This window comes from Gymnoscopelus braueri (genome assembly GCF_963280865.1).
Source record: "Gymnoscopelus braueri genome assembly, chromosome: 17".
NCBI classification, from domain to species: domain Eukaryota; kingdom Metazoa; phylum Chordata; class Actinopteri; order Myctophiformes; family Myctophidae; genus Gymnoscopelus; species Gymnoscopelus braueri.
In genome coordinates, this window is record NC_137617.1 from 18,798,973 (window position 1) to 18,920,774 (window position 121,802).

General features: G+C 41.8%; 3 protein-coding genes across 3 annotated transcripts; 2 read left to right on the forward strand and 1 right to left on the reverse strand.

The window, feature by feature from the left end:
- Positions 1-5,389: 5,389 nt before the first annotated feature.
- LOC308105020 (piggyBac transposable element-derived protein 4-like) lies at positions 5,390-8,959 on the forward strand (the record flags this gene model as incomplete). The annotated part of the gene is made up of 12 exons (XM_080455655.1): positions 5,390-5,414; positions 5,639-5,710; positions 5,815-5,880; positions 5,968-6,024; positions 6,127-6,195; positions 6,285-6,350; positions 6,547-6,609; positions 6,697-6,762; positions 6,867-6,932; positions 7,022-7,078; positions 7,180-7,248; positions 7,338-8,959. The coding sequence occupies 12 exons, from the start codon at positions 5,390-5,392 to the stop codon at positions 8,936-8,938; spliced, it is 2,277 nt and encodes a 758-aa protein (XP_080311781.1). The 3' UTR covers positions 8,939-8,959.
- Positions 8,960-23,106: 14,147 nt separating this feature from the next.
- Positions 23,107-41,604, forward strand: LOC308104003 (alpha-tectorin-like). Its single transcript, XM_080454249.1, has 24 exons — positions 23,107-23,152; positions 23,245-23,259; positions 25,045-25,160; positions 25,540-25,815; positions 26,127-26,222; positions 26,409-26,580; positions 27,069-27,469; positions 27,556-28,132; positions 28,243-28,826; positions 28,982-29,549; positions 29,637-30,232; positions 30,356-30,513; positions 31,074-31,474; positions 32,908-33,104; positions 33,462-33,857; positions 34,172-34,455; positions 34,778-35,055; positions 35,189-35,308; positions 35,822-36,006; positions 37,650-37,810; positions 38,176-38,427; positions 40,006-40,165; positions 40,394-40,502; positions 40,675-41,604. Exons 1-24 carry the CDS (start codon positions 23,122-23,124, stop codon positions 40,776-40,778), a joined length of 6,237 nt encoding a protein of 2,078 aa, XP_080310375.1. The 5' UTR covers positions 23,107-23,121; the 3' UTR covers positions 40,779-41,604.
- Positions 41,605-66,392: 24,788 nt separating this feature from the next.
- On the reverse strand, positions 66,393-102,858 carry ngfrb (nerve growth factor receptor b). The gene is made up of 6 exons (XM_080456195.1): positions 102,435-102,858; positions 93,852-93,993; positions 87,041-87,403; positions 76,423-76,657; positions 73,208-73,368; positions 66,393-70,211 (listed from the first exon to the last, which is right to left on the reverse strand). Exons 1-6 carry the CDS (start codon positions 102,468-102,470, stop codon positions 69,868-69,870), a joined length of 1,281 nt encoding a protein of 426 aa, XP_080312321.1. The 5' UTR covers positions 102,471-102,858; the 3' UTR covers positions 66,393-69,867.
- Between the last annotated feature and the right edge of the window lie 18,944 nt (positions 102,859-121,802).

Sequence of the window (121,802 nt, forward strand, 5' to 3'; positions counted from 1 at the left end):
ATGCTGACTGATTTGTTAGGGCCTGATGCCATGATGACACATTGAAGTTAGACACAGTCCATATTTGTCTGTAGCTGCATTGCAAAGTCCTTATATGGTTATGGCAGATGATGGTGACATGAGCTTGACAATATGGTTCGTACGTCTGCCCAGCCTCCCTTAAGGACATTTTAATATAGGAAGATGTGTGGAAACATTGGGCCTTAAATGTACTGTAATTAAAAGATTACTGTTAAAAGATCAGCCGGCCAGGGTGACGGCTTGTGTTGGTAACCGGAATACTCGCTCCAAAAAATGTGCGGACCAGCGGTTCTTGTATTCTTGTACTTGTTTTACTGAGGATAAGGTTAGAAATAAGTTTAGGTTTAGGCATCTTCTTCGGCCAGAAGAACAAAATGATGGAAGTTTGGAACACATTCCATCAACTCAAGATTCACTGCTGCAGCACGTGAAGCGAGTTGCCTACCAGTCTGAGATCTGGGATCTTCGATTCCTTGAGATCTGAGCCTACAGATTTCATGACCTGTGGCATTAAAATGCCTAGCAACCAGAGATTTTTCTAACCTGACTCTGCCAGATGGGGCAGTATTGAGTTCACAAGTTCACAATACAGCCTCCATCTGGGATCGCTCAGAGATTGGAGTTTAAACCGACCCAGGCCCAGTCGAACCAATTAGCGGCAGCTATGGGCGGGATCTTGGCGAGATCGGGTGTGACACCCTGAAACAAGTGTGAAGCAAGCTTCTTGGAGTCAGGTTAGGACATAGCAAAAACCACAAGGACATTTCAGCACATAAACAACATACTTGATCTGTCCTCCCCTGTAACTTTATATTTTTTCCTGTATGAGGATGTAATCATAGCATTACAATTGATACAATTGTTACACGGGTAAGGTGAACAGGAAGTGTTTGGGGTTGTAGTAGGTATCGTTTACTCTCAGATTTTTTGCACGTTTATTAGCGGAAATGGGAAAAGTGGAAAAGGCCTTACCAACCACAGGATCACTTGAATGTATATGCCAGCTAGTGCTTCTAACTATGTGCTTAATAGATTGAGAGGTAGGTGAAAATGTAGTAGACAATAAAATGTATTTGCCACACAGGGTAGGGGAGGAATTCTGAATAAAAAGGCTAGTCCTGTCCACAGTCTTAACTCTAGACATGCAGTTGTGTAGTAGTGTATTTTCATCATACCCCTTGCTAATACCATAGCATAGGGCTTGTCTTTCATACTCAGACTCAGTGCTACAAATTATTTTCAATCTTAACAATTGACTGTATGGTAGACTGTAAGGAAGGGGGACACCTCTGGTTACTTTGTGAATGGGAAATTTGGAAATTTGTGAATATATTTGTTATTTTGGGTAATATACTGTATTGTATGTGTATGGAGTATGGTGATATACTGTTGTGCCTTCTACTGTTCTCTGCATTGTGGCCTTCTGTAGCAGATATCACGTGACACTAATCACAGCAGCATTGAGTTCACCTGTTGGGTTTGAGCAGGGCAGAACAAACACTTTCAGAGGTGAAAGACAGAGGAGGTCTTTCTGCCAAGAAGAGTCTACAAAATATGAATACAGATAAATAAGAACATAGCACTCCTAGATATTCTGTGCAGAAGGCGCACACGGTATTTCACCTGTTTTTTGTTGGTCTGTTCAGTCATTGTTGTTGTTTGTGTTGTGTGTGATTATGTAACTGCAATATGGACATTTCATTGATAGCCTAATACAGACAATTCATGGACGCTTAAAATGAACATGGACATTTACAATTCATGACGTTTATAATTCATTGTGGTTAAAAAATATTATTTGGTTTTTCACGGTGTCTCTCTTGGGAGAAATAAAAAGCCCTTGTGAACATCAGTCCTAGTGTGGTTTACTCTGCCTCAGAAAAAGACAGTTTAGGAGCAGTTATATACTGGTTGAGGCAGCGAATATGAACTAGATTCCGGTCAGAGAATCAGGGGAATCTGGAGAAGGGATTTCCAGTGATTTATTGTACATATAGTGTATGAGTGGGTGGGGTGAACGTGTATGTGTGTGGTCTGAAATGAATAACAATAAAGAAAAACATATTAGCATTAACATGAGCTCAAGCATTTTATGATGCAATCACTGGCATGTATGATGCAATCCCTAACAACAGGCTATCTGCATAGTGTCATAAGGCAAACAATAAACACTCACTCAAAAAATTAAACACCAAACTGTCCAAATATCATAAGATACTGTAAAGTAAATAAACGTCATCACATGAGTACCAAAAATACACCATAAAGGGTTTGCAAACGAACTGCAGGCAGTGGGGAGCTAAACAGCACTAGCCAAATTAACAGGTGTTGCCAATTAAGCATATAAAGTCACATAAAGTAATACACAGAGTGTCAGATATAATATAACTTACGGAACAACACTTAGGACCTAAAATAATGTACTTAGGCTACATAGTTTCATGAACGCACAAATCAAGAAGTCAAGGAACAAGAACAGAAACACAGAGAGAAAGTCGTGTCTAACTGGCCCTGCATGTGTCAAACACGACAATGGCCCCAAAAAATTGAGGTACCCCTACCGGAGGTAGAACCAAACACAACATGGTTTTTCTTCATCTCTAAGAGCCGTTTCACACTCAGGTCCTGGGTGCGCACTCCAGACCGCTTGGCTAGTGTGAATGTAGCGAATCGACCCGCGAAACGGGTAACCGTTCCGTTCCCGAAACCACCTCCGGAGGCAGTTTCGGATCCGGATCATGCGTTTTCGGGTACGGTACGCTGCAATGTGAAAGCAAGCGTACCATTAGACGGAAGTGGCCCGCTATTTGGAATAGGTGACGGTATATAAACTCGACAAAAACAGCCAACAAAAACACTGCTCTTCTAGCCGGTGCTACTGAATGAATGAAAACGCCCCAGAATGCATTGCGCACTTAAGGTGGGCTGGTGCATATTACTCTTAAGGTGGAATATAACAATTGAAATAATAATCAACTTATATTATGGGAGCCTTTCTAACAATTTTACTCATTCAATTCTGAACCGATTCTTAAAATTTAAAATTCTCTATTAGCTGTGAAGGGCCTTCTTTCATGTCTATCAGTCATGAAACATTGTCGGGTCTCCATCGCGCATTTCAGGTGCGCGAGCAGCGCATATAGTATATCTTGTGGGTATCTTGTGGAGTTTCAGCTACTATGCATCCCAGAAATATATAGCTTATAAGGCTTTGTAATTTGAAATTTGTAAGTAAATATGGTAACTCATTTAGATGTAGGCCTACGTAGGTTTATAGTTTCCCAAGGACTATAGCCGTTTCACTCATGATGCAATTTCTCTTTCATAACAGATACATACATGTGCCAGATAATCCCCACACCAAGAGAGTCAAAAAAGAAAAGACGTTGGATTGATGTACTTTATTTAGACATGAGACATGAGAAACAGTACATGGAAGTACAATTCACAATACAAGGTTTCAGTCATTCAGTCGGACTTCACTGTATAGGCTACTATAGTTGCCTTTTCATAAATGATATATTTTTGTACTTAAGCTGTCGTGAAAGTTTATAATATTTAGAGAAATTTAAAGTTTCAAATACAAAAGTATTAGTAGTTGTGAAGGTTAGCAAATTGGACATTTAGACTGAATGTTTCCTGTATCCTCATCTTGCGCTAATGCACACAAGTGTTTCACCAGGTTTTATTTGTGTTGTTTCTCATAAGCGTACATCCGTTGTCCGTCAACAACACAGAAGTCTGTGGCTTGACTTCTGTGCGCTCACTGTGTTAAGCGCTCAGTGCGTTCTCCCCGCTTCGGGGCGAGGCTCCCCAAAGACCGTGCACTTACATAGATCGCCTCCCCTCCCCAGCATAGCTCTCCAGCCGCAACCCCATATTTCTGCGCGACGACCACAAACATTGTCGCATAGTTGATGACGTCTGTGTCCACAGAAGAAACACTATGTGCATTCCGCCACCTATAGGATCGGGGGTATACATGCAAGTGTTCTCTGGTGCGATTAGATCTTGGGCAGTGTGAATGCTGGCCAGCCAAGCGTACTCGGGAACGCTTCGATTCAAACGGATACAGTGAGAAACCGCCCTAAGGCCTCCCATACATGAAATGGATTGTTGTGTAAAAATATTTTACTGCAAAAGTGGTGAAATTGATATATAAAGTTATACACCCCAAACATAAAATAAAGCCTGGCCGTCGGGGGGTTGAGGCATAAAAACTCATGTAGATTCACAATGGAAGCTCCGACAAATTTAAAACTTGGTATAAATGAAGTCAGGACATTCCTCTACATTCTAAAAAAAGACTGAATGTCAATATCTGAATGTAAATAGGAGATACAGTCATTTGAACACATACCTTCATAGGCGGAAATGTAAATTATGTAGAATGTTCTCTTTACTTTGTAGTGACTCTGACATGGATTGTCATGGCAGGACCTATGGAGGGAGGACGAGGCGATCAAACGTCCTACTATTTTCGAGACTACCAGTGGTAAGAAGATTTACATTTGTATCGTGTTTGAGATGAAATCAAATGAATGTATTTATATACTGTAACTATGCATGCGCTGTATTGTGTGGTGGACTAAAAATAGCAGATCTACAAGGCGACGTGTGGTGAGCTTTGAGATTTTTTTATACAGCCACAACCAAACGTAGTGTTTATATACTGTATCTATCTGCGTTCGCCTCCAGCGTTCGCGCGTCTTACTTGTATACTGTATCTATCAATGCGATTTATTGAGTGCTGCACTAAAATAGCAGATCTACAAGCAGAGGTGTGGTGAGCTTTGAGATCTTTTTTTTATACAGCCACACACAACCAAACGTAGTGTTTATATACTGTATCTATCAATGCGATGTATTGAGTGCTGCACTAAAATAGCAGATCTGCAAGCCGAGGTGTGGTGAGCTTTGAGATTATTTTTATACAGCCACACACAACCAAACGTAGTGTTTATATACTGTATCTATCTGCGTTCGCCTCCAGCGTTCGCGCGTCTTACTTGTATACTGTATCTATCAATGCGATTTATTGAGTGCTGCACTAAAATAGCAGATCTACAAGCAGAGGTGTGGTGAGCTTTGAGATTTTTTTTATACAGCCACACACAACCAAACGTAGTGTTTATATACTGTATCTATCCATGCGATTTATTAAAAAAAAACGAAAAGCTCACAGTGTGAGCTTGTAGATCTGCTATTTTTACCACAAAGTTTTGGGGGGGGCAAAAAAAAAACATTTTTTTTGGGGGGGTGGAAACAGCAGGTGCAAACCCCCTCCCCTCCTCTGCATGTGCCTGAACTGTCTTACATCAAAGGGATACGGTCAGGTTTTGTAAACAACCACAACAACGTTTAGATCATGTTGTGGATCTTCATCGGTTCATGTAAGCAATCATTGTCAAAGTTCCCTTTGATGTAAGGTCATGTAAAGTTCGCTTTGATGTCATGTAAACAAGAGTTGTGCAAAGTTCTCTTTGATGTCATTTTACTGACAGTAGATAGATGTACCTATACTATATCTAAATTTGATGTGTGCTTATTGTAAGTCACTCTGGATAAGGGCGTCTGCTAGATGCCTAAATTGATTTGATTTTCACTGTGTTTTCAGATGATGAAGAGTTTGGTGGTTTCGGTGCTGTTGCATCTCATGGAGGTTTTGGTGCTGTTGCATCTCATGGAGGTAAGAATAATTATTATCATATACATCATAAAGTCATGGACCAGCCTGAGAATTTTTTTAAATTCATTTACCGACTACTCTAAATGTTACTACTGTGATTTCAGAGAAGGAGAAGGAGAAGGAGAATGAGGAGGAGCAGCTATTACCACCTAGTGGCAGTAACAAGCGACGTAAGAACAAATGTCTTTTTCTGAACACCACACCACACAAATAAACATATGTATTTTATAGTAATTACTTATTTCTATAATTTACAGGTCGAAAGCGAAGCACGCCTGGTCCAGCTGGTTTTGGTGCTGTTGCATCTCATGGAGGTAAGAATAATTATTATATACATCATAAAGTCATGGACCAGCCTGAGAAATCTTTTTTTATTCATTTACCGACTACTCTAAATGTTACTACTGTGATTTCAGACGAGGAGAAGGAGACTGAGGAGGAGGAGCAGTCATTACCACCTAGTGGCAGTAACAAGCGACGTAAACGTAAGAACAAGTTTATTTTTCTGAACACCACACCACACAAATAAAAACGTATGTATTTTATAGTAATTAATTATTTCTATAATTTACAGGTCGAAAGCGAAGCAGGCCTGGTCCTGCTGGTTTCGGTGCTGTTGCATCTCATGGCAGTCATGGAGGTAAGAATAATTATTATCATATACATCATAAAGTCATGGCCCAGCCTGAGAAATCTTTTTGATTCATTTACCGACTACTCTAAGGGTGCGTTCGGAAATACAGCACTGAGCGCACTTGCCAATACAAACTAATAGGCGAGTGTGCTCCGGTGCGCAATTTCCGAACGCACCCTAGATGTTACTACTGTGTTTTCAGACGAGGAGAAGGAGGAGGAGGAGCAGCCATTACCACCTAGTGGCATTAGCAGTAACAAGCGAGGTAAGAACAGTTTCTTTTTCTGAACACACACCACACAAATAAAAACGTATGTATTTTATAGTAATTAATTATTTCTATAATTTACAGGTCGAAAGCGAAGCAGGCCTGGTCCTGCTGGTTTCGGTGCTGTTGCATCTCATGGCAGTCATGGAGGTAAGAATAATTATTATCATATACATCATAAAGTCATGGCCCAGCCTGAGAAATCTTTTTGATTCATTTACCGACTACTCTAAATGTTACTACTGTGTTTTCAGACGAGGAGCAGCAGGAGGAGGAGGAGGAGGAGCAGCCATTACCACCTCGTGGCAGTAAAAAGAGAGGTAAGAACACGTTTCTTTTTCTGAACACCACACCACACAAATAAAAACATATGTATTTTATAGTAATTATTTATTTCTATAATTTACAGGTCGAAAGCGAAGCACGCCTGGTCCAGCTGGTTTTGGTGCTGTTGCATCTCATGGAGGTAAGAATAATTATTATATACATCATAAAGTCATGGCCCAGCCTGAGAAATCTTTTTGATTCATTTACCGACTACTCTAAATGTTACTACTGTGTTTTCAGACGAGGAGCAGCAGGAGGAGGAGGAGGAGGAGGAGCAGCCATTACCACCTCGTGGCAGTAAAAAGAGAGGTAAGAACACGTTTCTTTTTGTGAACACCACATGACACAAATAAAAACGTATGTATTTTATAGTAATAATTTTTTTCTATAATTTACAGGTCGAAAGCGAAGCAGGCCTGGTCCAGCTGTAGATGCCGATTGGAGTGACGTGAACTGGGAGCCAAGAGACATTCCCTTCACTGCACACCCTGGACCTCGTGGACCTGCTGCCGATCTGGACTCCACAGATCCAATTGACTTCATATCCCTTTTCCTGACAGATGAGCTCCTGGAGGGAATAGTCCTACAAACAAACTTGTATGCAGAGCAGTGTATAAAAACTGTAACTGAGAGTCTGCCCTATGCCAGAGCTCTGGCATGGACACCTGTTGACCTGGTCGAGATGAAGACCTTCCTAGGTCTCTTCTTCCTCACAGCTATTGTGCACAAACCAGAACTGGAGATGTACTGGTCAACAGAAGAGATAATCGCTACACCGTTCTTCAGCCGGACCATGTCTCGCAACCGCTTTCAGCTCATCTGGAGGTTTTTGCACTTTAGTGACAACAGCGCTGTCCATGTGAGTGGGGACAAGATGTTCAAAATCCGCCCAGTGTTGGACTATCTTGTGGGGAAATTCCAGGACTTGTACCAACCGGATCAGTGCATCTCTATTGATGAAGGTACACTACTGTTCCGCGGTCGCCTGAATTTTAAAGTTTATAACCCTCAAAAGCCAGTCAGATACGGCATAAAGAGTTACATATTGTGCGATTCCATCTCTGGGTACTGCTTCAATATGAAGCCCTATGTTGGAGAAAAGTGTACCCTAGTTGACACTGTTGTCTTCCTTCTAGATGGTTTAGCAAACCAGGGTTATAAACTTTTTATGGATAATTTTTATAATTCTGTTGCATTGTGTAGTATTCTGCTGAAGAAGCAAACTCATGTGTGTGGTACCCTGCGTACAAACCGAGGCGAACCACCATCCATCAGTGGGGCTTCAAATTCTAACCTGCGGGTGGGTGACTACATAATGGTTCACAATGGAGAGGCAATGGTGTTTGTGTGGCGGGACAAAAGGCTGGTCAAAATGGTGTCCACATTCCACCCGTTTGGAATGGAAGAGGTGCAGGTGTGGCAGAAAGAGAAAGATAAGATGGCCAAGCAGGTGACACAACAGAGGCCTGTTGCTGTGGGGGATTACAACAAGTTTATGAACGGGGTAGACAAATTGGACCAAAATATTGTATACTATCCATTTGTTAGGAAATCCATCAAGTGGACTAACAAATTTGTAGCATACTTGTTTGAGATCTGCCTCTTCAACTCCTATGTAATTTACAGAGAAAAAAACCCACAGGGAAAGTTTAAATGTCTACTGTCCTATATGAAAAGTGTAATCACGTCGTGGACCAGGCCGAGACACCTTGGGGCCCGGGGTGAGGGAGTGGGGCACATTGTCCCTCCACCTGTGCAGAGTCTCGGTAGGGTCAGCCACACTGACCACATTGGCAGGCTAGATCGCAACGTTGCACGCCATGTCCTCACTCAGCTACCGCGAACCGCCAAAAAGAAGCAGCCAACCAGGCGATGCAGGGTGTGTACCAAAAGGAAGCTAGACAGAAAAGAGACCAGATATTTTTGTATTGGCTGTAAAGTGTCCTTGTGCAATGGCGAGTGTTACACTACCATTCAGTGGAAAAATATTTCTGAATAGTCTGCTCCTTCTGTGTGTGTATAGTCCTCTTATGTGTATTGTGTATACAGTATATTCATGTCTGTCTTGATGTTGACTATGATGAATGACTAACACTGAGGAGGAAAAATAAAAGGATACAGAGAGATTTATGCTTCAGAGTCCTCTTCACTTTCTCAACTTTTTATATCTATATCACTTTTTCCTGGGTAAAGTAGCAAAGCCACCTCTCTTCTGAGATATTTCATGTAATTTTAGTCAAAACAACTTATTCTGTGAAAATCTGAATCTGTAAAAAAAATGTAATTTTTTTTATTTATTTTGTGTGTAATTTGTTTGTAAACAACTATGGTTCACATATCTGATGCCACTGAGAAAAAAAAAAAATTGAAAAAAAATCATCTTTCACCATCCTGCACTAAAAGGCCCTTTTCTCAGGATTCTATTTCAAAGGGGGTGATTTAGCTGAAACCAAGCTTGCTTCAACTGCCGATAAGTAAAGAACCGCACATGCTAGCAACTCACTTTGTGTAAAGCAGACAGCCAGACCTCTCTTTTGAGATATTTTGTGTCATTTTAGTCAAAACACAACCTATTCTGTGGATCATCAAATATTGGTAAAAATGCTCAAATTCTCTGGCAGTGGGCTGACACTCTAATGAAAAACTCTGGCAGTCAAAGAGTTAATGTAAAGCTACAATTGTACCCAATGAGTAAAATATACTGTTAGAGTATACATGGCCCATTTATCGCCTAAATATATCAGACGCAATTTTTGGTTAGCCTTGCCTACTGTATAGCTGGTTTACAGACAAACTACCATAGTCTACTTCAGAACGACCAGACGCAGGGCATCACTGGCTAGCTCCTGTCCAATGTGCAGCTCTCCACCCGGAGCGCAAAATGTCCCGCATCTGTCCGTCACTATTAAATGGCGATTATTGAATTATAGAAACAAGAAGAGGTTCGCAGATGACAAAAATACGTTGCGGCTCTTTGGATGCAAAAATATTCTATTGTTTCTCAACTTCATTGCTGGCATCTCGCACCTGGCTGTAACTTTTGGTAAAGCCTTTTCGGTCAAGAGCGCAAACCTTCCTACCTTATTGATTTTTTATTATAGTCCTACAGTGTTTGCCAGTGGGATTACCATATTCTGTGATGGTATAAACTTTCTTTGTCAAGAATGATACCATCACATCGTCCTGAATGGAATACGTTTTGTATATTCATTTAACCGATTACAGAGAGCAGTGCGCAGTGCGTGCTATGTGGAAACTTGACTGCTGCTGTTTTGCAAATAAAAAGAAGTGCTGTACCCGAGCCGTGACACCATGTACACCATGAGAGATGCCAGAATGTCACAATCTGAACGTTTATGGAGTGATTGATGAATGCTTAAACATTAATGGATAATGGCTGGTGTTTGGTGGGAGTTACCTATCTCCAATCTCCCGCTGAAGTGCTGTGCATGGCCAAAAGACCGGTCTATAAGCTTAACCAATGTTGCATAACCTATATCCTCAGAAGGACGTAGTAGCCTACTGTAGGCCTGTAGGCTACCCACGTTGAGAGACCTCGCTCTCTCTCCATGAAAATATTCCAGCTAAATCCTTTCCGCTTACATGTACTCGCTCCTATGTCTTAACAGAGCCACAGTGAGGAATATTAAATAAATGATGTAGGCTATAGGCTAATTATTATATCATATTATATTATATTACAGTAGCCTACTCCCAGTGCGCATGCTTATAATATGAAATACTCCATTTATGTCGTCCACACGACGACGCATAAACAGAGTTTTTAAAAATCTACACTGAGGCCGGAGTTCTCAAAAAGATGCGTTTACATGGGCCAAAAACGTGTTTGTGTGTGGATGAACCCTCCCAAACGCAAATGAATAGCTACGTTTTTTTAAATACCCAGGTACGTGTGGACTAGTTGTCACCAAAAGGAAATAAAGAACAGATCAAACAGGAGTGCGCTATGTTCCCTCATGTTCCCCTGATTTATCCTGTGTGCAATCACACCCAGCTCAGAGTCAAATTAGTTTTACTCACGCCAGGTGTGACTGCTTTATTATTAGGCTATTATTGTTCGATCAACCATCACCCACTCTGCAGTCTGCAGTCTCAGAGTGGTTAACAATAGATGCCAAAAATGTGACAAAAAAAATCTATTGTGTATTTTTGTGTCAAAAGTCCTTAAAAGTCCAATCTTAATTGAAGCTGCAAGCAGCGATGAACGGCCATTGCAGCTCTGTCCACGATAAAGTCTGTATGGCAATCAGCTGAAAAGTTAGGCTACATAGCTTAAGCAATTACAGCCTGTCCCTATAGGCCGTCTAAGTGTGCCTTGCAAGTTTAGTAGATTTTTTATGCTGGGAAGTGGAGTAATGGCTGTTTAAAGCCCAGCCAATAGGAATTGTAGATCGGCTATTTTCACTTCCTGTTTGGCGTTGAAGTTTGACGCTTCGCCATGGTCACGCCGTTTTACAAAAACTCAAGCTTTTGATAACTTTTCATTGTTAAGGTCTTTTATGTACGCTGAGCGAATTTGAGGCGGATCCGACAAGGAGGAGTTCGTTGAAGTACAACATGTGAAAATGGCGTGAACGGTTTAGGTCATGGCTCCAAGAGATTATTTTGTCAGTCGGTACATGATACAGGTGTGTACCAATTTGCATGCGTGTAGGTGAAACCGTGTTGTCGTGCTTGAAGCACAAACTTTTGTAGGGGGCGCTATTGAGCAATTAGGCCACGCCCCTTTTTGAGACAATTAAAATACGTAATTTTTCGTCACTGGTAATGTGTGTCCAATGTTGCGTAACTTTTTGAGTACGTTTAGGCCCTCCTTTTCCCGATTCATTATCGGGAAGCGGAATTATAATAATAATCATTGCAGCTTCAATAGGGCTTTGCACTACTGTGCAGTGCTCGGGCCCTAATAATCTTTGCAGTTTCAATAGGTCTTCGCACTACTGTGCAGTGCTTATCATCTGCCCATGCTATTTACCTATAGCTGGGACAGTAGCGCCAGGGCATATCCACACATTGGTGGACACCATTGTGTGGACAGGTTTGTTGTGTAGGATCCTTACTAGCTGCCTTTGTGAGTAAAAATGCATTACAATAATTGCCAAATCATATATAATCTATAATAACTAAGAATTATAATAGCAATACATAATTTTTATACAGTATATGCAATTTAAAATATATTGCATATCTATTATTGATGAAAGTATTGAATAAAGACAGAAAGAAAAATGAGAAAGGAAAAACAGAGAAAAACAGGTGCAGATAGAAGAGGGAGAAAATAAAAGGAAATGGATATAATGCATTTCAGTTTAATCACTGTTGTGTACAAATGTTTGCAGACTTCCCAAACGTCATGCTAGACCTGAGGGAGCGGGAAGGGGCGTGGCCGTGAAGGAGGTCCGAGAAGGTTTAGCAAGGTGGGACTGCATTCACAACTGAGTAAGCTGGGGAACAATAGCCTGGGTGAGGGGGGGAACAAGGGGAAAAAAGGGGAAGGAGGGAGGAGGAGAAGCTGTGGGGGAGGAGGAAGGGGGAGCTGTGGATCGAAAGGTCACCAGTTCGATTCCCGACCGGAACATCTCTCTAACCCACCTAAAGTCTTACCAAGTGATATGAATCTTTCAAATATCATTTAATTAGTGACACAAAGAGGTCAGTGTCTTGTTGAGATTACCATACAGCCAAGTAGTTATATTTTGTATTGTTAAATACTTTACTGTAGTGATATTTTAATTGTATGATGAACAGAGCTGAATTATTATGACTGATCTTTATATGCATAGATTATACAGTCTTGTGCTACTGTGTGTGTGTGTGTGTGTGTGTGTGTGTGTGTGTGTGTGTGTGTGTGTGTGTGTGTGTGTGTGTGTGTGTGTGTGTGTGTAACTCAGTCCATAATTATAGTGTATGTATATATATATATATATATATATATATATATATATATATATATATATAGACATACACCATATTATAATTATGGACTGAGTTGTATGCAGCGTGTAGCGCGCACACACACACACACACACACACACACACACACACACACACACACACACACACACACAAGCAAATATATTTGCTTGACTGCTATTTTTACAGATATCTTTGGTAGAAACAAGTCAAAAGTACAGCAGCTGTAGAAATAAAGTGCAGATTTATTGCAAAATATACACATCTTCTTTTCAAACATACAAAGACATGAATGAAATAATTGCTATTAAACTCTGCTTTACTGGAAAAGGGCAAGGTTTCAGCTCCATTGGAGCCCCTTAGATGTCATAGCAACTTGCAAGCAGAGTTCACCATAAGTTCAGCTGTAGCCTAATCAACACACCTATGCTTGAAAAAAAAAAGATGAGAGAAGCTGGAAGGAACGCTTGCTGGTTGGTTGCAGAAAAACGAATCAGGTGTCTCCAAATTCTTTATCTCCACCTCCATCTTTTCCCCAGCTAATTAGAATCGAGCATTTCCATTAAATGGAAATGAGGAGGTGTGATTTGAAAACAGCAGTCAATGAGGCCTGATTATGGATCCCACCAACGCTCCAGGATTTAGACCCGCCTTACCTGTCTGATTGGCTCCCTGGCAGGCATAGTTTTCCTGAGGTTAGGGTTAGGGTTAGGCATTGTCTTACTGAGGTTAGGGTTAGGGTTAAGGTTAGGTTTAGGCATAGTTTTACTGAGGTTAGGGTTAGGGTTAAGGTTAGGTTTAGGCATAGTTGCAAAAACGAGAACTGTCAATCACAGCGACAAAGTGACAATTTAAGGACTTTTAATACCTAATACCTAAAAAAAGGAAAATAATATACAAAGAAAATAAATTAAATTAAAAAAGACCATTACTGCATCAGAAGTTATCAACAAACTATACTAAAACTGTTCAAACATTGGCCAAATTGTCAAATAATATAAGAAAATCTACAAGCTCACGAATGCGAGGCGTTGTGAGCTTGTAGATCAGCTATTTTCAAAATATTTATCTGTGGAACCGAGTCAAACTAAATAATGCCTCCTCAACTCCTACCATTCCAAGTGTTTGTCAGGGGGGTCCACAGTTCATATATGATTATTTGGGTGGTCCCCAGTTCAAATATGATTATTTTAGGGGGTTCCCACTTTAAATATGATTGTGTTGGGGGGTCCCCAGTTCAAATATGATTATTTTGGGGGGTCCCCAGTTCAAATATGATTATGTGGGGGGGGGGGGGGGGGGGCACTGCCTGAAAAGGCTGAGAACCACTGAGCTAGTATGTCTGACTGCTGCACTCTAATCTCTCCCTCTGCTTCCCCTCACACGTGTTGTTTTGCTGTTTGTCTATGTTTAATAGTTAGTTATTTCACACACCATCATAATTATGTTTGGGTTTATCTGTTAATTTGGTTTGTTGTATCCAAAGAGGGAGGTCAAAAAATCATTTTACGTGTTGATTCACGTGTGCGGCTGGATACTGTGGGTAGCACTTGCATTGCAAGTCATTTTAACAGGATGATTTCATTTCAGTGTTAATTTTGCTGATGACTAAACAACCCGATCGCCAGAGGAAACGTTCTCTTTGAACGTTTATGAAATTCCGTGAATAGACAACTGGAAAACCCGAAATTCTGTGCATAGCCGCCTCGCATCTCCCCCATTGTGACTAAACCATTTCGGAGGCGCGCAGTCTCAAGGGAATTGTCGCCACGTAAGGGGCCACCGAGCGAGCTAAAGCGAGCAAGTTGCCGTCCCGAACGTTGCGACATTCCCTTGTGCCTACTCAGCGCCGTTTGAGTTGTACCGATAGGCACAGAATCGTAAATTTTGTTGTGGGGACTGCTCTGCTTCCGGGTTTTCCCGGGTTGCGACTGGTTACGCCCACCGTGGGACTCGCCGTACATATGCACGGAATTTCGGGGTTTCTAGGCGACTATGCACGGAATGACATGCACTGGATCCGTGCAATGTATACTAATTCTCTGGCGATCAGGCTGGACTAAAAGACTAAACAGTTTCAGATGACTTAAATAGGACTAAAACTAAATGGTGTGTTATTCAAAAGACTAAGACTTAAGACTAAATCAGAATTTGCTCTCAAAATTAACACTGTTTCATTTGAAGCCATTTCAGACCCTGGGAATGATTTCCCTGCAGCCATTGCCAAGGTTAATGTAAAGCTACACAATTGTACCCAATGAGTAAAATATACTGTTAGAGTTTATCAACAAATTCATGAATGTGCATTGATTAGTGAGTCAGCTGTGTGTGTGTGTGTGTGTGTGTGTGTGTGTGTGTGTGTGTGTGTGTGTGTGTGTGTGTGTGTGTGTGTGTGCGTGCGTGCGTGCGTGCGTGCGTGCGTGCGGGCAGGGGTGATGGCGGCCTCCATAAGATGGATCTGAGGGCGGAACCATAGAGTTAAAAATAACACACACGCGTTGCATGATGAACTATATTTAAAAATGTCAGAGGCGAGGCTTGATATGTTTGACATTTCAAATCCGTTTCAATTTGCAAATAACTCGACCTGTATTGTTAGAAGGATGCATTCCAGATAATTTAAGGAGTGCTGCATTCATCCCTAGATAATGTGCAGAAACCGGATTATTAATTTCATGGTACAGCAAAGTATAATAACATGACTGCACACAATGCACATGCAACAGTCACATGCCATGTGGGCACCAGGTAAAATCCTGCAGGGCACCAAATTCCTCAGGGCCGGCTGGTCGTGTTTCAAATCTGCATTTTTGTCTCTACTTGATAGCATAGCACCCACAAAAGTGGTGAGGGTAAAGCACGTAGGCTACTGATTGGATGAAGGGAGAAAATAGCTGTGGCTATTGAGCAAATACATGGCCCATTTATCGCCTAAATATATCAGACGCAATTTTTGGTTAGCCTTGCCTACTGTATAGATGGTTTACAGACAAACTACCATAGTCTACTTCAGAACGACCAGACGCAGGGCATCACTGGCTAGCTCCTGTCCAATGTGCAGCTCTCCACCCGGAGCGCAAACTGTCCCGCATCTACAGTCACTATTAAATGGCGATTATTGAATTATAGAAACAAGAAGAGGTTCGCAGATGACAAAAATACGTTGCGGCTCTTTGGAAACTTCATTGCTGGCATCTCGCACCTGGCTGTAACTTTTGGTAAAGCCTTTTCGGTCAAGAGCGCAAACCTTCCTACCTTATAGATTTTTTATTATAGTCCTACAGTGTTTGCCAGTGGGATTACCATATTCTGTGATGGTATAAACTTTCTTTGTCAAGAATGATACCATCACATCGTCCTGAATGGAATACGTTTTGTATATTCATTTAACCGATTACAGAGAGCAGTGCGTGCTATGTGGAAACCTGACTGCTGCTGTTTTGCAAATAAAAAGAAGTGCTGTACCCGAGCCGTGACACCATGCACACCATGAGAGATGCCAGAATGTCATAATCTGAACGCTTATGGAGTGATTGATGAATGCTTAAACATTCATGGATAATGGCTGGTGTTTGGTGGGGGTTACCTATCTCCAATCTCCCGCTGAAGCGCTGTGCATGGCCAAAAACCCACAACGTGAAGAGGAGCTCCTGCGCTTATGTCGGTCTATATCCTTAACCAATGTTGCATAGCCTATATCCTCAGAAGGACGTAGTAGCCTACTGTAGGCCTGTAGGCTACCCACGTTGAGAGACCTCGCTCTCTCCATGAAAATGTTCCAGCAAAATCCTTTCCGATTGTACGCGCTCCTATGTCTTAACAGAGCCAAATCTACAAATGTATAGATCAGCTTAGCCCTGAAACATGACTGTCATACCATGACAGTCATGGTGCCGAGTCCCCCTGGTCTAAAGTTGTGTTCGATTTTTTCACATTGCCATCTCTCACATAAACATAAACGTTCAGATTTCAAATATAAAGTGCTTACCACCGAGCCACGGATGTTACAAGGCGATGCGGACCGCGATGAGTACCCGTATCTCCCGTATTGTTCAATAAAAAGCATTTTAATCCCATCGCCGGCCATTTTCTTTTTTGTTTTGTTTTTGTTTTGTAATGTATCAGAGTGCAATACACCTCCCAACCATTAGTGTCGCATGGTTGAAAGTATCGGAGACAATTTGGAGAAAATGGCCGGCGATAGGATTAAAATGCTTTTTATTGAACAATACGGGAGATACGAGTACTTATCGCGGTCCGCATCGCCTTGTAACATCCGTGGCTCGGTGGTAAGCACTTTATATTTGAAATCTGAACGTTTATGTTTATGTGAGAGATGGCAATGTGAAAAAATCGAACACAACTTTAGACCAGGGGGACTCGGCACCATGGCTAAGATCAGCTCAGCATGACTGTTATTTGTTTAAATGGATGAATGATTAAGCATCTAAATTATAACATTGTAAATATGATAGATTGTTTTTAATTGCTTGTAGGCCTAATTATGTCACTTGGAAATATTTGATAAATGAGGGCCGGGAGCGCAACATGTCCCACAACCCAGTAGCCTATTAATGGTAGCCTATTAATGGCGATTTTTGAATTGTAAAATGCAGATTTGAATGCACATCACCTGTTGGGGTGCTGGGTTAAAAAGAGGAGCATGAAAAGGTCCTTGTATGAAATTTACTGGAGCGATGACGAGTCTACACGTTTGATTTGATTGTTAATTTAATTATGATTGAGAGAGTAACATTAATTTAGCTAAATGTTTCTTGCCGCAAACGCAATTTTGTTTATTTTATTTTTTTTAAATACCCAAGTACGTGTGGACTAGTTGTCACCAAAAAGAAATAAAGAACAGATCAAACAGGAGTGATTGATTGATTGATGTAGTTTATTTAGTAAGACATGAGAATAGTACATGACAGTACATAACAGTACATGGAAGTACAAATTCACAATACAAGGTCTACTAAACTGGAACTCTCATTAAGCACTGAGCTTGTTTAAGATGAGAACCCCATGCACACAAATCATGATGACATATAAGAGGCAGATAGATATACACACTACTATACAGAATGTCATACAATCAGCTTTCAGGTTACTGGTATGAAGAGAGAAACAAATATATATATACAAAAGAGGAAAATTAAGGGGTAGGGGGGGTAGGTTAAGACTTAGACAGGGGCCATTTTCGAATTGCAGCCTCCTGAAGGTGTATCTTTAGGGCAGTTTTGAAAGTGAGTAGGGTTTTACACTCCTTTACTCCTTTTGGTAGGGCATTCCACATTTTTGATGAATAGCATGAGAACGAGTTCATTCCCTTAGTTGAGCCAAATCTGGGTTGAACATGATTTGTGGAGCTGCGTCTGGTGTTATGATCATGGACTTCATTAACATTTTGGAAGTATTTTGACAAATACAGGGGGATCCCAATGTTGTGGTGTATCTTGAAGACCAGGCCCATAGCAAGTTGCTGTACTCTGTCCTCAACCCTAAGCCATCCAATCCTAGCAAAATGAGCAGGGGTTAGATGGGTTTTGTGATCGAGGCCAAGAAGTAGCCTTACAAGTTTGTTTTGGGATGTTTGGAGCCTTGTTTTTAAGGCCTTGGAGGTGTTGTGATACCATGAAGTGCATGCATAATCATAATGACCTTGGATGCCCCTGCAAGAATCTTCAGAGTATTCTTACTGACTAGACGATCAATCCTCCACAAATAGCGTGTTGTTTGGTTGACATTTTTGATCACTTTTTCTGCGTTTTTGTTACCAGAGAGGTTTGCCTCCAAGATGGAGCCCAGGTAGGTAATTTCATCCTTTCTTTTGATGACATCATTACCCACTTTGATCGTGAAACTCTCTGCCTTGCTAAGGTTAGGACTGGACCCAAAGAGGATGGATTCAGTTTTACCCAGGTGTAATGAAAGTTTGTTGTCAGAGAGCCAGATGCAGATCTTGTTGAGTTCGGAGCTGAGAGCTTTCTCAACCTGCAGCCTGTCCCTGTCCGAGACTAGCAGGGCCGAGTCATCTGCGAACAGGAACAGTTTGCAGTCGCAGGCTGATGACATCATTCACATATATCAGGAACAGTAAAGGTCCTAGTATACTTCCTTGTGGGACACCACAAGTCACAGGGAGGGGGGGGGGGACTGGGTGCCGTTTACTTCCACCACTTGCTCCCTCCCTTCCAGGTAGGATCTCATCCAGTTCACTGACGTATCATCAAAACCTATTGCTTTGAGCTTATTGATCATAATTGGGTGATTAACGGTGTCAAAGGCCTTCTGGAGGTCCAGCATGACCATGCCGCAATATTTGCCCTTGTCGACATCTTGTTTGATAGAGTCGTTCAAATAGAGAAGGCATGTGTCAGTGGAGTGGTTTGTTCTGAAACCCGATTGGAATTTGTAGATTAGATTTTTCTCTGCAAGATACTTATCGACCTGTTCATAGACCATTTTTTCCATGACTTTCGAGATGGAGCTAAGAATAGAAATAGGGCGGTAGTTGCCAGGGTCTAATTGAGCTAATTGCGCTATGTTCCCTCATGTTCCCCTGATTTATCCTGTGTACAATCACACCCAGCTCAGAGTCAAATTAGTTTTACTCACGCCAGGTGTGACTGCTTTATTATTAAGCTATTATTGTTCGATCAACCATCACCCACTCTGCAGTCATGCAGTCTCAGAGTGGTTAACAATAGATGCCAAAAATGTGACCAAAAAAATCTATTGTGTATTTTTGTGTCAAAAGTCCTTAAAAGTCCAATCTTAATTGAAGCTGCAAGCAGCGATGAACGGCCCTTGCAGCTCTGTCCATGATAAAGTCTGTATGGCAATCAGCTGAAAAGTTAGGCTACATAGCTTAAGCAATTACAGCTGTCCCTATGTGCCTTGCAAGTTTAGTAGATTTTTGATGCTGGGAAGTGGAGTAATGGCTGTTTAAAGCCCAGCCAATAGGAATTGTAGATCGGCTATTTTCACTTCCTGTTTGGCGTTGAAGTTTGACGCTTCGCCATGGTCACGCCGTTTTACAAAAACTCAAGCTTTTAATAACTTTTCATTGTTAAGGTCTTTTATGTACGCTGAGCGAATTTGAGGCGGATCCGACAATCCGCCTAGGAGGAGTTCGTTGAAGTACAACATGTGAAAATGGCGTGAACGGTTTAGGTCATGGCTCCAAGAGATTCTTTTGTCAGTCGGTACATGATACAGGTGTGTACTGTGTACCAATTTGCATGCATGAAACCGTGTTGTCGTGCTTGAAGCACAAACTTTTGTAGGGGGCGCTATTGAGCCATTAGGCCACGCCCCTTTTTGAGGCGATTAAAATACGTAATTTTTCGCCACTGGTAATGTGTGTCCAATGTTGCGTAACTTTTTGAGTACGTTTAGGCCCTCCTTTTCCCGATTCATTATCGGTAAGCGGAATTATAATAATAATCATTGCAGTTTCAATAGGGCTTTGCACTACTGTGCAGTGCTCGGGCCCTAATAATCATTGCAGTTTCAATAGGTCTTTGCACTACCTATTACCTATAGCTGGGACAGTAGTTGACAAGCCAGGCAGGCATATCCACACATTGGTGGACACCATTGTGTGGACAGGTTTGTTGTGTAGGATCCTTACTAGCTGCCTTTGTTAGTAAAAATGCATTACAATAATTGCCAAATCATATATAATCTATAATAACTAAGAATTATAATAGCAATACATAATTTTGGGCGGTGAAACCGCCCCTATAAGTGAGGTTTGGAAATGTGTACAATTATCCTGCGCTGTGATTGGCCAAAAATTCACCCCGCCTAACCCTGCACCGTGATTGGCCAATCACAATCTATTCAGGACTGTGATTGGCCAGCGTCACATGACACATGTGCATAGCCCTATATAAGAAACCATAACTTTAAAAAAAACATAAATTTGTTTTTTTTATGTTATTTTAAGTTATGGTTTCGTCCATCATAAAGAGTGTTTCAATAAATGTATTTATCTTTTGTACATGATTGGTTGACTCCATTCAGTATTGTGAATAGCTAGCAAGACACCGCCCACTTCACACAGGGTGTGATTTTTATACAGTATATGCAATTTAAAATATATTGCATATCTATTAATGATGAAAGTAATGAATAAAGACAGAAAGAAAAATGAGAAAGGAAAAACAGAGAAAAACAGGTGCAGATAGAAGAGGGAGAAAATAAAAGGAAATGGATATAATGCATTTCAGTCTAATCACTGTTGTGTACAAATGTTTGCAGACTTCCCAAACGTCATGCTAGACCTGAGGGAGCGGGAAGGGGCGTGGCCGTGAAGGAGGTCCGAGAAGGTTTAGCAAGGTGGGTTCATTCTGGCACTCACAACTGAGTGCCAGAATGATGACTCAACACTGCATGACCAAAGCATGTAAATGAGAGTTCGTAAAAAAATAGGAAAAACATTGATAAAAGTCCCTCTCTGTTTTTGCACCTCCAGCAGAGAAAATACATCTCATATCAGTTATATCTTTGATATGCTGACCCCTCATAAGCCTGAGCGAATCCTTAGATCCTCAGATGAGGCCCTCCTCAGGCCTTTGTCTCCCGGGCACATAGGCTGTGAAATGCATTGCCGGTGCAGCTATAGTCACTTCTGAAAACCTACCTCTACACCAAGTGTTTTTAGCGGTGCCAGCTGCTCTACATTTGACCGAGTGTGTTTGTCCGTCCTTATGTCCGAGCACGGCATCAACAGCTGCACGGTAAACCTGATTGCAACACAAAGATGTAACCAATTACACTCATTAAACACAAATGGGAGACAGTGCAACACATGCGCCACTTTAAGACATACACATACACATAGGCTGGCTCAGCACACGTGGACGCAAATTTGTGTGTGTGCGCACACACACACACACACACACACACACACACACACACACACACACACGCGCGCACGCTCACACACACGCGCGCACACACACACACACACACACACACACACACACACACACACTCAAATTACCGATCTACAATTTGAGTACTTGAGTACCTATACTTAAAATTACATTTTCACATTAATTTCACATTTGTTTATTTCATTCTGAACATTTTGAACTATAGAAAGTTTAGTTTTGGATTTTCGTGAGGCCTTTACGGGAATTGAATATGAGGAAGCAAATTTGGCTTTTGTTTCCGATAATCCCTTCTGATGAGAATCTATAATGAATTCTTCTTACTGGTTTAGCAAGATGTTTGTGCGACTGTAGCATTCCACCTGCTATTATAAAATGCTCTGTCAGCTCAGTGGCTGCAAGACTGCTCACTCGAACACAATACAGGTAACTGCTCTTTAATTATTAGCCTGAGAAAAGCAAATTAATTTATGAATTCTTGTTGTTGTTGTAGTAAGTGTTATTATTATTATTATTATTATTATTATTATCATTATTATTATTATTATTATTATTATTATTATTATTATTATTATTGTTCTATGCCACAAGTTGTTCATCATTACTGATGATAGTGCTGTCAAATATATCTATGAAGCCATCAAAGCTGCAGCATCACTTGGAGGCACTTAAAGGTAGGGTAAGGGATATTTTGGGGTTAAAACAAATTAATTTTTTGTTAAAACATTAAAGCTCTATATTCTGATAGTAATCATTGTGATAGAGTGTTTGTTCAGTGAAAGGGGTCTCTACATCTCTCCAGCTCTTTAATAAACAAGAAATACCTTTTCAGGTGGGTTGCAAATTACAGCCAATCAGGAGAGGGAACCCATTTATCAGTTTACATTTTATAATGTTCCAGTTCCAATTTTGTGTCATCGCTTCAATTTCACTTGTTAATCCTTTATCCCGTATGAGTTCTCTCTCCTGATTGGATGAAATTCGTATCCCGACCTGAAAAAGCATTTTCTGTTTACCAAAGAGCTGGACAGACGGGGAGACCCCTGTTAGTGAACAAACAACTCTATAGCGATGATTATTATCAGAATATATAACAATTTAACACTTATTTGAACAAAAATAAAATCACTTACCCTACCTTTAAAAGAAAACCTGTGGAATACTTCAAAACTATAGTCTCAAACCTCTCAATGGCCAGCAGACATTAATGAGACAATCCCCTAATTATGGTGAGCTAGCTTTGAAAGCCTCGATTATAAGATCTATGCTAACAAAAATATGTATTCTAATAATTTGAACACTTATGTTCTGGCAGGCTGGTGAATAGGCTGCAATTCTACCAATCATGTTGCCAGTGTTGCTTTTAGGGATAATAAGTAAGTACATTATTGACTGTTCTGGAAAAGTAAACTACTGTTATTGGTGTGTATTTTCTTTTCATTTATTCATTTATTTCTTTACTTTGCAGGTATGGTGGCCTCTGGTAAGTTGAAATCTATTCCAGCAGAACTATGCACAAGATAAAATATTACATGTATTAAGATATATACATCAAAGGAATCAAACAGTAACATTAAAAAAATAATTATGGAAAGGCATTTAGATAAGATAGCTAGATAGATAGAAATAGAGGTATTGTGTGTGTGTGTGTGTGTGTGTGTGTGTGTGTGTGTGTGTGTGTGTGTGTGTGTGTGTGTGTGTGTGTGTGTGTGTGTGTGTGTGTGTGTGTGTGTGTGTGTGTGTGTGTGTGTGTGTGTGTGTGTGTGTGTGTGTGTGTGTGTGCAATCTGTCACCAATAAAAGTGGCAAATAGTATAAAGACTTAAAAACATAGGTAATGTATGTGGTATAATGTGCAATCTATCATCAGTAAAAAGGGCATATACTGTGGTAGGTGTACCACGTATCAAATGTTATGGATCAGTATACATACAGGCATGTGTAGTATATTGGTATATACAGTATAGTGGTATTGGTAGGTAGTAATTAAGTATAAATGTAAATATAAATATAGGGGCAGGTTTAATGTACAATTTAATGTACAACCTGTACAAGCAGGTTTAATGTACAATTTAATGTACAAGGTCATGAAGTGCCTTATAAGTGTGTGAAAGTGGTTGGTTGGTTGGCCTGCCCCTATATTTAGGGCGTGTACTGGATTTGGTTCCAGTACACGCTCAGAGTTAAATTACTCTGTGAACCAATGCCAATATACTTTATATACCAATATATTACACATGCCAATATACTTTATATACCAATATATTAAACATGCCTGTATGTATATACTGATCCATATCACAGTTGATACTCGGTATATACATACTTACAGTAGTACAGTTATCAAAAAGTAATCAATAGTATCCTAAAACAGACAGGCAACAATGTTCAGTTGTAGGAGCACTATGTTATCTTTTCCTTGTTATAGCAGTTCAAAGTTAAATATGATGGGTACAAACACTGCAAAGAGCCATGTTCAATATTCACGCCTGGAAAGCTGGCAAGTGATCATGTACTTGTCACTGCACTAACCCCTGCTGATTGCTTGGGGATCTGGGGTAGATAGTGTGAACCTAAGTATGTGCATGGTTCTCCCCAGTGAAACGTCTTGCTTGGTTAAAAAATAAGACTTTAACTGTTTCAGTGGAGGCACGTGGTAGGCTACTCTGTCCCCAGGCCAACAGTGGGGGTTGACAGCAATAGGAACCGCAGCACACATGGGGAAGTTACTAAATTGGGGGTGAAATGGGCGGAAAACACTAAATTAAATACAAAATTGTCACCCTAACCCTTACAGTGTATATTGTTACTATTTTTACATTTATCATTCAAAATACATTTCCCCCTTCCGAACGTTATGTGCAAGCAAGTTTGGTTTTGGATTTTGATCAGGCCTTTATCGAAATGTGGATATGAGGAAGCAAGTTTTGTTTTGATGAATTCTTTTAACTGGTGTAACAAGATGTTTGTGGGACTGCAGCAACACATTCTCACAGATAGGGTATCAGACACAGGTGACTGCAATCTATTAGCCTGAGATTTAGCCATGAACAAGGAAAGAATCATGTTGATTTCCTCTGTAAATAAGAAATTAGGCATCCATGCAATATTGAGTAAGTTACAGTATAGATTTGTACAAAAACAGTAGTATATACCGTATTAGCAATGGTATTATAGAGCTTTCCCAACTCAGCACTATACTAAACTTAGATATTTGTAATCAAGTTATTAGCCTAATTGTGATATCACCTCATTTTTGTACACCCTAGTACCACTCTACCCTAGAAATGGAACCATACTCCGGCGAGTGGATGATGGGAGCTCTTCTGTCATTGCCCTACAAAGACACTTCTTCTACTTTGGACAAAGATATGATCAGATATACGTACGTATACAATTTATGCAATTTGCAACATTATATTTTTTGTATGGGACCTGCTGTCAAGAGTGACAGTATTATTATGTTTTCTTTGTGTATTCAATGATTACAGGTGATCAGCAAATAACTTCCTGTAGCCTACTAAAATTGGGTTGTAAAAATGTGTACATTATGTAAAAAAGGAAATAAAGCCATTAAATGCAGTGATTATGTGATTTGAATTATTGTAGTCAGTTCTAGTCAGTACACTGCACACACTTGTGTTAATTAAGTAAAATATTTCAGTTTTGAATAGGATGTGTCTTTGATGTAAAATAGCACAGCCACATCTGTCAAATATTAATTGTGTTTGTAATGTTTGTTTTATCCACTAATTTGTTTTCAGGTTAACCACAATGGACACCTTACCTTTAACAATCCTTTTAGCTCGTATACTCCTCGAAGGTTCCCGTATGGGGTGAAAGATCTAATTGCTCCATTCTGGACAGATTTGGACAACAGAGGAAATGGTGAAATCACACATCAGCAACACACCAGTGGCAGTATCCTTAATCAGGCTACACAAGATATGAATCAATACTTCCCAGGCCTGGGTTTCTCTGCCCGTTTGGTGTTTGTTGCGACATGGTATGAGGTGGCATACTATCCCAGATCAGGATCTGTAAGTATTTTATTATTATTATTATTATTATTATTATTATTATTATTATTATTATTATTATTATTACATTTATTATTATTATTATTATTATTATTATTATTATTATTATTATTATTATTATTATTATTACCCTTATTTTTACTATTATTATTATTAATTGCATGAAAGGTAAAATTCATACTCCTCCTGTATCAATCATGAAAATGTAGAAGAAACCAATCATAATTTGGGCAGATTTAATGGCAAGTATAAATTAATGACAAATGTATTTACTTAACAAAATATGACATATGAAATATTTCTTTTTTCAGCGCACAACATTCCAAGCAGTGTTGATCTCTGGAGATCAGAACTCATTTCTACTGATGAATTATGGAACTATAGCCAATACTTCTCGCAGTATACAGGTAGAACAATTACATTTTTATTTATTTTATTTATTTATTCATTTTTCCTTTTTTTAATTACTTTTCTGCTTTCACAGCTGCTGTCAGCAACACATGAGCGCCTAGTTCAGAACCTGTGTGCACATTAGTGATAATATTCACCTGTACAAAACTTCAACCAATTAAAATTTGTATGTGAATTCCCAGGCTGGCTACGACACGATCAACTCCACACACCATTTCACCATTCCTGGATCATCCTTTCACAACAACAACCACACTGACCGCTTCTCAAATTTACGTTACGGCAGCAATGTCGGCGTTGCTGGTCGTTGGGCTTTTCGTGTTGACCAGGGATCCAGAGGCTGTACGTTTAATGGTAAGAGAATACACAAATACAATCACAGCCTAACTTCTGCCCAAATCTGAAAGCAACTTACTTACCTCCTGCCTTTTAATTTGAACGTTTTCTTTGCTTATAGTTGTTAGCTTTTTAACTAGTTATTCTCCTAATAAAGTTGTTTCTTTTGTTGTTTTGTAAAGCGACTTTGAATACCAAGAAAAGCGCTTTATTAATTTGATGTATTATTATCAGTATTATTATTATTATCATTATTATTGTTATTATTATAATTATTATTATTATTATTACTACTGAGTTGGCGTTCCAACACTGATGATTATATGTAATATACTGTGAATGTTAGTGTGATGTAGGCTATGTATTCCACTTTAAATACTTTGTCACTTGTCAGTGATTTAATCCTAGCTTTGGACATTAGACATCCATCTACCACATACAAGGTTGTCTGTTTAATGTTATGAAACCTGATTGACCTTATCCTGTCCTTTTGATTTTTTTTCAAGGTTCCCCTGTCCAGTTGGGTGACTCCTTCTGGAGTGACAACACTTGCCATCAGAGGTGCACCTGTACCTCAGCGGGCCTGCAGTGCCACAACCAACCCTGTTCCTTTTCCCAAATCTGCCGTCGTGACTCTTTCCAGTTCTCCTGCCAGACGGTACAGAGACGCACCTGTACCATCGCTGGCGATCCTCACTACTACACCTTTGATCGTCAAGTATTTCACTTCCAGGGCACCTGCACTTATGTCCTATCTGAGCAGTGTGGCCGTGATCTGCCATACTATCGTGTGGAGGGCAAGAATGAACACAGGGGCAGCACCCGGGTGTCGTGGACTCGACTAGTCAAAGTGTTTGTCTATGATGAAGTTATTGAGCTTGTCAAGGGCCACCGTGCTGAGGCAAAGGTTAGTCATTTTGTTAAGCTTTTTTAGCTCGAAGAATTTGAAAAGCAAATTTTCAGTTAAAAATCCAATTATTTTTTTACCTGCAGGTGAATGGAAGCTATACTGCCACACCGTTCTCCCTCCATAACAACAGCGTCCAAGTCTACCAGTCAGGATTTTCCGTGGTTGTGAGCACTGATTTTGGCTTGCTGGTATCCTATGATGCCTACAGTTATGTCACGATCCAAGTGCCCTACGATTACCAGAATGCCACCTGTGGCCTTTGTGGGAACTTCAACAACCGCGCCCAGGATGACTTCCGGACCCGCCAAGGCCAGGTTGTGAGCTCCGATGTTGTTTTCGCTAATAGCTGGAAGGCGTCAGGGGATGACGATCCTGGTTGTGGACCCAGATGCGGAGGCCTGAACTGTGCTGCATGCACCTCGGCTCAGACAAATCTCTTCGGCAACAATGACCACTGCGGCATCCTCCAGAACCCATCCGGACCCTTCGCTAATTGCCATCGACAGATTCCCCCACAGACATATGTGGACAGTTGTGTGTATGATCTCTGTATAGGAGGAGGGTACCAGCCTATCCTGTGCCAGGGCCTCAGTGCTTATGCCAGACAGTGTGAACAGCATGGGATCCAGGTGAACACCTGGAGGCAACGCGGCTTCTGTGGTATGTATGAACTACTTATTATGTCAACCACAACCACACAACAATGTTTTGCCTTGGGGCAACATGTCAATGATATGAATCTCAATAAATGATTGTCTTAATTTGTCTAGAAATCTCCTGCCCAGCCAACAGTCACTTTGAGCCACGCGGCACTGGGTGCCCTGCGACTTGCGTCAACCCCAATGCCACCCACAATTGCCCCATTCCTTCTCAAGAGAGCTGTATTTGCAACTCAGGACACGTCCTCAGTGCTGGGGTCTGTGTCCCTCTCGTTCAGTGTGGCTGCACATTTGAAGGCCGCTACTACAGTTCCGGACAAGCTATCATCCTGGACAATGACTGCGGGAGGAGCTGTCGCTGCAGTCATGGCTCCATGACCTGCCGCTCTCACGGATGTAGTCCACTCGAGTCTTGCAGGGTGGAGGATGGAGAACGGGGGTGCAGACCTAACAGCTACGAAACATGCTGGGTGAAGGGACCACGGTCCTATCGCACATTTGATGGACTGACGTACGAGTATCCTGGAGCTTGTCGATTGACCCTCGCCAGGGTGATGGGATTGTCCCAGCACCCTCACTTCTCGGTGACAGCAGAGAAGGTCCCCAGAGGCCGAGATGGTTTCGAGCGCTTGTTGAAATTTGAGGCTGAGGGGACCCAGGTGTCTATTGACATAGGAGGTAGCAGCAGAGTACAGGTGAGCATTTCAGTTTTATTTAGAACATAATGACATATTCTGCTTTGTATTATTATATTTAGGGGCTTGTAGAGTCCTTGCCTTAAGTAATGCCTGAATAAGTTATTCCCCCTGTGAATCCTTGCACTCAACCTCTTATATTGTTTTTTGCTTAGGTTGATGGTCAGGTCATTGGACTTCCATTTACCACTGCGTCCAATCGAATCCGCATCTTCCACAGCAACGTTAACAGCATCATCATCCACACCTCTTTTGATGTGGTCATACAAGCAGACTGGCCTCACTTGGTGCGTGTCACCGCGCCCAGTGTCTACAACGGTTCACTCGGTGGACTCTGTGGTAACTACAACGGTCATCGCCATGATGACTTCCGTACACCCAATGGCATTCTGGTCAACAGCTCTCAGAGTTTTGGTGACAGTTGGCGGGACGGCTCCCTGTCAGCACACTGTGTGGAAAGCGGCAGGCAGACTCGTGAGAATCCGAACAACGCAACAAATTACAATTCCACTCAATACTGTGGTGTCATGACATTGACAAGTGGGCCATTCGCCGTATGCCAGGCCAGAGTGGACCCACGCGACCATGTAGAGGAGTGTGTGGAGGACATGAGGGAGGCTAGAGATCCGACTGTAGCTATGTGCGAGGCTCTGCGTGATTATGCACTCCTGTGCCAACAAACTGGCATCACCTTAGGGGACTGGAGGAACACCACAGGCTGTGGTAAGAACATTGTTCTTGCCCTTTCAACTACATTGTTCATTTGATATTGATCATGTTCATGACTTATGTGCTTTTCTCTTTTTCCAGTGCAAACATGTCCATCTAACAGCCACTATGAACTGTGTGGAACCTCCTGCCCTTCCTCCTGCCCCAGTCTGTCCTTCCCCTTTTACTGTGCCACCGTGTGCCAGGAAGGGTGCCAGTGTGATGATGGCTTTCTCCTCAGTGGCAACCAGTGTGTGCCAACCATCGGCTGTGGATGCCAGCATGAGGGCCGCTATCGGCAAGCCGGTGAGAGCTTCTGGGCTGGAGAGGAGTGTCAGAGCTACTGTAGCTGTAACGGCCGCACCGGCGCGGTCCACTGTACGCCCAGAACCTGCGCTCCCCAGGAATCCTGCCGGGTGACAGACGGTGACTATGGCTGCCACCCAAGTCCCCATGGCACCTGTTCTGCCTCTGGGGACCCTCACTACCTCACCTTTGATGGCAAAGCGTTTGACTTCCAGGGAACCTGCCGCTACGTTTTGGCGACCGTGTGCAATGACACCAGTCTGCACCAGTTTCAAGTAGATGCCAAGAATGAGGCATGGCGAGGATCCAGTGTTTCCATCACGGCTGAAGTGTTTGTCAGTGTGTGGGGCTACCAGGTGCACATGTCAAGGGGGAGACGTGGAGAGGTGCAGGTAAGTTGTGAGGAATTGCAATGTTTGTACCATTACAGAACTCATTAGAATTATTTTAATTATTATTATTATATTATTTTTCCAAAATGTTACTAATCAAAATGATTTCAACTTTCCTTTAAGGTGAATGGCGAGTCTAGAAACTTGCCCATTCTCTTGGATGGTGGTCGTGTGTCTATCTATCTAAGTGGACATCGCACATTTGTCGATACTGACTTTGGGCTCAGTGTCAGCTATGATGGGTCAACTTGGGTGTCCATCTCTGTACCCTCAAACTATAGGTATGTTTCACGTATATTTTTGCTGTTAATTAAATGTCTTGCTCTCTATGTTTAAACAATAACAATTCAAGTCTGTAAAAGTATTTAGCAAACATTAGCAACAGACAACGAAACAACACAAACCTACATAAATCCCCAGTTTTATGGGAGCAGCGACAGCTCCGGTCGCTGTGTTCCTCACCTCACCTCACCTCACCTCACCTGCACCGTATGCTCTGCCCTGATAAGAGAGCTGATATGTGCGGAAGAGAAGTAGAGACAATCTGCTGCTAGTCTCTTGCAGCTTGTTTGTTAGCAACCTATTCATTTTAGCCAATAAATAGGTCATGTAGTTGCTCAATATTTAGTCATTTCACATCTCCTGCTGCTAGTTGAAATCTTTCTTTTCATTATTCGCTGCACACGTTGACACACCATGACACGCTGTCACTCAAAACTATAATAATAATATAGTTTTGTCTGGTATCACACTTTGTTGCCACTTTCAATGTCTGCAAGACAAAGTACAGTAGATCTATCTACTGATTAAAACCATTTGTTTTCACTCATTTCAAAAACAGTGGCAAAACATGCGGACTGTGTGGGAACTTCAACGGGAACCGGAATGACGAGTTCCTCACGGCCGACGGAGTTGTGGCCTCGTCTGCCACTCAGTTTGGTAATGCCTGGAAGGTGCCCAGCAACCACACCTGCAGTGAAGGGTGCGGCGCGTCCTGCCCGCGCTGTCCCAACGAGGCGCCCTTTAGGGCCCAATGTGAGGTGATCCAAGCCTCTGAGGGCCCCCTCAGTTTCTGCCACGGCGAGGTGGACCCGACGCCTTACTTCAATGACTGTGTGTTTGATGTGTGCATTACGGGGAACAGAGACCAAGATGTGCTGTGCAGAGCTATCCAGACTTACGTCAGCGCCTGTCAGTCTGCCAATGTTAGAATCTACCCTTGGAGGCAGAACACTACCTGCAGTAAGTTAAACCATTAAGACCATTAAATGTTCAAAAATAGCAGATGTACAAGCTCGCTGCACGGCACGAAGGGAAGTGCTGTGAGATTGTATATCTGCTATTTCTGAATAGCCAACGCTAAAATCTAAAATGACAAAGATGCTTTCCCGCTTTTAATGGGTTAACAAGTTTACTCTGGCACCCAAGACATCTGGTCAAAATGTTTGTAAAATATTGTTCTTGGCTCTGTACGTATCAGTCTATCAGTGCAAATGCAGTCAGACAAGGATTATTAAGATGCCATCAGACGGAAGAATAAACTAACCTTCTTTACTGGAAGTCCTTAATCAGCCACGCCTACTTTAGAATATCAGTACAAATGCTGACAGACAGGTTTTTTTAACAAGCCTTCTTTACTGGAAGTATTGTATCAGCCAAGCCTACTTTATAGTATATAGATACTGTAGCTAGATTATGATGTACAGTAGCTGAAAATGTGTCGCCCAGAGGCAGCACAGCAGTTAAGAGTTACAGAGTTACAGGTAAAGAGGTTAAGAGAGGTAAAGAGAAAGAAAGCACTGTTGTATACACAGCAATACAAGGCAAGAACAAGAAAACAAGAAGCAGAACAGAACGACAGTATAGTACAGTATATACACTGATAAAGTGTCCATTACAGTCAGTGCAATGCTTTTCCAGCACTATGCAGGAAAGCAACAATACAAGGTTACAGTGTCTCATCGTATCCCTATCCAGTGCAATGCCAATCAGAAAAAGTGTCCATTTCAATCAGTGCAACGCAAAAGAAAGTGACAGTGTTTACAGTGGAGAAAAAAAGTACAATAACCATATCCTAAGAATGTCATTAGAGGTCAGAGACCTTGTCACATCTAATATTCCAAGTTTTGTTACGGTAAACCTGGCAGAGCGATCATTGTGTGTCTCGTTGTAAATCCTCGAAGCAACTGGCAACTGTCTCATACAGTTCCACCCCGGGAAGGTGAATTTGTTATTTCCTCTCTTGCTCAGGTGCTCCACTATATCTAGGTGGAGGGGGTGGGAGGGATTCTCCATGATGGCATCCAGCTTCCTCGTTGTACGCACCTTAGCCAACTCCTCCACCCCCTCTCCGCCTTCCTCACCTGCCCGTTTAGGAAGGCGGGCTCTATCAGTACAAATGCAGTCAGACAAGGCTTATTAAGATGCTATCAGACAAGAGAATAAACAAGCCTTCATTACTGGAAGTACTTTATCAGCCAAGCCTACTTTATAGTATATCAGTACAAAATCTACAAATGCAGTCAGACAAGGCTTATTTGAGATACCTTCAGACGGAAGAATAAACAAGCCTTCGTTACTGGAAGTACTTTATCAGCCAAGCCTACTTTATAGGAAGTATGAAACATGCCTACTCAACAGTATGAACTAAACCGTCCTCACTTTCTCCCTCGCAGGGCTTGATTGTCCAGCAAACAGCCATTATGAGCTTTGTGGCACAGACTGCGGGCACACATGTGCCAGCAGCATTGATGCTAGCTGCGAGCAAGTGTGCTCCGAGGGCTGTTTCTGTGATGAGGGTTATCTCAGGAGTGGAGGCCAGTGTGTCCCTGTGGAACGCTGTGGCTGCCAGTACGACGGATTCTACTTTGGGGTAAGTTGCATTCCAGTCAGTTCCTCGTATTTTCTTTTCACTATGTCCACTTAGAGCTCCACTTCACAACTTTTTGATAACTATTATGTCCCATACAAATGAAAAGTTGCATTTTTAAGTAACAAATCCCACCCTTCCCTGACTGTGTAGTCTCAGGGGTTTCACTGCTAGAGGCTTTACTGTCTTATTTGGTAGGGTATGACATACACACTTTAACCATGGCATACTGAAAAACAACAATAATATGAAAGCTCAGATTGAAATATTAACAGCAGGCATTAATGTGATTTGACCAGGATGATACACACACATTTCTGAGTGCAGTGTGCTTCTCTCTTTCCCTTTAACATGTTGCAGGCTGGGGAGTCTTTCTGGACACCCGGTTGCTCCCAGCGATGTGAATGCTTTGCCCCGAATGATCTGCGTTGCTCTGCTGTGTCCTGCACCCCCACGCAAGAGTGCACTATAAAAAACGGCCAACTGGGCTGCTTTGATGCGTTGACCACCTGCACTGTGTGGGGGGACCCCCACTATGTCACCTTTGATGGTGCACTGGCTCATTTCCAGGGCACGTGCTCTTACATCATCAGTGAGAGTGTGAATCGCACTGGCACTGAAACTGGGTTCAGAGTGGTCGCGACTAACAATCACCGTGGCAGCAATCGCGTGTCATTTGTGTCAGCAGTGGACATATACCTGTCAAATCAACAAGAGACAGCCTATATCAGGATTGGAGCCAACAGGATAGTGAAGGTAAATTCATTGCTAAAGGGAAACTCAACCATATGCCACTTTAGTGACTTTCTTTTTGCTACCAAAGTGTAAAAGTAATCTAAAGGACTAGACTGAGCTTGGGACACAGCAACACAGCTGCTAGTTATTGTATTAACATACTCTACCGTAAAGATTGGTTCATTGGTTCATTAAAATTACTAATTAATAAATAACAGGATTGTAGCTTCAAAGAGTATTAATAGGGTATCTACATCTATTTGTGAGCACTTATATCAGTGTAAGCATAATTAGCTAAATATTCATTATCAATGTTTCTCTCTCTTATATTCCAGGTTAACAACACTGATGTATCTCTTCCTGCCACTGCTGGTAGTCTAGCTCAGGTGGAAAGTGCTGGATCTTATGTAGTGGTCAACACCCGCGATGTGATCGTCCAGTTTGATGGCCGTAGTACTCTGTTGGTCAGAGTGGGTCAGAACCACCGCAACAGAGTTGTTGGCATGTGTGGTAACTTCAACGGTGACCCTGCAGATGACAAAGCCTTGCCCGACGGCACAGTGGCACAGACTGACAACGGTTTTGGTGATGGCTGGAAGTCTCCAACAAGCCGTTCTGGGTGAGCCAGTGTATCAACTGATATTTTCTGTCAACACATTGCATCACGTAGAACGATGTGAAAAAAGATAACTGAATCCAGAAGCAGCGTTAGACTGTGTTTGAGAGTCCCCAAAAAAGAAAGAAAACAAAAGTGTATGTAAAAAGCAACACTTTAGACAGCAGACGTATAAAAGCTAATTCATCACACAACAGCGTCGATTACAAAAAGTGCTGATCTTCCAATTAAAACGTGACATATCGCGGTACTTTTGGACAAGCGACACGGCTGTAGGATGAAATATAGATTAGGCTTAACCTGAGCCTCTCCATATCCTTACTAGATGTGGGGCCACAGATGACCGTAGCGGTGGCGGCGTAGAGAACTGTCGCTTCAATGAGGAGTACTCACGGCTGTGTAGCATCATCACCAACACAACTGGCCCGTTCAGCACCTGCCACCTGCACTCTGACCCTCAGCCATTCTTCACTTCCTGTGTCTATGACCTCTGCCTCTACACGCCGGCCAATGGCATGCTGTGTAGTGCTGTCTCGTCCTATGAGAGAACCTGTGCAGTGTTGGATCTGGAAATCCCCCAGTGGCGTGCTGATTTGCAGTGTGGTACGTAGACACTGCTTTGACAAATTGCCAAGATAACACAAAGAAAGATGAATGGTTTGGGAAAAAAAACTGTAAAGGTATTTTCCACTTTTTCTTACCCTGTCTTGTTTATTTTATGTCTCCATGTCTCCAGCGGAGACAGACCCCTGTGAGGAGCTGGGCTGTGTCGAGCATGAGTGGTGTGGGGAGAAGGGTGGCGTCTACGGCTGCTTCTGTGATGAGAACCACCATCGCCGCAACAACGAGAGCTACGGTACGGTACAGGTCACAATGAACAACCATGATGAAACCGTCTTTCAACATATGATAGGTTAACAGTGCTGTATGGATTGTCTGTTAATTACATGAATGCAGTTGTTCTGACAGTGGTTGTACTGCATGCCAAGTCAGCCCATCAGGGCTCTGAGACTTGGGAACAATCTACTTGGGGAGTAGAGGTTTAGGAGTCTGAAACACTCAAGTATGACATTTTATTAATGACTTGATGGGGTCTGAATGCAGTAGAGTGTAGAGTCCTTATTAATCCTCAACAGGAGATTCTTGCATTTATTTTGGATGTGTGCAGTGGTGGAAGAAGTACTCAGAATTCTTACTTACTGTAAGTTAAAGCAGCAATACTACAATATAAAAATTGCCTTGAAAGAAGATTGTCAGAGGAAGGTAGAGATGTGTGCTCTACACAGCTTTCTAGTTGTAGCAGTTGTTTTTGTTTGTATTATTACATTATAAAATATAATATATATTTTGATCTCTCTCCCGTACGTAGATTCATTTGTCTCCTGTGCCAGTAGTGCTGGCAACATGTCCCTGTCCCGCTGCCAGCTGTTTGAAGCTGGCTTCCATCCTGAGGTCCTCCACCTCAAGGACTCATCCTGCAATGGGACTCTCCAGGACGGAAGGCTGGTGTTCCACTTCGATAACAATGCCGAGCAGTGTGGGACAGTTCTCACGGTAAAAAGGCCCAAAGTCTAGAATGTTGTAGTTACAGTACTTTTATCAGCGCACTAGGTCAGGGGTCATCACCATGCCAGCTTGTGATGGACATTTCCATCAATATTTTATTCTTACCACGGACATGCAAAACAAGTGATCAATAATATTACCAGAAACACATACATAGGCCTAGCCCAAATGTATACAGTACTATGGACTCTTGATGTGCCATAGTGTCTACTCTATTCCACTGCGCTACACATTTTAAAACGAGCCATTTAGATTTGTTTTGGGAAACAAAGCTACAAGCTCACAACACATCGCGGCATGTTGTGAGCTTGTAGATCAGCAATTCTATTGTCTTTTTAGCCTAAAATGGCATGCCCAAAATTGGGATGTCAGACTTAAAGTGATTAGCTATACTTTAGAAAACCTGAGACTGGGAAGTTATGCACTGTACTGGCAGGGCAGTCCTGAGACAGGCATTAAATGTGGCATGGTCCAAGTATATTCCATGTTTGGGATTTCAATAATTGGGTCTTATCAGTACAGACAGTGCTTCCATCTTACATTGTAGGAGCAAAAGGGCCACTTAGTTGCATTATACTTCATATGGTTATTACAGTATACAGATGGCTTTTCAGAGGACAGTGTTACTTGAGGAGAGGAGGTGACAGGAAGTTCTACCAGCTAAACTAGTTTTATAGTTTGTCAACATATAGCTTCAATGGTTGTGGTTTCCATACGGTGAACATACTCAAAAATGTTGAGAAAGTATACAGATGGAACAATAGAAAACGGTATGTACATGATGAGTGGTCCATGAAGGGCATGGCAGGATTTAAAGGAATGCAGTGTCACAATAGTTTGATGCAAAGTTGTATCTTTGATAAGAGGTGAGGGGAGGTCTGGTGGTGAGGCTGTGGATCAAGGGTTTCCATGGATTCCATGGATTATGCTTGTTGAGTGTTATTATAATTGAGTTGTTATTGTTATTATTAAACAGTTTCTCTCAACTGACGAAAATTAGCTTTACTTACCTTCTTTGCCTTGGTAGCAAATAGCTCCTTCTGAACAGATGACATGCCATGTTTTTGCTCTTTTCCGCTGTGGTCATACCGTTGACTTGACTCACATACTGTACGACATACGTGGTACAGTACAGGTATCACGTACAATACTACAAATCTCCAGCAACATATTAATGAGCATGTCATCCCGACACTTTATGAGTCACCAAAATTATTCAAACACATTTTTGAAGATTAGATTGTGAATATAAAAAAAAGTGACGCAAATATAGACAATATTTTTCATAAAAAATGAAAAAAAGTACCACGGACATAGACAAGTCTTGCCACGGACATGTTTGTCCATTTACGGACATGTTGATGACCCCTGCACTAGGTACCTGTCTAGGATAGGATTCATGCTGTATAAAGTGTATAGTTTTTACTTAGTACATTGGCTCGAGTTCAAGGCTTTAAGGAAATTCAAATGTATTCAGAATTTGATGAACACATTAAATTAACCAAAAAAAAAAAACAACCCCGCCAGCTTATACTTTTAATCTTAATGCTAATTTATGCTTCATCACATGACCCTTTCGTTTTAAGTATAAATTTGCATCCCTAATACACGTTTGTCATTTCCCCTGACAGAGCAATGGGTCCTACTTCATGTACAAGAATGTCATCCAGGGTGAGGTGGACCCCCATGACACGATCATCAGTCGTCAGAGAAACATCCACCTGCCTTTCAGCTGCGAGTACCCTCTGACCCAGTCTCTGTCTATGGCTGTCGGCATCAACCCCGTAGAGAGGTGAGAGCATTACCATCCCATTATCCATGACCCTTTCCACCACAACCCCCTTATTTCCCATAAATCCTCCCATTGGAAGGCACCAAGGTGTTTTGAGTTAGTCTGTTCTCTATACATGAATTACTCCTTGTGCCAGCTAACATCTCTGACTGTTGGCCTCAGCTTCATTGGGGTGTGAATGTGACATTTCCTGATATTTTTTAGATTTGAATAGAAATACTGATGCATTTACCTGATAGGCCTGATAGGGCTGATAGGCCTACTGATTAAACACAAGTGTTGTGTTGTATCAAATTAGTCGGTTTTCAATATTTCCTTTTAACTTTGATCACCATATATAATTTATTTGGTTGTTTTTTCTGTAGCATTGTGTCCAGGAGACTTCCATCAGGGATGGGCCATTATCGTATGAGAATGATCGGATTCTTGGACGCCGGCTACCGTTACCCCTACACCGGCGACAGTAACATGGAAGTGGAAATAGACCAGAGGATGTACATCGAGGTGCGATCGGAGGGAGTGGACAGACATCAGATCGCCACTGTTCTGGACTCCTGCTGGGCCACACCTGTCAACAGCCCCGACTATCCTGTCCGCTGGGATCTCCTTGTTAGAGAGTAAGCGATTTAAGAATTTCAGTTCAATTCAATTCTCCTTCGTCTCTTTCCTGTAGTCTTCACAGACATGAACCGTTTGTGGTCAGAGAAGGACATATGCAACTGAACTAGGCCCTCGCAAGAGCGTAGATTCCCAAAAAAGTGACAAAAAGGTTGATTAGAAATAGTTACATCAAGGTCCTCTGCCAGCTGCAAAGAAAACTCAGACAGTCTATGTGACTTCTGAGACACCAATTACGTGACAAACAGAACATAAACTCACTTGCACTAATAATACACACGCTGTTTGGGCCAACAGTTACAGGACATAAGGTCATCAGACAGAGTACAGAATTACCGTTTCTATTTCACTGTCAAGATTCTGAATTCTTAACTCCTCCTCAGTTCTCATCCCCATCTTCAAACCAGTCCAGTGAGTGAGTATGAACTTCTGAACTCCTTTTCAGGAGCTTGTACAATATTTAATTCATACAAATTCTTTCTTAAACCTTAAATTAAATTATTTCAGTGGACTTAATATCAGTGTTTTATTTGATGGCCTTGCTGTCCTTGTATTTGGCCTTTGTGCCCTCAAAACATTTACAAGGCCAAAGGCGAAGTGGCCTTGCCCCTAAAAAGATGAAATTCCAGGCCTGGTGCCAAATCATAACAAGTCGTCTCATGACAAGTTACATATTACTGTAAAGCAGAAGCCTTGTTGGCAGGGGACCCACTGGTGGGCCGTGAGGGTATTGCAAGTGGCCCCCAAATAATTGGCAAAATACCAAGATTTTAATGATTGATAATTATATTTAAAAAAAACGATGTAAAAAAATTACATGGCATTCTTTCACCGATAAATGGGAGCTTAAAGTGTACCACGTTATTTATTGATCCAAACCGGAACACAGTCAATGAATTGATCATTAAAACAACATGCTCTGAAAACGCACGCAGCCCACCCATCAGGTTTCAAGATTTTCATCTAGAAAAGGTTGAGAATCACTGAACTTGAACTATAACAAGGCTCTGGGTGGGGCACGACCATCTGCCAGAGGATGTATTTCATAGTACCTGTTTATGAAGAGAAAGCAACAGTAGGGGGCAGCACATGATAAACCACAGAAGACAGCATTGCTCATTGTGGTTAAGCCTTCATACTATGACAATGATATGCTCAGGGCCTTAAAATGTGATAATATGTTTTCTTAAAGTATACTGTGTTAGTTTCATTGATCCAAGCCGGAACACAATCAATTCATTGATCGTTAAAATAAAATGCTCTGAAAACGCACGCAGCCCACCCATCAGGTGGGTGGGCCGCAAACACTTTCAAGATTTTCATCCAGAAAAGGTTGGGAATCACTGAACTATAAAACAGTAAACAGTAAAATCATCAGTGTTATTTTAACTGTGAGTTTGTGTGTTTTAAAACAAACCATTACATTGTAATATAGTACAGATATCCCAAGGCAATTTATAGCCCATAAACATCCTCAAACACTCGTCTTCTCTCTTTCAGTCCTACTAGTATTTAACTCCTTGATTTACCTGCTAGATTGTTTTGTAATAATTGCAACATTCTTCCCTGTGGTCCAGGTGTCCCAATGAAGAGGACACTACAGTAGAACTGGGCATGAATGGTGTCTCCGACGTGGCACGTTTCTCCTTCAGGATGTTCACCTTCAAAAACTACTCCACTATCTTCCTGCACTGCCAGATCCACTTGTGTCTGCTAGGCCAGCAGGACTGCACTGCTGTATGTATCCGTGTGTGTGTGTGTGTGTGTGTGTGTGTGTGTGTGTGTGTGTGTGTGTGTGTGTGTGTGTGTGTGTGTGTGTGTGTGTGTGTGTGTGTGTGTGTGTGTGTGTGTGTGTGTGTGTGTGTGTGTGTGTGTGCGACACAGTTTTGCAACAAATTATACATTTGTATAAGTGTCTATGAGCATCGGCTAAATGTCTCAAATATGAATGCTACTTTCCTGCAGCATTGCTACCCTGGCTACCACCAAAGACGACGCAGGGAGATGTCCTATGGCTATGACATTGCAGGTGTCTCACTGGGGCTGGGACCATTAACCTTCAAGCCGAGTGGAGGTACAGTTATCTTATCTTGATGACGCTTCTCAGATATGACATACAGCAGTGTTGGGGTGCATTTATTTTACTTTTCATGGTGAATTCACCCCAGAACCTTAGATGTATAAATCCCATACATCTAGTATTTACTGTAGAGATTTAATAGTATTTTGCTTTTTTCCTTTTCCAGGTGAACGGCTGGTGAGGTCTGTGTTAAGGAGTGGCACTCCCAGTCACTTTGCATCCCTGCTGATCCTGGTAGTCACTTCACTGACTGGTGCAACCCTGGCTTAAGAAGAGAACACACGCGCACACACAGACAAGCACTATATGCTTAATATATTCAGTAGATATCCAATAATAACCAAGTGTGCAGATATAAGAAATTATTTTAAATGATTCCATTATCTTTCGGTTATTTTCAAACCTTACTTGGTTCAGCTTGCATTTTTATTGATTTGTTTTAATTTAATGTAAAAATGTTATTATTATTAATACGATTTTTATTATTAATTAATTAAAATATTGAGAATAACAATTTTAACATTCAGCCATTAAATAATACAGCTTTCCATAGATTTTCTTTTAAACAAGACATTGACAACAAAATAAAACACAATATCACAAATTAAAAATAAAATGTCAGTAAACAATAAAACAGAACAAAAAACAGACAAATAGAAACACTTAACATTACTCCCACCCATCCATCCACCCACCCACACACTTATTAAATGTAATCGTATGATGATGGTGATGAATGATGATGATTATGAAAATGATTAAGTAAAATGTTTATAATTCTGTAATTGTTACACAATGCTAGCAGTTATAGTACAGTATGATCTATTGAGTACCTGTTTATGAAGATGAAGCAACAGTAGGGGGCAGCACAAGATAAACCAAAGAAGACAGCATTGCTCATTGTGGTTAAGCCTTCATACTATGATGATGATATGCTCAGGGCCTTTAAATATGATAATATCTGTTCTTACAAAGGATTATTATTTTTAATGTTTATCAATATATCAATATATGTGGGGCATTCAACTCTTAGCTTCAGATTTTTCTGAACACACTCTATCTTTCAAATAACAAATAAATTGCATCTTAAATGATAGTTGATCATTACCCAGTAATTTATTTGACCACTTAACAGATGGAAATGAGTTTATGGAAAAACTCAAAACACTCAAACAGGACACATACATGTAACAACAACCAAAATCCTAACCATTGATATACAAAAGCTCTCATTTGAGATGAAAGAGCCTGTCAGTGTGTGTCAGGTTGAGTTTCTTTCCCTTTTGTAGTGAACCTCCATTGTTGGGGCCAGAGTTGGGGCAGACAATACTGGTATCCCCTGTGTCCTCTTGTCTGGTGAGGAAATTCATCACTGTCCGCCAATGTGTCCTGAAACAGTGCAGAGTGAGACCCGAGACATAACAATGATTATCACACACCCACAACATGGGATTTGTCATTGGTATTATGTTATGGTACAAATGTGTCAAAAGAGTCATCGGTTTCCAACACTTATACCTTGTGGACACATTCATTTACATTACATCAACTTAATGTAATTCAATTAGCAGACAGTCTTATAAAGATCGCCTTTTGCAAGTATTGACCATATTCACATGGAGGTCATTTTGCTATTATTTCATACTCAACCGTAACAAGGCGGGGTCACCCGGGGTCAGACCCCTCCCCCTCCCCCCTTCCAAGAAAACCGCTATTTTCAGTAAATGTCGCTGTCGTGCAAACAAGGTATTAATAATATAGGCTTCAACATTTCCATTTGTCTGTGATGGCAGCTGAATAGCTAAATACCTGTATGGGACTGAACTCTGATTGTTTGACAAGTTGGGCTTTCTTATGGTTCAGCATGGTTAATCCTGTGGCTTATGTAGCTTTTCTTGCCTTACACTGTCAACATGTGACAAGAGTGAGAGAAAGCGAGGCCACAGACTGGCCTTCATAAGGGCATGAGTACAAATCAAAGAGAACAGACAGAATAAATAAGCTATATAGAGAAGAAGGTAAGGCAAGTAACCATTTAATAACTGACAAGTGACCATCCATATAAAGCATCAGGTATCTTTAATGATGAAGATCATTTTGAAGAAATAGGCCTACATGAACCTTTCAATAAATGAGGCCCAGGGAGGGTTGAATCAAAGTGAGCTGTGTGAAACTAGAGTTCTGTCCAGAGATTAAACGCAGTGTATCTACAGTACATGTGCTGTACAGTATGTCCCTACAGGATTGTTTGGTCTTACAGACACCTGCCTACATATTTTAAACAGCTTTTAACACTTTGAACAGGGGAACCTTGGAAAGACTTCATCATACATGTGTATGATGAAGTCTTTCCAAGGTACTGTACAATACAGTACATCCAGCTGAACTTCACAAACCCATTTCATTCCACTCTGCCCAGTCACACATCCTTTTAATCCCTTTCACTTTCTTTCCTGCTCTGTCCCTCGTTCTGTCTCTTCTATTCTGTCTCTAATCCAATTGACTAAGTGCACTTCTATTCCTGAAGGCACACAAATCTTGTCCCACAGTCACCCCCAGTCCCCTCCAACAACACCACCCACATCTTCTGACCATAATGACATCCACATGTGGCTAAATGTTACTTACGTTAGTTTGTAAACAGCTGTCACAAATACTTAATGAGGTTCTCTCTGATGCCAGGAGCTCCTGTGCAAAGCTGCATAGGTATCCCACGAATTGTTGAGTGTGGTTTCAGAGAGAAACCTGCTAAACCATGTCAAATTGTCTGGAATTTGCATCTGTGTCATATTGCCACACAAACAATATGTCAGAATTGGTACAAAATATTAAAATGATTATTGTACAACAATTACTTCCCTTAGTCGTACCGTCTCCTTGAGAAGAATACCAAAACGCTCGCCCCAAAACACAGAAAAAAACACAGAAAATCTGACCCTAACCTTATACCTAAACTTAACCTCAGTAAAACTAAACTTATTTCTAACCTTATCCTTGGTAAAACAAATACAACAATACAAGAACCGCTGGTCCGCGAAAGAAATGGGGGTGAGCGTGTTTCCTTGAGATTAGTTAGAAATTATGTAATTACAGTAAAACCTGGAGTGATCATTTAACTCTGGGAACATTTAAATGATTAACATGGATTTTGCTACATGAAGCCTTGACAGGTTCAAGTGAGCATACCAACACCTCACAATAGATGTCTTTGGTATTTCACATAGAAGTACTGTACAGTTCATTCTGTCAGTCAGTTTGTCTCAATAAACACCATCAAAGGAATACCATAAACTCATTTCAAGGCATGCTGAATGTGCTCCATAAGCTGACATAGTACCATTCACGACTTCAAGCATGTCCTACCACGTGAGACTGTTGGTTGTTTTTCAAAACGCTCTATTCAGATGTCCCCGCTTTCTTTTCAAAAAACTCCTCCCATGTGTCCTCAGGGTGGGATTTCCTGTTGAGGTTCGTCCAATGTACCTTTCACTCTCCGACTCTGTTCAGACAACATCTGCGTCGTCAAAACCCTCAAAGCACTGATCCTTTTTATTTCACCTTCAAGTTGTTTTCTGAGCCACCCCTGTGTCACGACAGGGGTGTGTCATTGGTTTGTAGCCTCAAGAGGAAGGTAAAGAGGTGGATAGAACATGTGTGTGTGTGTGTGTGTGTGTGTGTGTGTGTGTGTGTGTGTGTGTGTGTGTGTGGGGGGGGGGGTATGAGAAAGAAGAGTGGCAGCTTGTTTACTTTTACAAGATGTTGAAGGCTTTGCTTTGCCGGCTTAATTGGATTCCCTCATTGGGTCCCTGTTGTGGTGTGTTGGAGGGGTCAGCAATAGTCTCATCTGACCTTTGACATCTACTTTTTCCACTTTACCCCTCTGTATGTCAAGTGTCAACACTGATCATCATGCAACTTACAACTTAATTACATTTGAACTTGAGACTGTTTATTCTACAAAACTCAGCCTATATATCATATTACGACAATATTATACCGACTTATTAATCATGTATGAGCCTGTATGAAAATATTGAATAGAAATGTAATTTTTGTTACAGTTGGACAGAAAAGGACTATTCCTCATTGCATTGTCACATGCATGAATTTATCTGTGCAACGGCCAGTCCAGACAGCCTAATACATCAGTCACCTACAGTACTAATATCCATATACTCTTTTATGTGCTGACCCCTGACAAATTCACAGTCACAGGTTGAAACACTTATTCTGCTTAAGGTTAAAGGTAAAACAATCAGGAGGTGTTTAAACACAGAAAATAGTTACTGGATGAGCAAGGGACAGATGTTGCATATTACAAGGATGAGGTGGACACGCTCTGCCACGTCTGGCACAATTTGTTCCACTATTGCGTGGAAAATCATTTACTCTATTGACCTATTTTGTCTTTTCCTCTGTCTCTCTGTCTCTCTCTCTGTCTCTCTGTGTGTCTGTCTGTCTGTCTCTCTCTATTTCTTTCTCTCTCTCTCTCTCTCTCTTCTCTCTCACACACACACACACACACACACACGCACGCACGCACGCACGCACGCACGCACGCACGCACGCACGCACGCACGCACGCACGCACGCACGCACGCACGCACGCACGCACACACACACACACACACACACACACACACACACACACACACACACACACACACACACACACACACACACACACACACACACACAAACGATAGTTAATTACGGAGGTAAATCGGTGGAGGAAAATCAATCCAAGAATGTGTAAGCTTTCTGACATCTAACATCCTGCCACAACAAACAATCATAATTGTAAGTCTAGGGCTAATGTGGCCAGTATTAAACTCACAATATGGTTTGAATCCAGATGTTCCGTTAACTGGCTTACATCAAATTCCTTATGTAGCCCTGCTAATGCCTTCGTAAAAAATCCTGCCACTCCACAAGTTGTCTCGAAGAGGAGAGAGATTCAAATTCTGTTGTGTTTTGAGAGAAAACTCAATCTAGAAAATTATGTTCGGTCATTGATGCCCAGTCATGCGGATGGCTCAACATGGATTAACATGCTTACACTGTTTCCTCTCTCCTTAATAAAAAAAAGGCTGCCAACTAGTTATCTATGTTTTCTATCACTTTGTTTTCCTCTTTTCTTACACAAGGCCTAGTGTCTTGATAAGGCCTTTCTTGATGAAGATATATAGTAATCTATTGTTACTGTCTTGAGTAATTGGAATTCCCTGGTGAATTCAATACTCCTGAGAAGGTCGCACATTCACTGCACCGCAGCCACAATCCTAGAACTCCATGAAATGGACGCAACAAACCATGTGTGGGAAATCAGGATTATGTTAGGTTAAATAGATGTACCATACATTCAATATCGTGTGCTTCATGGATATAGCATATCCTGTTCCCAAAACCCATGGGGCCAAACTTGATATTTCATAAGCCTGGTACTCCAAAGTATGCTTCATTTAAAGCTGCAATCCAGACTTGTGTTAGTGAATAAAAAAATATTTAAACCAATAAGTATGGTAGAGTATGTTGATACAATAGTCTAAATCTAACAACTGCTGTGGACTTCCCGCTCTACTACTACATTTAGATCGAGGGTAGGAACACTACTGGTTTTGAGGTATTGCCTGAAGCTCAAAGTGCAATATGTCCCCTGTCCCAGTGGGAGTTCTGTTTTAGCTCGGCATAGAAATGTCAGCCCTCGCGCAGGAGACCCTGGTTCGAATCCTGGCCATAGGCCATAAATCTTATGAATTGCAGCTTTAAATTCCGAAAACCATGTTATGTCCCATTCAAAGAGATGTAAAACCAATACTCTGACTGCTGCTTATCAGCCCATCTTTCCTAGACATGATGGGTATTTGATTTATAATGTCTGTGGCCATGCATGCTTTTTCCATCAGGCCACTGAAATATTAGATCAGGGTTTTACCAGGGGGCTTCCTCTTTCTTGCCATCTGGTTCTGTTGGTTAACAAAATATGATCACTTCCACTGGTCCTACCTACCGTACATGTCTTGAGTTTACTGGCTTTAAATCACCATTATTAAAGGTGCAGTAGTGATGTTTTTTTTTTTTTTTTTTTAATAGCTCTATATTCTGATAGGAATCATTTGTATTGAGTGTTAGTTCACTACTAACAGGGGTCTCCCCGTCTCTCCAGCACTTTAGCGAAGAGAAAATGCATTGTCAGGTCGGGATGCCAATTTTATCTAATCAGGAGAGAGAACTCATACAGGATACAAAATAAGTAAGTGGAATTGGAATGACACAAAGAAATGAGCAGACAAAATTGGAACTGGAACTCCATACTATATTCACTATATAAATCGGTACTCTTTCGTGATTGGCTGAAATTGACAACCCACCTGAAAATGTAATTTTCTGTTTATTAAAGAGCTGGAGAGACAGGGTTACTGAACAAACACTCTATAGCAATGATTACTATTAGAATAGAGCTTTAACCTTTCAACAAAACAAATTTAGTATTTTCATACTTGCTATATACTTTTGCTTTCTATACAACACTTTGTAGGCCTATTTTAAAGTTAAAGGAACACTTTACCCCTTTTCAACCATACTGTAATTGGTCTGTCCACAACCCTCCTCTGAGACACAGATCGAATAGACAGAATTGGTCTTATAATGAGCATTGTATGAGTGAGGACTAATAAGATAGAAAATGGGTGAAGTGGTCCTTTAATACTGTATGCTGTCTTTTTGTGTGTCGGTTTAGTAGCAGGCCTCCTTCTAAGATGAAAAGTTACTTGGTTAGTATTTCAAATAATTTCAAATAATAACCAAGTTACTTTTCATCTTAGAGGGAGGCCTAAAACATAATTTGTCCCACACCAAACACACATTTGAGCTGAAAAGGAGTGTATTAGATAAGTACATTGATTAACATGTACTCAAGTACTGTAGGCCTACTTAAGTAAAGTTTTGAGGTATTTTTACTTTCTTCAGTATTTACAATTGTCAATACTTTTACTTCTACCCCACACTATCTCAGAGGAAAATATTGTACTTTTACTCCACTACAATTATATGAAACTTTAGTTACTTGTTACTTTGTAGATTTTGATTATTATTAAAACACACTAACCACTTCAGCCCTATATTTCATCCATTTGAAAATAGCAGATCTACAATTGTAGATCTGCTATTTTCAAAATATTTTTTATACATTTTGAACTTGTGGAATTCTGCACAATGAGCATTTTTTATTTTGGTAATTTTAAGTACATTTTGATGCCGATACTTTTGTACTTTTACTCAAGTAAATTTTGAATACGAGACTTCTACTTGTAACAGAGTATTTCTACATTGCAGAATTGAAACTTTTACTTAAATAAAGAAATGTAGTACTTTTCCCACCACTGTTGATTAATATTAATGGCACCACAGTATCAAAACCTGAGGTGGAGACCTCTAGTGGACAACCAATGTCACGCAAGCATTTTCTGTATGTTTAGCACGGCTGTGTGCAAGGCTGGGAACGAGGCTTGCACCATACAGGTATGAAGCACTATAGCCCTAGAATGTCTGTGATCTTACATACATTTGGAATACATGAAATGTATGTAAGATCACAGACATTCTAGGGCTAGAAGCACTATAGCCTACCTGGCCAACGCATTTTGTTCAGACGTTAGTGGCTTATTGCACAGCCCGAGGCAGAACAGTTAAACAAATTAAAATCAGAAAAAAGTTAAGAAAATGCCAAAGCTATCAGTGGTGGGAAAAGTCCTACATTTCTTTACTTAAGTAAAGGTATCAATACTGCAATGTAGAAACACTCTGTTACAAGTAAAGGTCCAGTATATCAAAAAACGTTTGGAGTAAAAGTACAAAAGTATTGGTAGCAAAAGTAAAGGGCTACCCAGTATGCAGAATATCCCGTTTCACTAGGTAGGCTATCATATGTATAAAATGTATTGCACTTTTTTTTTAAATTTTATAGCAGATCTACAAGCTCAGGAGCTATTTTCAAATGGCCGAAATGTATAGGGTACAGTACTTGAGTAAATGTAATTAGTTACTTTCCACCACTGAAAAGTCTATCTTTCCTATTGCAGATAGACTTGGCTACCTTCCTGGCTAATGCAAGTTGCCAGCCAGATAAGGTAAGGTACAGTTGTGTATATTGATATTCTTTATTGTTCAAACATAGTTTGGTTTGTTCTTTAGTAATTTTGCATAAACATATTGTATCAAAATGAATATAATATGTAGCCCTGTGGCCTTCTTCCTATATTACATTTCCTGTTGTTTTTGTCAAACACACCCACCATTGATGTAATTGCCTTCAGCTGTGTTTACTGTCAAATGGCCAGTGGTGCACAAAGTGCAGTATTGATACTTAGGTGAAAGTATCAATACTGCAATGTAGAAAAAGTATAAACGTCTGGAATAAAAAAAATACTTGAACAAAAAGTACGAAAGTATTGGTATCAAAATGTACTTAAAGTACCAAAAGTCCCATTTCACAAGTTTAAAATGTATACAAAAACATTTTGAAAACCGATCTACAAGCTCACAATGCATCGCAAGCATGTAGATCGGTTATTTTCAAATGGCCGAAATGTATATAGTATATTTTCAAATAATTGTAGTGGAGTAAAAGTACAATATTATTCTCTGAGATGTAGTGGAGTAGAAGTAAAAGTACTGAAAATTGGAAATACTCCAGTAAAGTAAAAATACCTCAAAATATTACTTAAGTAGGCTACAGTACTTATAAATATAGTTACTTTACACCACTGCAAATGGCTGCTGTGAGAAGGGTCCATTCAGACATCAATTTAAAGTCGTTATGAATATTTAAAAATGCTATTTGAAGCAGAAAGTGAAGTAGTATTCATATTTAGCCTATAGTATCTGGAATGTTTCTTCCATAAACTCTGGAATCAGAAGTGCAATGTAGATTATACAGCAGGAGTTCACAGTTCCAACACCAACTGGTGTAATGTGCATGTTTGAATGTTTGTGTAAGTATGTCAACAGTGAGCCTTAGTTCAAATAGGTTCTGCCTGCTTGTGAACTTGCTTTGTCTTTCAATAACTTGTTAATGTAAGTAAGTAAGAAGGCTGGTATGTCAAATACAATATTTTAAAAAGAAACGCAAGGATATGAAATAATTATATGAAAAATGAGATAGAAATAATTGGGTTAGGCTTAGAGTTATGTTTTCGGGGAATATTTGCAATGTATGTATTTATATCATGTATCTGTGAGAAAGTGTAGGTTGTGAAGCTATATGATCTGGTAAAATCTGATTTCTAAGTTAATGGTAAAACTTTAATAAACACTGATTTTAAATCCATCACTGTGTAAGTAATTGGAGGGCCAGTAAGTACTTGAAGGGTTGAATGATGCACTGCACTCACAGTGGGATGAGGAACACCTCAGAGATGTCCTTCTTCATGTCCCCTGTATCTCCTAGCCCATCACCCCCTCCAACAGTGACCATGTTATGTTAATCTCCCCGCTAGTACCCCCATACTCCCTATCTCCCTCCACCATTGAGTGACCATGTTGATCTCCCCTCTACCTCAATATACCCCCTCTGCCTCACTCCCCCGCCACCAGTGACCATGGGCTGTTTATCGACTGGCTCCTTCTTCCTGTTTGCGGTACTAAGAGGCTGAAATTAGATCTGGATCAGCGAGGATTTGAGATAAATTGGGCAGCAGATCGGTTCTAATTCAATATTCTCTTGGTTTGTCGGGGGGATGGGAGGGAGGAGCATGGTTCTGTCTGTATGATGCTGCAGACAAAATAAGGACCAGATTGATGCTGCAGACAAAATAAGGACCAGATTGATGATGCAGACAAAAGATTGACGTAGATAAGGGTGTGGTGAATTTGGGTCAGTTAATTGCAAGGTAGACTCCTAGGAATGAAATTGCACAAATGATATACAGTATAGTACAGTGATGTTCAGGATCAGCTTTGTCTATAAATGATCTTTTACTGTAATCTCATGTTGCTCATTTGGTAGAGAATAGTACTAACATTATAGTTTGATAATGAGCACATGCACATTCATAATGCAGTAGCTTCCTGTAGGGTAAAGCAATTTGAATTAGAGTGTCCACCAGATGTCATACAGTATATATTATTTAGCTTACATGGCAAAGAATGTCTACTTCCTACAAAAATATAGTTCATTTGTGCAAAAACTACAAACTACCATGAGAACCAAATGCTTGTATATTCTATGATCTCTAGGATTGTCACAATCTTGACATTTTCTCACAAATAATTGCAATGTATTTGTGGTTTTGGAATTGGACATTAAGGAGTTCAGATTCACATTTGAGTGTGTTGTTTAACCTCAATGTGTTGTCATGGCATCAGCCACAAACAAATCAGTCAGCTCCATATATGGGCAGAAAAGGGGGAAATGCCCATATATGGACATATACTGATGACATCAGCGATCTCCATATATGGGCATAAAAGGGACAAGGACTGACATACATACAGATACAGAGATCCGGTTGTCCAGAGCTACAGATACGACCGCTATGCCCATATATATCATGTGCATATACTGTATTGGAGCGAGCGACTTCGATTAAAAAAAAAAATGTATGATTATTTTATTAGATTTTTCAAGATTATGACGATTCTGCAAAAATAATTGCAATTATCTCAAATAATTGCGATTTCATTATGTAATAATTGTGACGGGCCTTATGATCTCTATCTCTGGGTCGGACGCTGACACAGGCCCAGACACAAAAGTGTTCTCTCTCTGGCACCCACACTTTCACTCCTGTCTCCACTGCCTCGTCACCAGTCAAGGCCGCATGCTAAACTCTACGGCAGCTCCCTTGGGTCAGCCCATATGGCTCTGGTCCATGGGGGTAATCGGCCGCTCCCATTACAACTCCCAGGGGAGTGGGGTTCGCTCCTTAGCCTCTTTGTACGGCGAGGAGTCCGGGGTGTGGATATCCCTCTTTTCACCGTCACTCTTTGATCTGACTCCAATCCCTGAGAGCTGATACTGTAGCTCAACCTGACACTCGGCACTGCCTCTGTAGAATTCCGGATCGGGAGGAAGAGAATAGGTTCGGGAGGAAGAATGCCAAAGTATCTGTGTTTTTGTGCTCCAGACAGACGTGATGGCCCTCTTGGTTAAGCTTAGTCCAGGAGGTCATGCCCTGCTCTGAACAGCACAGATACCCTGGGGGTAAACATTGGTAAACAAAGTGTCTCTTGGTGTTTCACTTGGTATTGTTACCAAAATGTTCAGTTTAACATCATTATACATGCAGGGATAGGTTTAATTTTTTGTCAATGTCAATTTGCCTACGCTGCTTATTATCCTGAATAAAATCATAACCAGAATATGCTGTTTCAATGTACTACTACTCAATGTTGCCATGTTTACGACGTGGTTTAGAGCAGAATTTTACCACGGTTTAACTCCACCACACTTGCTGTTTATGTCTTTATAGGAGTTCATTTGCTTCCCTATTAACACCTGAAAACTGGTATTATTTCTACAAGTCTGACGGCATTTTCTTCCTCTAGGGGCACATTCTACATGGGACGTGATGGGCCAGCGTGTCACACGTTACACGGGTGCTGGAGATGAGCCTCGCTGCCATAAGATGTAAAGTTCTGGTACTGGCTCAGTGGCATTGCTGTGGGCAAGGTGAGCTGATTACATTGAAAGATAATCCTTTTAAACATCCCTTGGGAATACACGGGGGCGTACAAAGATGTTTGTTCGGCACAGTCATGCATGATGAACCGGTTATGTCTTTTTAGCCAATTCAGAGAAAAAAGCATGTGCATGCACGGTATGCGTGTGAGACTTTGTATGTGTCTGTATGCATGTGTGTATGTGAGTACTGTAGGTGTGTTTAAACAAGCTCCTCAGCTTAATTTAGGAGTTTTATGTTGCCCAACCTCTTGGCTTAAGTATTCTGAGAAATACTTAGAAAGGGCCTCTAACTCTTGATTGACAAGCTCCCTGTCGTACATCATAAACAGACGAGCCACAACACATACATCGCCGCAGGACCTCACTACAACTTAGGTTGACCGATTGCGCCGTCTGTCATCACAAATCTGTAGAACATACCTTGACAATGGCTCGATTCATCTTCAGTTTGGGTCATTTTCTGGCCCTGTTTTTTCACTATTACTGTACAAGGTGAAGAAAAAAGTGTGACTAGAATATGAAATTTGAATCCATGCAGTACTATATACAGTATGGTATGAACGCATGCAAATAGTTATGTGCTATCTACACTTCCCTCGGGAGGTACAGTAAGTGACACGTTTTCTCTGGTCATCTGGATTTTCTTCCAGAGGCACTCAGGACTCCCTTATGATAGTATCATCTTATTCAGTACATAAGACACAGGGATGAAATGCCAAAACCCACAGGCTGTTTCTTTCTCCTTACACTGCCAGATAGATGTGGGAAAGCTTCTTGTCATCCTAGAGAGCGCTATTGTCTTTCGTAGCACAATAATCCGCTCCTCTGTCCTGTACGGACCCCACAGTGCAACGTTACATCACGCCTTTATTTAGCGTTCATATCAGCGTGACATCACGACCATCACTCTGTACCTGCATTCACCACAGAGACGGGTGGCTAAGATTGAAATTCAAGCCGCCATATTATATGAGATACTGTACAGAATATCAGCACTCGTCCTTGGCTATTTCTAAGGCCAATCGGATCTCTTGAGGTGGAATAGGGGGACAGAGCTCCAGTTTCCCGTCAGCTCTGTGCCGAGGAACAGGGTCCAGATATATTAGATATCGCACAGATGACATATATGTCTTGAGGAGATCATTAATACGCAACACTAGGCTACCCAGCCTTGACTGAACTGAGTTATGTTGTTTTTTTTGCCAATGAATGTTTCATGGCTCTTTCACTGCAGTTGAATTGGACTTCAACTTGGATTTATTTTCTTTACTAGATTAATTATTATCTCACTCTGTGTTTTCTGCTTTCAGCACTTTGACAACAATTTTTGCATTTGTAATCCATTTAGTTTTTTTGCTTGTTCAGTAACGATGACTATTTAAAGGATTCTTAAGTTCACCTGCTGTTTTACTAGCTTCCGCAAAACATGGCGGGTTACATTTTGCACTTCATGTAATTTTCAAGTAGCTGTACATTTCACTGCTTGGAATTTGAACAATGTTCAAAACGAAAGAATTTGAAGTTAAATGCTTGCCATCTCGTTTTGGCAGGCTTTTGTAAAGGACAGTTTGCTTAGTGTATCAGTGTCAGTGAAGTGTTGTCTGTGTCTTAGAGAGTTCCGGCTTCAATGGTACCTTAGTTGTTTTTACAACGGAAACTACAGTATGCACTTCTCAATCGTATTGGGGGGGACACAGTCTATTTCTATACTCTCAGAGTTAAATAAACACTCAGGATTTTGGCAGTGAAAGTCAAGTTCTGTTCTAACTTGAACTTTCTGTTTATTCAGTTACTCTCATTTGCTCTGACAAAACAAGTGAAGGGAGGATTTCCACTGGATGAATGTTGAGTAGAGCTGCTTTCATGAATAAGTTATTCTGCCCTTGCTGACTTTTCTAATAACATTTCTTATAATAAACACTCAGGTGTTCTCTCATGTAACAATTTCCTTGCCAGAAGGTTTTATGTTATGTAAACAGTAAACACACTAATGTGTAAAGTGATATTATATTGATGTTGGCCTGATGCTGGATATTGGGGCGGAAGTAGTTGCCTTGCATTCCCAAAGTTAACAATCGGTGATGGATTATACTGTAGCACAATTAACAGGTTTTGCCTGTTAAATCACATATAGTCAGCCCCTGTACACACCACCTGGCACGCAGAAATAGACACAAATAGAAACAGGAAACATGTGTGAGCCTGACACAGAATGCAATAAAATCTGTAATGTTTTAATGGGATTTCCTCCTGACTAAGCCATGACGGACAAAAACATCGCCTCTGCACCATGAACTGGCTGCAACAAAATTCCTCGCGTTGTTAATTACTTCCTAAAAGAAAAAATGCTTTTGTCATTTTTCCTCCTCTTTAATCTTCTGAACTGCCATTTCCTTCTCCTGAACATTAAAGCTGTATTCTGATTGAAAATGGAATGAGTGGGCAATAAAAGCGGTCTCTCCAGAGCACATTCGCCATCATTAAGCTTTAATCACCTGCTTTCAGCCGCAGACATTTTATTGCCCTTCACTCAGTCAACAAAAGATGTGGCCTCACTACTGGTTTCATAGACATTAATGTCCTGAAATGTTAATCACTTTCAACCTGGCAACCCAAAGTTGGGCATGTTACTATAGGTGAAAAAGAAAGAAAAAAAAAAGTAAAAATTGTGAAAGTAGGAGATGTACAAGCTCACAATGCGTCACATTGTGAGCTTGTAGACAGGCTATTTTTTGCTATTCATCATCTGACAAAGGGATATAGGGCTTAATTGGTTAAGCCTTGTTCCACTTAAACCCAAACCTATTCATGATACTGTTCTGTTTTTAGGCCATCATTTATCTCAGTTAAAGAGAGGTAAAGGGAGACAGGAGGAAAGAGAGAGAAAAGCCAAGCGGAAGGTTTCTAGAGGAAGTAAGTTAGAGAAGCAGGCATCAGATGATACTCTACCCTCTTTACAGGGGAGTGAGGGATGGATAGAGGGGTGGAGACGATAGACTGATGTGGAGGGAGGTGAAAAATTGCGCTATTACGAGGCCTAATAGAATTACCCTCGGCCCCACAGGGAAACAGAATGGACTCTCCCTCCTTCCCAATTCTCCTCCCCCTCCACCCCTCTATTCCTCCATTTGCCTGGGCCAGATATAATTTCATCACTCTCCACTTAATTGTGTGCATTGCTGGCAGAGTCTCTCTCTCTCTCTCTCTCTCTCTCTCTCTCTCTCTCTCTCTCTCTCTCTCTCTCTCTCTCTCTCTCTCTCTCTCTCTCTCTCTCTCTCTCTCTCTCTCCCCCTCCATCTTGCTCCTCCAGCAAACAAATGCAGGTGCATGGAAGAGAGGGAAGAAGAGCAGAATATTAGAACAGAGTGGGAAACCGCATCACTTCATTTTTCTGGATGGACAGCTTGTAAAGGCGATGGGTTAGCCGGTCCCCTCTGAGTAGCCAAGTGTAAACACAACAGAACTATTTTGAGATATCGACTGGAGGTATCCCCGAGAAAATAGTTTGCCATGAAAGATGCAGTTTGATACAGTTAATTACCGTACCTACAATACTGATGAACTAATCTCTGTACACCTCCAACGTCTCATCATAAGGTTTGTAGCAGTGCTGATCTGTGGTAATTAAGCTTTTGATTTCAAATTCAAATATACAGTATAGATTATCACCCCAGGCATTCGTCATTGCCCAAGGTTATCCAACCGAGGGCCGGCATATTAGCCCGAGCCGAATGCCAGACTGGCACCTTTTTATGTCTGTGTTTTGGTCAGTTTGTCTCCAGTGTCTCCTCAGCTGTGAATTCTACCACACCATCCTCAGGAAAAGTGTTTGGGAGCCTTGTTGTGGTCCTTCCGGCAAGGTCGCTCATGGTGACAGATTGGCACGTGGTGGCACTTTTGCTTGTGCAGATTGGCACAGAAATAAAACATTAAATCAAACAATAACATTTCTAAATTTCAAATTATGGATAGACAAATAAGTAAGTTAAAATCTAGTTTTAAGAAGAGATTTAAAAGAAGATCAAGTATAAGCTCCTCAGGCGGGTCTTTCCAGATCTTAGGAGCCTTAACAGCTTCATGCTCGACTCGGGAGCAACCTACAGGACCTCAGACTGCACACAGGCTCGTAAGGGGTTAATAACTTGTAAATGTATTTAGCGGCCTTGCAATGAAGTGATCAGTAACATCTTAAAATCAATCCTAAAACAAGCAATAGGAGTAATACTGTATGTTCTCCTCTCTTGTTGTTGGGTGTTTTTTGCTTAAAGGAGGAGTTCACCCAAAAAATGCATTGTCAATGTCAATGCGTGGATTCACGCAAGAGCAGATTTTTCCGCTTGTCGCGCAGACCTTGCGTTTGTCTGCTCTCCGCGACTAAGCATAAAACTGCTGGAGGCAGGAGCCGATTTTCTCCCTCTGTCTAATCGGGTGAGTTGAAGACGGACCGTCCCAACACTCAGGAAGCAACACGGTGCTCAAGGCAGCAGGCGGTGCGGGCCATAGATATATATAAAGGCTAGATGACTCACCCGCGCTGCTGGCCAATGGAGTACGACGTTGCCACATGGCGGCCATCTTGCGACGGTCATTCATAACATTATGTCTATGGTGCATGTACTTTGAAATAACCATAGCGTGCTCAATTGTCATCCGATTTTCAAACGGTTTGGTGTGTTGTAAACACCAAAGATGTAGTTATGATACTTCATACTTAATTTTATAAATAAAAAAAAACATGATTATAATTATAAGTATGCAGTATCATAACTACATATTTGGTGTTTACAACACACCAAACCGTTTGAAAATCGGATGAAAATTGAGCACGCTATGGTTATTTCAAAGTATATGCACCATAGACATAATGCTATGAATGACCGTCCCAAGATGGCCGCGGTTGAGCTACGCTCGCAACGCCCCCTTGAGCCATCTAGCCTTTATATATATCTATGGTAAAGCTACGGGGACGGTCTTGAATGTGAGTGACAGGTGCGTCGCAGCGTTTTTTTGAATCCGCTGGCTGCAAAAAACTGCATTTAACAGCGGCCAGCCAACTCTTGGTGGGAGCGCGCCCTTCGGAATGCCACATAAACAAAAATAAATCCATGAAATCAAGGCTTCATGGGGTGTGTAATTGATAGAAAATAAGTATTTTTTTGGGTGAACTCCTCCTTTAAAGGGCCATCCACACCAATAACTATAGGCCTAACTATAACATCTATATTTCTTTCTGCCATCCACTTAAGTTGGAACAATTTTTAAAACCATATATTTTTAGTTATATTATATTGCTTGGGAAGATGTTAAAACACAATTGTAAGGCGCAAAGAAATAAAAACATGTATGATGACATGTACAGTATGATCTTTAATACTAAAAATGTATTTGATTCTGGATATATTTCTGAGATGACAAAAACATGTGTGAACAAGTTTAATAATGTGGTTCGCAAATATAATGTGTTATCAGGTTCTCTGTCTTTTGTCACACCCAGGGCAAATAAAGGCTGGGCATGTAATCAAACTATCATAACTTCCATTTAAACACTGTCCCTTTTTTTGTTAAAACTTTTCAAAAATAGCATATCTACAAGCGCATGCTCAGTTTGTAGATTGGCTATTATATGACTTGGTTAAACCTTCAAGACATCAGCTGAGTGAATAGAGAAAATATTGTAAAGCGAAGTACAGTACAGTGAAGTGACATACAAGCTCCAGCAATACATACAAGTGGCATAAAACTTGCTTATTATAATTTTCCAAGGTATCTGAACCTTGGCAGAAGAGGAGATGATTTCCCCGCACTCCGAACGGAGAGAGTCAAAGAGTGAATGCTTTCTCAGATGACATGTGGTCGACTGTCTCAGCTGCTTTTAATCCTGCACACAGAAGTTATAACAGCCCTCAGGGGAGAATAATATAGTTTAGGTTTACCCTCATTGTACAGTAAGGTATATGAACGTGGGTGGATGTGCACTTCAGTTGAATCGTGTCTGACTTAATTCGTAGCCCTGAGCACTTGTTGGTATGCAGCCGGTGATAGAGCTGTCTCTCACCGCATGCCTTACAACGTTTACAAAAACATCCCAATTTGTTTTGCAAAGGACAGAGTGAATTGTGCTCCATCACGCTCTTACCGTATCTGCGACTGACCTTTGGCCTGAGGAGAGATCGCTCACCTCGTAGCCTACATGCCCCGCCTCCCAACATCAGGTTGTTACTTTCAAAGGCAGTCACTGCTGTTTGATCTACAGCTACAGTCAAACCGTGACCAAAGAGAACACGTGTGTGTGTGTGTGTGTGTGTGTGTGTGTGTGTGTGTGTGTGTGTGTGTGTGTGTGTGTGTGTGTGTGTGTGTGTGTGTGTGTGTGTGTGTGTGTGTGTGTGTGTGTGTGTGTGTGTGTGTGTGTGTGTGTGTGTGTGTGTGTGTGTGTGTGTGTGTGTGTGCGAGAATAGTGTGTGTGCGCGCACGCGTGCGCGTGTGAGAATAGTGTGTATGCGCGCGTGCAGATATGTTCGCTCGCATGCGCACGTGTGTGTCATCCGCAGTAATGTATGGACTTTCTACACAGCGCCATACATCATTGTGATAGTCTAACCAGGTCCTCTGGAGACATGTTCTCTCCACAGTCGTAAATATCGGGGACACTTTTGACCCTTCAATCCATGTAGACGAGTATCTCTCTGCAGGAACACTGTACTAACTTGTATGGTATGAGGTATGAAAGGCAAGGAAGTACTGTAAGTAGATTGGGTCAAAGTATTTCAGACACGGTAAGATCTGTAAAATGGATCATTAAGAACTTTTATGAGCTGTATGATGGATTTATGAAGCCTTTAAAAGATATAGCAAGATGGTTTGGCCAGCTTTTCAGCATTATAACAGTCTTTCATCCGCAGTATATTAACAGTAATGTTCTGGGAAGTGGAACATCACGCATTTTGTGACAAATGATACCGAATACTGAATTACAGTAGTTTAACTAGCATACAACAGTCTCTATAACTCCTACAGATTGTGTAAACAAATAAAATATATACATCATGAGTGCAACATCCAATCAATCCCAAATTGGAATTACACGTAGAGGTGCCCCCTGTATTAGTCTGGCTCGCAATTAAAAAATTATTAATGTGAAGCCTCCTCCCCACTTCCGTTTTGTCTTTACGGTCGCGCCAATTTATCCTAATATAAATCAAAATCATCGAAGCATATAGCTTGCTGCTTAGCAGAAATGTAAATAATAAAATGTAAAGATATTTTAAAATATATTTTCGTGAACGGAAATGACGAACAGATGACAGCTTCCTGCCTCGGATTTCGTGAGGTGTAGTTCCAGACTCTATACAGCATTCGAAGATTGTGGAATAGTTGTCTGGCTACGCAAGAATAGGCCTCTATAGGCTGCACCTCCAAAGGCACTTTCATTTCTGCCCAAAGGGGGGGGTGCCACAAATCCAAATAGTTGCACCTGGCAGCTGTAACCCACGACTTACACAGCTCTGGCTGGCACACAACGGCAAAACAATTTCATCATATGCACCACACAGGCACAATGATGGAGGGACGGAGGGGTGTGCCTCCTGAGATTTGCGCTCCAATGAGCACCCTTTTCTAATTATTTTTCATTCTGGTACAGTGGTAGATAAATATCTGACCAAACATGATTCAATCGGCATTTAGTTTGGCTTTTCAGTGTTTAAAATATAGGGGCGTCCTTGGCACATTTCCCAACAACAAACATTTATGAGGCTCCAATCATATCACATCACAGGTTGTTTTGACTGTTCTAGGATCTGCTGTTTAGACGCCATGTTTTCCAGAATCGATGACCTGTGGAAATCTGATTTTGGAGGTGACGGCGTCGTGGTGTCATGGTGTTAACTCATCTGGGACCTCACAGGCAGACCTCTGGAGACTGACCTTGTGTTGTTTTACATACAGGACCTTGTGAAAAAAAGGTCTTTTCATGCCCTAACCTTGCATTCCTGGACACTCCTGGGGGAATCCCCCGTTTCCACTTTCTCACTTTTCCCCCAGTGATGATTTGCAGTGTAAATAAACTGGTGCCAATGTTACTCTGAGACCACATACAGCGATGATGAGGACAGTGTAAATTGAGTGTAACCTGCCATAAACTTGTTCACAGCAATTAGAGGGAGAAGGTTAACTTGGCACAAGGGAGGGTCCATGGAACTTACACCCACAACTCCATGAGCAGTCACGGAGCTGTTGAGTTGCAGTGTTCCATTTGAGAGACTTCCAAAACACCACATTCCGGAGAAAGTATCTCTAGACCAGTGGATTCCAAATGCTATGCCAAATGGTGTGCGGCACACTGGTGTATGAGATAAGTCCACGAGATTGCAATAATAAACTATACAAAAAGTTATAAATATTTTTTCAGTACTATGTGCGCACTCATTTCCCACTACAGAGGCAAATTCTATAGAAAGAAATATAGCAAATATTTTAACCACTTTCAACCTGGCATTGCGACACGTTTGTGGGATTGTAGATCAGCTAGATTTCGCTATTTTAGAACATTTCTGAAAGTACAGCTTTAAACTATGTATATATATACCTTATGTATATCAGTTACGACTGTATCTTCTGCTATTTTAACTTCCTCATTCCATTGTCTTTCCCCCCCTTTTTTTAACCATGCACCTTTTATAGCCCACGATTACCCGTTCATATAATGTTGAATGAATGAATATTTTGATTTTAATTTTCATGTCAGGACAATTGTTTGAGCCATCCCTCATGGGATTATCAGATACATCAGTTAAACAAAACATAAAACATTCCAGTGTATTACCCAACCAGTAATCTGGGAACCCATTTTTTCCCCCCTTTGTTTTTGAACTTGTTTTGTCTCCTCCCCTTTCTTAGTCCACTTCCTCCTGGGTGCTTCTGTGTTTATTCCTACTACTAACAACAACAACAACAACAACACTACATGTTTAAGGCAGCGTTGAGAGTAGTCAGATTCAGCTGTTTGTCTTGAGAGAGCAACTCTCAGTATATACCGTACATGCATAACATGCATAACATTCATACAAACCTACACGTAAAAATGAAGTGAAAGTTAATCTATTGTAAGTCACCCTTCTCCTCCTATCCCACACTTTAGAGAGATATTATGAAAATGCAAAAATGTGATAAAAAATGTATTCAATTAAAGCACTGTTCTCATTATCTATCACAGTGGTTCTTCAAAGTGGGGTCCGGGGTCCCCAGGGGTCCTTGGGGGGGTTCCAGGGGGTCCCCAGCAAAATCTTTGATGCATAATTTTAACCACTTCCATATCGTGCCACACTGCTAGCTTGTACATCTGCTATTTTTGAACATTTAAAAATAAAGAATCTTGAAAGTATTGGAAAATGTTGAATAATTTTGATTTTCTTTCACATAAATCTTCTCTTCTGGGGCTCCCTGGCAATAAATATTTTTATTGAACCACTGATCTATCAAATTTACATCAGGAGTATGGACTTTTTTAAAACTATTTTTCTCTCAGATCTTGATACAAAGGACAATATAAAATAAAATGGATTTCATTCTCCACCTCATTCAAATCACAATATTCACATATCCTGTCATCCCTCAGCTACGCCCCTGTATCTTCCTGTTCCAATATGTAATGGCAGGATGCAACATCATATCTGTGCACAGAGTGACCTCTGACTTTTGGACAAAATGATACAAAACATATTCTTAATTTTTGGGTTTTGCCAAATTTCTTCTGCCATACTTGTGTATTTAGTCAAGCTTTGGTTTTTAAACTCCTCCACATTCACAATTATTATTTGGAAATAATGTTCTTCCACATGAATCACTGAATTAACCTTATTTACACGACACACCTTATGTATACAACTATATATTTACTCTACTCTAGGAATATTTGACACTTCTGAACTGTTTTCCTTGTTTTCTTTCCATCTCTATTCTTTTCCATTTCCTGAAAACTTCAGGAAATGGACAAGGACATGGAAAAGGAGCTAAGAGCTTGTACGGCAAATCATTTCATCCACTTTCTTACACCTGTAGTGTAAACCTGTGATGTGACAATAAAAAGCTGAAGTTTAACTTTTTATTTGGCATTAGTAAATGAAAATACAACCCCCCACCCCTTGTTTTTAACGAGTATGAAATTTGAGAGAGAGAGAGAGAGAAGGTTCTAGTGGGATTTGATTCCCGGGCCATTGGCTGTACGTGTACGTGATTCTACAGGTGGGGTTCCTAACCAATTATACATCTTTAGAACTAGGAGTACAACTTAAACAGGGCATGTTATGTTGTTTTTATGAATGTACAGTGTTTACCCTTCAGTAGAATTGTTGCAGTTGTCGTGAACACTTGTAAACAACACACGTTAACCCATTCAATCCGGGAACGCATCTGTGTCACTTTAGATTTCTTTGGCCATTAAAAAATAATGAATGTCCCTGGAACTAAATATTTTACAAATGTTCGCTTTAAAAAAATGTAATTAAAAAGAAATATTCGATGATTTGCTTGGGTTAATAACATCTGATTTTATTGGATCAGCGAAGTCCAAAAAGTCACTCGAACTTCTGCAGCTCGGATAGATGCCAAAAATGTTCAAATGGTTCAAAAAGTTAATGCTGTGTCCTCCTGCTGCCATGGCCTATCCTCTTTCCCCTCTGCATGTCACTCACATGTGCATGGTTCCCGTCACACATCAAACATTCCTCCCTTACGACTCACTGCAGTTTAGAAGTAGTTATCTGGGGGAATGTGTTTTACATTTGAGACGTGGGGTACATAGAACCCGATCTAGGAGCTTGGGTCAGAACTGAGGGGCCTGGTTGTTGCCACTGCTGAGTGTATAAGAAGCTGAGAGCAGGGCGCTTTGGGAGTGTTTGTGGCACGCAGGTCAGGCTCTTTGCTACCCCACATCAAGTTTGATTTAATGGGGAGCGTTGATGCGTAAAAGGGACACGAGAGACTATTGGCCACGTTGAAACATGGTGATGGTAGAGAGTGTGGGTTTTATCCGAAAGCTTGACCTCCTTGTAGTGGGGTTAATTTTGGACAGGGTGGGTAGATTTTCATCAGAACCACAAATACCATGAGGCTCATTTCCCCTATTCTGACTTATACCCTGTCCCTGATTTTAAAGGATACTAGTCTGGCATGTTTAGTCCCTTGACACTCTATACTGTATAACTAGTGCAGACCATTTTCCAAAGCCTAGATTTTCGAGGAAACCTTTGGATTCCGTTAACTCCAGTACAGTATGAAGATCAACTTGCAAAGACTTAACACTAGCTTGAGATAAGTAATCCAACACAGCAAACTTTATTGGAGACTTATTTTAATCAGTTATGCTATTGTTGTTTAAAATCGGCAATCCGGAACCAATCTGTATGGTATAGTTTCTTAATACAATATAACTAGCATATCTACAGTGGTGGGAGGTGGTCTCCTTAGAAATTTAGATTCTGGTGTCGGGTATTTGAGGTATTTTGTCTTGGAAGAGTGGTAAAAGTTTGGTCTCCTGTGTGGGAGACCCGGGTTCATGGAATGGATTTCAGCATTTTAAAGTATGCCAAAAATAGTCCCAGGAGGAAGGGTTGACTTACTGTATGAGCAAAATTCTATAGTCCGTGACTAATTAATCATGCAACGAACATTGGCTAAATTATTAATTATACACACCAAACACGAAACTAAAAAAATAAAGCCATTGATATATAAATGGTCTGTTCATGTACAATATGTAGCGAAGCTGTGAATATCAATGACATTAACGCTGGTATGGTACTTTAAATCTGAAGGCCTATCCATGTACAGTACCACATTCTTTTAACACTGGTATGGTACTTTAAATCTGAAAGCCTATCCATGTACCACATTCTCTTAACACTGATATGGTACTTTAAATCTGTAGGCCTATCCATGTATCACATTCTCTTAAACACACAAATTCTGACACAACTCTATTAATTTACTGCAGTTTTTCCACTATAACTTTCACCATCACACCAGGGATAATAGACCATGACAGAATGTGCTAACAGCCATAATATTGCATCTCATTCTAAAGTGTACTGTGACACGAAACTGTGAAACTTCTACCAACGTGCTAGCATGTGGTGTTTCACGCGCCATTAGCTGGCTATGTCACTCGGCAGCATAGGGCTGGCTGTTTTGACAGACCGTATGTCTCTGTTATGATAGCATTGTGTTGCCACTATCACATGTAGAAGGCTTTGCCATAATTCATGGAGTCATTGTTGAACAGTCAGAGAGGAACTAGTCCATCCTAATTTGTCCCCTCACCCACTCCGTATGCTCTTACTTCTGAAGCCCAGATTGAAGCCATCAATCTGTTTCATTTGGCTCGAGTTACATGTCAGAAGAACTTTAGAAGAAAATGCCCAGAGACTGTCTTTGCCCTGAAGCTGAAATGCAAAAGAATCCATGTCTGTTTGAAAAGCAAGCCTTGGTCTTACACTGTGTGTGTGTGTGTGTGTGTGTGTGTGTGTGTGTGTGTGTGTGTGTGTGTGTGTGTGTGTGTGTGTGTGTGTGTGTGTGTGTGTGTGTGTGTGTGTGTGTGTGTGTGTGTGTGTGTGTGTGTGTGTGTGTGTGTGTGTGTGTGTGTGTGCGCGCGCGTGCACATAAGTGTGAGGAGCATATTACTATGTTTTGTTCTTTCTTGGGGGTGCATTTTGAGGTTTATTTAGATAGGAGAGTGTAGAGAGACAAGGAAACCCAGAGCAGTGAGAGGGAAGACATGCGAGATGAGATGGGAGTTAGATTGGAGCTCTGGTCCTCACGACTCACAAGGAGTATATTATGGTCATTGTGTTAACTGGCTGTGCCACCAGGCACACCCGCATATGTTTCCGCATGTGCCTGTTTGTGTGTGTATTACCATACAGCAAACAAGTGGATTCAAGACCTTTATTATCTTATTGAGTTTTACTGCTTATCTGATGTAGGAATTTAGCAAATTCACAATAAGTATAATACAGTATACACGTATGTATTAGTAAATGCAAGGAACATTTAGTATTTCTCGGTTCTGTACAAGTTAGTCCTGGTGGACCATCTCAGTCGGTTTGAGCTACCAGGGCTATTATACATTATCTCTCCTATCCTCACAGAACCCCCCCCCCCTACCCCCCACCCCTGCTTATTTGATTACCGTACGTACATGATTATTTTCAAGTGCATTGTCATCACTCCCCACCTTCAGTTGAATCAACTGTACCTCATTATCTTGTCAACAAATGTACATAACATAATTTCTCATTTCTATCAAACTAAGTCAATACTGTCTGGGGGGGAAAAAAACTAAAATATTCAGTCACAGTTTCTGACAGGGAGATTAACCTTGAGGACGTAGTTTTTTTCTGTACAACAACAACAACAACAACAACAAATTCTCATAAGGGTTCGACCCATTGGTCCAAGTCACATACAGTAAGGGAATGTCATTATTATGGTCATGACTTAACAGTCCACATCCATTGAACCAAACTGCCCTTTGCTGTCAAAAAGAATAGAAAGAAATAGGATTTGATGACCTTGGTATCACATGCCCTCCGTCCTCCAAGTGGTTGAGTTAATAGGTCATGATTATGTCACATTGTGACACAAAGACAGTTTGTTAGTGGCCTCATGAGTCAAGTTTGTAAGGCCCTCGCTCCAGAGCCTTCTCTCCCATATTCGTGTCAGCAAGACATCTTGCTGGTGCAATTATTCAGTGCATTCAAGACAATTAAGAACTTGCACCTTAATTCCAACGAATGACTTTGGAAGACTGAGCTCCTTGCCGTCATAAAAATAGCATCTAGACTGTGTACTATGTCTATTTATATTTATATGAACATATTCATATAATTATGTACAGTATATGACTGCTGGTACATAAAAGCATTTTGCTTGTTTGTTTGTGTCTCTCTGCCTTAGTGTTACAGGCATACTGTAGCACAATCAAAACCCAGTGTTATGAAATGTGTGTTTTGATGAACACAACGTCACTGAGGGGAAATTGGAGCTTTCCTACTGCCTATGCCCTATTGAGTGGCTATTTGACTGTTTTTTCCAGCTAAAAGACTGGAACTCTCTCAGTTCTGAATAGTCTTGAATGCAACTCTTCCTGCATGTGTGCCTCCTCCACACCTCACTCACCCACAGCCGCTGATGCACTTGACACTATGGTGAATGGCTGAGTTCTTTAATTGCACCAAGCTCCTCCTCAGTAATGAAACGTCCCTCCGTTTTACCCTTCTAACCTTTTGCAAACCAGGACAACATTTGTACATTGTAGGAAAGTCCCAAGTCACAGGTATTATAGTATAACAAACATTCCAGGCTCTAAAAACTATAAACTGAAAAAACATATTCACAGATAATACAAAAGCAACTGAACACAGTAAAAAAACTAAACAAGTACAACATCATTGAACGCCTGAAAAAGTCCCAGGCACTTGTGATGCAGAATAGACACATTACTTAAAAATATTTTAAGTGCTACAATCTAGCTCTGTAAAAAAAACATAAAAGAATAATACCATTTACAATTGTTATAATGATACAACCATTAATAAAAGAAAAAAAATAACTTTAAAGGATAGAGTTGAAAACACCTTCATTCATTGTTATGCTACTGCCCCAAGCTCAGTAGACTAATGGTACACATTGTACTCAGGACTACCAGATAAAAGGATATAGACTACATAAAACATACAGTAAATTAGTTCAACTAGCCCATACCCGGTCGACCCAAGACACCAAGACACCAAGACAGACAGACAGAGGTTACTCCAATTATATAGTAGGATGTAATCAAATATTTCTTACTTCAAATGTTTGCACAGAAAGCAGACAACATGGAAAGAAATAGAAAATAGGAATACATCTGTCAATACATACTAAGGGGGAAGAAAAGTTGGTCCTTTTCTGTAGATGGCATGGCATAAGTTATATGTTATAATAGTTGCAATGTTGATTGAGCATGCATTGGCATTTTAACGCAAATATGTGCAACACAACACAATGTAACAACTAGCAATAAATAAGAGAATGCATGCTTACACTCAAGCGGTTTTAACAATACAGATTGTTCGACCATCTGGTTCGAAGTATCACTTAAACATTTAAGTTAGCCTTAAAAAAAAAACCTTTGAATTTCCAATTCACTCTTTTCATCTTTCCCTTGGTTTGAATACATCCTACATCCCTTGACTCCTGTCTCTTGTGACTTGCCTTTCATTCAGAGGTCATTGTTGGGAACAATGTGGAAACTAGACACCCGTTGCTTTTTCTCGAACCCGCTTCCCTCTCTCATTCATCTGTCTGAAGGATTGTCAGTCGCAAAATCACTGCCTGGATTAAATGCCCTCTCCATAAGGCAGCGTGTCTACCTGAACAACTGCACAGCAAAACCCTGAGTGTTTAACTGTGAAAGTGTAAATACAGTATGTGTACACTCTCAGAGATAAATTAGCACTCTTTTCTTTGCTGTGTAAAAACATAATATTATCTAGATTGTCCACGCCTCAACTAAAAATAAAAAGGCATGACGTATAAAAGCAACATATAATCAGTCACAGAGCCACTCAAGATACCCTGAGAAATTAAGCAAATAAAACAAACAAAAAAACAAACATATAAAAACCCTGGAATTTTGTTCCACATCCATGACCAAGTACAGTAGCATGTATGTTTGCTTACTGTGTGTTTTGAAAACTATTTAGTGCACTGGTTGAGTATGAGATGTTACAGTAGCTACTACTGTATATGGTGTTGACTTGACTAGTAAGGTAGCACTTCGCCACCCAGAACACGCATTGCAAATAATATGTTTTCAACAAGCCCCCATGTCATCTTTACACTGGCTTTTTAAGCATATGATTAAACAGTATATGGTCCCTTGTTAGAGTGCTCTAAATATGGTTGTCTTCCTTGAGTGAAGTTCTGTGTCTTAATATGCGCATGAGCGTGTTTATGCATTCATGAAATGCATTTAGATCTGCGAGTGTATGCCTGTGTACAGTACATGCATGCATGGTTACATACCTCTGTGTGTGTGTGTGTGTGTGTGTGTGTGTGTGTGTGTGTGTGTGTGTGCGTGTGCGTGTGCGTGCGTGTGCGCGTGTGTGTGTGTGTGTGTGTGGTGTCTGAGTGTGTGCATATATGTCTGTCTATGTACAGATACGCGGTTGTTACTGAGTGAGTTTTGGATTCCATGTCCTTGTCTATCTGGGTCAGAGTAAAGGCCCCTGTGTGGGAGCTCCTGTGTTATGTAGATAAGCCTGAGCACATAGAATGGAGTCGAGTTGCCTTAGTCTTAATGACCTGCCACACAGACCACCTAGTTGGCAAAATCCAGTTAGCAGTTCATATAGCACTTGTCGGGGAAGAAAGGCAGAGGTGACGGTAATTGTTTTAAAACAGTGTTGAATAGCTGGATTTGTGGATTAACGGGTTCATCCGAAACAGAGAACGGTGCGGTCTGGACGTTCACAGGCTCATCCCAACAGTCAGTATGTGTACATCGACTTTGAACATGTGTTCTTGAACAAACACACTGAACCGATACTTTGTCGTTCCGTCATCCTACTGTAAGTCCCTCTGGAGTCCGGACAGAGGTGTCAGCTAAATAACTCGAATGTCATACAAGAAATATTCTAAAATAACGATGAAGATCCGGATCCTTGGATCAAATTTTGGTAATGATGAGTTAATCCATTTCAAGCATCCTTGCTCAAGTTGTTACAGTGATAGAAGTGTCTTCTAGTAGTAAACAGTTAGTACAGGCGCACACAAGCCACAACTTAAATCCAGTTTCATAATAATATGGCATACAGACAAAGTAGCCGCAACACAGTCTTGAGAAGTTTACTCTTTGGTCGTGTAGGACATAATTAATGCAATAAAGTGTGTGTGTGTGTGTGTGTGTGTGTGTGTGTGTGTGTGTGTGTGTGTGTGTGTGTGTGTGTGTGTGTGTGTGTGTGTGTGTGTGTGTGTGTGTGTGTGTGTGTGTGTGTGTGTGTGTGTGTGTGTGTGTGTGTGTGTGTGTGTGTGTTGGAGAAGCAAGAATGGTGAAGCGAAGAAAAGGAACGATCAAATTATGCAACAAAAAAGGATGGAGCAATTTTTTCGATGAGTTCAGGTAAAAGAGAGCAAAATCATTGTTAGTTTAACTGCTCATTGTTACCTCAGGGGGAGTATTTTGTAAGTCAGAGAATGATGAATTGGGTGTGAAACCCAGTCGAACATCCAAGCTCACACTGGAATGATTATAGGACCATCTCAGACCTCACAGGGTGTTGACAGAGACATAGCCTTTTGTCTTTGTGTTTTGCCATGGTTTGAATTTACACTGGAAACCAATGGCTGTGATCACATCCTAATGATAAGCCTGGAGTAAAGGCATTGGGTTTTGAGTTCAGTCAAGCACTGGATGTGACTAGGTGGGAATTCATAGCATTGGTGTAATTTCTCACATGCCCTAGTTTTATCCCTTGCTTAATGTTCACATGGATGATTTGGAATCGGTGTTGTTTGTCATTAGCGTAGCTGACGACTAAATGAAGGAAGAGCTTAGTCATCAAATAGTTGTAACGTGTCAATATTATCTGCAGTGAGGCGAGTGAAGTTGGACTTAAGTGATCACTCGCTTGCAACGAATCACACTACAGATGTGGCAGTGGGCTTTGCAGTGCTGGGACTGAGCACCAGACTCTGGGCAATGTCATCGCGGTTGATCTTGCGCAGTGCCGTGCACAGCGTGTCCATGCTGGCGCAGTCCTTGCTCGCCCAATCGGAGAGCAGCGCACGCACCGGATGCTCCTCCTGCCGGAAGGTGGCGATCCGCTCCTCCTCGTAGCCCAGGAGGCCTGCCAGGTTGCACCAGTCGCTGTCTTCCATATGGTCGGGCGTGTCTCCGTCGCAGCCCCTGTATAGGAGCTTCTCTACCACCTCTCTGGTGTGGAGAGGAAGGAGGAGGCATGGCTCCTCATCTACAGTCACCACTGCAGGGAAATGAAAGGGGAAAAAAACACTGTTATTTTCCTGTTTTGTTTGATTTATTTGCTGCCAATTCTCCATGTGTGCTTTGGTCCCTGTCACTGCCAATCCCCTCACTGTTGGTCTGGGGATGGTCTAGACCAGTGGTTCCCAAACCACACATTATTTCAATAATACAACTATACAAAAAAATTGGAATATTTTTTTAATTTGCTAGCTTGTGCACACTGATTTCCCAATACAGAGACACATTTCACACCCTAATAAAAATAATATATATTTGTTTTGACATTCCTTTTGAGCCTGCGTTCTTTCTACTTGGTGAGATTCCAGGGGGAATAGTAACCAATAACTAGACATATCTGCTTGTGGTGTTGCTGTTGATTGCAAAAGAAATGATTACTGTGTCTTGGAGAAATGTAAAGCCACCAACTATCCAGCAATGGAGGGAGAAGCTAAAAACTATATATCTGACGGAAAGCATTACAGCTAGACTACATATGAGGACGGAGGATTTAAATCAGATGGACACCGGTAGTACCCAGACTGATTGGGGATGCGGTCCACCCTTAATGTCGATGGACGGGAGTTGATTGAAAGTTGATTATTTTCACAGATATTCAGCTCACAGCATGTCACAATGAGCTTGTAGATCCGTAATTTTTGCTATGAATACAGGTGTGCCTTGGGCACAAAAAGTTTGAAAACCACTGGTGTAGACCACCACATGCATCCTCCACTAAACATGCAGTCCCGGAGAACCTAAGTCATGCAGAGGTTCACGGTATCCCCCTGCTATCCCCCGCTGAACAGGCCTCTCCCCCACCAGCCAGCAGGAATATAACCCCTCATCGGCTATCCCACCCACAAACACAGAACAATTATGTCCGTTAGAGCGCCCGGCCAAGCTAAAGGCACCACTGTATTAATTTGTTTTAAAGTTTGAACATACTGTTGAAACAGTGCACAGTTTCTCTGTTGGAGAAGCTATGAACAATTTAAAGGTCGGTGTGGCCCAGGCCCACCACTGACAGACCACAGTCAAATTAGAATGATAAGAAAGACACTCTTTCTTCATGGCATCACATATTTCCTCATGCCTTCACAAGTTCTCCTCGTGCCTTCTGCTGTTGTTGTTGTTGTTGTTGTGTTTCCTTTTCATTGCAATTCCCTGTGCACGTAGAGTACATCTTTAGAAAGGAGGATGCAACTAGAAAAAGTGCTCCTCGGAGCACAGGTCTCCGCCAGGTCAGGTAGATTATTGTGGCCTCCTGTTGGCGCTATAATAGGCCAATGTGAGAAGGGTGCCATTTCTTCTTAGGCCTTGCACGACAATCGGACACTGCATTCATGATTTCAGGCATTTTGTTCCAAAAATGTGATTTGCTAAATTAGACCTGCTGGTGGCGCTATAACAGGCCAATGTGAAAAGGGTGGCATTTCTTCCTCGGCCTAGTGGGAATGTGCGTGTAAAATTTTACGGAAATGGCACACTGCGTTCATGATTTGAGGAATTTTGTTCAAAAGGGATCCATCCTGCAAACTTTGGAAGCCAATGTTAGCCAAGTAGGATGGAATATGAAATATCGGACACATCCATCGTGATCACATGACTATGAGATACTGTGTACCGATTTGCGTGATTTTTGGACAGAATCTGAAGGAGTAAGAGCAAAAAAAATGTTTTTAAAAAACTCAGCCTCCTGGTGGCGCTCTAAAAGGCATATGTGAAAAATGCAGGGCAAAGGTTTTTCCTTGGCCTCTAGGGAGTGTGCGTGCAAAGTTTGACGCAGATCGGTGCATTTATAGCTAAAAACGTGAATTGGCCTGTTATAGCGCCACCATGAGGCTGATGTGAACGTTTTCAAGTGGCATTTCTTCCTGGGCCAAGTGGGAATCTCTGTGGAAAATTTCACGGAAATCGCATGCTGCGTTCATGATTTGAGGCATTTTGTTCCAAATGAACCAATCCTGCATACTTTGGAAGCCAATTTTAGCCAATCAGGATGGAATATGGAAAATCCGACAGATCCGAGTTGATCACATGACTATAGAGATACTGTGTATCGATTTGCGTTTTTTGGACAAAATCTGTAGGAGTAATAGCAAAAAATGTGTTTTGCTAAAGTCGGCCTCATGGTGGCGCTATGACAGGCTGATCTGAAAAATGTGGGGCAAAGGTTCTGCTGTGGCATCCAGGGAGTGTGTGTGCGCAGTTTCACAGCGACCGGGCCAACGGTGGCGGAGATTAGCTGCTCGCAGACAGAAGGACGGACACACACACGGACGGACGGACGGACGGAGGGTAAAACATACTCTCTCGCGATGCCTTTCGGCCTGGCGGAGACAATAACTGTGGAATCATGCAGAGCCTCATAGCATGAGGCTTTAAAGGCCTCTAAATTCTCACAAACTGGTTTGACAGGGCATGACTCCAAAGGAGTGCATGCAGCCAACAAACACATTGTTGCACTGTCAGGAGTTGTTACCGTTGCCTGTTTGAGAGGTTGTATTCAAAGTGTTGACAAGACACCTCACTCCTGCGGGGAAATAGTTTCCTGTCAACTGACACGGCAGGGTGCTGATAATGTGTACATATGGTATCCAAAAAAGTGTCTTTGTTTCAAACTCACTATCCATCAAACATATTTAGAGCAGCTCTGGAGCTCGGGTTCGACCAAAATAGCAGCCTTATTGTTATGACATGCTATACTATAATACCTTTACCATGGGATTTCCCCTGTGCAACTGTGCAATTCAAAGGGGTTGTTTTGTGCTTTGGCAAGCCAATAGAATACCTGAAATACAGTTGGCATAATTGTTTAATTAATGGTAAGCCGACTACTATGCAGTGCTCGTGAAAACAACTTATTTCTAAGCTTTGAGGAAGGAACTTCAGTGGCATTATGATACACTGCTGCCATAGCTGTGTGCATGCGTGCGTGCATGTGTGCGTGTGTGTGTGTGTGTGTGTGTGCACACGTGTGCGTGCATGTGTTACCTGTCTGTGCCTGGGTCTGTCCCTGTTGCTCCTGTAGGCTTTGGCTGTCCACAGATATCCCACTGTCACTGTGCAGCTTCTCGGCCTCAGGTGATGGTGTCTGGTTCTGATTGGCTGTACAGTTGTTGGCGCCCTGTTTATTTTGCTTACAGCTGTTCCATCTGGACAAAAAGAAAAGAAAAGCAATATCCTGAAACTTGTGTTCACACTAGGCGGTGATAAAGCAACAGGCCACAAGTCATTTTCAACGGAAGCCAGCGACATGAAGCTACAAACTGACGGCCAGCACTTGTCGCTACGTGACGGGTGTCACGTGCTACCAAAAAAAAGTTGAGCTGGATTCAACTTTTTTCAGCGCTCCAGTGACACGGTGAAGCGTCAAACAATCATGTTTTTGTTTCACCACTTCCACTCCCCTTCCCGCTCCCCACAATTCCTGCTCTGTTCCCGTAAAAGGAAGAAGAAAACATTCTTGCCGTTAACCAGTTCTCAGTGCTTTTTAACCCTACCCTTTTCATATGTGGCTTGAGAAACAACTGGGCAGCAATGTAGCTGGCCACACTTGGTCGTTTTGGTCGCCACTAGTGTGAACTAGATGAAAAGAGTTATAGAATTGCAAGTAAACATAAAGAAACATTCTGGACTTATATTACAGAATAAAACATTATGTCGTACTTGATTGTTAACCAATCTGCATGGTAGACAACTAGCACATCTGCAGTAGTTGGAGGTTTTCTCCCAACTCCCTAAATCCGGCCCTGGTATCGGATAGGGCACCAACAGCTGATTGATAATGTCAGTACATTTATTTGAAGCAGTCGGCGCATCAGATTGGACACTAGATGCGCTTATACCTCTTTCTGTTGAGACAGTGAGACAATGGATGTACAACTCACAGATTGTAGCTTTAATCTCCCTAATTTATAATGCACTCAAAATGGTGTAGCAACTTTACTGTATACACCCAAGTTCAAAACAAATGTGTCTGATCTATTTGATATTCAATCAATTTAATAGTCCACACCTGCACCTCCTGTCTTCAAGCTACCTCAACCTGTCAATCTGACAATTTGAATGCCAGTGGTTGATGGATTGTTGGCCACACACAGCATGTTCTAGCAAACAACAAGTTGAACTCTTAACAAGTAGCAGCAAATCAGCATGACGACATGAACTTGTGAACTTTTAGCTTTCACCTCCTAGACCGTATTACAAAATATTGAATTTCTAGTAAATACATTATTGGGATTTGTGAAGAATGTACGGTAGATAATCCATAATTCGGTAAGATTTGCGAATAGTTCACAATACGAATACTCCATTGTATGACAGTGTCGCACATTGAAAATAGCAGATCTACAAGTTCAACGCATCGTGATACGATGCATTGTGAGCTTGTAGATAGGGATATTTTCAGACGTGGTCAGGTCATTCGTTTAACATTCAATTTTGTAGTCTAATTGGCCGACACGAGTGGTAGTTATCTGGTCATTACATCAATCTTTTGATTCCCAAAAGTCTGTTTGAAATTAAACAGTCACGGCTGCTTTAACGCAAACACAGCATGTTTTGAGCTGTGGGGCTCCATTCTGCTCCACCAGATCAGAAACATCCAACAGTAGTTGCACTGCTGCATTCACAACTTTACTGCTAATTTATACTCTGTAGTACGAAGTCCATGCATGTGTGCGAATGCATGTGGTGAACAAGAGACTCGAAACTAGAATAAGTACTTAAAAAGAGCATTGTTACATCCTTTGTAGATACCGTATCCATCTATTTACTTTTTGGTAGGAGGCTCTGCCAAGAGTACAAACAATCAATGAAGGCTTTTGTTGAAATAATGATGTCGTCCTAATGTGACCATTAATAGAAATAAAGAAAACATGGGGTGTGGTAGGTGACCAGATAGTGTGACAACCACACAATTGCAACATCCTGTATGTATCTCTATTACACTATGTAAATGAAGCAAAAAAAACAGTCGTTTTGAGTAATGACAGCCAAGTCAGCCATCCTTGCAATACTCCTCATACAATAATGGGTGTCCAAGTTACTGTATAGTACTGTATTGCTCAATGAACAATCTTTCAACCTGAATATTTAAAGACTGCTGTCACCTTTAACTCATTGAGTGCCGTTGACGTTTTTTTGGGGGAAAAAACTTTCAGAACCCAAGATATCATCATTTGAAGATTTGCTGCTCCATTCACTTCTTGTTTCACTTATTACTGAAAAATGCTGTATCTCGGCTCCTGAGCACTTTTCTTTTTACCATGTATTTTTCTATGTTATTTTCAAAAGGCAGACAATCAATGTCAACAAGGTCCAATGACCTCGTTGACATTTGTGAAACCACACAGTGCAACTGTAGCACCCATCAGGGGATCGATTATACTGGAGATAAATATTATATAATATTCTGTGACTACTTGAAAAAGGTATAAGAAATTTGCTGGCACAGTTCGCAATTATTTTTTTATTTCATTGGCACTGAATGAGTTGATATTCATCGAGTTGTGCTTTGATCTGTTTGTTTTGATGCTCCTGTGTTTCTGTGGACCAACACTAGTCTAGCAGTACAACATTGTTAGATAAACACACATTCAATATTGAAACGGGGAGTAGAATCTGCATGTAAACGTTTAAAGGAACATGGAACTGCGGATGCACCATTAGTGGATAATACAGGCCCTAGTTCGATCCCCAGGACCAGAGGGGAAAGGCTTGTGAGCTCTCACTCAGAAAAAGGACAGATGATTTCATTAAATATGAAACAGCTGAATTTCTAAATAAGATTGGCTTTGCTTGCTCACATGAATTTGTCATGTCTTGAAAATCCCATGCCAGTTCCTCACGGCTGTTGATTCTGTTTTTCTTTCATTACATGTTTAACCCACTGTACTTATTTTAAGAAACAAAACTTGGGTCCCAATTCTAAAGCCCCTTACACACGGGGGCGAATGTTTCATGCAAATAATATGTTTTTTTTAAAACCTTATAAAGTCAATGCAAGCTTCCATGGAGCCAAAAATTATTCGGAACGAGTCCGAATTTTAAAAATAATCGCCGGTGTGTAATGACCTTTACAGCTGCAGAAATAAAGGATAACAACATATAACGCATCCAGGCCAAATATATATACAAAATGTCCTAAAGCTTTTTCAAAACCAAACTATCCCTTGAATCTGTTCTACATCCATCATCTTCCTCACCTTTTGAAGATGATGAAGGCCACCAGGCCAACCACCACAGCTGCGAGAATGGAGCAGTAGATGGGGATGAGTTTATCATTCAGACCCTGGTAGATCAATTTGGGGGAGTCGCCGTCGGTCGTGGTGGGAGTGCTGTCCGTGGGGCCATCTGGTGGAGGGGCGTCTGGCGGAAGGTCATCATAGCAGGAGAAGCAAGGCTCCCCGGAGGGGGTGGGGGCAGGAGGAGTGTACAGACCTGAGACAGAGTAGGATAGACGAAGAATTGTATGAGGTTTTATCAACAAAATGATACCGTAATATTAAAATTGTCTTGTCAAAGGACACTGAAGATTTGTATTTATTGTTGATGGCACATTGTCAATCAGATCTCTTAACTACAAACCTCGCTATACCTGAAGCATAACTGAACAGGCATCTAAAACACAACTAGCAATGTTTTAAGACTTGAGAAAAACCTTTACCAATAAGACATTGGCTTTTTCACATTAATGCTCTTTTTCACACTCACACCTGGATACTCCTTCCCTTACTACTCTTCTTTTTTTTATGGCTATTAAGCTGCTTCACTGAAGCAGCTGAGAGGTACTGTATACAGTCAGTAAGTGCTTTTCCCAAGTAGCTCAGCAAAAGCAGAAAGGATGTCATGTACTTCTTTCACCAGTGGGTGAACTGCTGGTCAAACACTACTACCCCCTCCCCCCCCTCACGCACAATTTGCCCCCTCTTTAAGTAGCAGTAGCAGATGGAGAAACATACTGTGTATTCTCCGATACCCTGCCTTTGGGGAGATCTTGGGACCTTAAGCGGTGGTTGGACCCCAAGGGTAGAAAAAGTGGGCATGAACGTCGTGCATAATTTCATTAGGCCTGACAGACTGACCACCCTGCAGCTAAAACGCCCCAACCCCCATCTTGTCTTTCCCCACACTTCTACTGCTTATGCACCTCAACGAGTCCATTTTCAAAACCCAATAGAGGATGGGCCACCTTAACCACAAACACACATTATTCACTGCATAATGTGTATATATACGTGTATGTACTGTATACACACATACACAAACACACACACTCCATCTTACAGCAGGTCATTTTCCATACTCCCTGTGGAGTCATTAACGGGGTAAGAGCCCGGTTGTCCATCCACTCTTTGCCCACTCTACCCGACCATTACCGCCAAGCAGACATGTTCCCTGTTCGGCTCGGATGTGGAAACCTATCCCCGCCTGTCATTTACTTACAGTTACTCACATCATCAACAGGAAATCATCCTGTTGGGCTCAGAGGGCTCTAAATACCTCAAGAGAGCTGCTGCGCATGAGGCATCCATTTTTCACTCATGTGGTGAAACATTTATAGCGAGACCTTGCTTAGACAAGTTGCTGTTGTCAGGGGCTTTTATCTAAAGGAGTTTTGATGAGACGTACTTTACAATTGACTTACTGTACCCATGTCAATTACTAGCCCTTCTTTATTAAGTTATTATACTGGGCGGACATAATTTGTAATCCATATACTGCACAGGCATTGATCTTTCTAGATGTTTTACCAACCATACTACTTGAGACCGGTGTTGTATTACCCTTTTGCACAAAGAGGAAAGATGTTGCACTGTAGTTAACTTAAGTTCTCTACAGCTTATTGTGAAGTTAGGCACGCCTGCACATAAACTGCTTTGTTCTTAGTCAGCAGTGATTGATGTGCTGAGCGTCTCATACGTCTTTAACAACTTGTTTTTAACTGTTTGTTGGATGAAAGGGTGTCCCCAGCTGACACTTTGTGTGACCTTGCCTGTTTGTCTGCAACAAAACTGCAAATTTACTTGCGAGAGCTCTCCACTGTGTCTGCCCTGCCCCCCTGCTGAGTTCAATGAACCGCGATGGGCCGCAGTTAAGAGGTGCATCCAGCTCATTCAGCAAAACACAGCTTATTCACAAATGGTTGGCTCTGGCAACGCGCACACACACACACACACACACACACACACACACACACACACACACACACACACACACACACACACACACACACACACACACACACACACACACACACACACACACTTATAGTCGCACTTTTCTCCATTGTCTTCATCACTAAATACCTGGATTATTTGATGTTGTTCAGTTTTGTAAAAAAAAAGAATTATCTGCTAGCAGGCTAAAATAGTTAAATAAATGACGTCTAAGACATCCGATATTAACTCAACTACTCTGATGACTTGCTGTAACCGTAGTTTGCGTATGGATGACAGAAAATGGGCCCATTTGCAGCTCGCTTCTCTCCTGCTAATGTAATGATATCCAGCCCCCCACCACCACCACCCGACCTCGTTACTATCGGCCCACCCACCCGTCCGGACCCCTCCCTCCCTCATCCTGGCTCCTGTGTCTCTTTTCACCCCCTATTTCCATCCCTCCATCCCCACTAGAAAGGATACCAGATACTATTCAGTGACAGAGATCTTCTTTGTCCAGCACAAATGCCCCCCCCCAATTCTCTATCAGGATATAACATCTCCTTTTTCTTTCCTTTTTTTACATTGCCCGATCTCATTTTCTCACTCCTACACAGTAAAATCCTGGGCGTTAATTTAGCTCTGAGAATGTACCCCCTCCCATTTTCACTGTCTGTCCGTCCTTCCTTCTTTGTCTTCCTTCCTCCTTCGTTGCGGAAGACTACCTGCTTCTTTTTTTTTTTGTCTCTCTTATCTTTTTTATTTTATTTTTTTCACCCAGTCTACATCATCACCGTATATCCGCCTTTTGTAGGTCTATCTATCTGCCTATCTGCCTGTCTGTCTGTGATGAACATTTAGAGCAGAGTTTCAAAGTGCTCGGGCAGTCCATGCTGGTCTCAGAGGGAGTGACCTTCTAGGACACTGCTGAGCTCAGCTTATTTCCAATGAGCCAAGAGGAGGTTGCTTGAGGTTTCTAGACTCTGGAGTAGGGGTGCAACAGTTAATCCAAGTAATTGAGTTAATTGATTATAAAAATGAATCGATTATCGATAATTTGATAGAATAATTGATTAATAATCTAGACCGATTTTTGGTCGTTATAGGCAAAAATGAAAGTCACATCGCGAACCTTGTAGATGTCACTATTTTTGCACGACATCGTTGTGCATCAAAGTATAAAATAAGGCTTAAGTGGTTAAATGATTCCATGATATATATTTTTCATATATACTGTAAATGGCGCTTCTCGATTATACGGCGATCGAAAAATTCATGTTTAGAATAATCGTTAAGAAAATAGTCGACTCCCTCGGGTCGTCGGTGACATGCACGCCATGTTTGGAGTCGGTCGGTCGGACGATTCTCGAGAAACATGAACTAGAGACGGACGCACAGAAGATGTCGCACATTTATTGTTAGATAGTGAAAATAGCTGCTCTACAAGCTCACAACAAGTTTCGTTGCTACATGCGAGCTTGTATTTTAGCAGTTTTTGAAATTTTCTGAAAAAACTCTTATATAAATTAGTTAGTATATAGTGCAATAATAATAATGTGATGTTGTCACAAAATGCATTTTGGGAACCATTGCCTAAAGAGGCAGGGTTGCTCACTTACAGATAAGAGTGGAGGGTGTTCCCATGGTCAAACCGTACCAGTAGTGTCCCATTATGTGTATCATTATATAAGACATGGAACCTGTCAAAATGACAGTCTATGGACTAAATTATAGCCCTTGCCCGCTTGCCATCCAGTCGGTTTTGTTTAGGTATTCTATTCTATCCAGGACATTACTGGAATAGTCCTTTTGGTTTTATCTGTTAATGACTAACGTATTACTGGATATCCGGGCACACTTACAGTATGCCTTAAAGTAATGACTAATGTAATGTTGCTAGTAATAACTGAGTCCTTTCTCAGTAGCTTAACTTAATCATATCTTTGTAGTATGACTGGTGCATTTAGATGCATTCAAATATGTATGCATTTAACCCAACCAGTCTTTCAGAATTAAATTAACACTGATGAATTTACTGTGTGTGTTTGGGGGGGAGGGGGGGGGAGTGCCTGCGTGCGTGCCTGCGTGCATGCCTGCGTGCATGTATGCTTTGGGTTGGGTTGGGTTGGGTGTGTGAGATTTGCACCTGAGCCAAATCTTGCATTCCAACCTCTTGCAGACTCCAGACAACAGGTGTTACTCCTGTGGTGACGGCCTCGACCGTATACTTTTGCCCCGACTTCACACGTGTGAGGCATAAGGAGGGGTTTCCAGCACAAGTAGCGTTTTGTTTCTTATTATTACATGTCATTATGTGTGAGCACTGCCAAAACCGTTGCCCGGGCCGTGAGCCAAGACCTGCCCTGGAAGCGTGAAGTATCCTTACCAGCGAGGGTGATGCCACACACTGTGAGCTTGTAGATCTGCAATTGTCGCCGCGGGACACTGTCGTACGACGAAGTACACACCAGGCATTAGAGAGGATTTATATCGTTGAGCGCATACAGATGAAGCATGAAAGGATGATTGCGGGTTATCACTGACATGTTGCCTTAGTCTTGATCCCTTTTAGACGTTCGCGACTACTGTTCCCCTTTTGTTCACACCCATCCCATCCGTGATTCTTATACTTTATCCCCTCTCCCATTGGCCTCTCCCTTTTTTCCCTACCTTCCGCCCGAGATCTGTCTCATTTTTCTGCACACGTGCTATCGTCTGAACACACCCCTATACGTGTGTATATGCACTCGTTTGTGTGGCTGTATGGGTGTGTTCCTTCGTGGGCGTGTCTGTGTGTGTGTGTGTGCATGGGTTTTCTGTGTGTGTGTGTGTGTGTGGGGGGGGGGGGTGCATGTGTTCCTGCTCTGCGGCAGAAAGTGATCGGCACTCGTAGAGGTCACCCAGAGAAACCTGAGAGTGGAGAGGAGTAACTCCATCGCTTTTATCGACCAGGACACGCTCTCTCTCAGCATCTGTTCTCTCTGTCCATCTCTCTCATTCTCTGCTACATGCTGCTGCAACAGCTCTCCATCCATCCATACATATGCTCCATCTTTCGCCCCACAATTGTTCTGAGGTCCTCCTTGAGGAGTCCTGTGAGGAGTTATGAATCGTTCTCCTTTTTTCCTCTGTTTTCGATCTACAAGTGTACAACAAATCGCATCACGGAACATTGTGAGCTTGTAGAAAAATGTTTCCACCCACTGTTTAATGACATGCCCAAAATAGGGACACCAGGTTTAAAGTGGTTAACCACTTAAACCCTGTATATACTTAGTTGACCCGCATCCCCCAGGGCTCGATACTCGGTCAGCACCTTTTTTTCCCTCTACACCAAATCTCTCCGTCGAAAATAGCCGATCTACAAGCTCACATTGCGATGGGTTGTGAGCTTGTGGATCTGCTATGTCATTGCATGTTCGCCCCAGCATACAGACGCTAGGGTTCAAATGGTTAATGCACCACAATTGCAGTAAAATGTTCACTAACAGTTGTGTGCAGATGTAGCAGACTAATGGGACACAGCTTTCTTTGCTCAGCGATGGTACTCTGGCACAGCACAGGATGCAAAGTTGTGCAAACCTTACAATACTGGCTTTCTGTCCCATAGCACCAAAATGAGGTCATATGGGGGGGGCATGTCAGAGTAACAAATATTCAACTCATTAATCCCAAAACCTTGGCTCTCAATCCGGGACGACTGGCAGGGAATGGGCTGCACGAGCGCTGGCGCAAGTGTTGTGGTCACCCCTTGGACCGGAGCGGATCACCAGCACCCAAGCAGCTCCCGTCTCCCGAATTCCCGCCGCAATGTCAAGGGGGCAAATTCCACTAGAATGGTAGTTCTGCAGGAGATTGGGACATTTGCCATAAAAGGGGCGATTCTTGTTTGCGGACGGGGGGTTGTTTGGAGGGGGTGTGCGTGGGTTGAAGAGGCGAGAGACTTCAAAACTGTCTTTACCACCACAAGGCCTGGCTTTGTATTGACCAGGGAGCGAGGGGTTATAGAGAGGAGGTCATCCATGGCCTTAAGAGCCCAAAATCAGTGGAACTGATATGAGACTGTAGATGTTGGTGTCAAAGAGGGCAGACCGGGCTATGGCTATGGCGATACAATGAGTGACTGTGCATATAGAAACAGAGAATAGTTTTGTGCCACTTGGGTCAGAGGGTCGTCACAGCCGTTGATGTGCTCGTGTTTTGGACACTGCAGGAGTCAGGAATGTTGATGGTATTTCCCCACTATTTCTCTCTGCATTTTTCTGACTCTCTGACTATGCACGTGTGTGTTGTATTGTATTGTACTGGCATGTTGGCGCTAAACCTGTCAAGCTTTCCCTCTCATTCCCTCTCATTCCCTCTCTTTCTTTTGCCCCCTCTCTCCCTCTAAACCCAACCCTAGTGACCATAATCCTCTTTCCAATAGAGGATTTATATACATTTTATATTCTTATTTTTGTTGCCATATTTAATGCTTTATTTCAGATAGGTCAGCGAAGAGAAACAGGAACCCAAGGGCAGAGAGAGAGGCGAGACAGGCGAGACAAGACAGGAGTCTGATTCTAACCTGGGTCCTCGCGCTGACAAGGAGCATATGGTCTGTGCACTAGCAGAGCCACCAGGCACCCCTCTACCTATGATTTCCCCTAGTTTGAAGTCCCCTCTCTTTGAGTGATGTGTATGTTGCTGGTTAGCTGATCAGACTTGCTTCCTGATTTCTGGAGGGCAGCCTGTCAATCGTTAAGGTCAGCCAAACACAGGAAGGAAACAGCTCCTGCCCTTCCTCCCTCCTCCTCAACTCCCCGCTCAATAACCAAACGCACTTGGCCCAACCACCCTGCCTCCATCCACCTATGAACCCCACCCACCTGACCTTCATCCTTCCATGTGCTCTCAATTCTGCCATGTTCAATCAGCCAATGACTTTAACCTGCTCCCTGTGTGTGTGTGTGTGTGTGTGTGTGTGTGTGTGTGTGTGTGTGTGTGTGTGTGTGTGTGTGTGTGTGTGTGTGTGTGTGTGTGTGTGTGTGTGTGTGTGTGTGTGTGTGTGTGTGTGTGTGTGTGTGTGTGTGTGTGTGTGTGTGTGTGTGTGTGTTTGTTTGCATAGGTGTGTATTGCGTGACATGTCCAGAATAAACCCATGAACTTCCCCTTACTTGGGCTTGCATAATGCATTTGGACTGTTTGGAGTGTTGAATTGCAAGTGCACAAGTCAACCTGCAGCCCCTGAATTCCTAGTAGATCCCAGCTTGCAGCAAGGAGGGATCGGGTCAAGAACATGTAGCCCTGTCCTGGGTACAATCTCAACAAGGAACAGGGTCAGGGAGGGAAGGTATGTTTCCATCTAACCTTGAAGGCACTGAGTGATAAAAGCACCCAGTCTGCTGCACTCTGTCAAACATCAGCAGTGCTCACTCAAGGTTTGCTACGCATGAGAGAGGCCTGCCGCTGTGTGTTTGCATGGCTAGCCACCTGCTATGTATGCACAGCGGTATACGTCACACATACACTATGTACTTCACAGGCATCAAACACGCACGTCACAAACACAACACACCATGTGCTCCACAGGTGTGAACACGACACACATTTCAAGCAATCCTGTTATCAGCCATATTACACGCCAATTTCACGCCCCATCCTCTGTTTTCGTAGCAGTGCCCTCCGCTGACGATCAGGGTTAATCATATCCACCCTACAGTACCGACAGCGTGTCTGTGTTGATTTATAACGGCACGGTGGAGGTTCCTTTGAGGCGTGCTTAATAAGACCACTGCTATTAATCAACTTCACTTGCTCCAGTGTTGTTCTGACCCCTGAAGGGATTGTGAGGATTATGCCATGTTATTCTGTGCACGTCCCCGTGGGAATCCCACATTGACCTACCGTCTGACAAAGACCCCGCCACGTACAAGCTTCTCACAACCTCCCGACCTCTGACCTTGCTTGGTGGCCTGCAGCAGAGTGGAAGTCATATCGCACTTTCTGTAGATAAGCATCGGCTTTAGAACCTCTTGTCGGCTCTGAGGGTCTAGCCTCACACAGTCTGTTCTGTATTAGGCCGCTTGGGCAGCACTGTGGGGGGGATGAGTATAGTGAGTTCTTCTTCTCGCATAACAGATAACAAAACACTAATCCCTCTGGTAGCGCATCAGGAAATTGGATTTTGAGCGAAGATATATCGCCTGAGCCAACATCATCACCATGGGGTGCAAAGTGGTCGTTATCGCAAGGGAAAACTCAACATAGCAAAAAGATGCTAATTGTGAATTGGTCAGTGTTTGTTTATCCTCCTCACCTCCAACAAAATGGTGACGGCAAAGACATCCATGAGGTCAACATCCCATTTAGAAGATATAGCCCAATGTACTGTTGAGAAGACTTTCCAGTCCTCCTCATTATGTTGAACGAAAGTCAATCAAGTTAGAACTTGTCCATATTCAGGCAGTGCTCATCTCTCGCTCTCCACCCTGCTGACTGTGTTCTGGACGCATTTAGCCTCTGGGGCTGCATTGCTCACTCCATAGCGCTAATGGATGTGGACGTCTGGCTGCGCCACAGATTTGTAAGTACTGATAAACCATGTGCATTTTCAGAAAGATTACATTAGATATAAAGAGCTTGTGATTGAGTTAGAGAGAGGAATAACATATGACGATGAGGCCAAAATACTGTGGTCTGTGAGCCATCATGCTTGGAGGCGCTTGGTTGGATTCAAATTTGTCCTGAAGAGAGCAGGTCATCTGAACTTTCAGTGAATGACTCATGGCTCTTTTGCAGATCTTATCTCCTCTGAGAGAACCTTCCTGTGTCCTCCCTGAGCATTTTGTCGTCCCGTTTCATCTGAAGCCACGCAGTGTCACAAGTGGAATCAATCAGATGATGTGGGGGCTCAGCTAGTTAGGCTGACCTCATAATGTACTTCAGGCACATACTGTAGACCTACTCACAACATCAGGGCTTCTAATTCAGCCCATGACTGTTTACAATTTAGGCATTTAGCAGATGCTCTTATCCAGAGCAACTTGTGTGTAAGGTTGGAGAGTAGCCTAAGTGGCATGAACCTTTGTCAACAGGGTAACTTAAGTGGTTGAGTATTGAGTGCTAAGAAAGTAAGTAGGATAGCAGGTAGACATGCATCTGTATAACATAGCATCTGTAAACAAAATACATATATCTAATTAACAGCCTCTGAACTGTGTCACATATGACCCCCTCTCCCTACACTCTGTCCAGACCATCTAGTAATATTCAAGCAAATATTTCACTCTGCTATCCTCTGGGGTGTTGAATGGGTGATATATTGTGTCCACACCCTTTCAAAACGGCATTTTCCCTGATTGTCACAACTGCCAGCCCTTCTTTGATATCGATAAGACCTGTACATAATAGTGGATTAAGTTATTCAATTGCTCCAGTGTAGTTTTTGGTATTGTGTTCTGACTTGACTCTATACAATACAATCGTTGTTGCACACATTTGGTAAAACGAGACGAACAATCAGATGTCTGTCAAAGGCCTCTATTGGTGACAAACATACACCAATGACATGTCTCCTTTATTGTCATAGTCTGTTTTACTCATAAGTTCCCTCAAACAGCCCAGCAGCCCCATGGGCCAAACCAAAGACCCTGACATAGCAAATGGGATCATGGGCGAGCACAAAAGACTTCCTTTAGCCCAACACTCCCTCTGTCCGCAGCACTGTGATAACGACATCCCTCAAACTGCTTCGGCAAGAGAGCCACTCCACAGCTTCTCAACAGACTCCTTTCACGGTCACCTCACAAAAGCGTTGATTTAATCTACAAGGCATCAGGTCACTGGCATGAAGCGCTGACGCCGATCATAAGGAATTCACATTTTGGTGTGTGACGACTGACGATGCCCGCAGGGTAGAAATGATATAAAAGTATTCAGAGCCCGGTTGACAGAAATGACCTTCTACGAAACCCATGAGACACAGTGAGAGAGCAGCCTTTGTACTTTGGTAGGGATGAGTCCATGTAGACAATGAGATTAGCATCGGAGTGGCATTTACATGTCTCTGGCCCAACAATGTCTATAGTGTCAAAGCGAGATGATGCGACAGTGCGGTCGATACTGTAAATGGCTAGTGTTCGTACAGTAGTGTCAGTGGACGTGTTGGACACCAAGTATGCACTGACATCTGCGATTCAACGTGCCTCAGGCAAACCACCACATCATTCAGTCAGCTTACAGTTATGCTCACGATAATTTCACCAGAGCTTATAAAGGACCAATAACTCCACTTCCTAAATGGACCACATGCAAAAATCCCATAAAGAACAATAAATACTTAATTGGAGATTGTGGGCCCTATCTTGCATGTCGCCTTACCCCTTATGCCTAAACTTATTAGCCATATTTTACTATTTTGAAAAACATTTTAAAATAGTTCAACTAGCCGATCTACATCGACACGTTGTGTGCTTGATCCTTCAAGACAATGGAGAAGTACAATCCATCTATATTGTCTTGAAGACCTTTAAATACACATACAATCACCATGAAAGCCTGTCTATCCTTGGTTTACTGAATGTGTCCTGTAAATCACAATGCTTGAGATCTAAGCTTCCACAACAAATTAACTGCCCCCCCCCCCGAGGCCCTGGGGCACGCAACACTGCGGTTCTCTTACCTTGACACACTGTATCACTGACCAAGGAGCAGGCCTGTATCTGCATTTCTTCCCCCTCATCGCACGTGGTGCACGGCAGACAGGGCTCCTGAGAGCTCTCCTGGTCCGAGTATGTATCCCGGGGGCACTCCTCGCACACGGTGTCGCGGTCGTGGTCGCAGCCAAAGAGCATACCCTTGCCCTCTGGACACTTGGTGCATCGCTCGCACAGGCTCGAGATGTCGTTCATGTAATAGCCATAGTCGCACACGCAGACCGCATCGTTGGAGTCGGTGCACGGCGTATGCATGCGGAGGAGACCCGTGCAGCGGGTGCACTCTAGGCATCTCTCGACGAGGCTGAAGTTTTCTGAGAAGGTTTCGCCTGAAAGAAGCAAAGAGAAGTGCTGTTCAGCTTCCATCTTATGAAAGTCAGGGTTTATTAAAGGGACACTACTTTAAACATTATTATCTGTATATCGTTGCTGTCGGGCAGAAACCAGCTAACTCCATTTTAACGCTTTTGCATTTTTTTTCTCCATAAATCAGTGCTATTGAACACCCTTTACATCTGTGTGTTGGTAAAACAAATATTGAACCAATGAAAAGTATTAAAAAGCGCTTCTGACAAAACCAGCTAACTCCATTGGATCCTCAAACTTTCTGCTAAACCAGCTAGCTCCACCAAAGAGGGGTGGAGCTAGCTGGTTTTGCTGACTCCAGGCTCCACCCCCTTTTGACCTCCAACCTCATTGTGAGCTTGGAGGTCCATTTAGCTGTTCTTATCAATAATGAACAAAACCTCCTAACTCGTTTTTTTTTCATTTCCTGAAAAATGAACATTTTGGAGTTTTTGGTTTCTGTCCGACAGCAGATATATATTTGTTGTAGGGCTAATGTTACAGCCGTAAAACAGTTTTCTTCTGTATGCTGCTGAAGTTGTGCTGTAAGCCGTAAATTATTCCTGTGATGTTAGGAACATGAAATCGTTTTGTGCACAAGCGCTGGAAACCAAAGACCCAAGCCTGTTATCTATCATGTCACCATGAGGCAAAACCTGCATTTGTTACAGTAAGTAACATTATTTCATTATAGTAATAGAAGGTGTGAACCAGATCATTTTATTAATCTGTGTAGAAGATCTGTATGTTCATTGTTCACCAAAGTATTATCAAATATACAATACAATATTCAATATGTGAATTCTGTTTTAGAGTGGATTTCCTTTCAAAAACAACAACAGAACCTAATGGCTCAGTGGTTCAGAAGGTGATTGTCCGACTGGGAACCTGAAGGTTTCTCCTTCGATCCCTGGCTCCTCCTGGCATTGTGTTGAAGTGTACTTGAGCAAGACACTGAATCCCTGACTGTTACCGACAAGCTAGCTGATAATGATAACTGGCATCCGCCGACCCATGTGAATGGGTGAATTTGTGGCATATGTTTTAAAGCACTTTGAATGTTCGGAAGACTAGAAAAGCACTATATAAATGTGGTCCATTTACCAAATTTAAGCAATTCATCTAAATAATTACTTAGTAAGTAATGTACGTACACACACACACACACACACACACACACACACACACACACACACACACACACACACACACACACACACACACACACACACACACACACACACACACATTTGATAAAATACATTTATTTCAGAGAAACCCCAATTTCCGAAAATATCTTTCTTTCAGAGTGGCCCACTTTGATTAAAAGAGATAATACTTTTATGGTTTCATATCGGGGTCTCCTCTAAATGAACACTGTTGTGATATGAATGGTTTGCATACCTGGAAGATGCCCTCAGAAAGATACATGCAGAGGACCCAATCAATATGGCATGTTTTATGGAATTGTATTTCGGCTGGATAGAGAACTGGGAAACACTAAATTATGCAACAGACCCATTTGTAAGAGCAGCTTGTGTTGGTGTGTATCTGCCGTGTGTGTGTGTGTGTGTGTGCGTGTGCGGAAGAGAGAGGGAGAATGTGTGTGTTTGAGAGAGAGAGAGGCGGATGGACTATAAAACAGAGCATTACTGTTATTTTACTGTACATAATCTTTACTAAAAAGCACATTGCATGCACTTTTGTTTTGAGGTTTTATATAAATAATATTTCTACTTCCAGAGGCAATTGAAAAGAAAAGAACAATCTCTCTTCTTTGTGTTTTATCAATTCAATTTATCAAATTGTACACACACATTTGTGTACGAGAGAGAGAGAGAGAGAGAGGAGAGAGAGAGAGAGAGAGAGAGAGAGAGAGAGAGAGAGAGAGAGAGAGAGAGAGAGAGAGAGAGAGAGAGAGAGAGAGAGAGAGAGAGAGAGAGAGAGAGAGAGAGAGAGAGAGAGAGAGAGAGAGAGAGAGAGAGAGAGAGAGAGAGAGAGAGAGAGAGAGAGAGAGAGAGAGAGAGAGAGAAACCAGGATGAAGAGGAAGCAGAGAGAACAGCTGAGTCATTTGAGGTATAGAGAGATAAGTCTCTGTTTCAAATGAATCGGGACAGTCTGAGGTCCTGTGGAATTTAGTTTGTCTGGGTACCTCTTGGTGTACGGGCATGCAGTCATGCATGCATTTCGGTGCACGTGTGTGGTTGTGCGTGATGTGGAGTATCTTCCAGACATGTGTCCAGTGCTACAATGTTAAACCCCTCACCCATTATCTCCCGCAACCCACTCCTTCCACCACACACACACACACACACACACACACACACACACACACACACACACACACACACACACACACACACAGACAGCCCCCCCACCTCCTCCCCACGAGTGCTCTCAGAGCCATTATCATAATGCCATGCATCAATAATGCAAGTCAATACATTAATAACACTGGCCTGCAGCTGAGGGCTAGAGAGAAGGAGGGGGGGGGGGGCTGTATAGACTGTCTTCTCCTGGCTCAGCATATCATAATATACTGTACAGTACTTTAGCCCCCGGTCTATCATTCAATCCTTCCCTTTGTTTTCAACTCCCATAAAAGGGCTCCTAACTTGGCCTGCTCTGGAAACCTCAGAGCTTTAAGGTGTGTGTTGTGCAGTGCATGCCATGTGTGGGCGCGTGCATGTGAGAAAGAGACAAAGAGAGGAGGTGGTATTGGACTACACGAGTGGCTATTATGTGATGTATATCTAGTATTGTACCTTGCATATATGCTAGTGTACCTGCTACTATATGTATATGACGTTGTGTATGTTTGCATGTTCTACCAGTACTTGTACTGTACGTGTGTCATCATACATAAAATGTGTGCATATGAGACTGAGCCATTTTTTGCTGTCATGCATGTCCTCTCCTCTACAACCGCACAGCTGCGTTTGCTCCGTTTCATGACCATCCATTGTTTGAGTCGCAAGAACGCCTCTGCGTGTTTCCATTGGCCTTCCTTCAGAGCGGGTCAGCCAGGTCCCTGTTAACTATTCTCATTAAATGAACCCTGAACGTTCTCTGGAAACCGGTCTCTCTCTCATACGTGAATGCTTTAGCACTCTAGTGGCCAATAGATATAGTAAGAGATACTATCAGACGTGGGCAATGTGCCTAAAATAACATGACACATGACATGGTAGGGAGCGGCTGAGGATGGAGGGATGAAAGAGAGAGGGCTTGTCGAGGAACGGTAGGCTTAACAGACTAACAAATGCTAACTAATCTGTGACCCAAAAAGTGAAACACTGTTTATCTAAGGTGTTGCGGACAGGAGTGCTGTTGTCTCAGCATTGCAATGGTAAGACCTACAAAAATACACGTTAAAACAATTAAAACAATGCACTTTGGGCTGTTTCCTTCCTGATGGCTGGACAACAAAATGAGAAAGGAAATGGAATTATTCACGTATCCAAGGCAGACAGGTAGAGGAACAAATTACTTGGTTAAAAAGAAAAAACGACACTTCAACACTTGGTGATGAAGTCTGAGATAAAAGTTCTCCAGTTGGAAACATGCCATTATCTCTCAACTCTTTCTGGACATGCCCATTTCAGCACTACGGTTCTGCATTGTAGATATGATCGATATCTCTAGAGTGAGCTTTAAATATCAGTGCCCTTATGCTGTTATCTGATGAGCCGCTACGTGATATGCATTGCATTCTTTCTGCTCTTTCTATCGTTCCTTTTTCCATGAGTCACTGCAGCAGTACTTGTGTGGTCTACTCTCGTGACATTTTTTCCTTTCTTTTGATGACACAGTCGCTGTTTGTTCATGTCGGAGCGGAAAAGTCTCAATAACCCATTGAAAATTAACTCGATGTAAACAGCTCATGGCGCAATGCTACACCAGAACACAATAATCACACAGCAGTATACTCTGTCAATGAAAATAGTTGTGGGCTGAATGTAATAAAGAAGATGGGAAAAACGTTTCCCAACATAAAAAGTGCAAAACATCGGATATTTTTAGCCTTGATTTTATTATAGTAACGGAACACATGACCTCAAGAACTTACTATCGAGCTCAGTTACACTAACATGAATATACATTTCTCTTTGGAGGGCCCATAAAAAGGCAGATAAATCATGCTGCAATTGCTGGTCTATTCTCACGGCCAAGTTGGGATCATCGTCTGTCATCCTTCACTGAATGTACTGACCCGGGGAGGACCTCCAGCTGCAAAATGCTGAGTGTTCATTTAACTCTGAGAGTGACTCGTTGGGGTCAATTCTTACACTATGAACCTCAGGATTTTGCAGTGCACTTACTGGTTACAGTAGATGATGCATAACCAAGAGATTAATTGCAGTCAGAGGAGACAGCTCTTGGAATGGGGTGGGAGTAGACCCTGAAACAATCCTGGCCATAGCTCTCTCTCTTGCCGTGACCTTTGACCTTTCAAGTCTAACATGCAGCAAGTCCGATAAAGTTACGAACCGTCCACTTGCCTGTTTTTTAGTGTTTTCTTAAATTCCAGACTTTGGCCAGAGACGTGCATCCCAAGGGGGAGATGTCGCTTTTAGTGCTCCTCAGCAAATCAGACTGTGTGTTTTCCTGTTATGAAATCAAAATCCAAAATCCACACTGCTTAGGATCTTAATCATTGTAGCATAACCATTAATACTAAATAGCTTCCTCTGTGCTTTTTAGGGCCTCTTAAGCACGAACGTTTGGAATTGGTCCCATTCTCATATCCTCTTCTCATAACTGTCCTCGGACAGTCTTGCAGCCCGAGTCCACCTCTCTCTCCCTACATGGACAGGGTTGTGTGGAGACCACTAGTTCTGGAACGCAGTTAGGCCTTAAGTATGCGAATCACTAGACCAGGGCTTATTTCCCTGATGTAGCATGAAATTAGTCCAATATCAACACTGATGTTGGAATCAGTATAATTACGGTATCTACAAGTTGGACCACTGAGAACTTGCCTTTCTCAGAATCAGTGGTTTGAATAAATTCATAGCCTACCACAGATATAAAATTGTACAGACAGGTCATAACCACACTACTTCTGTGTTCTCAGCCACCTACTTTGTAGGATGACCTGACACTTGCTATGGACATACAGTAGGTACCTGGCTAGTGGCTTCCACACTGCAACGCACAAACACATCACGGAAGCCCCCTAGATTGATTACTTTCTCTTCCGTTTTTGATATGGAAGCACAGTGATGCTGTGAATGGAAGTGTCTGTTCTATACTGTTCTATTTCCTTGGTTTTGGTGCCTGACATTTTCAACAGAAGATTGTATTTCCTCTGACCCAGTCTGCTTTCACGTTCTATTGTGTAGGCTAATCTGACAACATGTATTCCTTTGAAAATGATAATGCAGACGACACTTGGCAAGGCTGTAACTGTAACAAAACCAGTAACTCCACACCAAGAAATGTCCGTCGTCAAATTTTAATCTTCCTGCGAACCAATTTGGAAAAACACTGTTTTAAGTGCTTGTGCTGTATATTGACTTTACACTGTAGCTAAAGAATGATGAACCATGTGTGTACTCTCAGAGACAGACAGTACAGTACAGCAGGGTATTTGTATGAAAACTTCATACATTTAACAGAAAGAATTTGAAACGTGCCAAAAGTTACATGTGCAAAAGGATTCACAACACTAAATCATGAGATGGTAATTGAAGCCATGAATACTGTGTGTGTGTGTGTGTGTGTGTGTGTGTGTGTGTGCAACCCGATCTCCAGAGATTACCGTAACATTGCACGGAACGAGTGCACTTCATTCCGTGGATAGCCGCCTCGGAACTCCCGAATTGCGTGCATATGGTACGGCGCTGCCTTTGTGACAAAACCATTTCGGAGGCGCGCAGTCACACCGTTCAGTATAATTACGGTATCTACAAGTTGGACCACTGAGAACTTGCCTTTCTCAGAATCAGTGGTTTGAATAAATTCATAGCCTACCACAGATATAAAATTGTACAGACAGGTCATAACCACCGTTCAGGACGGCAACTCGGTCGCCTTAGCTCCCTCGGTGGTCCTTCACGGGGGGACAATTCGCCTGTGCCTACTCAGCGCCGTTTGAGTTATGTACCGATAGGCACAGAATCGTAAATTTTATTGTGCGGACTGCTCTGCTTCCGGGTTTTTCCGTGTTGCGACTGGTTACGCCCACCGTGGGACTCGCCGTACATATGCACGCAATTTGGGAGTTCCGAGGCGACTATCCACGGAATGAAGTGCACTCGTTCCGTGCAATGTTACGGTATTCTCTGGAGATCAGGCTGGTGTGTGTGCGTGCGTGCGTGCGTGCGTGCGTGCGTGCGTGCGTGCGTGCGTGCGTGCGTGCGTGCGTGCGTGCGTGCGTGCGTGCGTGTGCGTGCGTGCGCGCATGAGCGTGGGTGTGAGCTACCCACTATCAAGGCAGGGGGCACAGACAGCCTGTGTGGCTCCACATGGCTTGATGACACCCTCTCCAGGAGGACACTGCTGGCAGCACTCCCCATCAGTGGTGTACTGGCCTGATTCACATTGCTCCTGATTAGCCAGAGCCCCAACCTGCCAATCAACAGAGAGAGAGAAGTCAATATGGGAAAAGGGAGGAGCATTCCTATATAGTGAAATAACACAAACACAAAGGCTATAGAATGCAATGAACATGAAACATTTATACAATATACCTCAGATGATCATCTATTTATTATATTATTTTAATAATAATACAAATTTAGAGTTCGCCTTTTCAGCTTCACCCAGATTGCTGGCCAAGTGGTCAGAATTGAGCTTAGGGAGGGGGGAGCAGTAAGGGGTTAAGTGGCTCAGGGACACCTTGACTGGGCCGGAAATCAAACCTAGGATCTTTTGTTTCCCAGGTGAGCTCTCTTCCCATTCAGCTATGGCTACCCAAACTCACATTTTGCTCTGTCTTACATCTACTGTGCAGTAACCATAGCCCCTACTTTAGCCTCGACTTAGGCCAAAGCCCGAACACTAATGGTCCTTACACACCGGGGCGATTTTTTTCATGCAAATAATACGTTTTTTTTTTAAACCTTATAGTAGTATAAGTCAATGCAAGCTTACATGGAGCAAAAAAGCGAAGCGAAAAAGCGTCTTTTAATTATTCGGAACGAGTCCGAATTTTGCGTATATTCGCATATTTGCCGGTGTGTAACCGCCTTAAAGCCTGATTTTTACTTGGTTGCACATCGTCTCGTTCTGAAAATAGACGATCTACAAACTCAAAACACATCACAGTTGTGAACTTGTAGATCTGCTATTTTTGGTGTAGGACACCAGCACACAACTGTAAAAATCAGGTTTGAATCATGTTTAATTTTCTAAGGATTAGTCTTAACATCCCTGATAATTCGTCACATGTTTCCCTGTCTCTCCAATAGTTTCAAGTTTATTTATTCAGGGACCATGCACAAATACATTAAAATAGGAAGATAAGAGATGCTATTAGCTAGAAATGTTCCATCTGCAGACCCAGGGCAAAACAACAACACTCTCATCTGCCTTCATACACACTCACACCTAACATCAAGCACACAGTTCAAGGGCTGTAATTATGTCTTGTGTTCAAAAGTTGACATACTGAGTATATATATCTTAGCAGCTGACAGGAGGATGTTTTGGTATGTATATGTATAGTAGAATGTGTGTGCTGTGTAAACATGCATGTACCTATGCTAGACCAGGTTTGTGTGATCAGAGGTCTTGCGCAAACATGAACATTATGCCTTGCCAAATCTATCCTCTCCTACGTCCTAGTCCTTTGATGGTCTTTTGATATTATGCATTATGTGACTGTTAAAATTCCTGAGCAAACCTTCAAAACCCTCCCTGGCAACCTGAACAGAGTTCTGTCTTTCATTCACTTCAGAATCAGATACATGTGGAGTGATCCTTGTAGGCCACGATTTATGAGTTTTGCATACTTTTCTGTTGGTCAGTGCATTCCTCAGTGAGATCAGGTACTGTACAAAATAGTTCCATGTTTTTTAGTTTGTTTCCCTTTTCTAGATACAGAGTAGAGGACAAGTGAAGACCCATTCATTGTTTAGATTTCATTCGATCAAGGGTCCTATTTTGGCATCAAGTGGTTAATACGATGTTAATTCATGTTTAGAAATAGTGTAACATATTTGGACATGGTACCCGTGGCCATCTAAGATCTAATATTTGTTTTTGTTTTTTAATACTTGTTCAATAGTGCTGTTTTACAGTACCTGCTGAGAGTGGCAATAGCAAGCCAGAAGTCAGAACATTTTCATAAACTAGCTTAACTTTGGCACAGTTCCATGGGGGAAAGGGGCTTCTGAAGCGGAGGTGTGTCCAACATAAATCGTCAGGACTCAGGTGTGTTTGGAATGTTGCTGACAGAAGGAGGCTTTCCACAAGACAGCAAGTTTCCCCTCAGGCTACTCTGAGTCAGCTGTCGACTGGCGTGTGCCTTTGTGTATGTGCTATGCATGGTTTGGATGTACTGTATGCATGAATTTGTGTGTGCGCGCGTTTAAAAACATATATTACTATTCATATCACTATGCCCCATTGCTAGTAGTAACTAATATCTTACATAATATTTTGTGATACCATTCATTGGCTGATTTAGCTGATCAGAATCAGTGTATTGTCCAAGATCGTTCACACGTAATTAGTCAGTACACTACAGCAGATGAATACTACAGCATGGGGAGACAATGATACACTTCATACTGTATGTACAGTTTGTTTTCCTTAGTCATTCTCTTTCTGACAGACAATGATACACTTCATATGTACAGTTTATTTTCCTTGTCATTCTCTTTCTGGCAGACACACCTTACCCAGTGAGTTATAGGTATTGGAGCGCGGAGGCAGAACTTTCTCGGCAGGAAATCCTTGAGTGACTTGAATTGGACTATGTTCCAACATAGCACTAATGACGTCAACAAGTTTACAGAAATGGTGAATAGCTTCATACACTAGGTGCAACAGTTATTCAAACTAATCGATTTAATCGATTACCAAAAAAAGTCATCAAGGCCTGTGCTAATAGTAAGACTCAAGACGCTTTTGTTGTCCAAAAAGCTGGGGGCCTAAACGTGCCCAATATTCAAACTCTCCCTGGCCCAGTTTGTAGTCTCCACATGCTTCAAGAAGTCCACTGTTGTCCCCATGCCCAAGAACGCATCCCCAGTCGGCCTGAAGGACTACTGCCTGGTAGCGCTGACCTCAGTGGTCATGAAGTGCTTTGAGAGGCTTGTTAAAGATTTTATCTGCTCCTCTCTCCCCAGCACGATGACTCTATATCCCAGGTTCTGCATGTCACCCTCTCCCACCTTGACAACAGGGAAGGGTGCTATGTTAGGCTGTCATTTATTGTCTTCAGTCCTGCCTTTAACACCATAGTCGCTACCAGGCTAGATATCAAACTGGTGGACTTTGGGATTGAACCCTGTGGTGTATGCCTGGGACCTGGACCTCTTGTCTGCCAGACCTGAGGTGATCAGGGTGGGCACTCACATGTCTACAACCCTCACAGCCACACAGGGTTGTGTGCTGAGTCCTCTACTGTACTCCATGTACTACACCCACGACTGTGTGGTCAGAAACTACTCAACTCAAACAGCGAGAGGGCCTACCTGGATGAGGTGGCAGACCTGTTGCAGACAACCACCTCTTCTTGAACATCAGAAAAACCAAGGGGATGATTATTGGTATGCAATGGCAGAAGTCCCACATCCCCCACTTGATCAACGGGACACCGGAGGGTGAGCACTGAGACGCTTCAAGTACCTCAGTGGGGACATCACTGAGGTTCTAACTTGGAAAAAGCGCACAGAGACTGTGGCAAAGAAAGCTAGACAAGGCCTGTATTATCTCAGGCAGCTGAGAAAATTCAAGGTCTCAGAGAAGGTCCTAAAATACTTATACTGTGCTACCACCCAGAGCATCCTGACAGGGGCCTTTGCTGTCTGTTATGGGACTAGAACCTCCCAGGACTGCAGCCCTGCGGAAAGTGGTGTGTTCAGCTGAGTGCACCACAGGGAGCTCCCCCAGTCCCTGCATGACAGCAGGTGTTTGAGGATAGCAAAAAGGATTATGAAGGACAAACACCACCCCAGCAACAGACTGTTTGTGCCAATGTGCCGACAGGCAAGCACCTGAGGTGTCTCAAAGCTCTGGGCTGCAGACTCAGCAATTGCAATTTTTTTCCCCTGGTTCTGTCAGACCCTTTTTGTAGTTTATATTTTATTATAGGCTGCAAATTTAAATAATGCAAACAGAAGAAGTCAATATGAATAATTAAGGCAGGATAAATTATGTAAAAGTGTTGTGTACATCAAACAGTAATTCAACTATTAACTATTATTTATTGGACTTTTAAAATACTGATGGCAGCACTTGATCCAGTTCAACATATTCTACACATGAGACAAATACATACTTAAATGACAGCACTTCATCCAGTTTCATATAGTACACATATGAGATTTTAATTCTTTATTTCTTTTTCTTGGCTGGAGAAGTCTTGTCAAATTATTTGTGGTTTGTCATAACATGTCTTTCCAAGATCCCTTTGATCTCCACCGCTGCATCATTGATGCTGATGAGACAAATACATTTCCCAGTCCACATGATGAAAAAATCATTAATTGTATGTGCTTTGTCTCATGTCGTCTGTTCCCAAACTCATTCTCAAACTCAAAACGGACAACACACCCCAATTAGTTGATATGCTGCCAGCCAGGGTCATTCCTGTATTAATTCACACTGTGCTACTCCCCTTTTACGATTAATTTGGGTTCACATTGGGGCCCTGAGGCAGTTTCGGGCCCAGGAGCCCATGGACTCAGGATCCGGCCCTGCCAAATTTAGGTCATTTAACTGTATGTTTATGTAATTAAATGTAATTAAATGGTTACATTTGTTACTCTCAGTGTTAGAAATAACTCCCCAATACCGGTGGTTGGCAGCAGTTCACTTTCTTTGCTTGGGGTGTGGGAGCAGCATCGAGACGTGTTGGAGGCTGAAGAAGACCAAAACAAAGTGCCTCCATAATGGCCATGAAGTTGTTAAAGCAGTTGTTGAAGCATTTCGATGAATAAGGAGGTAATTTCATTCAAACAATTACGCACAGCGTGGTGAGAAAATGATGCTTGACACGCAAGTTGCGGCCCGACTTATCATGCTTGTAATTGGTTTTTAGATGTGAGTGCCAAGATTATTTGTACTCTACAATATTTGCGTGCTGTCAGTTCTTGCTGAAGCCCAAAAGTGATGAACAATATGATCATAGGGGGATCATGTTCAGGACTATATATTTGTATGTTTTTAAAAGCCTTTTTTGGCTTCAAATGTATGTAAAGCACCTTGAAATGTATTCCTACATCAAATGTGCTATTTAAATTCCAGGATTCTGTTAAGTCAATTGGATGAGCAGTTCTCCACAAACGTCCCACCCCGAAGGGCCGCCAATTCCGAACTGCGGCCATGCCCTGAGCGGGCAATGCACTAGACAAGAACAAATAAACTTGCCTTAATTGCCTATGTCATCTACAAACCAGTCCACAGAACAGCCCACACATACCTCAACACACCACATTAGCACACTGTGCGAGAACACCCCTTCCCCACACACACACGCACACGCACGCGCACACACACACACACACACACACACACACACACACACAAAGCATTCTGAATTGCATGTGGGCACATGATGTGAGGTTTCAATCTTACTAGTGCTCAAAGTCAGTTTTCAGTTAGATGCACTTAACCTCTGGACCTCGGCTGTCAGCGCTTGTTAAAGCCATTAGGCTTCTACTACCGCAGCCAACCACCAAAGCTGGGCTTCATTTAAAGACTACTGTTCAGGGATGGCTCCTGAACTGCTGTGGGAACACTAGTGGCAATGCCATCGGAAGAAATGCCTTCCCAACCTAAAGCTGACTCATCATCCCCTATAAAGTAGAAGGGGGGGGGGAGAGAGAGAGAGAGAGAGAGAGGGGGGGTGTGAAAGGGGTGTATATGTGCGTGCATGTGTGAGAGAGGTGCATGGAGGAGAAAGAAGGGGGGTTTCAGGCTGTATAAATATTGCATGTGCTGAGGCAGCAGAGGTTGCATACCCATCAGTGGGTGCAGCTGTCACATACTGTATCAGTGATGCAGCCTGTTCCCAAAACCAGGACTTGGACTAGCCTGTCAAACGTCAAAGACAGACCAGACACAGCCCACATGGGAACGTATTTAGAGAAGTCACAATGATAATGATGACAGTAAATCTCTACTGCTCTCTTGTGCGACCCCATGTCCTCTTAAGATCGGATGCATGCTTTATGTGATGCATTGCTTGATGTACAATATACCAGTGATTCTCAACCTTTTTAAAACATTTTAAGGACCCCCAGTTTGATGTGCTTTAGGCCATAGACCCTCATTTATATGATTCCCTGGGATCCTACACTACACTGACAAATCCTAAGTAACTTTCACTCAGAGTGTATACAGTATAAATGAACCAAACAGACTTGTAAGGCAACATCTGTAACAGTATGTTTTAACAGCTGTTAAACAAAGATGTTGATCTTCAGATCAACATCGTCCCCCCGCCCACTTCGCCTCATCGCCAGTAGTTGCCGGCTCTCATAGACATATAATGCACTTCCGGAAAATACTATCCTGAATCGCCCGCTGTTAAAACGCACCGTAAAGGCTCCATTTGGTTCCAGTTGTACTCGTCTCGGAGATACAGACCCGTAAATGTGCTCTTTTGTAATGTTGCTTGTTTTCTGTATGGGGACTACGGATGGAAATTAGTATTCTTGCTAAATCCGGTGTATTTACATTGCATTGTATGTGTGGTGTTCATTAATATGTGCTGTCCCTCCCAAATAAACGTATAAATAAAATAAATGTGCATTTGGCTCCTAACTCTCAACCATTGAGCTGAGGACCCTCTGGAACCCCCTCCATTAATGTCTTAATGTGGCTGAAGATTAAAGGAGCGTGCTTGTGGCCTGTAAAAATCCCGACAAGAAAGTGAATGAGCATCACACAACCCTCCCTCAAAACCCACCGTTTAACCCATTAAGACCTGAGGCCGCTTCTAAACATTTTCTAAATCCTAACAGTTTTTCGGAAAAAAATTAAATAAATAAAAAATTCACGATTTTTCAAAAATAGCAGATCTACAAGCTCGTAGTGCGGCACTCGGTGCCGCGCTATGAGCTTGTATATCTGCTATTTTTGAATAGCCTAAAGAAATCTAAAAGTGACACAGATGCGTCCCAGGTATTAATGGTTGAGTACTTACATTTTGGAGGGAAATTCAAGGGGAGATTAAACAAATTATGGGAGCCTGCGTTCTTTCTACTTGGTGAGATTCCGGGGGGAATTGTAACCAAGAACCAGACATATCTGCTTGGGGTGTTTCTGTTGATCGCCAAAAAAATTATTACTGTGTCTTGGAGAAATGTAAAGCCACCGACTATCCAGCAATGGAGCAGCTGCCCGGACTGATTGGGGATGCGGTCCCCCCTTAATGTCGATGGACGGGAGTTGATTGAAAGGCCTGGTTGCCTGTCCTCCTTGCTCTATTGACCGGAGTGTCCTGAAGGTCATGTATGGACGACTGGTGCTGTTAGAATTTTTTTTTTTTTTTTTTGTGTTGTGTATGTATTTATGTCCATATAATGTGATTCCAGAATGTATAAAAATGGAAATAAAAGTCAAGTGCAAAAAAAAAAAAAGGTATCAGATACAGCATTTGGATTCAACATTACCAAATGTGATGGCAATAGTACTTTGCTATTCGTTTAATTACTTGGAGCAGGGGTCTTCAACAGGGGGTCCAGGACCCCTAAGGGGTCCTCAGAGTTACTACAGGGGGGCCACGAAATCTTTGATAGGATTTTCTTTTTTACATTAACCACTTGAACCCTAGCATCCCTATTCTGGGGGGAACATTAGCCGAAAATGGCAGATCTACAAGCTCACAACGCCTCACGGCACGAGGCGTTGTGAGCTTGTAGATCTGCTATTTTCAGCAAAGATGTTTTTTGGGGGGTTTAAGTGGTTAACTGTCTGTCTGTAAATAGATATTAACATGAATACAACACAACACTATGAAATCTATGAAAAACTTTAATCTGCAACACAATTTTATACAATATGTAGTGGGGGGGGGGGGGGTCCCTGCTTCATCTCTCTCTCTCCGAAGGGGTCTGAAAAACGTTGAAGATCCCTGACTTATATAGAACGAGGCCTATCGGTGACCTCTTGCATGTAGGCCACTGTGACATGGTTATTGCCCTGCTGTCAGTGACAGTGGGTCCATGTGTAAGCGAGAAGGGTGGAACTGCGGACTGAGCAATAACACGCAGCTATGGAAACGTTCTGTCTGCTGCATAGATACTATAGAGAAGGCTATATGCATTATGAAACCTGTGCTGTTGTATACAAGACAGGTGCAAGGGGGGCGGGGGCGGGGGGGGTGGGCTACAGTTCCTCTAACATTTTGTTTTACAACAGTAACTTCTGCCATTTTAATTGAAAACTAGAGAAATGGGACATTCCGCATAAAGAATACTTTCTACTTTTGTTACTTCAAGTACATTTTGATACCAATACTTTTGTACTTTTACTCAAGTACGTTGTGAATACCGGACTTTCACTTGTAACAGTACGTTGCTGTATTGATACTTTTACTTAAAGTAAAAAGTAAATAGTAGGCTACTTTTTCCACCACTGGGAACGGGAGGAATCAGTGGAACACCTCAAACTTTCTCGCAAAATCACAGTTTGTCAGGAAATATTTCCCACTATGTCAGGCTCTGGCTGAGGCTGACTGGACGCGCACAAGGCGCAGGTGTAGCGATCGGAACCTCTGGGATAGTTAAAGGATCGTCCCGAGTTCATAAACAACTGATCAGAAATATCCCAAATTGTATGCGAGAGAGGGTCAGGTGTTAGATTAGTTCGAACATCGCAGGATATATACTCACCGCTCCAAGTAACACTGTTATGAAAAGGGACTTCATCCCGTTTCTCCTTTGCGTCTCCCGATTATTCCCAGGAGGTCAACGATCGAACCGACGAAATAACGAGAAGATGCGGGACTTTATTTATGTCGAGGGGAATAAATGATCTCAGTTGTCATCATCGCTGCATTTGTGATCCCTCTTTTTTTTCCGCCGGCAAAATTAAAGCCTTCAACTAAAACTCTTCTTATAAAACGGCTTGTCTCTGAGATTGAAATCGCAGAATCTGTCCGTTTTTCCGAGTCACCAGAGAATAGATCCTCTCAAAACAGCTCGCTGAGATTCACGCATTGGACTGGATCACTGGACTGGATCACTGGACTTCGTGTTGTGCGCGGAGCGAAAAAGACGCACGGAGCTCTGAGTTGATGCTCGCTTCTGTCCTGAGTGTCTCCTCGTCTCATATGACAGTGTGTTGGTGCGTCTCTCAGGGCTAAGGAGACGAGTTCCTCTCCTCCACGCCCACTCCCACTCCCATGAAGAACACGCACAAACGTGATTACACTTACACACACACACACACACACACACACACACACAATCAAACTCACACTCACACTCTCTCACACACACACACACACACACACACACACACACACACACACACACACACACACACACACACACACACACACACGATAAACAAACAAATATGCTCCCCTTTCCCGATTCAGATGAGCATCATTTCTGGTCTCTGTTTGTTTAATAGCTTTTTTATCTAATTATTATATAAATATTATCAGATTAGACACTATTGGATAGACTGAGGGAGATTCTGGGGCTTCTGTTTTCTCAACGTGTCAGACAACAAAACATCCTGCAGGACCAGTCTCCAGACAAAGTCAAGTCGAATTTCTAAAATTATCCACAACTTCTCCATGTGGGTTACATGCAGTGTCATTGCTGTCTCATCTTCGCCCGTAGCTCCGTCTGGCCCCTTTACTTCTACTGATATATCAGCCAGTCTGCGGTCTACTTTTTGTTCATTGAAAGGCTTGAATAGGTACCAGTATCCTCTCTCCCATGGTGCTGAACTGACCTTGTTTTACACCCCGAGGATGACAGCCCACATCCACAATACCAACAGTTTCCTTTCCCAACAGAAAATAACTCAGATTGGAAACAATTAATCAACGGCCTACGTTCTGAAAGGAATACAAAGGCCTAAGTAAGTAAAAGGAGGTTACAGTACGCCTACATATTACAGGTTGCATCTGTTAGTTTTGAAAGCTGCATTGTATATGTTTGTAGTTGGGGGCAATGTATTTGAATCTGACAGTAGTTCGTACCAGAAGCAATGCAGTCTTCATGCAGACAAGTACCAGTTCAAAATCCCCCAAATTCCCCCAAAAAAATCTTGGATTTTGAGCTGGTTCCTTCTATAGAGCATCTCTTTTTGTATAGCCAAATTCCACATTCCTTCACCTTGTGATTTTAACTGTGTATTTGACAATTCTTATATTAATTGATTGATTGATTGATGATTAACAGTACAGGTAGGTAGTACAATCAAAGGTTATGCTAAAAGGATAACACAAAACCACTTGTTTCCATTGTGGTCCATATATACATGGTGTGAATTGTTGTACAGTAGCCTATACTGTATGATGTTAACCTGCTGTGAGGTCATCTTACTGAGTAATGTGTACTCTGGATTCTGTGAGGTGACATTACTAGATTGAATGCAGTGACATTCATTGTGCAAATGCTTAATTTGATCAATAACATTTGACTCATGCTACTTTTTATTGTAGCCTTGCAATGCAAACAATAAATGATCTCCCTGACGTCTGTCTGTCTGTCTGTCTGTCTGTCTGTCTGTCTGTCTGTCTGTCTGTCTGTCACTCACTCACTCACTCACTCACTCACTCACTCACTCACTCACTCACTCACTCTTTTTCTCTCTCTCTCTCTCTCTCTCTCTCTCTCTCTCTCTCTCTCTCTCTCTCTCTCTCTCTCTCTCTCTCTCTCCCTCTCTCGTGCATTCATTCTCTGGAACTATTCTTCACATTATTTACCCTCCAATAACAACTCACACACTCCTCATTTTAATTTATTGTTTGAGCCATACAACAATACATAGTTTTTATGTGAATATCAACAGCTCTCTCTCTCTCTCTCTCTCTCTCTCTCTCTCTCTCTCTCTCTCTCTCTCTCTCTCTCTCTCTCTCTCTCTCTCTCTCTCTCTCTCTCTCTCTCTCTCCCTTCACTCTACTCCCCGCTTGCCATTTCTTACCCTGATCATGTAGTTAATCTTCCTCTGTCCCTCCCATCCTTCCCGACAAAAATCAATCATACAATCATTTGATGCTCAAAATATTGTATTTATCATGGTATATCACTGGTATATCATGGTATATTTACCTATTTTTAAACCTGTGATTTCAAAGCAGGGACATATTTTTGTTTGTCAAGTATAGTGTTGTAGTACCATCTTAGCTTTGGTTGATTGTATACATAGGAAGGCAAGTTTATTTTTAAAACACATTTCAAACTAGGTCAATTTAAAGTGCTTTACATAAAACATTAAACATTGAGACATTTCAACTGCATTAAAGCAGCACTATGTAACTTTCCTCTTCTACCCCGGATTTGAACCTGGTTTGAATCTTGACCATCCGGTCAAAATTTGTGTCAGATCCTGTGTCTAGGTGAGACATGACCTTTGACACGATCTAAATATCTCAATAGAAGAGCAAGGAGACAAAATACAACCACACCAATTGTATAAGTTATATTGTATTAACATACTCTACCATACAGATTGGACAAAATTACATTGTATTCATTAAAAAAGTTAGATAGTGAGGCTTTAAGAGAATGCATAAGAAACACATTCTAAAATGAAATGTTTACATTTTTATGAAACTGAAAAATAAGAAAATACATTTACAGTTAAGAAGAAATTATATTTTTTAAAAGGTATCGGCAAGCAGAAATGTTTTATTAGCTTTGTTTTAAAAGAACGGAGAGTTTTAACAGTTGTAGAATATGATGCTTAAAAACAGAATGCTGCTTCTCCTCATTTAGTTTTGACTCAGGGGTCAGAAAGCAGACCTGTCCCAGATGACCTGAGAAGTCTAGATGGTTCATGATGTAGCACAAGATCAGAAATGTGTTTTGGCCCTGAACTATTCAGTGTTTTATAAACCAAACAAATCTGAAATCAATTATTTGACAGTGAGCCAGAGTAAAAAGAATTGGAGTGATATGATACACACAAAATCAATTTATCAAGCCTACCCTAATCTGTGTGTATATCATAACCCCGCCCTTTGCCCCTAACTTAATATTTGGCAGAAAATAGGGCACAAATGGCTGGTCGATGGAGCGAGGGATGGACAGAAGGAGAGAGAGGGTCTGATGGACAGATCACAGATGTGTGGGTCCCATGGGAAGATTGAGGGACTGTTACCATCTGGCAGACCCCCAGTTCACCAAGATACTGTACAAAGTGGACCGCAGTACAATTAAACCAATATCTACATTAAGCATAAGCTGATATGCAATACACTCTCTGGTTATACAGTATAGTCCTCACATTCAAAATCATCATTGTTAATGTACTGTAACTCCAAGAGTGTCCAAATTCCATTTGTACACTTTGTACTTAACACATCATCACTTTAATTGGGTTCATAGTAGTGCTACTACTGTATATTGTGTTAAACTATTTGTAAATTATGATCAAAAACTGCTAAAATAGCCGACCTACAAGCTCACAGCGCATTGTATTGTGACACATTGTGAGCTTGTCATTTTTGCTATTTTTCTTTCTTTTTGAGAAAAGAAAATTGATAAAATCGTGGCAATACCGTATTATCGAGGTATTTGGTAAAGAATGTGTTGATATTAGATTTTGCCCATACCGCCCAGCCCTAGGACGAGTGCAGTCAGAACGATGAAGATGCAAGTTGTGTAGTTTGAAAGTTTTCCTTGTAGACAGCACGATATCACTCTCAGGTCTGTTATTGCTGTGAGTGCTCTCAGAGTAATTTAAGGGCTTTCTTCTCCCAGTCATATGATGCCCCTTCCATCTATTACAGTACATTAGATGCGAAGCTAGCTAGAAGACGTTGGATCACATTGCCTGCAGCAGTACTAGTCTATTGCTGCCCATGTCACATGATTGACAGGTGGTCTCCACTTCAGACTGAGGGAGAAGAATAGAAACCTAGCTCGATTTCTGTTATAGCAAAAACAATACTGGCACTGAGAGACGTGTGCCTGTCATAAAAATATGCCTGCATGGAATTACACTCCAACAAGAACATTTATAATACAGTATACTACCACGACACATACAGCACAGACATAAGGCAGGTACACAGACGCATGCACACGCACACATGCACACATGCACACGCTCGCACGCACACATTTTAAGTCTTAATTTGAATCCACCAATTACAATTAATTTACAGGGAAACAAATGTAACGGGTTGATAGTTCATGGCACCTAAGGATACACATGGCACCTTCTCTTCCACACAGACACACACATATACACACATATATTCCCCCACACACACACACACACACACACACACACAGACACACACACAGACACACACACACACACACACATACACGCACGCACACGCACACGCACACACACACACACACACACACACACACACACACACACACACACACACACACACACACTCTCACTCTTTATCCTCAGGGCTGGCCACCTGCGACAGAGTTTTGTTTTTTGGGAACCTGAGATGGGACAGTGGGTGTTTCCTGGACCTCCGTTTCTCTGTCCATTTACTGATGACAGATGGTCTGTGTGTCCTTATGTCTGCGTGTGGGCACGTGTGTGTGTGTGTGTGTGTGTGTGTGTGTGTGTGTGTGTGTGTGTGTGTGTGTGTGTGTGTGTGTGTGTGTGTGTGTGTGTGTGTGTGTGTGTGTGTGTGTGTGTGTGTGTGTGTGTGTGTGTGCACATCTGCCAGTCACTTTGTCTACATTTCTGTCATGTGTGTGTGCATCTGAGTGCACGGGTCAGCTAACTACCACTTTGTCTTACATACAGTGATTTTAGGGGGTCTGATTTCCAAATCTGCTCACAGAAAGCGAAGGAGAAATTATATTAGGTAGGTTAAGCTGATGCAACGCATTGTTAGCTTGGAGATCAGTTAGATTAGGCATTACATGAGCCACACTAATAGTAAGCTTAGCTTAGTTTAGTCTATTCACGCCTAAGGGATATACTGCAAAATGGATCTCTCTCCCCGTCTGTCTGTCTGTCTGTCTGTCTGTCTGTCTGTCTGTCTGTCTGTCTGTCTGTCTGTCTGTCTGTCTGTCTGTCTGAATGTGTATGCTCCTGTATGCATGACATGGGTGTATTGTACTATATGTGCATGAACATCAGTTTACATGCAAATGTGCGTGTGTTTTAAAAGATTGTCTTCCCTGAATCGATTAGAAGAAAAGTGTTGTTTTGTACTTGTAGTGTTGCCCTCTTGACGACCTAATGAGGACAGACAATGAAGGGGCTTATTTGGGGTGAACAGTCATTTGCATTGATCAGACGTGGCCAGACGTAGTTCAGTTTGACATGTTGGCAAATTAATGAGCCTTAGGGTGCAGATTGTCAATGCAAGCCATTATGCACAGACAGATGCTGGTCAGTGTTGCCAGATTTTGAGAGAGAAATAAGCAACCGGTCTATGAAAACAAGCCCAAGAGAAGCGACTAATAGGCCACATGAACACTTTAAACCTATATACATAAAGCTCACAACGCGTCCGCTTATAGATCTGCTATTTTCAAAAGAAATCTTGAAAAAAAGTGACATGTGGAATGTTGAAACATGAAAAAAAAAAAATGGTACGGGGGTCCCTGGCACAAAATATTTTCAGATGGTGCTCTGCGGACAAATACATATTAATTTGGCGGGGTCCTTGACATAAAAATGTTTGAGAACCACTGATTTAGACAACATTAGGAACTTAAGCAAGCCCAAATAAGCAACTACACTTTAGAAACAAGTTGCTTATAATAAGCAGACATGGCAACCTTGATGCTGTTGTGCAGATAGATATGGGGCAAACACATGCACACACAACCACTAGTGTAACCCCACAAAACGGTAACAACAAGGACATAATAGTCAACCTACACAGAGACGTATACAGACTGTTGTGCATGTGCAGAGATTCAAACAAATATGTATGTTATGTACACACACACATGCTTAAGTGATCATAAAAATGGATATGCATTCACAGTCACACTTTCAGACACGCACGCATGCACCCATGCACACACATTTTTTCTCTTGGATATTACCAGGATGGTTCATTGAGCAAGACCAAGCATGAGCATGCAGATTGGCATTTTAATATATTCGTTTGTTCATTTTTGTATTTTGTGCTGCATAACAAGTCTGCAGTTAATTTCTTTTTAGTAAAAACATGTGAACAACAGTCTTTTAAATGTTTTTTATGTTTTATGAAGGAAAACACAATGTCCCAGAAAATCACCAGCAGTCCTGAACTAATTGGAATAATGAGGGACAGAGAATCAGAATCAGTGATAATCGGTAATACCATATTACCATTTATTTTGTACATGACATGAAGCCAGCAGGTGGATCTCCCACCATGCTACCAATAAGAAAAGTACAAGGCTGCCCCCTGCTGTCTTGTTCTCTCATGGCTGATGACCATTGTGTCATTTCTACCTCTTGTGTTTCAGGATAGTGATTGTAACCTACTGTAATTGAAGGCCTCCTCATTTACCTTTTAACTGCGACTGATTCTGTCGTGCTATACTTTGTAAAGAGACTTTCATCTTCTCTTACAGGTTATCACATTCCATTCATGGACCCGCAAGAGGTGTGGATTTGCCTTCAAAGCCTCATGTTTAAGATGAATTTGCCCCCAAGGATTAATTGTAACATGAGTCAGGATGGAATTGTCTCAATTCTGTAGCAGCTGACAGACACTAAGAAGCCCATCATGAAAATATCCTCTTTTCTGAATTCTCATAGCTTTTACTCCCTGCTCAACCTTTTTGTGAATCCGTGTGAAATGGAATTATATATTATTCACTTGGATGGGGATCTACTGGGAATCATTAACCATTTTATCCCTACTTTGTCGTAGGACAAATCACAAATAAGAAAAATGGCCAATCTACATCTGATGTTTTTGCAGGTTTATTTGTCACATCACTGGTTTACAGCTGTAAAGGAGTGGGTGAAATTCTTTTTTTTCGTCCGTCCGTCCGTCTGTGAAGTGAATCAGATCGACTTGAAACTGTGCACACACAATTCCTGGATGCCAGAGCAGAACCTCTGCCCCAAATTCTTCACATCGGCCTGTTATAGCGCCACCAGTAGGCAGATTTTTTACTCCTACAGATTGTGTCCAAACATCACGCAAATACGGTACACAGTATTATAATCATGTGATCAAGACTGATGTGGTTTTTCATATTCCATCCTGATAGGTTAAGATTGGCTCGTTTTGAACAAAATGCCTCAAAACTTGAACTCAGCGATTCCACTCACCTCTGTGGTGACTGAATTCCGAACATTGCTGGCCCACAATAACCTACCTGACATGGCAGAGACCTTTGCTCCGAGGAGCACTTTTTCTAGTTTTTCACGTGGTTCTCCAAGATGGTTAAAGGGCTGGCCTCCCCAGGTGGTGCATCCTCTGGCTGGTTGGTGTTGGTGCTGTTTATCTCCTCAGGTGATGATGGTTGTTGTTGGTGGGGAAGGGGGGAGGGCGGTGCATCTATGTTTTTGCCTTGCAGTCTGTTATTCGCTTGTAGATCTGCTATTTTTGTAATTTCACAGTTTTTGCAACATGCCCAGAATAGGGAGGCCAGGTTGAAAGTGGCTAACAAGTTAAACCCTGTATGGGTGACCGGAGTCCCTCAGGGCTCTATACTGTACTAGTGTCTTTTCTGTTTTCTGTTATTGTGGGGAAAGCTTTCGTTTAAATTAGCCGACAAGCTCAGTTGGAACGACAAGCTCAGTTGTGTGAGCTTGTCGATCTGCTATTTTCTTGCGAAAGCTTTCCTCACAATATGGATGCTGGGGTTTAAGTGGTCAAGAAAAACCCCAGGGTGCGCACATACAAAACTATTCTTTAACCACTGTATATACTTCATTGACTAGGGTCCTCCAGGGGTCTGTCCTTGGCCCCCTCCTTTTTTCCCTCAACACCAAATCTCCTCGCCGAAAATAGATGATCTATAAGCTCCCAATGCATCTTTCCGCGATGTGTTGTGAGAGTATAGATTTAGCTATTTTTGTTATGACACGATATGATGCGAGGGTTCATGTGGTTAAGAACCACTTTGCTACTTTAATCTGATACACACACAAATAAACCAAGTAACATGCGCGCACAACACACACACACACACACACACACACACACACACACACACACACACACACACACACACACACACACACAGACACAGACACAGACACAGACACACACACACACACACACACACACACACACACACACACACAGGGGTTAGGCCTGCTCTCGGTCTTCTATGTCTCTGTTTCAGTCCAGATAATGTTGTGTGAAGGGAGAAGCACGTGGAGCTCACTGATAGTTCACTAACAGTTTCCATTAGCAGTGATAACACACTGCTCTGTCCGCTCTGTACAGAGGAAACAGCATTCACAGGACCATCCACTCTGCATGGGCCCAACTCACGCTCCAATTAACCACAAGCCTACTGTAGATTGACCCACTCAATCCGGGAACCTATCTGTGTCATTTTAGATTTCTTTGGCTATTCAAGAGATTGTAGATCTGCTATTTTTGAAAAATCTTGAAAATGTGTGCAAATCTTTGAATATATATTTTTTAAAGCGAACATTTGTAACTCAAATCTTTGCTTCTGGGGGTCCCTGGAACAAAACATTTTGAGATGGGGGTCCGCGGCCAAATAAATACCTAAAAATGTTTTCAAAATTGTAACAGTATGTTGCTATATCAGTGGTGCTCCAACTTTTCCATGTCAAGGAAAGGTTGTTCCAGGGACCCCCAGAAGCACAGATCGCCATAAAAATGTTGGCTTTAAAACATATATTCAAAGATTTGCAAAAAAAAAACATTTTTCCCCTAAAAAATAGCCGATACAAGCTCATTGCACAGCACTCTGTGCCTCGCTATGAGCTTGTATATCTGCTATTTTTTAAATAGCCAAAGAAATTACATAGATGCGTTCCCGGTCTTAATGGATTAACGCAGGATGTTGCAGTGTCCCGTTAGAATCTCTTTTGATGGCTTTTACATTTTTTTTTGTTAATGTTAGTAACATTCATCCCATGTCTAATGTGTGCCAAAACAACCTGTTCATTTAGTTCAGTACAGAACCATTCACAGAGCATGGTAGCGCATTACCTTAATACCCTTAATAGAGCCACACCCAATGTAATTTTTGCCAGAATGTTCTCACAATTATCTCTTGCTGTACAGACCACATTCCAGTATCATGCACACAACATAGTACAACAACTGAGACGGTGCCAATTAGGGCTTCTTTGGCTCAAATCTCAGTGACAAATCCCTGCCTTTGATCTTGAGTTGTCAATCCTACTATTATCCTAATATTAAATTAATCATTTCCTGCTATTAAATGTGAGGCGGCTTGATGTACAAGTAGTGTATACTCCCTGGAAATGACACTAGTATGTCACAAGGACTTACCCAATCCAACCCTTGATGCTGAGTGCCAAGCAGGGAGGAATTCGGTACCATTTTTATAGTCTTTGGTATGATCCAGCCGGGGGAATCAAACCCCGACCTCCCAGTCTCAGGGCGGATACTCTACTGTAAGGCCACTGAGCTGGTAGGGATATGCAGGGAGTGAGGGAGCTGGTTCTTCACCTTTCCCAAATTTGAAGCTTTTTATTTGCATTTTTGCCATGGGCCATGGGATCTATAATTGTGTCCCGCAGTCTATGGGATCTGTAGGTATTTTTATTTGTATTGCTGGTTGTTGGTTGGAGCACACCTTTCTAGTTATTTATGAATCAATAATTAAATCAAATTCAGTTGGTTATTGTTCTGAAATTCATATTCTATAAAAGGGCTTTCACCAACTAGTCGACTAGTATAACCACTAGTCGACTCTGTTGGTACTAGTCGAATAGTTAAAAAAAAAAAAAAAAAAAAATGTTTATTTTTTTTATTTTTTTTAATGCCATAGTAATGGCCCATCTTACTATTATTATCATCATCCTGACTTTATTTTTTATCAAAAGGGGGTCAAAAGTATGCCCAATAAAAGCCTATTATTGGGCAATGGGGATCCTTGGAGACGCTGCTGTGGTAATGTGCTGCTGTGCCAGAAGCGCTTCCCTTAAAACGCCATAAAAATAAGGGCAGGAGGATAATAATAATAGTAATATAGTATAGTAGTTTTTTTTTTTTTTTATGTAAATTTCGACTAGTCGACTAGTCGACTAGTACTTGTTCAAATGAGTCGACTAGTAAAAATCATTAGTTGTGAATGCCCTAATGGGGACACAGACGGGACAAACTGTTTTTAACAACCACTTTCAACCAGACATCCCTATTTTGGGCATGTGAGTATTTGTCTTTGAATAACAGAAATATATTGGTGACATAGGCCTACCATACCGCACGAGAATACCTACAACATTGAAAACATACGACCATACACAGAATGCTTCAGAAGAATTTGATTTGACATCTTTGTCTCTTTAAAGAAATGATAAAAACAGAGGCAAACATACAGTATTTCACCTTCAAGGCTTTCTCACGTGTCACGTTACCTTCAAGAACTGATGTCAAATGTCATACATCCTGGAGTTTAATTGCTCTATAAAGGGATATGAAAGATAAATGTGATGTAGCAAGTTTGAAGTCATTCAGTGTGCAATCAAATACACCATCAGTGTAACCAGCACTGCTATGCCTGAGCAGCTGATCCTATGGTATATAGCTGTCATATGGCAAATATGTTTTGATTTTATACATAACGTACTGTCCGTGTTTCATAATAACAACTCTAACCTGGCCCTTTGAAAAGGGAATCCCCATGACTCGTCATATTATGTCACAACCTTGAAAATGTCATAATTCTATTTCACTCCCTTATTTCACAGCGTCTCATTTTCTGAACTGAGCACAGTGGTCTATTTTAAGAACACCGTAAATAGGGGAGTCTACCTATGGCCCCTGGATGGGTGTGGCCGGGGGTTAGGGAGGGGGTGATGTTCGATGGGATAGCCCCCTGTGTGAACCAGATGTGGAGGGCTGATATCACCAGACACCCCTGGACAGAGTTTATCTCCCCCCATCCATGTGTTACTGGTTCTACAGCTGCTATAGCCTTGATCGCTTAACCCTGATCTGGGATCAGTTCAACCTGGCCATGTGCTATTGAACACAATGACGTGACACCTGAGCATGCCGACCCCCGGTCAGTGCAGGATGGGCCATGTTCCGTTTTTGGCAAAGGGGTACCTCAGGGTGGGTGTCTCCCAGTACACCGTATCTCAGTCTCTGAGCAGTTTCCGCCCGACGCACAGTGAATCATTGGGACGTTTTGGCGTGACGCCACATCAGGAATACCACTCCTCAGGTAAGATTAATTAATTAATTAATCTCTTTAGATTAATTGGCTTTGTCCAACGATCAAGGGATGGCATAATGCATTAATTACATAATTGATGGTGTGATAATGGTAATGATTTACAGGTGATGTACACACAATGCATTCTACACTGAGGAAGTTAATGCCATTGCACATGGAATTTGACATTTTTTTGCATTGAATGTTAAATCATAGAAGTTGAGACATGCATTAATGACTGATGATTTGACAGAATTATGACCATTATTACAATCATTGGCTTCTATACTTTAATGACTACAACTTGTTTTCTTAGATTCAACATTGAATGAGTTACAGTAGAGTTTACAGAATTAGATGCTTCTAAATAGATATTGAACAATTAGTATAATGATGATAAGCTTTGTTTATGTAGCAACCTTTTTAACACAAAGTGCTTGACAGAAAAAAGACAGGACATAAAGATGAGTACAATATTATTGATTTAATTGATTTTAAGTACAAACACATAAATCATACTCAGGATAACACAAAGTATAATGAAATACTTATTTCCAATGTGGTCCTGTCAGTAATAATATTACTGACATATCAAGGACATGATCAAAGGAATTAAAATGCTAAAAGACTAAAAGTTTACATAAAAGCTGGAGTGACCTAAAATGGAACACTGACTTTGACCTGATCTCAGACAAGTAATTTCATTTCCTCAGAGCCTTGATAGCAAAGGACCTTACGGTCAATTTATACTCCATCACATGATAGTGTCACTTGCCAACATAGAACAGATCTCCAAACTAACGCGTGACACCGCTGTGTGAGGGATTTATAAATTACACAGCCCAATTACAGATAATTTTATGCCTGTGCTTTCTCCAGTATTATTTCCTCTCAGGTAACTATCTATGGATCCATTTTGAAACATAACTTTCACATGAATGTGTTATATTTGACCCCCCCCCCCCTGATTGATTGATTGAATGTAACAGCACAAGGTACAGTCAGACATTTGAGCTAAAAGAATTAAAAAAAAATCCTGGGGACTTGTTTCCATTGTGGTCCTCTAATATAGTAGCTGTTTATATGGCACGTGTGTCATTTATTTGTCCATTGCTTATATCGTGACATCAGAGGAAAGGACTGATAATTGCGTGTGTGTTTATGTGTGTGTGTGTTTATGTGCCAGTGTGTTTATGTGCCAGTGTCTTAACGTATGTAAGACCTCAGAGCATTGAACTGGAGCCCCAATACAGGATGATCCCCCTGATAAGAGAGCCTGCTTTAAAAACTAAACAGGAAACTCCTACTTCAAGAAGAAATGTTTGACCTTTGATTTGCTGCTCTCTTTTTGCTGTCATGGCCTTCATGTATTGCAGGTTATGCTGAGTGAGCCAAACGTTACAGAGCAAAAGATTTGGCGATACACATGTCGATGGCATCTGACCTCTCGTTCGGAGCTGTGAGTAAAACTCACACACCCGCTTACTCACTCTAGTGACTAGAGTCTAGTCACACACAAGCACACGCACACACATACACACACACACTCTCTCGCTCATGCAGATCCAAAATTCTAAACACAAATAGCTCCAAACATAAACTCCCAGTGGCGCGGGAAGGGGGGGGGCTATGGGGGCTGCAGCCCCCCTGGTGATGGGAGCAGCCCCCCTGGTGATGGGAAAAAAAAAAAAAAAAAAAAAAAAAAGTTTTATTTTATTTTATTTTTTATAATATATATATATTTTATGGATCATAGCAGTCTGTTACGGTCATGGATGAACTTCAACCTGGTGTTTACACTGTCTTTCTTCCTTTTTGTGTGGGGAAAAACACAGAAAACCCCCAAAAAATCACAAAAAAATCGCGCGCCCGCGCTTCGCGCGGCCGCGAGGAGTCCCCCCCGACGCACAGCCCCCCTAGGTATTAAGGACTTCCCGCGCGCCTGTAAACTCCTGTACTTGAACCATGGATCAGCACAGTTGACATATTTTCTGTCTGTCTGTCTGTGTATCTGTCTGTCTGTCACTCCGTCACAGAGCAATAGTACAGTCATTGAGGATCAGGAGGACTCCTCCCTGTACATACCTCTCAGAGGGTAAGTGACAAAATATCTGTTCTTCCATTCCAGCCAATGGCTGCAGCAGACCCTTTGTGTGGTCTGTGTCAACACAGGGACAACTTTCTCTCATCGATGCACAGGGCTGTTAGCCTGGTAAACCCTCCCTCCGGAAATCTAATTTCTATTTGATTCCAGGAGTGAGTCTGGCCTTATCGCCCATTCTGCAATATTGGCTGCAGGCTGAGTTGGGCGGAAGTAATACCGTTGACTGACAACCCCTTCAGCCAATGATATTTTTTCCCCTTCAGCCAATCAGCAGTTCACCAGTCTAATGTGACGTCAACGGGACTTTTGAGACAGCCAAGCCCAAAATGGGTTGCCTTATTCGGGTACATGGGTGTCACTGCCCACCCCTACCGGTTCTCTAAATTTTTATTTTTAAATAGGCTTTGTCATGATTAATTGACCACATATATGAAGTTAAACAACTAAATTCTATCCAAACGATATCTTATAAGTAAATTCCGTGCCTCAAAATAGAAGTTAGAGAGCTTTTTGAAGTCAAAAAATCGCGGAGATTATAGCGGACAGAAAAAGATGGCTGCCGTTCGTGTTTTGGGCTCACTCGAACTCGCCACCTGATTGGCCAACTGTCGCTGTCAATCACAGAACGATGTGCGACGACGCTGATAGGCTCGGTTAGCTGGTAATTCCACTAGAAACCCCCACAATGGGCTATCAGGCCAGACTCACTCCTGGAATCAAATAGAAATTAGATTTCCGGAGGGAGGGTTTACCAGGCTACAGGGCTGTCACCATTTACATTTTAAGTGACGATTAATAGTCACACAAATTTTTTTTTTGGCATTGAACATAGGAATATATTAATACAATTTTAATTTCTGTTTGGTTTTTAGGCTTCATAATCACAAACAGGGCAGAATACAAACACAAATACAAAGAAATGACACATTTATAATAATTTGATACTTTTTTTTTTTTTTGCGGAAATAGCTGATCTACAAGCTTACAACACGTCACAAATCTGTAGTATATATCTGCTATTTTTGGAAGATGTTTGAAAATGCATAACCTTTTTTAACATGGAAACGATTATGACGATTATGGCGATTATGCTAAATATTTGTGATTATCTCAAATAATTGCGATTAGACGATTATGTAATAATTGTGACAGGCCTATTGATGCACACATGTCAGACTGATTTATAAAATGCTTAGGTCATAAGGTGAACTATTAAGAAAAAGTGTCTAGAATGTGATTTTTGTTCCCAGATCTGGGCACTACTTTTTAAGTGCATTTTGCCTAGATAACACCCATGTGGACTTAATGTGTTTTGCGTTCACAGACCATGACATTTAGCAAAGCCTTAATAATAAACGCTTCACTTAAGTGATTGGCACCCAGCAAAATTAAACATGCACAAGGAACATTTTGCTAATCACACATGTTTCACACATAAGAAATGTCAGAACCATACTGTGTAATGAGCGGAAGAACAAGAATAAAGATCACTTAATGGTAGAAATCAAATCAAGATGCTACACCGCCCCCCAAATTTTGAATAATGCCAAAAACAGAATCAGTGCAAAATATGGACAACTAGAAAAAGTGCTCCTCGGAGCACAAGTCTCCGCCAGGTCAGGTAGGTTATTATGGCCTCCTGGTGGCGCTAGAATAGGCCAATGTGAAAAGGGTGTCATTTATTCCTAGGCCGTGCACGGCAATCGGACACTGCATGCATGATTTGAGGCATTTTGTTCTAAGAATGTGTTTTGCTAAATTTGGCTGGTGGCGCTATAACAGGCCAATGTTAAAAGGGTGGCATTTGTTCCTCAACGTAGTGAGTTTCACCGCAATCGGACGCTGCGTTCATGATTTGCTGCATTTTGTTCAAAACGGGCCACTCCTGCAAACATTGCATGTCAATGTTATAGCCAATCAGGATGGAATATAAAAAATCTAACAGATCCGTCTTGATCACATGACTATAGAGATCATGTGTACCGATTTGCGTGAAATTTGGATCAAATCTGAAGGCTTAATATCAAAAAATGTGTTTTACATAAGTCTGCCTCCTGGTGGCGCTATAAAAGGCAAAGGTGAAAAATGCAGGGCAAAGGTTTTTCCTTGGCCTCTAGAGAGTGTGCATACAAAGTTTTACACTGATCGGTGCAGTTATAGGTAAAAACACGAATCGGCCTGTTACAGCGCCACCATGAGGCTGATTTGAACATTTTCAAATGGCATTTCTTCCCCGGCCTAATGGGAATGTGTGTGCAAAATTTCACGGAAATTGCATACTGTGTTCATGATTTGAGGCATTTTGTTCGAAACGGAGTACTCCTGCAAACTTTGAGAGACCATTTTTGCCAATCAGGATGGAATATGAAAAATCTGAAATCAGCCCTTTCTTTTAATGACTATAGAGATACTGTGTACCGATTTGGGGGACTTTTGGCCAAAATCTGTAGGAGTACTGTTCAAAAATGTGTTTTGCACAAATCGGCCTCCTGGTGGCGCTATAAAAGGCCCATGTGAAAAAATTGGAGCAGAGGTTCTGCTCTGGCATCCAGGGAGTGTGTGTGCACAGTTTCGCTGCGATCAGGCCAACGGTGCCAGAGATTAGCTGTCCACAAAATGACAGAATGACACACACACACACACACACACACACACACACACACACACACACACGGACGGACGGACGGACGGACGGACAGGGGGTAAAACATACTCTCTCGCCATGCCTTTCGGCCTGGCGGAGACAATGTCTCATGAGTAGATCATGAGTAGATCAGAAACCCCCGACTCACCCCACCCCTTCCCCCTCCATCTCACCCCACCCCACTCCACTCCATCTCACCCCTCCCCACCCACCCCACCTCATATCACCACACCCCACCGAAACTCACATTTGCATTGCTTGTAACAGACAAAGCGGCTCTGGCATAATTCATTACATTACATTACATTACAGTCATTTAGCAGAGGCTTTTATCCAATTCCTTGTCGCGTGGTGAGATGCTGATCTTATACCACTTGTGGGCAAGGACTCAAGCTTGTACATAGACTATGGAGAACTGTGTCACTGTGTGACTGTAAGAGAGGGTTTACAACCTCTCAGTGCTGTTAAAGATGTGACATGATCATGAGGACACCAGGGTGTGTTTACATGCTCAACCTGGTTGGAGGTGGTCGTGGTATCCCTATACTCTTCCACTGAGAAATGTAGACCCTGGAGTCGGGTATGACACCTATAGGTTGACAATATCAATACAGCTATAGTTACTTGAAACAGACAGCTAGAAATATGCCACCATTGTTGTTGTAGTTTGGACATAACTCCAATAGGCTCTATGCACAGCAGCCATATTGGAAAGAAATTGGGTCTCTTCCTTACTTCCTTCACAGGTGTTACCTATTATACTTCCATTTAGTGTAGCACAGTGGTTCTCAAACATTTTCATTTCACGGACCCCCCATAACTCTGAGAGTGTACAAGAGTTAACAGTAAGGGGCCATTTTGGAACCCCCACTGGTGTAGCAAGAGTGTTTCAAGTGAGCCAACATGCACAATATCAGCACCCTGACTCTGTTTGACAAGAATGGAACAGAGCCTCAATTAGCATTATTGGTAACACTTGTGAAGGAAGTAAGGAAGAGGCCCAATTTCTTTCCAATATGGCTGCTGTGCATAGAGCCTATCTCCCTGTCTCCCTTTCACTCACTCGGGAAAGGGAGACAACAAACATACATTTTACTGATCGTAACTTAACAGTGATTGTAACACCATAAATGATTCAAATTGTGTCCCACACAACTTACATATTGTAGGAATCGACCAGTTCATCAGTATGATATAATACAGTAATATCCATTATGGATTATCCAGTGCTTCTCCAGTTAAAGTTTCAATGTGAGATATACTGTATGTTTACATGTTCCAAGGTTAATGACCCTTTACAGTAAAGCAAACACATAAGCTTCTGTTTGAATCACTGCTGATTTTCTTCCATGAGGGTTTCATACAAGGGGGTTGATGACAAGCAGGTAGAGGCAACAAAACCTGAAACAAGAGTTCAAATCAAAACAAAATGGTCAAGTGTGGTGGATGGTTTCCAGATAACTGTGGTAATGGAGTCTTGTTGCCACTCCACACTTCCCACCTCTACTTCCCTGATTTGTTTTTGTCCGTTAACCCTTTCTACTTCCTTTTCTAATTATTTAGTAACTGATATTTATTTATTTGTATTGCATATATTTGATATGCTCCATACAGCATTATGTGAGAATAAAACAGTGAAATGCCACAATTATTCAGTCTCAGTTGCTTTGGTACATTTTTCTGATCAAAATGAAATTCTGATCTGCAAATTGCAAATACTTTGGCATATTCATGCAAACGATTATGTACAATTGTCTGCTGTGTTCTTACATGATTAATTATGTAATGATGATTAAAATGTATGTGTGAGAACCTACCCCTCCAAAACATATAGGCATTAGTTCATTACATAAGTCATTATACATGCAAAATGGTTTAACCGGTTGTCATAATCTGTCAGTATTATTTTCTATTCATTTCTATTAGACTATTTTTGTGTCCTGAACTGATGACTTACTCTCAGGTGAACCTTGACTTTCATTAATGAAGGTGAACGTGTGAAGAGTCAGGTGCACAAAGACTGCACTGTAATTTCCCATATAACACTGCTTGTACAGTTCTGCATAAGGGCTGCTTCCTATGTTTACATTTATAATAATGTATTTTTGCCCCCTTTGAGCTATGCAGTGCTGTAAAACAGAATCGTCTTTTTCTTTTCTGTATCGCAATCACATGGTGTGCCAAAGAATTACAGTACAAATACTATATAAACGCGTAAATGTGAATCCTGTCCAAGTCCCGTACAGTGAAGAGTACATTTGTACTCATGAAACTGATACTGTATATGTCATACATGTACTGTATGTATCTGTAGTGCGGCCTTCTGCATGTTTAATAACTGACATCAAAAACGTTGATGAGAACTCTGTTACAACATTACGCTTGAATCATTCGTATCAGATCTGATACTTTAAGTATCAGATCGTAACATCCGGGCGCAACTAAGTATAAATCAGGCTTACGTAATATCCATTGAGTCCCTGTCCCTTGTCCTGTTGCAGGCCTTCATATGGACAGATGGGTGGTGAGGAGGAGGAGGAGGAGGAGGAGGAGGAGGAGGAGGAAGTAGTGAGAGACGGCTTCTTCCAAAAGTTCATCATCTATCCTGGCGATGTTGAAGGTGAGAGTGTAATCCTAGCCTCTGTTGTCCTCCAAACACAGACAGTAAATAGGATAAGATGCAGGTTAGACAATGACACAGTATGGCTGCTCTCCATATCAAGTCAACGTATTTACTATCAATATTATGGGTGAGGCCAGAGCGCACGCTGTGTACTGTGTGTGTGTGTGTGTGTGTGTGTGTGTGTGTGTGTGTGTGTGTGTGTGTGTGTGTGTGTGTGTGTGTGTGTGTGTGTGTGTGTGTGTGTGTGTGTGTGTGTGTGTGTGTGTGTGTGTGTGTGTGTGTGTGTGTGTGTGTGTGTGTCTTTTTAACTATCTGTGCGTGCGTGCATGTATATACAGTATACATTTATTTATATGAATGTGTGTGTCAAAG

What these genes read in the sequence shown, in the direction of transcription:
- LOC308104003 (XM_080454249.1), top strand. Translation starts at nt 23,122, where the DNA reads ATGTTGCCAGTGTTGCTTTTAGGGATAATAA. An exon ending in ACTATCCCAGATCAGGATCT is followed by an intron (nt 25,816 to 26,126) that starts GTAAGTATTTTA and finishes TTCTTTTTTCAG; the next exon opens with CGCACAACATTCCAAGCAGT. An exon ending in AGTGTGGGACAGTTCTCACG is followed by an intron (nt 36,007 to 37,649) that starts GTAAAAAGGCCC and finishes TTCCCCTGACAG; the next exon opens with AGCAATGGGTCCTACTTCAT.
- ngfrb (XM_080456195.1), bottom strand. Translation starts at nt 102,470, where the DNA reads ATGAAGTCCCTTTTCATAACAGTGTTACTTGGAGCG. An exon ending in TAACAGTGTTACTTGGAGCG is followed by an intron (nt 93,994 to 102,434) that starts GTGAGTATATAT and finishes GTTGATTGGCAG; the next exon opens with GTTGGGGCTCTGGCTAATCA. An exon ending in CAGTGATACAGTGTGTCAAG is followed by an intron (nt 76,658 to 87,040) that starts GTAAGAGAACCG and finishes ACTCTGTCTCAG; the next exon opens with GTCTGTACACTCCTCCTGCC.